Consider the following 144,179-nt stretch of genomic DNA (forward strand, 5'->3'; position numbering starts at 1 on the left):
GCTGTGCCCTTAATCTGTGAAGTTAGGCCCAATTCTGGGTAGGTGCTGACAGAAGTCACTATAGGATCCATCTATTACATGCGAGGCCCCTGACAAACACAAACTATGAGATAATAAATTGTTTTCTTTTAAAATGCAAAGCCAGTGGTAAACTGTTACAATAGAGAAGTAATAAAATGACTATCTCATTTTACATTTCCACCATTAATTGTAAAAATGAGAAAAAGATAAGTATGGTAACATTTCAGCATAGAATGCCTGTGCCTGGTCTCCAGTGGGGAGGGTGTGCTTCCTGGGCCTGGCAGGAAGAATAAGACCAAACAGGAAGTAGAGTGATACCTCAAACATGCCAGGCCTATGTCATTATTATTCTTTAAAACTCCACTAATTTTCTCATATTATTATCTATAAATCTTTTAATCGAAATAGTAATGCCAATATTGAGAGTAGTTAGGAGATAATAAAATGCAATTGTTTATAGCAATGTTAGTCAATCTGACTATTAAAAATGTTTAATTACACATTTGAATGAGTGTGAAGTACTCATAAGTATGGAACTTACATCTTGCCTTTGAAAAGTAACAGCATAAATCAATCTATGTTGAATAATAAAAGTCAAACTACATATTAAAAAATATAAAATCACCAGTAAACTTCTGAATGAAAATTTGTCTATAAATAGAAGAAGTGATTTGCATCACTTGTAAATTTTATTACACTAATATTCAAACAAATGAAAATAAGACTAATTTGATTACATCATGTAGCTTCAATAATCAGTAACACATGTCTAAGGATATATTATCTATACCAAGCCTAATTTTGGAAACTTTATTTTTTTATTCTTCTGTGAAGAATTTTAATATGTATCTATAAATCTTTAATATTAATATTTTTTTAAAAAGTTTTTTTTTAAAAAAAAGCATTAACACAAATCACTATTATACTTATTTAAAAATAATTTATATTGAATATTCAGTAGTCCATGTTTCCCCAATTGTCTTAAAAGTTCCATTATGTTTATTTTATTTGAATCAAAATTCAAGTAAAATAAACCTATTGTAACCAGCTAACACACCCACACATGTGCCCATAAGTATATATGCTTACACACACACACACACACAGTGTTTCTCCAGCTTCTTATTTATTTCTTGCAATTTGTTGACAAAAAAAATGTCTTTTTTTTTCAGTAGAAGTATGTAGTTCATCCAATTGGATAACACCTTTCTCTGACATCTGTATTTCTGTAAATGGGAAGTTGAATGTAAGCTTTTCATCAGACTCAGGCTTAACATATGAAGCAGTAACATTTTCTTAGAGGCATTGTGTTCCTTCACCAGATGGAAAATTTGTTTGAGTAGTCTCTTTTTTTTTGTGATGTTAGCAGTGGTCATGATTAATATTTATATTCCCTTTCACTGATTGATTTATTAAAGTGAATTTAGTAATGCTTAAAATGGTGGGTCATATTTCATTGATAATCATAATTTTCAGCAATAATTTTTCCAGTAGTCACTAGATCAAAGGTATATTTCAGTTTATCCATGACAGAATTATTATCAATTTTTATGATTATTTATATCACTTATATCCTATTTTAACAGCTGGTTCTAATAAGTGCATTTCCTTTGAAAACATATCATATTATGAGAATGTATATTATAAAATATGGTTGATTTTGAATAGCAAAGTGATTCAATATTTTAGAGAATACCAATTGATGTCTTTCATATCTTGAAGTTTAAAATAAATTTTAAAGGTTTAATGATTAAATAAATAGAAATTATATTTACTTTAGAAAATATTATTTACTTTAGGATTTTGTTTATAGTCCAAATCTATTAAAATGCAATTAATATTATAAAAAATATTATACTTTTTAAAAGTGAGGAACTTTTTGTGATACTTAACATCTTAATTTTCTGATGAGAATTCTCTGATTTTTTCTTCATATCATCATTTCAATTATTATTTGAGTTAACACAAGGGTATGTCTTTAATGATGATGCTAAGCAAAACTGTGAAGTGAAATATGTCCACCATGCATCTTAGTCCCATTTTTCATATGGAAGCAGTCCTTCTGGCATTTATAGCCTAGTCCTTTGCTCTAAGTCTTTAATATACTCTATGCCCTTGTTCTACATCAAAAGGTCTTAGAACACCACCAAAGTCTTGTTTTTGTTTCTTTTTGTCTTTTGACTACTTTTGTCTAATATTGTTTTATGCCTTAAATGCCCTGACACACTGATATCATACCTTCACGACACAACATTGATTAAAGTTTATTCTAAATTAGCTTGGGTGTACATTCTGACCTAAAAGTAATTTTTAGCGTTTTAAGCTTTATAAATAAAAACAAACTTCATTTTATTAAACAATTTTCTATGAGGGTCATGTTGTTATATATCTTAGTGAGAAAATGTATATAATTGCTGTCTTTAAAGGAATTCTCTAGTTAAATTTTTCTATAGCCTAATTCCATTTTAACCCCATATCTTACATTTACCAGTTACTAATGCTTCATATGACAGTACTACAGTGGAATTTTCAACAAAAGTATTTGTTAAATGTGAAATCTACCAGTTACTAACAGCAATTTACAAATCAATCATTCATCCTGCCTTCTATAAGAAGCTTATTATAGTTAGTGTTTTGGACAGTGAATTATATTAGCACTACCAGGCTAATAATGGATGTTCTGCTAAACCATATGGATTACCTTTACTAAAATGTATACCTGTTTTTTAAAATAGAAAAAAAATTCAAGAAAGCTATCTATCAAAAAAAATGCTTCTGTATCTTGTTGATCAAATACCTAAGTGCTTCAGATCAATTATAACACTTTATACATTTACATGTTGAATTTTTATATAATGAACACAATGAAGTTGGTTATCACGAGCTTCATTTTCTCAAAAACACAAGTCAGTGAATTAGTTAAGCTACACATGTAGATGAACTGACTCCATTCACTAGTGAAATGAAGCTTATCATGGGGCTGACAGGGAGAAAGTTTATAAAAGTGTTAACCAAGAGTGATCAGCTCAGATTCCTATTGGCTTTATATAAGAATCTATAATTCTGGGGTAATCATAATCCACTACATCAGAATCTATGTGCTGGGTTCAGTAATATACATACTTAAGAAATCCTAAGGGGACATTTTATTCACAGCACAGCTTTAGACCCAGGTTTCTAGCTGATTTAGATCTTTTAAAATAGTATTTTTGAGATAATTTGCCATTCAATTAAGGGTTCTTTTCTTCCAAAATTATTTTTAAATCATTAAATTTGTTATTATATAAGGGGAATAAATGAGTAGTTGAAATTTGAAAAATTTGAGTGAATACCCAAATATATGTTGTACAGTTAAGCAAACAAAAAAAGACAAAACTTTTTTTTAAAGGTCTTACAAATGGTATTTTGAAGGTTCAAATACTTATTAAAAATATATGCTATATATGTATTCATGAAAAGTATGTAGAATTATAAGTAAGTGAGATTGCTGGAGGGACCTTCATTTTTGCTTTTATTTTTAATCTGTTAAAATTAGCTTATATTCTTTGCATAATCATAAAAATAATATAGCACAGATTGATAAGTCTTTGCCATGTCATTAATAGTGACATATCCTTACTATAATTTGGGATTTAATGTAAACCATTTTTAAATATTTATATACTTTTCAATAACATAGCTAAATATTTTTGATACCCATAGAATTTAGATAATTTGCCCAAGGCATGCAGTTTGCAAGAAAATATCAAAGTAGAAATTTTATTTCATGAAACAAACATAGTATTTATTCTTCATGTTCCCTTTCCTACTTTATCTCCCCCATATATTGTTGTCTTTATTTTTTACTAACTAATTTTATATTTATTATAAAATTGTACAAATGATTTGTGATTTTGCAAGCATTTTCTAAATAAAAATAATATAATGACTTTTTTTAGTTTTACCTGCTTCTTTTTTTAGTATTTATTTTATTTTATTTATATATGACAGCAGAATGCATTACGATTCTTACTATACATATAGAGCACAATTTTTCATATCTCTGGTTGTATACAATGTATATTCACACCAATTTGTATCTTCATACATGTACTTTAGATAATTATGATCATCACATTCCACAATCATTTCTAACCCCAATCCCCCTCCCTTCCCCTCCAATATCTGCCCTATCAAGAGTTCTTCTATTCCTCCTATGCTCCCTCTTCCTGTCCCACTAAGAATCAGCCTCCTTATATCAAAGAAAACATTTGGCATTTGGTTATTAGGGACTGGCTAACTTCACTTAGCATTATCTTCTCTAACTCCATTCATTTACCAGCAAATGCCATGATTTTATTCTCTTTTATTACTGAATAATATTCCATTGTGTATATATGCCACATTTTTCTTAATCCATTCATCAATTGAAGGGCATTTTCAAGAGATTTATCCATGAAAAAGTTAGCTTTCTTTTTTTAAAGGAAGCCTTTTTTACAAAAGCTCTCATTTTGCCTGTTTTTAAAAAGAAAGCAATATACATAAATTTTAAACCTTACTCTGGGTATAGCTACTATTATCAATAAAATATCTATATTTCTAAAACTTACATACAATTCATTGTTCATACAATTTCGCTTAATTCTTTCTACTGTGTGTAGAATATTTGTGTTAATGCAATGTAATTGGGTTGATACTTATCCATTATTTAATATTTGTGTTTCTTATACTTGTTTTATAAACATGCATTAAGAAATATTTTGGTTAAGCTTATTTGTGTAAATGTATAAAAAGAATTTAAACTAAATTCAAAAAAAAGAGAATTTCTGAGTTAAAGTGTCTTTATAATATCATTTTAGTTATACATTATAGGTAATAAATATATATTAATTGGTCAATGTGAACTATAAGAAACAATCATTAATTTTACTTTTCCCTTTTTGTATCACTAAGGCAAAGATTTTTCTTTTAATTTTCACTTGCTTTTTTATACATTCATTTATTTAGTTTATTTTTTTTTACATTTATTTATGTATTTATTTTTATGTGGAGTTGAGGCAGGAATCTAATGCCTTGTGCATGCTATGCAAATACTCTGTCACTGAGCCACAACCCCAGCATCTAATTTTCACTTGTTTTGATATTGTCTTTTCACAAAGACAATATTTAGTACCAGTTTGGGGGTTGGCTTTTTCATTATTAGTGATTATCAAAACTTATTTATTTTTAGGATGGAAATTTTTGTTGCATATTTAAATCAATTTTGTGTTTTTCCTTAGTTGTTTTCTGATATATAAGTAATTTTTTATATTTTTATTTAGTAAAATTTCCTGATCCCTTTTTATGAATTCTGGATTTTCCATTTTACTAGAATTTTCTTAAGATTTTAAAATATGTCCTATATATTCCCTATACTTTTATCTGAAGTATCCTGTTACTTTCAAATCATTATTCAAATCCATACTTTCCTCAGATCTTTGTCAAACCAAGGAAAGAGACCCTAGACAAAATGTAATAGGTATCTTTTAACCCACTCATTTTGTTAGGTGTTACTTCCTTCTGAAAATTTCATTCTATTACCTTCCATATATGAACAAAATCTCAGAGATGAGCACTACATAACCTTTCCAACTAGTGATCCTCAAGGTGTGAGGACCCTCTCTACTGCTTAAGTTATCTATTAAATTTCAGTGAAACCCTAATCAGCCTGTTTTGATTTGTAGAAGCGTGTCTAGAGGGAGAGACTAATTCTTAGGCAGACTAGAAAAGATGTCACCATAAGATATGTATTGATTGAGAGAAACTTGATAAAAACCCAAGAACTATATGCAATGAGACAAAGTGTAAGTAGAGTGTGCTGGTAGTTAGAAATATCTGATCTTTTGGTTAACTATGTTGGAATTTTATAGCAATATTTCATCACATAGATTTAAAAAAAATATCCCAGCCAAATATAAATGGTTTATGTACTGAAAAGATTTCCGGACTATATTCTGCCAAGAACTTTCTAGTATTTCCATAAGGGAAACTGCATAAAAACTCCATGACTCAACACTCATGACATTTTCCTGTCTTAATATTACCATTTATTTTGTATTGTTTTTATCTCAGTACTGAATTTCCCATCTTATTTATGTGTCTTCTCTACTTTTTCTGCTATAGTCTTTAATATATTCTCATATTTTTAAAAAATATTTTGCCTCATAGCTCCAATAACTGAAGTATATCTGAGCCTGGTTTTGTTGATTACTTTCTTGAGCATGAATTGCATTTTTTGTTTCTTTGTGTTCTTTATGATTTTTTATTGAATGCTCAATATCTCATTAAGTCAATAGAGACTGAGTTAAATCACACTTATGTCTACAGATGTGCATATTTTGATTTGCTAGTCTTTGGTGTGTGATGTTGAGTTAATCTACTTAGGAATTGACCTTGGTTCTGGCATGTCATTGTTGTGATTACTCTCAACACATCACAGGCTTCAAATTCTTCTTTAGTTACTGTTATTTTTTTTAGTGTGTGGGGTAGGGCTGTCTCAGGGTTTTGCTCAGTGATATTCTACAGTTAGTTTTAGGTTTTCCCTTTGCACTCATGCTTCAGAAAACTTCTTTCTCACTGTCTTGAACCTCTCCAGTAGTACACTGCATTGTTTTGTTTCTTAATGCTTTTCTTGGTAGCCTCAACTTGAAGACAAGTTTGGAGTAAATTTTCTGTATTTCTGAACAGAACCTGTGTCCTTGATGTGTTGGGATGGAATCATCTTAGCAATCTTGTCTTTGTGCCAGTCATAGGGAATCTTGAATGTACTTGGGCCAAAGGATATTCCTATCCGTGTGCAATGGATCTTTACATATGCTCCAAAGGCAACATATCCTACCTTTCTCATAAGTACTAAATTGGTTTCATAAAGAAGAGCTAGGAGTGGGAGTGATTTCTGGGTCTAAGGCTTCAGGGTTTATGTACCCCATGATACCCCAATTCATCTTTAAGAATTTCTTGAAAATATTACCTGTTTTTATTAGAGTTTATATATCACATATCAGCCACTATAGATAAAATGTTTGTGCCCTGTAACTCCTTGGAGTTGACTGCCTTTCTTTAGATTTTAGGCTAGTTGCTTTTCTTTCTAGTTCAGGGTTCATTGAGGGTCAAGCAAAGTTATGTTTTTATAGGTTATAAAGCTTTTTCTGTTGTATAGGTAGGATTCACATCCTTTCCATTTTTTTTTAGCTAAGGTACAAGCCAGAAGTTGCCCCTTCGTTTGTTTTAATTCATAATATTCCATTTTCTTTTTCATTGTTTTTCTGAAATTGAAACGAAATTCACCAGATAATTATACAAAGCCTACGCAAATTACAAACAAAATGAAAAAAATATATGTAATCCTTGTTGGAAGACAAGACATCTCTTAATCACTTCTAATATTTCCTTTTCAATTAAATGTCTTTCATTAGAACAATCCTTTTGGTCTCTCCCTTGCTCTTGCTCTCTTCCTCATTACTTATGAAAAGATTATTAGTGAGTTTAAGAGTGGATCTGGAAATGTGAAGCTCAACCCCTTCACCTTCTTTAATTTTGTAGGCAAGAGTATCAGACATTCACATTTTGCTCATGTCATCTGTAGCACAACCCCAAATGCAGAACTCTTTAATACTAGGCATACTAGGCATGCAGGTTCTTCATGAGGCTTGATATTAGGAAACTTATTTCTGCCACTTATATAGGGCATTTCTTTTTTAAAAACCTTAACAATAATAATGGTCCTCTTTTGCAATTTCTATGACTTATTTCCTTGCTGATCTCAGAGAGATTTCAAACTCAGATGGATAGAAAGCTACATTAGTTTTAAAGCCCTTTAAATCATAAGCAGCAGTAGCAGCAGTATGGTTGTCACCAATGTTTCTTTTTTTTTTAATTATTTTTTCCTCCCAATGTTTCATGATTGACTATGATTTACCAATCTGCTGAGAATTTAATCAATAGTGAAATAAGTTCTCACAATTATTCTGGAAGTTTGCCATGGATGTTCTTTTTTTATATGATACATTATACCTGTTTAAAAAGTTGAAAGCTGGCATACACAGGTGATTACTGTTTAAAAAATCTTTGAAAAACACTACCTCACATGACCTTTATCTGATCAGTTCTGAATTTTCCCTTTCACTTCAAGTATTTGTGACAGGTTTATCTACCTATTGCTGTGGAACCTGTCATCCCCAAAACTTAAAACAATAACATTTATCATCTCACAGTTTCTGTGGATTAGGAATCCTAGTGCCTCTAGCTCAAGGTGTGTCACAGGGAGTGATGAAGCTTTTAGTCCAGTCAGGTTTTGACCAGGGAAGGATCTGCTTCCAAGCTCACTCACGTTAATACAATAGACTTCAGGACTTGGCAGACTTTTGACCAGAAAAAGCAGTTGGTTGCCATATAAACTTCTTCATGTAGTAACTGTCAACATGCCAACTTGCTTCTTTTGAGACATAGAGAAAGAGGAGAGGGAGAGACAGAGGGTAGAGCGGGGAGAAAAAGGGAGTTAATATAAGCCATATGTCATCTAAATTCCCAAATTGTGTTCATTAGAAGAAAGTCAATAAGTTAAGCCATCACTTATAGGTGAGAAGGGAAGAGAATATACAAAGGGAGGATAACTAGAACATGGGAGGCAAGGGATGGCAGGACTTGAGAGTCTACAGGCAGCCTATACATAAGAACATGTCATATGCTCTATTCACTCCACCTCTGGGATTTTAAACCTAATACACTACTGTCTGATTTTATCCTCTTACCCTTTAAGCTCTTATACATTTACTGTTACCAACTGATTCAATGGCCATATTCATATTTCTAGTGCTCTCTATTTCTCCCCTTTTTAACTCTGGGTTCCTATTTTCTCTTCTTTTTCTAAGATAAATTCCAAATGCTTAGGGAATATATTCTTTATTCTTGAGCTACTATCACTACAGCAATCCTAACTACTCCATTTTGCCTTTCCCAAAAAAAGTACACTTTTATACAAAGTAAATTGAGTTCTCTGTACTGTGGAATTCAACTCTTTCTGTTTTAGCAAAAGTACATCGAACTTCTAGTCTCTTTTCTGGTATCATCTCATTTCTGATTGGTTTGTTCCCTGAGCCCATAAAATATGTTTGTTTGATTTTTTTTAAACACATTAAGAAAGACTCATACCATGACCCCACAACTTGTTTTTTATAGTCAAGCTGTCAAGATTTAAATAGAGAAACCTTTACACCCAGTCCACATTTTTCTTTTTGCTCACTTCCTCACACATCTCAGTCTGACCCCTGTGCCCAACTGTCCACTGAAAGCTCACTCTTCCATCCTTCTCTTATTCAAATGTTTTTTTGTGGCATTTAACACTCTAGGTCACTTTTTCTGCCTTGAAATTTCTTAGAGCCTTTATTAATAATTTTATGCTGGCTTAGGCAGGGAGCAGTTCATACCTACATTAGAAACTGCTCCAGATAAAACTGATTCAGCCATTCTATGTAAAACAGAGTTCTGAGAATTCAGTTCTCAAGTCAACTATGCAGTAAAGTAAATTCAAAACCACTATCTGAGGCTAATGCAGACTTCCCCACCCGGGGCCCCATGATCAAGGCTTCTCTCTAAATACAGGTCAGATGTCCTTCATTTCAGACACTTTCTTTTTTTTTAATACTGTTCTGCTTTCATGGAAGGACAGCTCCATATGTGTTCAGTGAAGACCTCATTATAATTTTCAAGTAAGATTTTGCAAGGAAGTATACTTTTTTAACTAATCTTGCTGAAGATTAATCAAAATATCAGTTTGGAGAAGTGATATTGAGGGAATATTGAATAAAAGATAAGCTATATCTTCTTTAACATATATGCTAAAATACCCCAACCCCTCTGAAAATAAAAGATATTTATGTTATTTTTGTTAATTCCATTAAAAATTGTTATATATGGAGGAGAAAATATAGTAATCAAAAATTTGTATTTTGGAGTGAGATCAATAAATTCTGAATTAGAGAATCATTAGAAACATCTGAATTAGAAACATCACCCATATCTTAAAACCTGAAAAGATAACAATAGGACTGGTATCCTCACCTGTGTAAGCCAGCTTTCAATTTTAGGAAAACAAAATACTCTGATAATACTAACTGCACTCTCTCATCTGATGAGGCTAGATGCATTTCTAAAATTACCACTAATTTTAAAATTCTTAGAAAGCAAGTTTTTTCTTACATTTTTAATACTTGTGAATTTAATCCCGAGACTACAAGTCCTAATCACTTATCTGTCAGCAAACTCTGTAATATCATCCCCCTGTCTCAGAAGTATTTAATCTTTTACTTCTATGACAACACTGTGAATTGCACATTATATACAAGTAATACATATTCATTCCATATTTTCTAAAAATGTGTTTGTGAATATGTGTGTACATGGTGTGAACATGTGAAGCTCTTCTTCACTGTCTCAAGATGTCTAAATTTGGGGGGATTGGAAACTGGTTTTTATTTGTTTTATATTGAGCTTTGCATTTTGTTTGCCTTTTAGATTTTTTAGCAACATTAATTAATACAATAGCTGGTCATTAGAAAGCATTTCAAAAGCAATTGTTATATATATAAATAAGTAAGTGATAAAAAGTAGTACATGGCAGCTTTATCTGGAGTTCTGGATTTTGTTCTAAATTATTAATAAGCTTCTAAAGTACTTATGAGTTGATATAAAGTGAATAATAGTATAGTGCAACAACATAGAAGGCAATCACTAAAAAGAAGACATACACTCAGCAATACTGTAGACTGTCTTTACTAGTCTACTCAGGCTGCCATGACTACTATAGATTGTATGGCTTAAACAACATCAATTTGTGTCTCACAATTTTGGAGGCTAGAAATTTAAGGTGAATGTTCTGGTATTCAGTTTCTGCTGAGGCTGTCCTCTTAACTTGAAGATGACCACCTTTTCATGACATTTTCATATGCCCTTTCCTTGGTAAATGTATGAGAAGAATGCTCTTCCATGACCTTCTGTAAAGGACTCTAACCACATCATGTTGGTATCCCCACCCTTATGACATAATTTACGCTCAATTATCACTTTCAAAGCCCAATCTCCAAATATAGCCATATACACTGAAGATCAGAGCCAGAACATATGAAGTTTGGAGGGACAAAATGTTCAGTTTGCAACACAAACAAAAATGGATTTTTAAAATATTTTCAAGAGACAGGAAGTAAAGAAAAGGAAAATGGAGATAAAAAATAAGGAACAGACATAAAAACATATTATAGTCATTAGATATCAATAATATTATTTAATGCAAATGAAGCAAAAAATTATAAGAAATAAGCATTATGTATTTTAAAAATATTAATATAACATCAAAAAAGCACTATAAATATGTAGTACCCAAACATCAATAAAATGAAAACTGAGTGGTAATAGTCAAATCAAATAAAAATAATTTTAGAGCAAAAAAATTTATCAGAAACAACAAATAATAAAACATTTGTTATGGACCAATTATGTCACTTCAAAATGCATATATTGAAACCCTAACTACCAATGTGACTGTATTTGGAAATAGGGTCTTTTAGAAAAGGCTAATTAAAGTTAAATGAGATAATAATAATGGAGTTTTCAACCAATAGGGTTGGTATCCTAATAAGAAGGGGGCGAGACACCAGTCATTCATGCTAATATAAAAAAGGGTCATATGTGAATACAAGAAGAACATTTCCATCTGCAAGCCAAGAAGAGAAGTCTTATCAGTAAGCAGCCCAGCTTGTACTTGAACTTCTTGCATTCAGAACTGTGGGAGATAAATTTCTGTTGTTTAAGCCACATAGTCAGTGGTGTTTTGAAATAGCAGCCGACCAGGCTAGTAAAAGTGTCAATCTATCAAAAATACATACCAATCCTAAGTTTATATAATGACGAAAAAAGAGATGAAAGTATATGAAGCAAAACTGGTAGTTCTGAAAGGAGAGAGGTGAATTACAACTGTAACTGAAGAACATAACTCTCTCAACAACTGTAAAAAAAATAAATAGAAAATCAGCAAGGATCTAATAGGTATCTATAGAGTATCAGCACCATACATTATACTCTTTTCAGGTGTTCGTGAAACATATACCAAGATTAGATGCAGTCTATATTGTAGGATATAAATAAATTTTAACATTATCTTTAGACTCCAATCAAAAAGAGTATATTCTTTGACTACAGTTAAAAAAAGAAGAAGAAGAAGAAAAATCCCAAAATATTACAAAACAAAGTAATATAGTACTAAATAATTTATGGGTCAAAGAGGAAGTCTCCAGCAAAATAACAAGATACAATGAACTGAATGAAACAGAAATCACAATCTAGTACATATGACAGAGACAGCTAGCAAAGTAAGTGAACCAAATTTATATCAAAAAGTTGCATATGTAAAAATAGCAGAAAACTCTCAAATCAATAATCAAAACCATTTCTATAAAATCTTTTCCAGGAAATAGAAAAGAAATATTTTTAATTATTTTTTCTATCAAAACTAGAAAAGGATAAAATTATATTGGCAAATGTTGCTTGCTATTGAGGTACCTCAATTATGGATTAATGAGAGCTCTATTTTTTATAATGGCATATGGATCTTAAAATATAACAAAATAAAATTTCAATAAAAAAAGAGTTTTATAGAATCATGTGGTTGTCACAAAATTTCAGTGTGATCTCTAACAACAATAATGTATATGAAATAATTAGAAAAATAAAAAAACATTATCAATACTTTATATTCATAGTTAAAAATAAAGCTAGCAGAATTGGGATAAATTCTAGATAATTGTTTAGAGTGCTATAGACTAATTGAGATTTATTTATACATATAAAATAGTAAAGAGTTATTACTTAAAATTGTATGACATGCTAAGTTACCAATTGTATTTAAAAAATCTATATAAATATATTCTGTTTTGTGTAAAGCAGAGTTATGAGTAATGGTAGAAGTATCAGGAAACAGATTTCATTCTTGAATGAAGAGGTAGCATTTATAATGAACAATTATTGATTGTTTTGCTTGCTGATATTATAAGCACTTAACATGTATAATTCATTTAGTCTTGAAAACAACATAATGTGGTCATTACTAACAACATCTACATTTTTCAGATAATGAAGATAGAAGTTAAATATTTTCTTAAGTTAACTTACACAACAAATAACAGGGCCAGGTTTTAAATCAAAACAGATTGACTTAAAAGCTTTTGCTATTAATAATTGTGCAGAATCATTTTTTTATTACAGGTTTAGAAATCTCTAATCAAAAGATCTGAAATAATAAATGCTCAAAATCTGAAAATTATTGAGCATTGATATGATGGCAGAAATGGAAAATTCCATACTAAGAATGAGGATGGTATAGGCTGCCGAACAATAAACAAGAAAAAAAGAACCTTTTATAAGGTAGAAAATTATACTGGCAAAGCTTTGCTACTAGGTTACCTCAGTAATGGATTCACAAAAATCTTTATAATTTTTGCAATAGTATATGGATCTTATATGATCCCAAAATAAAGTTTTAATAATTAAAAACTAATTTTATACAACCACATAGCTGTCACAAAATTTCCATGTGATTTATCAACAGCAGTAATGGACACACAATATCAGAAATGTCAGCGTTGCTTACAAGTGAACGTTTCTTCTCTCTCTCACCTTATTTTTAAAATATTAAAAGTGACAGAAAAGTAAAATATTCCCCAATACTAATTCTTGCCTATTTAAGACCTCCATTTGTTTCTTTAAAAAAATTATAATATAACAAACAAGAGAAAATTGAATTAATAAAGTATTTCCTTTTGAAAAGTGCTTTGATTTGATGACAGGTCAATAAACATTTAATGTGTTGATAATCACAGTAAATCTATAAATTGTCAATTCTATGGGATGAACACACCTTCACTAAAGCTCCATTGACCTCAGGTGATTAGTCAGGGTCAAAAAGCAGGGACACTAAATATATTACATAAATTAACTCCATCCTATAACATTGAAGGTATGCATAAAACATTCAGAACCATGAGAAAACAAACTTCTCTGTTTAAAACTCCTAGTCTGTGGTATTTTTTATTGCAGCCCAAATTTTGTGTTTGACTTGGATTCCATCATCATTATAATTTTTCATGGAACTATTAAGAAAATTTTCACACAGAGGCACAAAAAAATCATTGAATACAATTATTAGATGAACATGGATTCATCAGATGTCACTAATTAAGGAGAACGTTTTATAGAGTAATGAGCTTGTCTAATTGCACAGCGTTATTATACACTTTAGCTTTCTTTTTAAAGAAAATGTTGGAATTATTGCTGTTTGAAGTGCAAACAGACAAGTGGTAGAAGATTAGCCTAGTGAAATGGAAAGAAGTAGGTCATGAATGGTCTTTGTAAACACTTTTAAGAGGATAAATACCATGGTTTTACTTGTGGTTTGTCTCGATTACTCTCATAATAGTAAAAATGATGAATACATTGGACAGAAAGATAATCTAAAAAAGTATTTTTGATAATCCTGCAGATTAGAGACGAAGCTTGGTTTAAATTATGCAGTTGACTGTAGAGCTTAATAGGTGAAAAGAGATTCGAAGGATATTGAAGAGCTAAATTAATAGTGTTCATTAAATAGTTGGCTACAGTTACTGAAGCAAAAAAGTAGAGATCTGGACCATTGCCTATGTCTGTATATCTATGATTGGGTGGAAACACACCATTCATTATATGATATTAGAAAAAGCAGGGGTGGAAAAAGATTGAGCTGGGGAGAAGGTTTAGGATCAAGGAATTCAGTTTTTATGTTGAATTTGTGTTATCCTTAGTGAATTCCAGAGAAGACATTCCACAAATATTCTATTCAGAAACTCAGAGTTTGAGATATGAACATACTGTATAGTTGCTTACATATGTGTCATCCCCATGTGCTTATTGCTTCTCTCAAGAAAATCAATTGTGTTACATTAATTTTTAAAATCACAAATGACTGAAATACATTATAATTAGTAGGTTCCTCTGTTTTTTTTTTTCCTCAAATACATAAGTTGTAAAAATCTCGAGTTTCTTGAACTTTTTGCCACTTCTATATGTTCCATTTTGTGGAATTTAGGAAAAATTAAAGTTTCAACTTACACAGAATGTTTCGATACATTCATATATTTGGGCAAAATATTCGTGATTCCACAGTTGTACTCTTAATGATAAATTCAAGGGAAAAAATAAACACTCTGTTTTGTACTTGGCAACAGATTGATATGTGACTACTCACTTGGAAAAATAATTTCTCATTTCTTCATAAATTAAAACTAACATAGCTATTTACGTGATTTGGAGGAAACTAAACTTTCAAAATTTGGATGCAAATTTAACTGGGACAAGATCTTGAATTGTTATATTAAAATTATTGAGGCATTCATCTTTTCTGAATGAGTTACATTGTTTGAGAGAAGATTAGTTTCTTTTTCCGTTCATTTTGATTAACTAACAAAATTTTCCTGGAAATGGAACATCAAGGCTAATGCACCTGTACACTCATCTCAAAACCTCAATAATATTCTTAATACCAATAGTTTATAATATACAATAAAAATCACTCTTCTGACACTAACTAAAATGTCTAATAAAGGGGTGACAAAAGCACTAAAATGAAAGCCATCATTACATTGAGTTAGAAAGACATTTATTTAACTGGTTAGGGTTCTGACTGAAATAACTGCATGCAATTTGTTAATAGGTCTGCAAATTATTTTATGACGGCAATTTTTTTTTAACTGTTCCACTGACAGTTCAACATTCACAAGACTAGCTTTAGTTGTGCCATCAACTCACTACATGAATTTCAAATTTACATTTGGCAAGCAACAGGAAATTACCTACAATGCTCATTCTGAAATATAATTTAAGACATGGTGTTTATTCTTCTGCTTTTTAATAGCATCTACTGAGAAATGATTTTTATGGAGAATCCAAACAAATAAAATTTATTTCATGCTCTATAATTTTATGAGAATCAAGTGATAATAAACAGGCTGACATCATGACTAGATTCATAAAAGCAAACAGAAAGACAATGGGCAGTTTAGATCCTATATCAATAATCATGATTCTTACAATAAGATACATGATGTGTATGCAGCAAAGTTACACACATCAGGGTGACTAGTATTGATAGAATATCAGAAAAAGAAGACCACTTATTTGCCAAGAGTTCAGGCTCTGGAGCCTAACTATCTGTATTTTATTCATTATTATTATAATTGTGGTTCTACATGCTTGTATTATTTCAGCCACGGGGAAGATTGGAACCTGTGTAGTTGGTATGTGTTAATGCTTAATTGATTAGTCGTAATTTATTTGAGTATATAATATAAACTTTTAAAAGAGTTACTTATTTTTATCTCTATTTTAAAGGTGAAGAAACTAACATACCCTATGTTTGGGAATATACATGTGTTTACTAGAGAATAAGTATTCAAGCCAAGTTTTTTATTCACTTATTCTCCACCCGTATCCATGACATTTATCCATTAGGAATGCTGTTCTAAAGAAATAACTATAGAGGAGAAAATGGCATATCTAGAGGACCTCACAGGACTCACTGAAAGAAAAGTTAATATCTTTTAAGACAATATAATCTGAACTCAAAATTAAAATATTTCCTTATCCAAAGATAATATAACAAATTAAGATTTGGGTTCTTAATTGATTTGAAATTGACTACAGAGTTACCTTAGACACCATATACTACAAAATAGCATGTAATGTAAGATAATAATTCTCATTATTTTTCAAAGAATAAAACTAATTGCTATTTTATAAATACCTCTGAAATCTCAGTGAACAACATTAAAATACTTTAATAAATATATTGTTCAATCTTAAAGTAAAAATTAAAGTTATATGTATCTATGCCTGCCTAAAAGAGAGAAATATTTACTTTTTCCAAAATTTAGTGTAAAAGGTCACTAAATACTTAAAGGTGTCTTTTCTAGACTCTGACAGAGATTAAAAGGAACATAGATTGCTAAACTGCCTCACTGCTCTGATACTCCATGATTGACTTACCATGACAAATAGCAAATGAGATTTTTTTTTTTTTAAGGACCACAGTGCCACAGTGACTAGTTTTTTTGGCCCAAAGCATACAGTAGGTAACAGAAGCCAAAATAAGTCTTATTTTTGAAAAAGAAACATCATTTTTATTTTATCAAAATAAGAGATTAATTTCAGCAGAGCTGATCTTCATGAATATATTTCCCTTCAGACATTGCCAAGGTCGATGGAATTTTGACTTGTCGGATGCATTTATGCTGGTTACAAAGCTTAAGCCTTCCTGGAGCAAATATAACTCACCATCTATCAAGTTTGCTTTTTAAAGTTCAAGTTGAATATTTCTATTTCTAGCCCAGCCTTTACATGCCCTGCTGGTTTTTCCCTCTGTCTCATATTCCTGGGCTTCTTTTTATTTATCTAAAACCTCAGATTATATGAACTAAGATTTCTTAGCAAACACACACACAAAAAAAAAAAAAAGAAGAAAGAAAGAAAAGATTAATTAATGAGTTAATGTATTTTAAAATGGTAACTACATATGTTTGTCAGCTTTTCATTTTTCATTACTGTGGGCAAAACACCTGACAAGAATAACTTACAGGAGGAAAGATTTATTTTGGCTCACAGTTTTAGAGGATTCAGTCCATGGTGGCTGGCTCCAAGGCCGGCACATCATGGTGGAAGTCCATGAGGGAGGAAAGCTGCTCAGCTCATGGAAGCCAGAAAGAAGAGAGAGAGAATATATACTTTTCTAGGACAAATCCCTAGTAACCTAACTTCCTGCAACTAGTTCCTACCTTCCAGTAGTCCATTCAACCATCAATGGATTCATACATCAATGAGGTCAGAGCCCTGATTTTCTAATCACTTTCTGAAAGCCCAGCTTTGAGCACAAGAGTCTTTGGGGACCTTCCAGATCCAAACCCTAAAACTACATATGGGCACTGAGATTCCCAGCATAAGCTCCATGTCAGGTTATATAAACTAAGGTTTCTTACTGAACTCCAAGGGGAAAAAAAATTAATGGCTTATTGGTGAACATTAGATAGGGGCACTGAGACTTCAGTGTTGATATCTATTTTAAGAATTATACAGTGATAAGAAAATAAGTGCTATGTATTTATAGGTAAGAGAATGGGTACTGTGATGACCTTTACATAACATGTGATTTATGTGATTGTTGTGTGTAGATTTTAAAATGAATGCTTCAAGGAATGAAAAACAAAGAAGAATAATTAATGCCGTTGAAAAGTAAAAATAATAAATTTATACATTGTAAATCATTTGACTTTAAACTCAATTTGTAAGCTCTAGACACTTATCTTTACGTATTCGATCCATTTAAAAATACCCTTAAGTTTTAGTGATTTATAAAGTTTCTCAATGAAGAGCTCCACTGAAGCTGTTCTTCCAAGTTTTCCAACTCTTATATCTTGCACTTCAACATGCAGGAGTCAAATATTTTCTATTTTGAGGATTAAAATAAGATCTAGTTTATCTTTCCTGATACATTAACAAATTGATATCATATTTAATGAGACACTCTTCTCTTCTTCAATAAATAGGGTTCTTTCCATTTTCAATGTTCATTATGAGAATTTTCTTATGTACCTTTGGAGATGATCTGCATTAATATAAATATAAAATTTTTTAAAATGAGAATTTCAATCTTATTGAAGGAAAAAGTAATAGAGAAGCAAGAGAGAGATATTTTGGTTATCATGGTTTCTTTCCAAATATCCAGTGCCCTTCTCTTTTACTCTTATAAGAGAACCCTTTTCCAGGGAGCGGTGCATTGTCCCTTTCCTCTTGACGAGGCCTTCAATATAAGATACATTGCAGTTAAATTCTGAGCCAGGTCAGCCAATACACCATCCCTATGGACATGGTTTTTGGTGGAGAATAGGGAGACCGACTCAAATGGAATAGATTTAGTATTTTAATGAACTGAAAAGGCAAAGAAAAGATACTTTCCTTTAAAGATTATGGACAGTACGATGTATTTTATTCTAGACCTTCTGATTTTTATTTGTGCCACTAAATAGATGCATCTTTCAAGAGAGTGGAGTCTACACATAAAGGCATGTATCCAATAGACAGACAGACAGACATGTTTTTGAAGATAGCTTGACATTTTCAGTTAAATGTTTAATTGGATTCCTGTCAGGTTCATAGAAAGAAAACAGGATTCCTGTCAGGTTCATAAAGAAGACAGATTCATACATGAAAGCATGCATGCCCCAGATTTCTAAACCTGTGGACTTCTCTGGTTTCTGTCCAACATTTCATACAGCAGTTGCGGTGAAATGAATGTCTATGTACTTCCAAAATTCATATGTTGAAATCTTATCCACAGTTTATGGAATTAGTGAGTAGGGCCTTTGGGAAGAGATTGAACACAGGGAGTTCATTAATGGTTTTATAAAAAAAAAAATCTCTGAGGTATCCCTTTATCTTTTCTCAAATACTGAGAAGATGGCCGTCTTTGAGGAGGGGCACTCCACTGGACACTGAGTCAGTCAGAACCTTAATTTTAGACTTACTAGTCTCCATTACTGAAAGAAATAAATTTCTGTTGTTTATAGGGCACCTAGTCTATGGTATTTAGTTTCAGAATTCTGAATTAAGGTAGTTGACTATGACAGTAGTATATAAATGAGAAAAAGGAGGCCTGTGATGTTTATGACTAAAATGCATACATCTGTACAAGAAAAACCACCATAAGCTTTTGAAAGGCCACAACTACCGAAAATGTCATTTATAGGCTATGTTTCAGAAGATGATTCTGCTTTGTGTCACAGAATCTGTAACAAAGCAGAATTGTTTAAAAAACAAATTAAAAAGCTACCATCAAAATTCTGTAAATATTCTCCTTTGAATGCTTTTGTATTGGAAAAACACTTAATTGGTCTTTGTGGGACTACAATTAAGAAATTGAAATGTATACATGCCAAATCAGTAAAATCTAAATGGGCAGAGTTGAAGATTTTTGCCATTAATCTGCATTAAGGCCCATTTGTCATCCAATAGAGTTACGACCCCATTATTTCAATGTCAAGTTTTACTGTTATATTGTTATGGCAGGGATTCTTTATTTTCTTTCACCTGGTACACTTTTAAATTTCTGACAATTAGAGAACAGCATTTACCAAGTTATAATTAAGTTTAATTAATATGTATGAATGTGTTTACTCTTATTAAAGGAAAAAATATTGGAATTAGTTTTAGTAGATAATGTGCCAATCTAATACAAAAATCAGACTTTTTGAAATTTTGGCACATTTTGCTTTGTGGAATATTCCAGTGGATCAAATAATTTAGTGGAGTATATAAGCTTAATGTCATTGGAAACTGTAGTGCCCTGGCTTGTTTTAAATCAGAATTAGAGATGTGCCAACCTGTCACAACTCTTATGCACAAAGTACACTGTAGTTCTTCACACCCCTTTGAGTTCATATCAATCATTTGAAAATAACATTTTTTCCTCAGAATGAGCTGTCACTATCAATTTGAATAGTGGCTGTTGAACTGGAATTCTTCCAAATTTTCAGCAAGCCATTTGGTTCATTATATCACTAACCAAATGACTTACAAACCATATTTTTTTCATACTGTTCTATAGCAAATACAATATTATCTCTGCAAAGATTTCAGTAATAATTTAAGATATTTTATTCAGCTATTTTTAACTTTTCCCCGTTTCATTTGTATTTCTTATTTTTTAATAATCAGTCAAAAGCCTTTATTTCTTAATAACAGATCATTGTAACACCCCTTTCCTGTTCTCTTTATAAAACTGTAAAACATTCTAAGCTGTTCGATATACTACTCAAGTTGAAATGATATTTGTGAAATACACACATCTGAATAAGGACAATTTTCTTATTTTAGTGGTTACCATATCTGGCATTTCATAAATGCCCTGAGTTTGGTCAGAAAGTGTGACACAATCTGTTGCATGGAATTCACAACATAAAATCAGCTGATTTTTTTTCCTAGAGGACAAAATGTTTTTTGCTCTCTTTTACTCAGTTTTTTGTTTCATTGAATTCGCAAATTCATACAAAAACTTTTAGATTTTAGGAGAAAACTAGTTTATTTTATTACCTCTGGAGACTTCAATTTGTAAAATCTATCAATTTCAATTAATTCTTTGATTCAAATAAACTCTTTAAACTCTTATATAAGGTGTGTTGTAGCTGAGAAATAAAAAGCATATGACAGAAAACATTTTAACAGTTTTTGACACATGCAATACCTGGTAGATATTGCTGGTGTAGAATAAAATTCATATTGGGATTTTCAGTCTAAGTCCTGTATCTCAACTTGTTGTGTCACTTTGAGCTCATTCTATTACTTATCTCTGTAAACAAAATGGGGCTAAAACACTAACCTACCTGTATGTCTGGGAAGCTCTAAAGGCAATGCAGCCTAACCCATATAAAAAGAATTTGACGTATTGCCAAGTGTCACAATTCAGGAACAGTAGAGCAATCGCTTGTTACAGTGATGCTGGAACACTCAAATTAATCTTACCATCATTTTATCATGATGTCTGAAAGTATACCTCTTGCAGTATATTTCCTTCATCTTTTGAAAAAAATCAAAAATTTAAGTACCTTAGGCTTGTCTTAGTCAACCTTATACATCCTTTGGAGTCACTTTTTATCCTTTCTATTTCACCCCTGGAAATCTGTGTCATATGAACAAAAATTTTAATACTGAACTTTAGCAATGGTTTAATTGATTCCAAGTTCTTCCCTGGTAATAACTTACTTCTTAATCAGAGACACTGTATTTCATACTGCTCTAACTTATAAAAACAATGTTGTGAATCATCATTTTCATTCACAAATTATCAATCTGCCATAGTCATCCTACTGTATTGATACACACATACCTATGTTTATTGTGGCACAATTCAAAAGATTAAATAAAATGTGGTGTATATAAGAGTGTTATTCATCCATCCAGGAAAATGGATGGAACTGGAGAGCATCATGTTAGATGAAATAAACCAGTTTCATAAAGTTAAAGTCACATGTTTTCATTCATATGTGGAAGTTGAAACATAATAAAAAAGGAATATCATAAAAATGAAAGGGAGACCAGTAGGGTTTCAAGGTCAGGACAGAGGGAAGGTCAATAAGACTACTGGGGAATAAAATTGACCATAATTTTATTATGTGCAAGAATGATCATGTCAGAATGAATCCCACTATTATGTGTAACTGTTGCACACCAATTTTTTTTTAAGTCAAACTTTCTAAACATCTGCATGATTACTAGAAGGGAAAATTAGTTTATCCAACTGATCAAATAAGAGAAACTTTATTTTGTAATTTTAATGTTATTTTCATCTTCAGTTTACCCTTTATTAAAGAGTGGATAGGTAACCTGTCTAATGATGTTTCTATTCTTTTTCCTGATAGTTTTGAGTTGTAGGTTATTAGATATCTGAATAGAATTTGTTCTTATAAGAATTCATACCCCATTTGAATCAAATGTATGTCAAGATCATTGTATTGTCTTGAGCAACTAATAAACAAACAAACAAAAACTTTGTCAGATATCCATGCCACATATTTTTAGCATAATTTTGTATTCTCCTTACATTTATTTATTTATGTGTAGGATGACTTCAGCACCTTTTTTTGGTTTCTTGGAAATTCCGTGTGTTTTGCTATATATCTCAGTGATGACTGATTTATTATAATGATTTATTTCTTTTCGAATGATACTTTTCAAAATTATTCTTTTGAAACTCTGAATTCCACAGAGATTTTATCTTCAGTAGGTGTCACTTACCCATGAAGGTAGATAACACTTCAATCACATTAGCACAGTAATGCATTGATTCGAGAATATAAACTCTTTCAATATCATCACAAATAGCCTGGTTATTGCAATGTTTACATTCTAAATTTGCTTGAAATATTCTGTGACCTTCATTCTTAGCTTCAGGTTATAAACCACCATAGTATTTCAACAAGATTTAATGATTTTTTTTCACATTTGTTAAATCGTCTGGTGGACCATTTAAAAAGTACATTATATTATGGGTTTATTTTCTTCTTTTAAACTATTATGAGCAGCCTAGTGAGGTATGAAGTGATATCTTACTGACAGTCTGATCTGTATTTCTCTGGTGCCTAATGATGTTGAGCATCTTTTCATATATTTTTATTGTCACTGGTCTATCTTCTTTGGAGAATTGTCTGTTCAAGATTTTATTCCATTTTTTTAAAAAAAATATTTGGTAGTTTATCTTTTGTTGTCAAATTTCAAGAGTTTTTTTATGTATTTGGATAGGAGACTTTTATAATAATCATTGACTTGCAAATATTCTCTTCCTTTCTGCAGATGATGAAGATGTAGTAAGATTGGAATCTTCAAACAATGCTAGCAAAAATGTAATATTTTGGTGGAATGGTTGGTTTATCAAACAACTAAAACATGAAGGTATAAGATCCAGTGATTCTAATCTTAGGTATGTCCCTAAAATAATTAAAAACAGATACTCAAAACAAATACTTGTACATTAATGTTCATAACAGCACATTCATGATGAGGGCCACAACCAAGTTAAGATGGCGCCTGGCAGTATGCTAGGAGGAGTGGTGTCTGAGCCAACGCCAGTGAGCCAATAAGATGATAAGGATTCCTTAATGACTGACTGCTGTGTCTAGATTATGTCAATTAACTTAAGCTGTGTGTAATTATTAAGATGATGAGGATTCCTTAATGACCAATTGATGTATCTGGATGTTAATTGAAACAAGCTGTGTATAATCAGTTAAGTGTATATATACCTCTACTGTCCGACACTAAAGCGGCTCCTGCTGTATCAATCTTCACAAGTTCCTTGTCACTCACCTCCTGGTTATTTCGCCCAGTCAGACTGCGGCACATTCACAATTGAGATAGGTAGGAATGACCCAAATCTACCAGCAGACAAACAAATAAACAAAATGTGGTATATCCATACAGACATTATTCAGCCATATAAAAGAATACTGTTGTATTTCTAACATCATTGAACCTCAAAAGCATTATGCTGAGTCAAATAAGCCAGATATACAAGTTCATATATTATATAATTACATTTATATGTAAGTTGCAGAATAGGTAAATTCATAGATACAGAAAGCATACCAGTGATTATTAGGGGACAGGGAATTGAGGAGAGAAAGATTGCTTAATGTTTATGGTATTTCTTTTAGGATGATGGAAATTTCATGGAAATGAAAGGAAATAATGGCCACATGTCAGTGACTCAGTAGATTTGCATAGTAGAAATTTATTCTCGCATAGTTAATGAATGGTACAAGTATTTTGCTCCACAGTGATTCAGGAAATAATATTGGTATATATCTTCTAAAGGTGCCATGCTTTAATATTTAGTATTTTATTATCTAATATTTTCCTTAGTTAATGAACAAGAAAAAGTAAAGATTTGTACTGAACTTTTTCTTTTTGTTTTTTTTCTAAAGTCATATATCTATGACTAGTATATGATTCTTCCACCAAATTCATAGGCTGAATCATCATGTAGTTTTAGAAGGGTGACAAAATCCTTTCCCTGGCTGAGCAATAGCTAGCTACTTGCCAACAATAATTCAATACAATGATTAGGAATCACACATTTCAAACCAACATATGACTATCTCTGCCTCGTGTATTCATAATGGCTGGAAAAACACTGGAGAGAATAGATTTTGCTGCTGAGTTTGAAATAAAAAGATTTTGACAGTTGAGAGTGCCAGTGATTCAGCTATTGCCTCTCAGATTGAAACATACCCTTCCACTCTGCATGTGATGCTGGGACTGAGACCGCACACCACATTTCTCCTTTGCCCACTGGCTACCTACAGTTTCCTCCATACATTGGATGAAAGGAACACTGGATTTGAGCACTAGTTTTGTTCCAGTTGCCACCATTTTTATATTTCCAGAGCTAGCACAGTGATGACTTTTCAGATGTTCAAGGTACCAGTATCTTGGAACTGTCCTCTCCTCAGGCATCTGTGCTACTGCCCCACAAACCCTTTTTCCCAAGGAAACCACAGTAGGTTATGACAACCAGATGGAGTTTTTTGAGTCTTGGATCTGCATTGTGATGATATAAATTCCTGGGAAATGCCTCCTGGGTCTGCCTAAAATGACAATGAAGTCTTAAAATAGTTCAGCTGAAAAGGAAACGAATCAGACTATCTTCTGTCTTAAGCCAAGTTTAATTTAGGAACTTTGAGTAGGTAGATCTCACAGGTGAGAGGATGAGTGTGGTATGAGCCCTTCTAGAAACTGGAAAACAAAACTTCTAAGAAAAATCTCTATTTCCTTAAAAATTTTCTTGAAAGAATAATTGCTTGCCCTGTGTCTGTGTTTTATACCAAACACTCCCCTTAAATTCTTTGAATCCATCTTGGGAAAAAAAAAAACAAAAACCAATGACAATTTACTATCTCAAAAGAAAGATATCAAGCTAATCACTTAATCAATATACTTAATGTTTTCTTTACTCCAATCCTCCTGCAACTGCATGTTACTCTTTCCTAGAAGAAGGGATTTAGAAAGTTTTCACCATAAAGAAATAATAAATGTTTAAGGAAGCAGATATGTTTTACCTGATTTAAATGTTATACAATGGGTACATGTATCAAAATACTACATGGTACTCTCCAGTAATATGTACAACATTTATGTTTTATATATTAGTAATTATCAATTTAATTACAAATACTGAAAACGTCATTTTATTCATTACCTTTAGTGTAGAAATATTTTTTCTTATCTTCCACTTTTTCCCAATTTGCCTTCATGGATATTCCTCTTTATCTCCCTTGTTCAAATCCTACTATCAACTAAATATCAATTGCCATTGTTACCATCCCTAATTCTGAAAAGACCCTGTACTTAGTTCTAATATCAACTTTGTCAAAATTTTCTCTAGTCTCCTATCTTCCAACTTTCAAAAACCGACCATTAGTTTTATCACTTACATTTCTTTCAGCATTAATATATTTTTCCTGTTCTTAAATATTGCATAGATAGGCAATGTATCTAAAGCATATTATGTTTATTGTTTAAAGTGAAGCATTGAAGTTTCTGACTATTGTTTTACTGATATTTACTTACTCTTCAATTAAACTAATATTTTCTTTATATATTTTGATTTATCTCTCTCATTATTTCCAATTTTCTTCCATTTGCTAACTATAAGCTTAATTTATTTCTTTAGTTCCATAAAGTATAAAATCATGTTGTTTATTTTTTTCCTTTTTTAATGTACATGTTTGTTGCTATAATATTTTGTTAAGCTTTCTTTTTTATTTTTTCTTCAGCTTATTGGTTGTGAATTTTCCAATTTTTCTCTTATGATTGATTTCTAGTTTTATAACATTGTGATCAGAAAAATACTAGTCCTATCTTCTTGAACTTGTCAATACTAGTTTTATGGCTTGATATATGATCTGTCATGGAGAATGTTGATTATGTTCCTGGAGAAAGTGTGTGTTCTGCTACTATTTGTTGGACTTTTTTGTATATTTCTGTCAAATCTAGTGGTCTACAGTGTTGTTCAGGCTCTCTGTTCCAGCATTGATTTTTCTATCTGTATGATCTATCTATTGTTGAAAGTGGATTATTACAATTATTGTACTGTAGTCTATTTCTTCCTTCAGTTCAGTTAATATATGCTTAACAGGTTTAGGTGCATCAATATTTGGTGTATATTTATGCACAATAATTACATCCTTTTGATACATTGCCAATTTTATCATCATGTGACCTTCTTTGTTTCTTTTGACAATTTTTACTTGAAGTCTATTTTTTCTCTAATATAATTACCTTCACCCCTGCTCTCTTTGGTTATCATCTGCATGGGATAAATTTTTCATCCATTCACTTTTTGCCTATGTGCACCCTTAAAGCTAAAGTGAGTCTCTTATAGGCAGAATCAAATTGAATTTTTTCTTATCATTTATTTTCTGTATGTTATTGAAGAATTTAATCCATTTACATTTTTAAAGCTACTGATAGATAAAGACTTACTATTGAAGTTTTGAATTTTTGTTAGTTATTTTTGATGTTTGATTTTTTTGTTGCTATTGTTATTTTCTTATTCCTGTCTTCCTTTTGATTTGGTAATGATTCATGGTGTATGATTTGATTTCTTTTTTCTTTTTTTTAGCATGTACTATATATTTTTTCTCTGTATGTCTACCATGCAGCTTGCACAAAATACTTTATAGTTATAAGAATCTATTTTAAGCTAATAACTGCATAAAAATATTTACACTTTAATTTCTTCTTTGTCAATGTCTAATGTTATTGATATACTAATTTATATCAGTATTTTGTATGTATTAACACATTATTCTCATGGTATTGTTTTAAATAATCTTATCTTTTAATTTTTAAAAGTGATTTTTCCCTACAGTTATAATATTAGAGAATTCTGATTTCAACTTCTATCTTTATATTTAGTCTTATTATTTTCACAGATTTTCATTGTCAGTAGCTAGTATCTATTTGTTTCCACTTGGAAAAACTCTCCTTAGCATTTCTTGTAATGTCATTCTAGTGGTGATAAACTCTCACAGATTTTGTTTGTCTAGGAGAATCTGTCCTTCATTTCTTAAAGACAGCCTTGTTTGGTATTTTACTTTTAGTTGACACATTTTTTTTCATTGTTTTAAATATATCATCTCATTCTAAGTGTTCAAGGCATCCACTGAAAAGTCAAATGATAGTTTTTTATTTAATGAGATTCTTAGTTTTCTCTCCTAAACACACTTTTTTTTATTCCTTACACGACCAGATAGAATCGATAATTTTCCAAATATTTTTCCAAAATTGCTTCCTTCTAAATTATCGTTGGTCCTCAGTTTATAATGGTGTTTTATCAGTTTTGCATCAATATGTTCAAAATACCTCACAAGAACAACTTAGAGGAGAAAATGCTTATTTGGGATTCATTGTTTCAGAGGTTTCAGTCTCTAGATGGTTGATTGCATTGCTATGGGCCCAACATGAGGCAGAATATTATGACTGAAGAGCATGGTGGAGAAAATTTGCTTACCTGTGGCAGCCAGAAAGCAGAGGTTGGGGAAGGGGGAAGGGCATTCAGGCAGATGCACAATTTCAGGGCAGGGGCCCCCACTGATCTCCATCTTACAAACATACCTCACTTGCCTATAGATACCCTCAGTCAGTTCATTTACACTAGGATGGACTTATTAGGTTATAACTTTCTCTATCCAATCATTTCACCTTCTGCATTAACACAGATGCTTGACACAGATCCTTTTCAAACCATAACTGAAGGTTCTACTTATTTTTTTTTAAAAAAATTTATGATGGTGAAAAAAGTTATACACATTCAGCAGAAACTATATTTCAAATTTTTATATTTTCCTAGGCTATTGATTGGCAGTTGTGGCAGTAATCTGTAGTTCCCAGTTAGTTATGCAATCATGAGCATCAACAACAAATATTAAGAAATGTACTATATTGCCAGTGTTTTGAAGATACAAGAATCCAATGAATCCCTGAGATGTTCAATACTTCATGTTATGGTTTAGATGTGGTGTCCTGCAAAAGTTCACCTGTAAGACAATGAAAGATGGTTTGGAGGAGAAATGAGTTATAGCCTTAACCTAATCATTGAACTAGTCTCTGATGGGATGAACTGAGTGATAACTGGAGGCAGGTGGGGTGTGGCTGGAGAAAGTGGTCCATTGGAAGCATGGCTATGGGGTATATATTTTATATCTGGCTAGTGGAGTCTCTCTCTGTTTTCTAATCACCATGTGAGTTACTTGCCTCTGCCATCCTCTTCCACCATGATGTTCAGTCTCACCTTAAGCCCCAAGGAATGGACCTGCCTGTCTGTGGACTGAGACCTCTGAAACCATAAGCTTCCAAATAAACTTTTCCTCCTCTACAGATGTTCTGGTCAGATCATTTAGTCACAGCAATGAAAAAAAGCTGACTAAAACACTTTATTATAAAATAGGGTTTATGTTAGATGATTTTTGACAACTACAGTCTGAAGTAAATATTTTGAGTATGTTTGAGATAGACTAGGTTAAATTATGATGTTTAGAAAATTAGGTGCATTCCATCCATTTATCATGATGTAAAACCATTATGATTTGAAGAGCTTATATATGAAAGCTGTCCTTCAGTCCTTTGTCTCTTCCCACATTTTGCTATATGCAGTTAAGAGAACCTATGCAGTATCACAGACACTTTGCTGCTTGTAGCATTCTTGTACAATATATCCTAGTTCATCACTCTGAAGTTCTACCTTCCATGAAATACTAGGACATGGAAATAATTCAATAAAATCTTTGCCATTTTAACAAGAGTGGCCTTTCCCCCAGGTTCTAATGCCTTATTCATCTGTATCATCTAAGATATATCAGAATAGCCTTCACATTCTGCTCATGACCTACTTAAGAAATCTCTAAGGAGAATGTGGCTATCTCTATAGCTCTCCTTCTGAGACTTACAAGAATTGCCTTTAACGCTCTCCTCATGACATCCCAGACTTTTTCCAACATTCATTTCAAAGTTGTTATAGCTTCTAATTGGTACTTAGTTCCAAAACCACTTCTACATTTTCAGGTATTTGAAACACCACAATCTTCTGGTACAAATTTCTGATTTTGTTTATTTTGTGCAGCTATGACAAAATATCACACTCTGTGTCATTCATTCAGAAGAGAAATTTATTTCTCATTTTTCTGTTGGCTGTGAAGCTCAAGATAAATGATTTGACAGTCTTGTGCCATGATAAGAGCCTGATTTCTATCATCAATATGGTGCCTTAAACACTACTTCCTCCAGAGAGAAGTAACACTGTGTCCTCACACAGCAGAAGGTGAAAGGCAAAAAAGGGGGGGTAAATTCCTTCTATCAAGCCCTGGTATGAGGGATAATCGCATTCAAGCAGGTGGAGTCCTCATTACTCAGTCACCTTCCAAAGACCACACCTCCCAATACTACTGCATTCATATAAGTTTCAATGTAAATTTTGGAGAAGACAAAAATATTAAAACCATAGCAATTGCTTAGAATTATATTCTCATATTTCTTTGATGACTCTTTCCCTCCATTAATTATGGTTTATTTTTCTGGATCTCCCATTATTTAAATTTTATATTAATTTGTGTTCTCTAAATATGTGCTCTATCATCTACCTACCTATTGATCTGTCTCTCTATCATCTGTTTCTCTTTGCATTACTTTCTGGGAAGTTCCCATGAATTCATAATCCATCAGTTATTTCTTAGGAAACTTATGGGAAATGTGCTTTAGCCAATCAGAGATTAACTACAATGAAAATTTATGGTTAAGGAATTTAGCCTAGGGGATTAAGAGTGATATGTGCCTAATTGCATCCCTGAATAATGCTATAAATGCTCTTTGCATAATGCGACATCATTACTCCTACTGTTGACTAGAAGGGTCCATTCTTCTTGAACTTGGTTGAATTACTGTTTCTGTCTTACTCAATGCAGCATGGCCATGGCGAAGTAGAAATATGTATTTTCAAAAGCCAGTTATTCAATTTTTTTCTTGAGCTTTTGCTTTGCTCTTTTGAGATGCTTGTTTTTCGAAAGCAGCCTATAGGCTCTGAGAGAGCTGTTTAACTACAAGAAGAGTCCTCACATAACTGCTCCAACTAGCAGGCTCCACTCAGATTTCAGCCTATAGCCTGTATCAACCATCAGATAAATGAGAGAGCAAGCCTTCATATTGTACTCATATCAACCTATTTAGTCATCCCAGCCACCAAACTGACCCACTGGTTTATTTCTACAAATGAACCGATAAATGTATGGCTTATTTTTTCAGTTAAGTTTTTAATAGCTACTTTCATTACTATGATATTCAATAATGAGTAAAATATATTTTATCATGATTAATTCAAAATAATATTAACACTTTTATTTACAGTACTGAATATAAATGCCAAATGAGTTCTTAACTTTTTTCAATCCCCAGCACTATCTTTTGAAATATAGATCTAATATAAATTAAAATGTTATTTGAAAAATAGCAACTTCATTATTTAATTTGAACAGTTTGTGTATTTATTAAGGTAAGTATTGTTTGCAATAAATCAAAGAATATTTAATGTTCTCAAAGTCTGTGTTTCTTTCTTAGATAATAAATACAAATTTTCCAGGTGTTAATTGTGATCTCCACTTAGAGTCATGTAAGACTGTAAATGCCCATAGCATAGGACTAAATTTATTTCCTTTTAATTATCAAATGCATGTTTTCATTAACAAAATCTTTAAACCTCTATGGGGGCGGGGATAAAGAGAGGCAAACAATGTTTGCAATGTGTTTTAACTAGGTGGGAGCCCTTCTTACCAGTGTTTTCTGAGTTCTTTTTAATGGGGTATCTTGCTGTCCTGGACCAAAAAAAAAAAAAAAAAATGGCTTTCCAAATCCCCTTAACAAAGCACAGTTTACAAAAGAGTGAAATACTTGTAACAAAATATAGAGCAAACTGAACAAGATTTATTTGATTAATTCTGCATGGAAAATGACATACCTACTTAAAGGTGTGGGAGAAGACCCAGACAGTGTTTACAGAGAGCAGAATCAGGCAGAAAGAGAACCCTGAATGCAAAAAAGTACCACCTCTGTCTTTGTACAATGTTGCAATTCCATCAACTCATTCTATAGTTGGCAGCAAAGATTATACACTCAGTGTAATTGAAAATACTCACAAAACACCACAGAGCAATTTCATGTAAGACTTTATTAAAGGTAAACCATATGGTACTTTAGAAGGAGGAAAACACAAGCAAGTGTAGGGATTTGGGTACTGAGGGCACAGCATCCTAGGATATTTTTCAGAAAAACAGAATGTGCTTCATCTGGAGTAGGAACCACCACAATCTGTGCAAAGAAATCTTACTTTCAAGAGAATTCCCACGAAAGTTTTCAATGGAGTCATTTACATCTCTCAGGTAATGTAGCCAAGTCAGGCTTCCTAACAGATTATATAAGATAAGAATCATCAATAAATGAACAAGCCTGATGTGTCATCAGAGAGGATTCAAACTTCAAACTCATTAAAAATTGTTAGGCCTCTCATTCTTATCTTGCAAAGAATCAGTGCTCAATCACTGTATGTAGTCTCTTTTCTTGGCCAGCTATAAAATAGCTCTATCTTACACATTGGCACATTATAAGCACTTAAAAAACATTTGTTAAATGCCTGTAGAAGCACAGTGCCCCACCAAGCAGAGCAAACTGTACATGATTTTAAAAATTATTGATGAAAACTAGAAGGAAAAAGTTCCATTCAGATAAACTGGGAATCTGCAGTAATAATTACCCTTAAGATAAGAGAAGCCAATCTATTTACTATCAGTTCATGCAATCAATCAACAAATACTTGTTGATAGCCTATTGTACACCACACATAGTGAGTCAATTCCTCTAATTTTAAAAAATAAATAAACATATTTAATGGTATGATTTGCAATATCTAAAGCTTTCTGCATCAACAAATAGCCTTTTTTGTAATTCAAGTGTCTTGAAACAACTTTGCATTAATCCATAAAAACAATCCATTGCTTCAAGAGTATTTTATTTGGATGCCAATAAGACATATCCCAGGATAGAAATGCCAGACATTGGGAAGTAAGCTGTGAGGAATTAAGTGACCTTACAAATACAGCCGAAGGCCATGGTAGAAGTGTTGGCCTACTGCAGTAATAATTATAGATGGCTCAATCCAAATTAAAGTAGTGAAGATTATCTGGATCCACTGGAGATACTTAGCTGATTCTTAAGAGAATAAAGAATTGTAGCTTTAAAATAAATTCACTGAAATAATCAACATTTTCTTCAGCACAGCTTACAGATCAATTAGCAGAGACCATTTAGCAGAATGTTCCTGAGGTACTGTTTAGAATGGGCTAAGAAAGAACACATGCATAAATATTCTAATTCATTTTGCAAGATGGGTAACATATAAGACTTAAAATGTTAAATATCCAATTTCAGAATATTTCCAAAATTTAACATTATTCAAGCAAAGTGTTTCATAATCACAATATTTTAATAATATTGCTATTTCCACTATGATACTCTGTAGGTTGAATTTTGTATTACTAAGCTGTTCTCACTGTGAAAATTTGAAGATCTAAGAATGATTTTGTAGTGTTTTTGTTTGTTAGCTCTCTTATAATATCCCACTGAAACAAAATAAATGGTTTCAAAATTATTCAAAAAATGTATAGTTTACAGCAAGAATAATAAAAATTCTTTGTTATGTAGTGTCGATTATCAGAAAAAGCAAAAAATTAAAGCTACTCTAATTTATTATGTGCACAACTGATCATAAACTAGATCAAAAAAATCCACATGATCACAAATCATTTAATAATCTCCTTCCATTTCCCTCACCTGACAACACACAGAAAATAAGAATTTGGAGAATGGGACCCAATTCAGAATTCTAAATTCTAAATTAAATTAAAATTTTATTCAAACGTCTTTAATCATAAGATAATGTCATATGGGGCTTAATTTGTTCCTATAAGTAACAAAGGGATGATTGGTTTAAAATCACAATAGAAAAGCACTTTGCTTTACCATTTCTTTGTTTATTTCTACCATGGAAGGCATGTATTCTCAAGCTTTCATTTATGACTGGTAATAGGATGAATTTTGATTTATGGTAATAAATCTATGCATGTCCATTTTAATTGGACTTAAAACTATTTCAGTATCATAAATCATGGGTCCTATATTGATTTAATATCTCTTCTATCTAGTCATCTTGATATTTTACTTTTATTGCAACTCACACAAATTAACATAAAGGCAATGTGCTGAACTTCTCAGGGGGTTATATTTTGAAAAAATTACTGAAATCTTAGAAAGTTCTTTAAGATAGTATCCTAAAAGTTTTGAAACAATGTCATTGATAGAAGGTGAAGCTTATTTTCCAAAGTATTGCTGATTTATATTAAATATTTTCATTTTCCAACTCTATAAAAGAAATACTTCTTTGTAGTGCTATTCTTCATAAAATGCCTGTATCATTTTCAGCATTTTATTATGTCTCTTATTTTTAGCTACCCTCCCAAATATGTATTACTTAATAGGGGAAGAAAATAAAAGTAAGAATTTGAATTGCCCTATGTTTTGCAGAAGACTAAATTTTTATGGCCATTTAGAGCTCTTTAACTACTTGTTTTTTGCTCTCCTTGCCAATTTTTTTCCCAAGCCACAGATGTCAATTCCTACTCATCTGCTGCTCTGTTTCTTACTGACACCCTGCAGATTGCATGGGTTGTATTCCAGCTCAAATTGGATCATTTGAGTAAGAAAGAAATTTTAAAATCTGTTGCATTTTCCTTTAATTTCCTTTTACCTCCTTGCCACACAATTTTATACTTTTGTAGGCAGTTATATTTTTATTTCAATTTTTAAATGTTGGGCAATTTGAGTATGTGTAGGTCTTCATTTTGTTTTGGAAATTCACAAAATATAAAGCAATTTCCTTGTCAATGGTAATTTATAATAGGAAACTGAACATGTCAAAGACTTTAAAATGCTAGTTGGTTATATACATATTTAAAGTGTTAGGTGTAATGACTCTGCATAAAGAAAAATGTCATTTAAAAATTATTTTAGTTTATTTGTCTGGTAATAATCAAATTAATATTAACTTGCAAAAATTTTAATGTAGTTGGAGTTAAATATCACATTTTTGGTAAACAACAATCTTTAAAAAATAATAGTCTCAAAATTTTAGAATGATTTAAATCATTGATGATGTTTTATAATATTTTACACATATTTAGTTCTGGGGAAAAATTAATTATTTACATTCGTCCTGTAGTCAACGGAACTTTTTAGTGGCATTTAAAAAGTATGTGATAATCTGTTGTTGTTTTCCTTTTTTTTCTGCATATACACTATTCCAATTTCAGTGGTATCATAACTATTTAAGGAATATAATGTCTTCATGCTCACACAAAATCATATTTTTAAGAAAATACCTAAAGGAAGTGAGAAGAGAAGGGAAATCGCATGGAAATGGAAGGCGATCCTCAGGGTTATACAAAATGACATATAAGAGGAAAGGAGGGGTAAGACAAGATAATACAAATCGAAGAAATGATTTACAGTAGAAGGGGTAGAGAGAGAAAAGGGGAGGGGAGGGGAGGGGAGGGGAGGGGGGATAGTAGAGAATAAGACAGACAGCAGAATACATCAGACACTAGAAAGGCAATATGTCAATCAATGGAAGGGTAACTAATGTGATACAGCAATCTGTATACGGGGTAAAATTGGGAGTTCATAACCCACTTGAATCAAACTGTGAAATATGATGTATTAAGAACTATGTAATGTTTTGAACGACCAACAATTAAAAAAAAAAAGAAAATACCTACAATTAATTAAAATGATATATAGGGTTTGGAATCATTTAGTACATACATATTACCAGAAATCTTATTTCACACTTACTCTTATCCTCCACTGGTAGAAATAGGGTACATGCACATATGCTTTAATAATTAGCTCATGTGGTTATTTAATACTAAGGGTCCTTTGATCACATTTTAGGATCTTTATAAATAGAATAGGTGATTAATCCCAATATGAATTATTTCTCTACCCATAAGTATTTTAAATTTACTGTACCAGTTTAAGCAAATGGAATTAGCCATTTATTAATGAATTGAGAACAAAAACAAAGAAAGGGAAGAAGGAAGAATGGGAATTTTTTTCTTATAAATCCTTAAATTGCATCATATTAATAATTTCTATATGCTATGCCATTACTATTTACAATAATAGATAAAAATAATAATGTGGCTTACTCACCTATGAGTCAAAACTATTCACAAGCAAGTTTACGAAATAACATACTCATCAGAGTTGCAGATTTTGGAGCCAGACTACCTAAGATTAAGCTCTTCAATGTATTCAGTGACATAAATTATCTATTCTCTGGTTAACAAACTTACAAAACCCGTTTAAAAGTTGTCGATATCTCACAAAGTTATTATAAAGATAAAATGTGTTAAAACACCTAGTACATTAAGGAGTGATTTACATATTATATGTGCTTATTAAATTCCATTTAACTGCGTTTTACTTCTGATTAATTTCTGTTGGTGATTAAACCGATTATTACTTAATAAAATTTCCTTATTTTACCTAAGATAACAGGAAGTATATGGATGTATTTAGGCTATTCAACATAATAAAGGTTTGCAGAAAATATTTCTAGTTCTTAAACATATTAATGGAGATGCTTTTTGATGTTTGTAAGAAAATCCATCTTTGTAATGTCTGTGAATCCCAAGGGATATGTAGAAGAATAACAATGTGCTCATAGAAAATAAACAGTTTGAAAGTTCTTTATCCACGTTTTGGTGAACAAGAACTTTTAAGAAATGAATCATGAAATAGATGTGCACAAAATTAGATATCCCATTAAATTCCTGCTATGCTTTAATGGCTTCAAAAGTTTAAAGATGTTGCATATACTGAGGGAATCATAATTCATGATGGCTTAATCCCATGCAATTATTTTACCTTAAAGCTTTGCAAGTCATATTATTTTTATTGTATATTTACCTGAAATGATGACTTTTTAACTTAATTCACATAAAGTCTGCAAATCTACAATTTAGAATCATTTGAGCATCTGTCTTTAGCGATATCATTTAAATTTTTATATTCTATAGTATTTTTTACAGATGGCTGAAAAAAATGGAGTCCTTGTGGACCATTTCAGTTTCCCGGTCACTGCTCTATCATGTATGGTCCCTGGGGCTCCCGGGCCTCCTTTATTTTGTTTCTGGCAGCCTTGTGTAAATTGGTGTGTTCCTATTCTCATCTGCTCATTCCTTTACTGTCATAACAATCCCATTTTGTATTGGAAATTGGTCTTCTCTGAGGCTTAAATATTGTTTTATGTTCTTTATGGTTTCTATATTCTAAATGAAAACTAAGATTTATGATGCCCTAGAGAGACCGCTTGGTTTCAGTCCTTCAAAGAAAAATGTTACATTAAAGACAGTGTTGGTAACCCTGCAGTGTATCAGAACATTTTATGAAATATTAACTATGCTAGAGAGATAACAGCATGCTTAGTTATGGAGCTGACAATAATTGTATATGCTAATGTGATATTATGAATATTCACAACAGTTCTTAAAATACTCTTTTTCTAAGTGTTCAACACTAGACCTTCCTTAAAACTAACTGCCTCTCTTACATCATGTTCTTAAAGTATTCTTTGTGTATAACTATGCAGAAAGTGCTGACTAACCTCTAGGGAATTCATCTGTTGTCTTATAGAAAAATCTGTCTTTTTAGGATAAATGTATAATATAAATTCCACAAGATGCCATAAAATTGTATTTCCATCCAAAGTAAAAACAACCATTATTTATAAGGTGTTTCTTCAAAGGATTGTTTTTATGTTATTTTCCTGAAGTCCAACTAGAGTGGCTCAAGAAATAGCACACAATTAATCCGCCTATTTAAGGTCAACACAAGAAATTCTGTCCTTTTAATCTTTGGATATATTCTATTTCCTTTTTCTTCTTCTAAGGCAAAAAGCTGTAGCGAGCCATCCATGGGCTGTGTGTGTGAACTATGCGCATTTGAACATGTGAGGGGACTGGTCTGGCGTTGTGCACTGATTGGGCTGTGCCACACAAATGTGCCTTTCCTCTCCCTCTGCCTGTGATCCCACGCAGCACCTGAGATGGGTGTGACTTGCCAAGATGATAATCATTGCTGTCCACAAGACATCATGAAACCCTAGTCCCTACCTTATTTGGTGAAGAAGATTCCATTGAACTTCCCTTGTGTGTGCCCTCCCCCCGCCCATAAAATAAAAAGAATCCGTGTGCACTCTCTCTTTCCAGACACTTAGGGTTACTGAGCAGTCCCACCCTTGTTGCATGGTTTCTTCGTCATTTTCTTAGTTATTGATACAGCCAGCTCCTTTAAACCCAGCTCATCTTGCTAGCTTCGTCAGCTGACAACTAAAAAGCATTGATGAGTGAGTGTAGCAGAATCAGCTTTACACTTTAATATCTCGTAAAAAGTGTTGTTTTTGAGATAGTGCAACAACTTTCCAAGAATGAACTCCCCCACCAGGTCATAAATGTCTTTGACCAAAGTTATTAATGATGTTCATCTTGCTAATGCAATAGTTTTGCTAATTTCTGTGTCTTGCTTTATATCAGTATCTCTGTATTTAGTTAACCACATTCTCCCTCTTCAAACTCTTGCTTCCTTAAGTTCTCCACACCAATTTCCTCTTGTTGGTTCATCAAGAACCAAATTTTCTTTCTTTCCTTTTTTTTTTCCTAGCAAAGTACAATATTATGGAGGTGTCCACCTGTTCACCATATGTTTACTTAAAGAAAGTCTTAACTACCCTATTCCAAATAAAGAACCTCAGACAATCTAATAGATCACTATGGCTTCATTCTCCTTGCTATCCATTAGATCGATGTTGCATGTAGACCTCAGTATTACCCTCTGGAACAGAAATGTTCTGTTCAGCCTCTGAGATAGATTTTCCTTGATGATGCAAGTATATTTATAATGGTAAACACGTCTCTTCTTCACTGTATATCATCCTGTCTTCAAATAATGCCTAGAATTGCTAAAACCATCTAATCACTATGAGAAAAGGTAATACTAATATGTGGAGATGCCAAACTAGAAAACAATTCATTGATGACATTGTTAACTAAATAAATTGACAGATTATGAAAAATTCCTAATTCCCATTTGCTTATTATCTCCTTATGTAACCTGTATATAATTCTGATATTTCAAGGGAAAAGATTCTAAATCCTTTGCCTGGATTTGGAGTTAAGTATTTTTAGGTGCACAATCAAAGACAAAACACGTAAGGGACATTAGATATCTGGCCAATAACAAAGCCCCATTTGAAGAGAGATGCTGTCCAAACCAGTCAGCAGGTTAGCAGCAGTCACACAGAACACTGAGAGCTGTCTACATCTAGGTTTGCATTTTTTTTTCCTGACGTATATTCTGTAGTAGTTTACAAATTACCTGTGACATAATCCAGTGCAATGGTGGATTTCAAAACAGAAAATTACAATCATATTAATGTTAAGAATAATGCAGTGGAAATAATTCGGAAAAAAATACAGGTGGCTTTTTTCAAAGTGCTTCATGGTTGACATTTTGGCCATATCAAACTTCATGGTAGGATGGTGATATTATATAAATGAAACAGAATGGGGAAGTGCGGACTAGTTGTTCAAGAAGCAGAGAGACCAAGCTACGAAGTGTGTATCCCAGAGATCTTTAAGCTACCCAAGTATGTTTTTACATAACATGTTGTAAAGAGAAGGTCTGTGAACCAAGTATCAAAATTCATATTTATAAAAAGAATAGTTCATCAGTTTGTTTTCAGTCATCCATTTAAAAACTTTAACTAATCATCTATTACATGCTAAATGTTGTTCTGGTAATATCACCAAAGGAAAAAGCAAGAAACATAAACTGTGCATGCGTGAAGTTCCTATTCAAACAGAGACAGATTGACTTGAATTGAAAGAGTAGGTGATACTGAGGTTGTAAGGAAAGTATCTTAATGAAAGTATTAAATAAAAGTATCTTATATCAACAAAGGTATCAAGAATATTTTTTCTAAGGAACAAATATTTGATCTGAGAAGTAAAAAATGATAAGTTGAATAAAAGATATAGAAAACATCAGAGTTTGAAATCTGGCAGGAGAATCTGTAGGAGAAGCAAATCATGATCAAAAAACATGTACAAGAATGTAATATAACTAATTACAAATAGGGCTGCAATTTTGAGAGCTGAAAGAAGTAAGAAAGAGGAAGAAAGCACCAAGATTGTTGAATTGAGGAGGCATGCTTCAGTGACTCATTCAATGGAATGATGAAAATATTGTGAATCATTTGGCCTCGAACTTAATATAAGTGGCAAGTTATTGAAATGCTGTAAGCAAAAATGTAAAATTATAATATATAGTCTTTAAATGATTGAATTGTTGCTATATAATAATAAGTGTTACAGATACTTTATATGAATACAGCAAGTTTTGATATGGAAGAGGCATTTAAGTGTAACTAGTATTGAGCAGTATATTATTAGCATGATCAGCTGCTATTGATATAAAACATAAATATACCTTAATGTGACACAAGTTTATTTCTCTTTAACATAATCACAGCAAGTCCAGGACCTTGGTCCACAGGATCTAACAGTCTTTTATGTTGCTTTCTGAACTTTTACCAATACATCATTTTTCAAAACAGTTGTGTTGGCTCCAACTGAATCCAGAAACGTAGCTAATGGGAAACAGAGAAGAAGTAGAAGACTCTGATTTCTCTTTAAGAATCCCTCTCTTAAGGGTACATATTCCACTTACTTTTTACATCCTGTTAGTTAGAATTAGCATCTTGGTCAAAAGTAAGTTTAAGAAAGCCTAGAAACAAAGGCTTCTTCTTTTTCCCAGCAAACACTCAGAAGTGCTACAGCATGTTGAGAAAGAAGGGAAGGCACAATATTGGAGATGACTACATGTTTTGACAGAGGGTATGGTGGACATCAAACTAACACCAGCTCTAAGATCATGGATTATGGGGACATAAGCAGTCTTTACACATATAGGTTTCTACAAAAGTTTTCTTGATGCATGATAATTAACATGCCCTACTAACAAAAGCAATAGGTTTATGACATTGCTTTATAAAAGCAAATAGAATTTGACATACAGAAGAAAAATAGCTAATTATTATCATTTGCATATCTGAAAAATTAATGTCTTACCCTAAATTTAGGAGGTAGCATAGACAGGCATCTGCGTAAACTGTGTTTACCAAGGAGTGATTTTGACAAATTAAGTTTTCAGTTTCTTAAGGTAATTAAATTATTTTTCCCTGTAGTACCAAGGATGAAATTAGAAATGTGGTTTGGAATTTAAAAATTTTTATTTTAAAGATCCCAGAGACATTGAAAAACACTCTAAGTAAATATACATGAAAAAAAAAAGGTTCAAGTATCTCACAGAAGTAGAATAAAAAACAAACAACAACAACAACAAAAAACAGAGCACAACACTAAAAGAAAATAAAATGAATTAACAAAACAAATACAATGGCAGAGCTATAGCATCTCAATAAATTATCCTAATTATACCTTATACTCATTATTACCTAAATGAACTAATTAAAACACACAGAATAACACAGTAAATGGAAAAACATGACTGAACTCTATACTGTCCATAAAAACACACACCAAATTCAGATTCAACATCATAGATTGACTTTTTTTGAAAAAGTAAAAAAGTAATGTAAATATTAATTACAAAGCCAAGTTTGTATTAATATTTGGTAATTCAGTGAGGGAAAAGTAAATTACTAAATACAAAGAGGAATAGTATGTAAGAATTAAAAGATATTTCCATCAGGAAAACATAATGATTGAGATAAGTATAAAATATGAAAACTCCAGTATATATATGAAGCAAAAACTACTGGACTTTAAAGGAGAAATTGACAATTTCACAGTTGTTGTTTGTGGTTTCAATTATCTCTTCTCAGCAATCATTACAATTACTGGACAGAAAATTACCAAATATTTAGAAGTTTTGGACAACAAAATCTACCAATAAAATCTAATTTTCCTATAAAAAATATTTTCCCAAAAACCAAATGTTTTTTCAAGCATCCATGAAATAGTCACCAATATAGATAATACAGACCTGAATGAAGCTGAAAATACAGCTGAAGTTAAGTAGTATTGGGCAGGAAATTAATAACATTAAATGTTCACCTTAGATGTGACAAAATTAATAATTTAAGATCCCAGGTAAGAATCTTTAAAGTAGAGCCCCAAAGCCCAAGTCACATAAAAGGAAAAGGAAATAAAGAGCAGAACAGAGTAGGAGTCAATGAAAATTAGAATAGAAAAATAGAAAATGCCACCAAAATCTTGATAATGAAAGTAAATGCAATAAAACTCTAAATCATTCAAAAGTCTAAAAAAAAATTAAAATAGAGAAAAGTCATCGTTACCAAGGATGAATATCATTTGTATTCTGTATCTATCAAAAGAATAATACGAAGAACACTGCAATCACTAAATAAATAAATAAAATAATAAATAATGTATAAACATCTAGAGCACAAAATAAACATTCAGTAATAAAGAGGAACAAATTATTGACATACCCAACAACTTGGCTGAAACTGAAAAAAAAAGTCACTCTCAAAAGGTTATACACATTATGAGTTCCTTTACAAAACATTTCCTAAAACAGAAACTTTTAGATATGGAGAAAAAATTAGTGATTGACACAAGGTAGGGTTTGAAGTGGTGTTGAGGCTGTTTGAGAAGCCTTGTGATGATTGATGTACCTGTTCTATGTCCTGACTCTTCTATTGAATATACAAATGTACACATGGATAAAATTGTATAGAGGTAAACACACCCACAAACATACATGCACAAATGAATACAAGTAAAGTTGGAGAAATCTGAATAATAATCTTGCATTTTTGTTGTGAATATGTCCTAGAGTTTATAAGAGAAAAGTGATCATGATGGGAAACTGGAATGAGACTACATGGAACTCCTCCTCCTTACCCTTTCTAATGATTTCAGGTGTGCCTGCAATTATCTCAACAAAATTTTAACAATAAAACAAATGATTATCTAGATTACCATGAGTTATTCTTTACCCCAAGAAATTCAAACTACTAAAAGCTTTTTTGAAAATAAATATCTCTATTTCTTCCTCAGCAGGACCTTCTGATTATTAGTTTATTTAGTTAGGTGTTTTCTCTTTCAATCCAGGAACATATTTCTAGAAGCTGAAATAATTCTCAAGAAGACCCAGGGACTACCTGATTTCTGTCCTAGGTTACATCAGTCTTATTCTGTTCTCCCGTGGCAACACACACTGGGTCACATCTCAGCAGGGATTTCTTGCCCTCTTTCTACTTACATGAACTGAATGTTCTATTGTCAGCCCTTGAAGTCTCCATTCCAGCTAGGAACAGTCAGGTGACCTCACTCTTTTTTTTTTTTTTTTTTTTTTTTTTTTAAAGAGAGAGTGAGAGAGAGTGAGAGAGAGAAAGAGAGAATTTTAATATTTATTTTTTAGTATTTGGCGGACACAACATCTTTGTTTGTATGTGGTGCTGAGGATCGAACCCGGGCCTCATGCATGCCAGGCGAGCGCGCTACCGCTTCAGCCACATCCCCAGCCCAACCTCACTCTTTTAATGACATGTAAGCAGAAGCCCCAAGCCAGGCTCTCAACAAGCTGATGGTAGGGGAAGGCTTGGTTGGTTTATATAATTTTCCTCTATTTATGTCTCTATTTTTTGCTTTCTATTCCATCTGTAATGTAGATATAATGCTGGAAGAAATTATATTTTATTCTTGAGGGAAACAACTGCCCAGTAAGGAGAGTATACAAGAAAACATAGAATTTCAGGGTAGTGACAACTGCCTAAATTGCTTAGAGATCATCTTGAATCATAAACATAAGCTCTTATATTGCTAGACCCTTATGTTTTGATTATTGATTTCTATATATGCTTCATAGTGAAGCAATTGGCAAATTGGTGGAGTCTCCAGTATGCCCATTTTAGTGATGCATCATTGTATTATTAAAAGTTGTAAGTGAACTAATTATTGGAGATTTTCCTCAAAAAAGTGGTCATAATGATGCTGATGATGATGCTGATGGTGATGCTGATGATGGTAATATTGATGGCTAAGAAGGGGATGACAACAGCAAAATAAACAAAATTGCAACTACTTACTTCACATTAGTGTTCCAAGTACTTAATAGCTATTATTATTCTCCCAAACAATTTGATTCTATCTCTAGCTTACAGATTAAACTGAATTCTGAATTCAAGTACTTTCTCAAATACAACTGTAGGAAGTGGCAGAGGTAGAATTCCATTCTGGGTCTTCCTGACTCCAAAGCTATATGCTATTCTTGCTAACTCTATCTGCATTATCACTCCTTGAAAGCATTAAAAGATCTGACAATTTGTTTGGCAGTATTTCTCAATATTAACACAATTGACTTTTTTTTAAAGTTTCCTTTTTATGCATAGACATTTTCCCCCAAATGCAACACAGTATCTAGGCCACTTAGAAATCCTCTCGTTTGGCAGTAGTTGTAAAATGGTCTTCACGCAGAATTGACTGTAGAAAACATGCAAACTGTTACAGGGCTGGGACCTTCTGGGAAAATGAGGCAGGGTGAAGATTCCTTTTCAATACAGTCTCACTTGCAATTCAAATGAGAAAGATTTCAGACAAGTCACTCAAAGCAATAGGTGTGAATTCATTGAAGGGACAGGAAAAGAGAAAGGGAACATACTCAAGGGAGAAAGTGGATCCTCTCAGAGTAGAGAGAGACAATGTGTCACTCAGACATTCTGGTTTTATTGGGGATCCCAGAGAAGTTTCCTGAGTCCCGCCCAGGTGCATCTTTTCACTAACACCAGGATGATATCAGACTTTCAAGTCCTTACTATCATGACCACTCTAGGTCCCCTTGGCCTGTGCTGAGCAGCTCTGATTGAATTCTTAAGCCTAAATTCTTACAGATTTTATGGTTTGGAGGAATTATTCTTATCTCCCTAAGTTTGGGGATCTCGGCTGTGGAAAAGGGTCAAAAAAGTCTTACCCTTCAGGTAACTTATGTTCCTCTTATTGCCATTATTTTGGGTCTGCATCTATCCTTCAGGTAATAGGTAGTTTTCTGGAGAATGTGACATATCCTGTCCACTTAAGTCTGGCAGGGCTATAGGGAAATTGCTTCTTGGAAAAGAAAGAATGTGAAGCCAGTACATTGGGCCCATTTTACAGAATTATTTCCTTACCCTGTGTTCACACCATTCACATCTGTCTGTCCCCCATCAAAAGGACATATAGTGAATTTCTCATATGAAGGTAACTTACTGTTCCAGATACATTAATATGTTTATACGATTTAAAAGCATAGACATATGTGAAGTCACAAACTTCATTTTTTTTGCAATAGTTAGAATAGACACAAAAATTTTAATAATTGCTTTCTTAAGTCATTTGATCACTCAAAATTAAAAACAGAATACAATGGATCCAATGGCTAACAAGTCAAACTATCTCAGTTTCAGAATGTTCTCAATTTTAATGATTATATTTAAACCGAGTTAAAAAAAAAACTATGAACTTCACAATACACTTTGTTGTTAAATCCTTACTATTTTTTAGATCATTTCTATCTGATCAGTTCACTTTAGGTGTGAATTATATTTGAGTTACTTGTAAGAGAGTATATCATTACATTGTGTTATATTGTGTAATGAGTGAAGAGCTCATATTCTTTTATTTTTTTCTACACAAAAATATAGTAGATAATGTATGAAACTTATTCACACATTAGTTTGAATATTAAAATTGCAAGAGTCAAAATCAGGTGAGTTCCCCCCCTTTTTAAAAGAAAACATCTATGTAAGGATTTGATTATCTTTATGATTTAATTCATACTGGAATTCGGGTACAGCAATCAACATTCGGAAGGTAACGGACTACATTTAAGTGACTAAGTTTTTCCAATTACTTGTTGTACTCTCTTGATAGTAATAAATTCCTTAAGGCTTTTTAGATTTTAGATCATATATTGCTGCATCTAGATGCAATACAAATTCAATAATGAATGATATAACAATTAGATAGAATAACTAGAATATTATTTTGCTTCCAGGTGTCACATATAATAAATACTCTGATACACATTAGAAAAAAAATAGATGAATCCTGTAGTTTCAACAACACATTTGCATGAAGTTTTAAAAATATAATCACAAATACAAAACAATCCTACAAACCTGCAAGACTAGATAAGGTGGGAGTGTTATACATCAGAAGGTTTTGTTCTTTGAAAAACTCTTAATTAAGATACTGCATATCCTCCTCCTCCAGAAGATTCTCTTTCATAAATCATATTTAAATAGATCATAATACCAACATAATGCTAATCAACACTGGGTCTGTTTATTTTGCTACAAAAGCAGAGTCTCTGCATAGCTTAGTTTCATTCCATGTTCCTGTTAATCTTTCTTTATTTAACCATTTTTAAAGACATTGTTGAGGACACATAATCCATGTACACAGTAAGCACTGCAATTCTGAATAAATACGCTGAGGCAGAATTATAAACCCAGGGATTTCCCATGAGAGCAATGTAGCACACAACTCTACTTGATTATATGATGAGGTATAACAGTTAACTGTCATTTTATCACTACTTGTCAAATATTCAGCCTGAGTCTATTTGCAATATCCAATGTTGGAACTCTTTGATTTTTGTTGTTCTAATTTATTTCAGTTGAAATTAAAAAAATATAAAACAGTACATATTAGTGAGTTATTATATAATGTATTTATACATGTATGCATTGTAGAATGTTACACATACACAGGTTACACATACCTATCTACTCAACATTTATCATTTCTTTATGGTTAAAACTTTCAAAATCCTGTCTCCTTGTTTTTTGAAATTTGCAGGACATATTGTTTTCTATGCTCACCCTACTGTGCAGTAGCACACCAGAACTTCTTAACTTTTGAGTGTACATAAAAAAGAAATGAAATCAATATGAAGAAAAGATATTCTGCATTTCCACATTCATCACAGTACTATTCACAGAATCTAAGAAATGCAAACAACCTCGGTGTCCTTCAATCTGCTGATGAGTAGATTAAGAAAAGAGCATATATATACAGTGGAATACTATTCAGATATCATAAAGATTAAAATCAACACTGGGAGATCATTATTTAAGTAAGATAACATTTAGTTGTGGGAGCATTAGTTAAGTGAAATAAAACAGGCACAGAAAAACAAGTATCACATTTCACTCATATAATGATTCTAAAACTTTGATCTCATAGAGGTTGAGAGTAGAATTCAGGTTTCTATAGTCTGAGGAAATTAAAGATGGGAGAGGAAGAATGCAAAAATGTTGGTCATTGACTCCCAAGTTATAGTTTAATAGAATAATTTCTTTTTGTTTGACAAAACTGTTATTTCAAACTGTGTTAAAACTTTACCAATATTAGAATAACCTCAAAATTTAAATGTCTGTCACTTGTTGTTAATTTTATTATTAAATATATATAATAAGTATAAAATGAAAGTGAATTTAAAATGAAACTTTTTAAAGTCATCTGTATACCTTAGTTAGAGTACATCACTGTTTTGTAATTCTAGGTCATTATATTGAATTCGTGTCTTGATTTCTGCTTTCATGAAAATTCACAAGTTTATAAATCATAGTCTTTGAAAGATTTAGTTCCTAGTCAGTCTGAAGATGGGAGAGGAAGGAGCACAGGTTAAAGGTACATCATTATTTTGCTTTTGTAAAATTTAAATTGCAGTTTTAATTGACTAGCATGTTAGTGCGTGTGTGTGTGTGTGTGTATACACGTATATATATATAAAGTTCTGTATGATGAAAGAATAATAAATAAATAAAATAAATAAACAATACAATAAGCATATGTAAAGAAAAATGGAATAATTACAGGAACAAGTAAGCCAAGGAAACAAAGTGAGAAAAGAGAAAGTTCAGAAAAGATCAAATAAATAGTTAAAATAGTGATAGTTAAATTCTGATGTAGTCTTTCTTAGCAGGCCCCTGAATTTAATACTGGGTGATCCTAAACTATTGGATTAACTTAGCTAGAATCTCTTAAACCCACATCATTTATCTTCTCAATATGGCATAGAGAGCTGTCACCTTATGCATTATACTTTGCTCATCTCAGCCGGTAGGACAATTCTTCATAATGCTTCTATATACTTCTTACAAACATCACTGCCTCTCAAATTGTCTTTTGCCTAGCATTAACAGTAATACTCTTGATGTATTTCATTTCTAAACTCCACACTTTTGAAAAAACAATAGGTACAGAATGTATTTTAGTGTCAGCTTTTGAAAAATGTGCATAGAGTGTAAATTTCTCTTCTGCTTAATACGAATTTCATGACTTTAAAAAACCATGCTTGTTCTGTGGATGAGACAATTGAAAAGAAAACTAAATAGATTATCCTTCTATTTGTTTTAATTCTACATAATAAATTTGTTTTTTAGTAATAAATTATTTTTTAATCACCCAATCAATTATTCCCTCCACTTACTGAGTGGAGAGTCAAGACGATAGCAGTTCATTCATGATTCCCCTCAGTGAAGTCAAGAGTACATCACCAAAAAGAGGCCATATTTTCTAGGAGTCTACCCAAATCAAATATCAGAGAGGGCTTACACCATGAATAAGACCACGCCTTTCTAATCTTCCTTTCCTTCACTGAGGGGATCAATATCAGAATGGCCTGATGGTTTCCAGGCTGAGCTCAGTACCACCATCAGTGGTCAAGAGTAACCTAAGAATGTAGTGGAAGCTATCTCCATTTTCAACAGAGTGGAATGGGTTCACTCTCATCCTGGGGGAAAATGCCTACCTCCACCAGGGCCTTTATCTTCAGCAAAGTGGGTCAATAAAGAATCAGTACAGGCTGGACCCCATAATCCCAGAGGCTTGGGAGGCTGAGGCAATCTCCTGATTGCAAGTTCAGAGCCAGCCTCAGCAATAGCAAGGCACAAAGCAACTCAGTGAGACCCTTTCTCTAAATAAAATACAAAATAGCCCTGGGGTTGTGGCTAAATGATTGAGTGCCCTTGAGTTCAATCCTGGTACCCTTAAAAAAATAGAAACAGGATCATTGAAATAAGAATCTACTTCCTCAGGCCTATGTGTTTCTATGTATAGGAATCAGGAGGGAGCCAAATAGTCACCTTATCATCTCTCCCTTCACTCATAGTACCACAGTGTGGGCTCAGCCTTGAATCCACTGACACTGTTAGGCCTGTTCCAATCCACCAAGACTGTTAGTTCCTGTTCATGTAGTTAAAACAGGAAGTCTCAGAAACTCAGGTCAGCTTCATCTCACAGACTCTCATATCTATGTGATCTGAATATTCTATATATCTCTTTTTCATACTCTTCTCCAACTCCAGAAGTTCTTAGAATATCAAGGCCCCTGAATATTTTTTTTTATTATTTATTTTTTGTTGGAGTTGGACACAATACCTTTATTTTACTCATTTAAATATTTTTATGTGGTGCTGAGGATCAAACCCAGGACCCCGCATGTGTGAGGTGAGTGCTCTACCACTGAGCTGCAATCCCAGCCCAAGGCCCCTAAATCTTTATGTCTGCCACGTACTCTCCTCTCTACAGTGAATTTGACTTTCCTTGAGGACACGTTTTCCTTGAATCCTGCACAAGTGGTGGCTTTTGTTTGTTTGTTTGTTTGTTTTTTATACCTTCGTACCTTTGGGCTTGGAATGAGAGGCATCTTTTATTTGTTACCATGTGCAATGTTAATTCTTCCTCCCTGTGCTTCTCTCTAAAACTCCCTGTTTTTATTCCCATGTCATCATATTATATCACCCAGTACCCCTAATTGTCATATATTTATACTTGAGTTATTTTCCATATTTTTTTGGTGGTTCTATCCTCTAGCTCAATGTCCCTCTCTTAGACACAATGTCTGTCTTAGTTGTTTCAAAATTCTCCTAAATTTTCATCTGCATACACTGGCAACAGTGTCTTCTATTCTTCCTTTCTAATGGGCTTAAACGTCGTTCTACCAGACCAACTCATTTGTACAGTCATTTCTTCTATTCATAATTTCTAAACTCCTACACCATATGGAACTTCAGCAAACTGAAAAGAATAGTGCAAGTGCAAACTTCAATCTCCATATAGTTTATACTTTTCACGCTGGATCATACTACATTCCTTTTCATCATTTTATATCTCTGAAAAATTGGTTCTTCAGTGATTGTTGTAAATAAAGTATGCCTTGAAATTAAGGTGGGACAGGAAATAAGAATGAAAGTATCAAATTCCAAGATCTAGAAAGCTCTTTAGCATCTTAATACCTCATTAATAAGTAACTGTGACATATTATCAAGTAATATGTATTATTTTTTCAAAAGGCTCCAAATTACAGTATAAATATTATTGGGATCCAATGATTTGCTGAAAGGTTTTCTTTTGCCTTTTTAAAAACTGTATTGCCATGAAAACTTATTGCAAAAAAAAAATGTACATAATTCAATCTGAATGTGTTCAACCCTTGGCCTATAGCAAAACATCATCAATAACTGATAATAATATAGCTTTCATGAATCCTTCTATAATGTGAATTTATATCCCTCAGACTCAACCAAAATCTATCTAACAATGCTCTTCACTCCAAAAGCTTTCACCTCAGCCAGGCTTCCAATCATTATTATTACCACTCTTCACTTTCTTCATGTCACTGATATCTTTTTTTTTTTGTTGTACTTGCTTCAAAGGGCCACAGACTTCATTTAATCAACTCTTCATCGATCCCATGCCTGAACTCTTACAACTCAGTTTGGCAAAAGAAAAAAAATATCAGGCTGACAAATTTTATTACAAAGGTAATTGACATCCTCAGGTAGACTCAATGTCACCCAGAAATCATCTTACTCCCCTAGATAATGAATATTTCATGGCTTTTCTTCTCTCCCAAGCATTCCTCTGTATTTTAGAGGAATGACATATTATATGTCACTATATTTTCAACTGATTTGTGTTTTTTTTGTTTCTCTAAACACAAGAAAAAAATTAAAAACAAATGGAAGAAAAGAACTCAGTTTCCTATTCTCCAACAAACTCTGAAACCACAGACATCTTATCTTTTCAGTTTTATTGGATGAGCAATGTGTGTTTCTAACTCAAGGCAATCCTGCACTTGTACTACTGGTTACTGAGAAACATTGATGCAGCAAATTTGCACTCTTTTTTGATGTCATCCATTTGGTTTTTACTCTGGACTCTTTCTCATTAGCACACATGCATGCTGTTATGGAGTCATTGATCATATAATAATGAGGATACATTCTGAGTCGTGCATCATTGTGTAAGTGCCACAGAGTGTATTTACACAAATTTAAATGGAATGGCCTAATATGTACCTAGACTACATAGTCGTATTTCTAAATATAACCAAACACACAGTAAAAGTATACCACAAGATAAAAAAAAAAAAAAAGATATACCTGTATAGGACAGGTACCATAGGACTATAGATTGTTCTGGATGACTGAGTGAATGGTGAGTGAATGTGAAAACCTAGGACATTGCTATACCCTAATGTAGACTTCAAAAACACTGTAAATTAGGCTAAATTCAATTTATAGAAGATTGGTCTAAGCCTACACAGGGTCAGGATCATCAACATCACTCTCGCTCACCTCCTTATCTTGTCCCACTGGAAGGTCTTCATGGGCAATAACACATGGAACAGTCATCTCCTCTGGTAACAGTGACTTATTCTGGAGCACTTTCTGAAGTACCTATTCTTGGGGAGGTCACTCTTTTCCGATACATGTCCATGGTGTTTTCCTTGGTTTGTTTCTTTTTTTTTTTTTTGGTCAAAGATTCATGTGAAAACAGAAAATGTACCATGAACTTCCTTTTCTATCAGTTGAAAATCTTTCAATATTTAGGCACACGTTTTCAAACTTTTTAGGGGGTTATTGAGGTCTGCAAAATCTTTTACCAAACTCTTCACTGTGAATTTTTATTGTAAGCTTTGCTTTATTTTCTTCTGAAGTTTCCTTTGTTCTTATCATTTATTCAGGTATGTGTTCACAGATGCTAACATTTTTAGCTCCATTATAATCTTTTGGCACCACTGTCATATGTAGTATCCAGTATTGATTGAATTACCATTATATAGTTTTTGCTCATATCTCCAATATTAAAATAGTCATCACTTTACTTTTCCTGTTGTGTAATAGCCCATTTTTAATTTTTAATTTTAATTCATAAGAAATTACTAAAATGCCTTTATAATTATGAACTTATATTTCTCTTCTCCACTCTCATTTTTCTATGTAAGGATATCTATTGACAAGTTTGTCACCTATGCCTACATTAATACCACTCTCAGATTACCAATGTAACTCTCATGTTGCTTAATTAAATGCACAAAGTTTGAGCCTTCTCTTATTTGATTACAGCCACTTCTTTCCTGTTATTGTTTCTTATTATCTACTAGCATGAAAAACTTTCTAAAATTGTTCAGTGACCCTCAATTTTTAATTGAGTGGAATAATTTTTGCTACTCTGTGGAGTTCTTGCTATCTAAAGATGCACACTGATACCAAATAGGGCGAACAGAGATGCAGTGTTCAAGGGAATATTGAAAAAAGAAATAATACATAGACTGTTTTATTTTTATTTTTAATTTTTTAATCTTTTATTAATGCATTATAGTTATACATAATAGTTGGATTTGACAAAATCATACATGCATGGAATTTGATTTACTCCATGTCAGTCCCCAGTGCCCCCACTTTTGTCCCTTCCTCCTTAATCCTATTCTCCTTCTTCAACTCTACTGGTTTTCTTTCCACTTGTTTTATTTTTATTTTTAATTTGTTGTATATGACAACAGAATGTATTACAATTAATAGTACACATATATAGCACAATTTTTCATATCTATGATTGTACACAAAGTAGAGTCACACTATTTGTATCTTCATACATGTGCTTAGGGTAATGATGTCCATCTCAATCCACCATCTTTCCTACTTCCATTCCCCCTGCCTCCCCTTCCATGCCTTTTGCCCTATCTAAAGTTCCTCCATTCCTCCCATGCTCCCCTGGCCATCCCTGTTATGAATAAGCATCCTTATGGCAGAGAAAACAGTCAGTATTTGGTTTTGGGGATTGGCTAACTTCACTTAGCATTATATTTTCTATCTTCATTTATTTACCTGCAAATGGCATGATTTTATTCTCTTTTAATGATAAATAATATTCCATTGTGTATATATATCACATTTTCTTTATCCATTCGTCTACTGAAGGGCATCTGGGGGTGTATCCACAGTTTAGCTATTGTGAATTGTGGTGCTATAAATATAGATGTGGCTGTGTCTCTGTGGTATGTTGTATTTAAGTCCTTTAGGTATAAACCGAAGAGTAGGATAGCTGGGTCAAATGGTGGTCCCATTCCCAATTTTCCAAGGATTCTCCATACTGCTTTCCATATTGGCTGCATCAATTTGCAGTACTACCAGCAATGTATGAGTGTACCTTTTCCCCCAAATTCTCATCAACACTTATTGTCATTTGTGCTCTTAATAGCTGCCATTCTGACTAGAATGAGAAGAAATCTTAGAGTAGCTTTGATTTCATTTCTCTAATTAATAGAGATGTTGAACATTTTTTTATATATTTGTTAATTGATTATATATCATCTTCTGAGAAGTGTCTGTTCAGTTTCTTGGCCCATTTATTGATTGGGTTATTTGGATTTTTTGGTGTTAATATTTTTGAGTTCTTTATATATTCTAAAGATTAGTGCTGTTTCTGATGTGTGTGTGGTAAAATTGTGTTCCCAAATGTAGTCTCTCTATTCACCTCGCTGATTGTTTCTTTTGATGAGAAGAAGCTTTTTAGTTTGAATCCATCCCATTTATTGATTCTTGATTTATTATTGAGTTACAGGAGTCTTCTTAAAGAAGTTGGGACCTAATCCAACATGATGAAGATTTGTGCCTACTTTTCTTCTAATAGGCACAGTGTCTCTGAGGAAAGCAGCCCAGGACAGGGCACCAGGAAGCAGAGAGGGACTAAGTTCAGCTCACAAATATATACCCCAAAACACACCTTCAATGACCCACCTCCTCTAGGCACACCCTACCTGCCTATAGTTACCACCATGTTAATCTGTACCAGGGAATTAATACACTGATTAGGTTAAAACTTCATAACCCAATCATTTCACCTCCAAACTTTATTGCATTGTGTCATACAGGAGGTTTTGGGGGACACCTTGTTTCTAAACCACAACACTGGTATTGATAGTAGCAGCAGATGATCTATTGAACCTTTTTTACTGCACAATCTTAATATATGTCAATTTAATTCTTACCCAATTGTGCAAAATAATTTGTATTAATATTTTTTTTATTTTGACCATGACAACTGAGCCCACATTCTCAAAAGAGATCTGGGGGGTTTTAGGTTATTTTCACTTTACTCATTGATTCAAACACTGGCTTGAGTGCTAGGTTGTGCTAGTTTGAATGCAGGAAAAACTCTGAAGGAGTCCAGGATGTAAGCAGAGGGTGGAAAGCAGTCTAAAATATAGGATATTTAAATCAGAGAGAAATGCCTTGCATTGGTACAATGACTAAATGTTCTTTAAAATATTTTTTATCAGAACTTCACTTAGTCCTCACAAAATTCTCACAGGAAAGCTCATTGTACAAAAGCCAATAACCAGATATGTACAGTTCAGTCATAGTATTCAAGGTCAAATGACTACACATGAGACTTGATCTGGAAGGCAAAGCAACATATTTTGACTTCAAGTTCATCAATACTCAAATTAAACATGAAATTCTGGATAAAAATAATTTAGAAATTTTGAATATTTGTGAAGGTATGGAAGCATACATTTATCATATTTTATTTCCAAAGTAGTTTATCATTGGGCTGGGAAAAATTGACTTAAAGTATATCAATTATAATGGTTATAATAGTTTAATCAATCTCTTACTATATGTGTGTGTGTGTGTGTGTGTGTGTGTGTGTGTATGTATAAAACTGGTAAATCTCTTCATTTTGTATATACCCACAAACATATATATAATATGAAATATTATATATGTATATATAACTAGTACATAACTATATAGTCCTCTATTATATTTTCTACATACATTTTCAATTTGAAACAGAATATGTGAAATTAAAATATACTGAAGGGAGATTTTGACTTTATAAGAATAAACATGCAATACAGGCTGAGGACTTTTAACAATTACTCTAATTAACTATTGTATGTTGTCAGTTTAACTCAAGCAACGCAAGAAAAATCTTTAGTAAGAAAGAAAATGATTTGCCAAGACATGAAATATTGAAATATTGAATTGGAGACTAAAACACACTCCAGGTAATGTGCTTTATACTTTCCTACCTGTTCAGTTTCTACTGTCAGGAATACTTTAGTGCCTTTTACTCCCTAGTATGAAATTTTGAAAGTCTTGATAGCAGAAAATGAGGCAACCATCAAGCTTCTACTTGTGATGCCATCTCTCTCACAGAACCTATGGGAAATTTAAAGGTGCACTTGAAGAGTGTGCTTGAAGTGTTTGGGAAAAATGAAATGTTTAGCTCACTTTGACCTTTAAAAAGACAGCAAGGGGGGAAAGCAGAATGGCTTAGGAAAGCTTGGTCTTGGGAGTAATGTTTCAAAAGATGAAAACTATGAATGGATTTGTGACATTTTTTGGTAGAAACCTGTGTTAAATATCCTGTCTAGATTTTTGTTTTGTTTTGTTTCAAATAAGTTGTTCTCTCCTTAATAGTCTACTTCATTATCCTCCCATCTGTGACCAAATGCGTGGCACTCCATTAGTTGTGAATAAGTCCATAATCTGAACAATTTCCATAGAATTTCATAAATGGGTATAATAAAGTTATTTGATAATAAAAATAATCATTGAAGGAAAGTGCATTGTTGATACTATTATCCGAGTTATATTAAAGCTGTGTGCTTATATCACTTGAGGAATGAAAGAACAGCTAGATATACATTATTGTATTTTTATGCTTTCTTTAAAATTTTTCCTGAGACATAAAGCTATTAGTTTTATCAGTCTTATATACAAAAATATCATTAACTTTTGCAATAACATCTTTAAACATGAAGGACAATGATGCATTTTACATAAAAGCTTGTCATGGGTGGGCATAACATTTTAAAATGCAGAATGGAAACTATTATGAAAGATGAATTACTTTCTTAAATAGCCCAATGAATGGAATCCAAAAGTTAATAAGAATGACATTGGTGAAATAGCGTATTGGAGATCTTATTATACAATTTTAATTTTAAAAAAGTGGTCAAACTTTGTCTGCTTTCATTTACCAGACAATTCAACCATGAAAATAAGCACTGACACTGTGCAGAAACTAATTAGGGTGTGGCTAGTAGACATAAGTCAGCAGTATTATGGAGTCATTTAGATGAAAATTTTAATGCCTTACATATTCTTTCTATTCTTTTAAATACTAGATTTCATGACAATTACTACTAGTAACAAAAAGCAGAACAAAACTGCATAGAGGCACGTACGTATTCCTGTTAGCCACTCACAACTACTACTTTTGTCAAATTAACACCTCAAATTATGAATCGTAATTATTTCAGTCTTTGAGTAACTTTAGTTATTAGAATTCAAGTATGAATTTTGATCCAATTAAAAAATCTTTATACCATTTTTGATATTTATTGTTATGGTTTTGATTTGAAGTGTTCCCCAGAGATTCATGTGTTGAAGGCTTATTCCCCAATGCAGCTATGTTCAGAGGTGGGGATTTGGGGAATTGATTGGCTTATGAAGATTCTGACCTCACCAATAGATTCATCCTTTGAGAGATTCATAATTTGATTACATTATCAGGAAGTGGTGGGAACAATAGGTGACAGGGCCTAGGTGGAGGAAGTATGAGGGGCAAATATGGAGGTCACAGGAGGCATGCCCTGGAAGAAGTTATCTTGTCCACGCCCTTCTTTGCTGTTTCTCTCTCTGATTCCTGGCTGCCAAGAGCTGAGTAACTTTCCTCACCATGACCTTCTGCCATGATGTTCTGCCTCAACTAAGGCCCAAAACAATAGCTGTCCGAACCCTGGACTGAAACCTTTGAAATCATGAACCAAAATCTTTCTTCCTTTAAGTTGTTTTTCTCAGCTATGTATCACAGTGACGAAAAGCTAACACAACTCTCTATTCTCTTCCTTCAATTTCAAACTTCCTACTTGGTGCATCTTTCTCTTCCCTTCACCAGTCTCCCAAACTCAGGCCTTTAGTAAAAATCCAATTGCAATTTTTTGTTTATTTATTTTTGTAGAATATCCATAATATTTCTTTGCACATATCTATTTCCTTCCTTCTCCATAACGGCCTAGTCTAAGCATGATAGAAGATGACAAGAGAAAGGAGATATAATAATAGGAAGAATAACAGAAACTTGCTTTGACTCTTCCTTCAGGAAGTGATCATCCAGACACAGAAGAAAGGAGTGATACAACATGAATAAGAAGGATCTGGCGAGGGATGTAGGGACAAAAGAAATGATATTTCACACTGGTGAAAAAAAAAGAGAAATGAGAAAACTAAGGATTAGAAGGAAATGTACAAAAAAAATATTTAATGAAAATCAGCAAGATCATTCTTCAGTCTGTGAAATAAGCAATAAAGGCTAAACCTTGTTCACAGCAAAAACTCTGGCTGTGGCTGATTGGCAAATGGTGAAGTCAGGGTTCAGGGCTGAAAGAGAAGGGAGACAATCACAGAGGGATTAGCATCTCAAAAAGAAGCCCAGAGGAAAAGCAAAAGCAAAGTCTGAAAGAGCAGGAAGCTTAGAGGAGGATAATGCAAGGAGAAAAATCCAGTGAGAAAGCAGGAAAGGAAAATATAATATAAATGAAACTCAATTAGATGGCTATTGATTGGGGCCAAAAGATGTATAAGGGGAAAATGTTATTTTAAGACTAATGAATATTAAAATATTAAGATAATAAAGTCCTGAAAAGGAAAAAAACCAACTAATATTAACATGCATAATAGATTTTGAAACAGATATTTGATTATGTAATTAGGTTTAGAAGCACTGCTATGGTGAAAGAAAGAACTCTGAAGCTACAAAAGAAGGACAGAAAATTTCAGAAGCATCAATTCCCCCAGGCAGGGAGTGAGGATCAAAACAGCCTAGAGGTTGTCATGGAGGTAGTTTTCTGTCCTCTGATAACACAAGTACTTAATATTTAAATGACGTCATTGGAATCAAATTTCCAGGCTGCCTGCTGCTCTAAGTGATCAGAATTTTGGAGACTGGAATTTAGGAAGGAATCAAAGACAGAGGGACTAGTTCCTCAAAGCTCTTTCTTGCATACCTCAAGGTGCAAAGGGCTTTTGTGCAGAAGGAAAAGGAGGGCTGGTAAACAGGAAGGCTACTTGCTTGGAGAGTTTATCATCTAGGTGTGTGTCTCCTTTTTGCAGAAGAGCCCCTGTTACACTGATGATATATATATATATAATATATAATATATATATATATTATATCATATATATATATGATATATATATAATATTATATATTATATATATATATATATATATAATAGAGAAAACTGATAAAGATAATGCACATTAGAAATTATGTTTGACCAAAAAGTTGTGAAAGGCAACTAGTTTGTTCATATCTGCAATTCATATCTGCAGTTCATATCTACCAATTCCTGGTAAAAAATGAAGCAAAGGAAAATCGAGAAGTCACTTGAGCTCCAAATATTAAAAAGTGAATTGAAAAACAAAATTGGTTTAGGACTTTTAGGGCTTTTATTTCTATTGTTGACACTCATTTAAGATAGAAAAATCATGACTGGTTATGCTGTGAGTTGAAATTATACATAAAAATCTATGTGCTCATTTGCATGTTTTAATCAGAAATAATGCAGATAAAAATAGCCTGTCAGAATATAGAAAGTGTAAGAGATATCAGCGACAAAATGATCCAGAAACTGATGTTTTTATTAATGAAATTGTGAGTAGAGTACAGATGAATAAATACAGTGAAAGTGTGTTTTATTTTAATATATATATTAAATAAAGTTACTGTCTATTGCAAATATTAATCAAAATGTGTTTAAGCTTATTTGACAGCTGGGCATAACTTCATAATTCACAAAAGGTACCAGATAGGTTCCAATGTGGTAAAGAAAATCTTCTGTAAAGACTGCTATCACATTTGGGCATTTATAGAGAAAAAATAATCTTTAATGTAATACTCAGTTGGTTTAGACACAGTCCAAACAACAATAATAACAATAATTATTACCTTTAAACATACAGCAATAACCATAGAAAGTTTTTTATTCAGTAAATATGTAATAAGTAGGGTATCTGCTACCTTCAACCACTCAACATAAAATATGGTAGAACATGATATGAGTTTCCTTAAGCATAATTAATATACATAGCACTATAAGTAGTTTCCAGTGAGGTTCTGAAGTTAATTTTCTTTTTTTCCACATTAGAGATATAGGGAAAATCAATCCAGTACAACTCATTTTTTCTGACATCTGGTTTTCTTTTAATACTTTGATGATTACAGTTGAGCTACTACCATTACATATGTTTTAGTATTTTTTAAAATAAATCTACAACAGCATTCCTTCTACATAGTGTAGAGTATAATGAGTTGTTAAAAATTGATAATTCATCAACTACAACAATTTTTTAAAGGCAAGATACAAACAAACCAGAAAAAAAATCTGAAAAATAAAATGAATCAGTCAAAAAACAAACAAAAAAAACTTCTCTCTTTGTCCCTATGAAATCTGAGTGCCAGCAGAATACCTGGACTCCACTATCTGTGCTCTGTCTCTGTGTTAATGCCCTTTTTAGAATATCACATAAATAGAATCATACAGTATATAGCCTTTGGGTTTTCTCATTATTTATTTACCAAAATGAGCTTCAGATATATTTGCATTATTAAAAGAATCAAGAGTTTCTATTTTTACCACTGAGTGATATGCCATTGTACAGAAATAATAGTACAATTATATATCAACCAGTTGAAGAATGTTTGACTTGTCTTCAGTTTGGATTATTATGAAAAAAAACCTATTAAAAATATTAAAATGTGGGTTTTAAAATGAAGACAATTATTCATTTATTTTTTCTACCAAAAACTTTAAATATCAATATATAGTCAGGTTAAAAGTAAAGAGATGAAGTAATATAAACTATAGAAATACAAAAGAAAACAAATCTGGAATAGTCATAATAATCTTAGACAAATCAGATGTTAGAACAAAGATTATTAGAGATAAAAAGCAAATAATAACAGAATAAAAAGGGTCACTTCTGCAAGAGGCCATGTCAAGAATAAATGTGTATAAAACAAAAACAAGGACTACAAAATATCAGAGACAAAAACTAACATATTGAAAGGAAAAATAGGAAAACCCACAATAATCATTGGAGCTATTAATACTCTTAATAATTAATAGAACAAGAATAGTGAATAGAAAGTTCTCCCCAAAAATTCATGTCTACTTTAGAATGCTACTTTGTTTAAAAAATAAAGCTACTTTATTTAAAAAATAAATAAATAAATCCAATCAAGGACCTCCTATATGAAAGGCAAATGTTCTACCATTGAGCTATGTCCTGAGCCCATAAAAAGTGCTGGTTTCAGATGTAATTATAATCATTTAAGACTTAAAATCAAATATTCCTGTACTTAATATATACTTTTAAATCCAATAACTGGTATCCTTATATGAAGAGAAGGTGCAGGAAGACACCCAAGTAGAAGGTCATGTGAAGGTGAAAGCAGAAATGTCAGTTATGACCAGGAACATCAAGAATCACTGACACCAATCATTCTGGAAAGCATTATGAAAATTTCTTAGAAAACTTGGAATGGACAACCATTGACCCAGATATCCCCCTCCTCAGTGTATACCCAAACAACTTAAAATCAGCATACTACAGTGATGCAGCCACATCAATGACTATAGTAGCTCAATTCACAATAGCAAATCCATGGAACCAACCTACATGTCCTTCAACAGATGAAGGGATAAAGAAAATATGTATGTATGGATATACATGCATACATACATACATTTAGGAGATATATATATATATATATATATATATATATATATATATATATATCCTATACACACAATGGAATATAACTTGGCCATAAAGAATGAAATTATGGCGTTTGCCAGTAAATGGATGGAACTGGAGACTATCATGCTAAGTTAAATAAGCCCATTCCAATAAATCCAAAGGCTGAATATTCTCTCTGACATGTGGATACTAACACACAATAAGGGCAGCATGAGGGAAAGATAAAAGTTCAGTAGATTAGACAAAAAGGAATGAAGGGAAGGAAGAAGTAAGGGAATAGGAAAGACAGTAGAATGAGTCATCGATAACTTTTCTATGTTCATATATGAATATACCAACTGTACAACTCCAAATCACTTTCAACCACAAGAATGGCATCTAATTAGAATAAGTTATACTCCTTGAATGTGTAATATGTCAAAATACACTCTACTGTCATGTTTATCTAAAAAGAACAAATAAAAATAAACAAACAACAAAAAATTATCATTGACTATAAAGAGTGTAGCATGGTGAGATGTCTCCCACAGGGCATATTGTTCTGCAAAACAATAAGAAAGAAGAAAAACATTTAAGAAACAAACCAACAAAAAAAAAAAACCCAAAATAACAAAGAAAGTGGGAAATGAAAGGAGGAGAAAAGGAAAGAAGGAAAAAGAACAGAAAAAGAATGGAAGGAAGGGAGGGAGGGAGATGGGAGGGCATGTCAGAACGGCACAGGGATAATTTGAGCAACAAATATGTGAGAAAAAGTTAGACAATAATTCAACTAATAAAATAAATACCCATAATCCACAGTAATATGAAAATTATTGATTAAGTCAATGAATAGAAGGGACAATGTTTCATTGTAGAAGGATTCCAGGATGAAAAATATAATCAGAAAGAGGGAAACAGAAAATTATCATTTGAACAAAATAGGAAAAAGTAAGGCTATAGCAAAGATTCATAAATTAATTCTAAATTATCCATACAGATTTAGAATGAATACTAAAACTAGTGGGTTTTAAGAAGAATGGGTATATTTATAAAATTACTATCACCATAAGAATAACTTAATAATTTATCTGTTGGTCTTACCATCATAACCAAAAATGTATTGATGCTTCTTCCTTTAATATTAGGAACTTAATTCTCCCATTGAGGAGAATGTGATTGATATAATGGGTGTGGTGTGTGTGTGTGTGTGTGTGTGTGTGTATTTTTAAAATTTTATCTTGAGTCAGGTTTCAGGCTCTGGCTAGAGGTTGACCTGTTCTCTTTCTTGAGTAACACATTAAGGTCCACAACTCTTATCTGATTCTCATATACTGGGGAATTATACAAGCTCCTTTAATTGCCCGAGGAGCAGGTATCAAATAACTAGGAGTAGTCCTTATGCCTTTTAGACTGTAAAATTATTCATATTAGGTAATGCACAAGTAGGCTACAAAATGGATTTGAGCCCAATTGCTTGCCATACATACATAGGATGCCCTCTCCAGCATAACCTGCTGATACCCTGTTCCTGCATGCAGCCCTCTGATGCTGTTTAACAGACTTCTCTCCTTTCCGCCTGAAATAAATGTTTCTACCTTTCATCACTCAGAATGTCATTTTATTATGTCATGCCATCAAAAGAATCTTTAAATTTTATAAAATACTTGTAATGAAAATAATGGAAAAGAATGTTACCGCATATAAAAGTTGGCAGGTACTGATAGATCGGATTTAACTTCACCAAAAAGCTATGTGGATGCCATGCGATTCATGCATACTAGAGGAAGAGTTCCTCAACTTCTCATATTTGACCTCAATATTTCACTACCTCAGCCTGCTTTTGAGACAATATCAAACTCCAAAATAAAGAACATTCTAAAGGAAAATGCCTAATAAATATTCTTCAAAATTCTGAGATTCGTGAAAAATAAGGAGAGGCTAAGAACTTGTCATGGGGTGGGAAAATGGCAGAGAGATTACTAAGTTCAACATGGCATCATGACTTGGACCCTGGAACATTAAATGAAGTGGTGGATGGGTGATATTGATGTGTCAATATAAGTTCATCACTTAAAACACATGTACTTACCACTCTGGAGGTGAGGGTGTTGTCATTGGGGAGAAAATGCATGTGTGGGGTCCCAGGGTAAATGGGAAAAATCTGTACCTTCTGTTCAATTATGCTATGAACCCAAGACTACTCCTTAAAAAATGTTTAAAATGATAAAATAAGGAGGATCAAAAATTCAGGGGCAGACTCAGCAACTTAGTGAAACCCTGTCTCAAAGTGAATAAATAAATTAATAAATAGCACTGGAGATGCAGTTCAGGGGAAAACTAACTTCTGGAATCAACCTCAGTACCATAAGGAGAAAAAGAAAAAAAGAAAAAAAGGTGGTGAGATGGTGAGTGCTCTGCCCTCAATGAATGGATTAATGCGGTTATCACAGGAGTGGGCTGTTTACCAGAGGGTGGGCTTATTGTATGTTTGACAACCTCTGGATCCTACTCTGTTGTACTCTCCCAGTTGTACCATGCTATAACAACACATGTGCTGGAATATTCTAGCGGAAGTACTTTGAAAGCATAAAGAAAGAAAAATGAAGTGGGTTAAAACATATGGCATTTAGTGGTAAATGGGTAGAACTGCAGAGCATCATTCTAAGTGAAATAAGTCAGACTCAAAAAATGAGGGGTCCAATGTTTTCTCTCATATGTGGAAACTAGAGAGAAGAGGAATCTTAAAACAGAAAGACAAAAATATCAAAAAACTTATGCTTCTTTTTTTTAACACAGTTTCCAAAATGGTATGTATTTATATGTAAAAATGTTGATTGAAAACTGCTCAAACAGTTTATCAATGTGAAAAAGCTAATTTTCAAACAAAACTGATTATTTTAAAACCAGTTTAGAGAGGAGATACAAAATGTTTTCAATAAAAAATGTTGTAAAGATAAATGAGATGTTCCCACAGCAATTGCTTAATAAAAATCTGTGAGAATTAATGAGATAATTTACTGAAAGAACTATGATCATTTTATATAAGAAGATCATATAAATTTATTATATTCTTGTTATTACTATAAGGTATCCCTTATTCACTAGCCATTGAATCATACATATATATAATATTGAAAAAGAAGAAAACATTTACAGAAGATGAGCATGAGGTTTCTTTTAAAATAATTTAAATAAGTTCTATATATTTAATAAGTAATTTGACTTATCAACATTGAACATATATATTTTACATATGCATTCACATGTATTTTTTCGTTTAAAAGTATTAAATGGGAAAAATCTAAATTAAATTATAATTACAATTTATATTATAATTATAAAAATATAATAATAATTTTATTCATGTGTTAATTCATCAGACTACTATTCATTAATAACAAATATTATTCTTAAAATTAGTAACAGAATTTATATATACTGTTTATTAGAAACCATACATGTAGTAGTGACTTAAAGGTTGGTTATTAGTATGTTACAGTTATAGATAATAGCGGGATTCATTTTGACATGTTCATAAATGCATACATATAATTTTCTCCATTTCCACCCCAGTACTTCCCATTTTCCTTCCCTACTTTCTTTCCCTTATCCTCGTCCTCTGTTCTATTGGTCTTCCTTTATACTTATTTGCTTATTATTTTTTAATTGCTGCACTGTAATTATACTTAAAAGTGGAATTCACTATAATATCTTTATACATGCATGTAGCAAAATTTGGTAGATTTCATTCTGTAGTTCCTCCATTTTCCCATCCTACTTCCTTCCCCTCAGTCCTCTTTCATGTACTTTATTGTTCTCCCTTCTAATTTCATGAGATCCCTTTATCATTCATTATATCTCTCTGGTTTCCACACATTAGAGAAATATTACATTCTTGACTGTAGGAGTCTGCACTATTTCACTTAGCATGATGTTGTCAAGCTCTATCCATTTAGCCATGCTCAGGTATTTAAAAAATGCCTGCAAGAAATTCACAATGTCATTCTAAGAGCTGTTATTGAGTGTTCACACTCATTTACTATGAATGCATGCTGTGATATAGTGGTAAATAAAAGTCCAGAGAAGATATGTGGAGAAAAGACTTGAGTGATTTGCACCTTGTGTGAAGATACATAAAATGAAGTGTGGTTGGAAAATCCTATTTTCAAGGATGATTAATGTTGAAACACTAATTATTATCCATGTTCAACAGATATGCACACATACTTAAAACATTAATAAGAAAAAAATGCACAAAAAATATTATAAGATGGCATGTTAGTACATGATATTAAAAGAATTAAATTGTTCAAAAATATTATGGGAAAACACTTTAGTCTACTTAATAAGTATTTACTCCATTTAAGATAAAGTTGCTTAATTTGACTTCTCTTATTTTTTAAATGTAGAATTATGGAAAGTGACATTTTTTATTAATGATGAAAATCATCTTCATTTTTATAAATGGATCACATTTCTGGCAGTAATTTCCCTAAACTGCAATTTAGTTCCTAATATGTGAATTTCACTTGCCCATGCTAATGCAAGTGTATGAGGTGACAAATATGCTAAATACTATGATTTGATTATTACCCAAGCATATACATAGACAGAAACATCACACAATACCCTGTAAGTATGTATGATTATTATATGTCAATGAAAAAAATGCAATGCCACTTTTCCAAATATAGAATCACCTTTTCAATGGAAGAGTTGTAGCCTCTTTTGGATGCAAGCACTCTTCTAATAATTTGACGTGTAACACTTCCATGATCTGACAGTCTTAAGTTAAAGCTTTGAACATTGAGTTAACTCTAAATTTGAGAGCATTTCTCTTTTTCCTGAATTCCAATGGGTTACTAATGCTCATGATACAGAGTGACTATTAGTGGCAAAAATCTATTAGAGGTAATCATGACACTCATTCCCTCTCTTTTCTCAAGATAACATCTAATATCACAGTTATCTATAACTTCCTGAGATGTGACAATACAAGAAAACTTTGACATGTCTAGAGAGGCCACTCAGCATAACAAGTTGACCTCTTTCATTAGAAAGGAGCTATAAGTCTCCAGGGAATTTGCTTACTCCCTGGACACTTTGATTTCTAGATTCTAAATGGGAATAGTTGTATGTGGGGTGTGGGGGTGAGCAGCAGTAGGTTAGCTTCAGGACTCAGCTTTCTTTTTTACTGCTAAAGCCAGTCTCCTTGAATCCTCCCAATTGTACCAGCAGCAGCTAAGCAGTGCTCCCTCCAAAGAGGTCTGATGACTTGAAGGTCTTTTGTTTTAGCTCCAAAATACCAGCAGCATCCAGAGCCAAGAAGGAAATGGGGCTGGAACTCTGAGAGCAAGGGAGGAAGGAGTAGGTAAGATTAAAGGAGAGGGACCCTCTACATTTGCTCAAAAAAAAAAAAAAACCTTCCTTTTCCTTGCCCGCCTTTCTCATGTTATTAAATTTGTTTTGATGAGTCAATTATTCCTCGTTCTGTTGCATACAAAATATATGATTTCTATTACAAGCTGAGTCTCAGTTGCTATTAATTTTATCCTTACATATAGTCATATTCTTAAAAGAAGAATTTAGCTTTTTTAAACAGGATTGTAATCTTCTAAAGACAAAAATCTATGCCTTTTCTCTTTCTTTGTCCCTCAGCACAGGCTAGTGAATTGCACAGAACATGAAAAAGTCAAGGGTTTGTTAAAGGCGCTATGTAACTTTTACCATCAACCACTAAAATGAAGGTATTACATTTTTTATTCCACTCACCCCATTCCCTGCCTGCATTCTTTTTATTGCTCTGTATCAAGTATAGTTTCCCTAAGAGAATTTTGTCTGTTCAGTCTAAAGCCAATGGAACACCTGATTTTCTTCAATTGCGTATATTTCCTCAGGAAAATATAATTTACACTGATTTTTTATCAGCTTCTTTTAGCATGGAAAAGATATATTCTGAAGAGCAGAATTTCAGAATATTTCACTTGGCATTGGCATGTTTATAGAAATATGCAGTTTTTAAAAGTAAGTATTATTCATCTAAAGAATTTTACAGAAATATTTTCATTACAACACCTGGAAATAGATGGATTTCACTGGATTTTAATATAGATTATTTGAAATCTTTTGTCCATATACTCAGATGTCAATGCATGCAGCTATATTTAAATGGAAATTTGTAGTTGGAGGGTAGTTTAGTATCAACCAGAGTTGTTGTTCTACAGCTGTTACTAAGTCTCAGCTGTTTGCACTTTCTAGTTCCTTTCTATCCAGGGAAAGAGAATGAGCCACTTTTGGGTCTGAGCAAGAGCATCCCTATTTTACATTTCATTATGCAGGCTATTTTTTAGCCCAGGAGTTAAATGCTATCTGCCTGACTTCGCTGCATTGGAACTGACCAAGATAATTATTGGTATTCTGCAGCTGTTCAAAGAACATTTTTGTAGGCAGGGTATGAAGAGCTGTAGATTTCTGTTATTTTGTCAACAATCCATGATAAAATGAGAATCATGCATTTAAGAATTTAAAACACAGGAAATGGAATCAGAGGATTTTGTTTCCCAGTATTATTGAAATATTAAGAGAAAGACTCAAAAAATCAAAGTTAATTATTGTATTAGTCTGTTTTGATACTTTAATAAAATACCTAAGCAGTCTAACTTTATAAGGTAAGAATTTACTTTATAAAGTTAGGCAGGGATAGGAGGTACAAGGGCATAGTACATACATCTTCTCAGTTCTGGTAAGAACCCTCTTGTCTGTGTTATATCATGGCAGATGACAGTGGTGGGAGCATATGTGGAAATAAGTGACCATAATATTAGACAAATAGCCAGAGAGAGGTGGGTAGAGGGCCAGGCTGGATTTTATGATTATCCTCTCACAAGAACTAACAAGAAGCCTATATAAAAAGTCCTAATCCATGTCATAGGCATACCCCTAGCAAACCTAAAAACTTCCCACTGGGCCTTCTCACTGGGCCTCATCTCTTAAAAGCTCTATTGTCTTCCAGTACCACCACACTCAGGCATAAGCCTCCCAACAATGAGAACCTCCAGAGGACAAATTAAAATGACATCCAAACCAGAGCAACTATCTGTTGAACCTAACATTAACCTTAAAGCTATTTTGCCTTCTATACAAATTGCAAATATATTCTTATCTTTTTCCTAACTGGATTAGTTGAAGTTCCCAATTTACCTAAAATATGACACATTGAATTTTTTAGATGACAGTTCATCATTTCAATACTACGGTTTTAAAATTAAAACAAATATTGAAACTAGAAAGATTTTTTTTAAAGTACAAAAAAATTTCTGAAATTTTCAAAACTTGTGCTAGGTGTGGTTGTTCATGCCTATACTCCTGTCTAGTTGGGTAACTGAGACAGGAGGATAGGATAGCAAGTTCAAAGTCAGCCTTTGCAATTAATTGAAATTCTATCTCAACATATGAAGTAAAAAGGGTTGGGGGTGTAGGTAAGTTGTGGTACCCCTGATTTCAATCCCCAGTATTGTTGAAAGTAAAATAAAAATCTTGCTAAGCTTTTAAAAATATGTAAAAATGGTGTATTTATTCAATCTTAGTAATGAAAACTAGTGATAGCTATTGCTAGAAAATATTCTGAGACCAGATTTTGAAGGTCTTCAAGCATAAGCCAAAACACTTGGGGACTAATCCTTTCAACTACAGGGATGCTTTGAAAGTTTTTAAGACAAAAGAGTAAAAAGGAGGACTAACTATGAAATGTTAGGAAAATTTAGTGCTGAAAATGTGCAAGCAGGTTAGAGGAACTGTAAGGAAATATTCAAAACTAAAACTCTATTAAGAAAAAAATGTAGTGATTAAAAGGTCTAAATATCTCTTTTCAGGAACACCTCTCATCCTCTGAATTTCCCCACACTGAGATGATTTTCTTTCATTTTTTTTAAATTTTATTTTTTATTCTAATTTGTTATATATGACAGAAGAATGAATCACAATTCATATTACACATATAGGCCACACTTTTTCATATCTCCGGTTGTACATAAAGTATATTCATAACATTCATGTCTTCATACATGTACTTAGGGTAATGATGTCTGTCTCAATCCACCATCTTTTTTACACCCATTGACCGTCCTTTTGACTCCTTCCCCTTTGCCCTACCTAGAGTTGGTCTAATCCTCCCATGCTTCCCATCCCAACCCCACTATGAATCAGTCTCCTTATATCAGAGAAAACATTTGGCATTTGGTTTTTTGGAGTTGGCTAACTTCACTTATCCTCTTCAACTCATATGGATGTAATTCATCACATCCATTTATCTACAAATGCCATGATTTTATTCTCTTTTATTGCTGAGTAATATTCCATTGTGTATATATACCACATTTTTTTCATCCATTCATCTACTGAAGGGTATCTAGGTTGGTTTCACAGTTTAGCTGTTGTGAATTGTGCTGTAATAATCATTAATATGTCTGGGTCTCTGTAGTATGCTGTATTTAAGTCCTTTGGGTATGGATTGAGAAGTGGGATAACTGGGTCAAATGGTGGTTCCATTTCCTATTTTCCAAGGAATCTTCATACTTCTTTCCGAGTTGCCTGCACCATTTTGCAGTCCCACCAGCAATATATGAGTGTGCCTTGTCCCCGCCACCCTTAACAACACTTATTGTTGTTTGTATTCTTAATAGCTGCCATTGTGACTGGAGTGAGATGAAATATTAGATTAGTTTTGATTTACATTTCTCTAATAGCTAGAGATATTGGAATTTTTTAAATATATTTGTTGATTGTATATCATCTTCTGAAAAGTGTCTGTTCAGTTCTTTGGCCCATTTATTGATTGGGTTATTTGTTATTCTGGTGTTTAGTTTTTTGAGTTCTTTATATATCCTAGAGATTAGTGCTCTATCTGCTGTGCAAGTGGTAAAAATTTGCTCTCAAGTTGTAGGCTCTCTATTCACCTCAATGATTTTTTCTTTTGCTGAGAAGATGATGTTTACTTTGGGTCCATTCCATTTATTAATTCTTGATTTTAATTCTTGTGCTATAGAAGTCCCAGGGATCCAAAGTTGGTTCAACATATGGAAATCAGTAAATGTAATTCATCACATCAATAGACTTAAAGATATGAATCATATGATCATTTCAATTGATGCAGAAAAAGCATTCGACAAAATATAGCAACCATACATGTTGAAAACACTAGAGAAACTAGGGATAACAGAAACATATCTCAACATCATAAAAGCTATATATGCTAAGCCCCAGGCCAACATCATTCTAAATGGAGAAAAATTTAAAACATTACCTCTAAAAACTGGATGCCATCTTACAACACTTCTATTTATCATAGTTCTTGGAACACTTGCCAGATCAATTAGACAGATGAAAGAAATTAAAGGGATACACATAGAAAAAGAAGAACTCAAATTAGCACTATTTGCTGTCGATATGACTCTCTATACCTAGATGACCCAAAAAATTCCACCAGAAAACTTCTAGAATTAGGAAATTAATTCAGGAAAGTAGCAGGATACAAAATCAACACCCATAAATCAAAGGCATTTCTGTATATCAGTGACAGATGCTCTGAAAAAAATAAGGAAAACTACCCCATTTACAATAGCCTCAAAAATAAATAAATAAATAAAATACTCGGGAATCAACAAAGAGGTGAAAGAACTCTACAACAAAAACTACAAAACACTAAAAAAAGAAAGAAGACCTTAGAAGATGTAAAAATCTTCCTTGTTCTTCGATAGGCAGAATTAATATTGTCAAAATGATCATACTACCAAAAGGACTATACATATTTAATGCAATTCCAATCAAAATCCCAATGACATTTCTCATAGAAATATAAAAATCAATCATGAAATTCATCTGGAAAAATAAGAGACACAGAATAGCTAAAGCAATCCTTAGCAGGAAGAGTGAAGCACGTGGAATCACTATATCAGACCTTAAACTATACTACAGAGCAATAGTATTGGCACCAAAACAGACTGGTAGACTAATGGTACAGAATAGAGGACACAGAGACTAACCCACAAAATTACAATTATCTTATATTAGACGAAGTTACCAAAAACATGCATTGGAGAAAAAATAGCCTCTTCAACAAATGGTGCTAAGAAAACTGGAAATCCATATGCAACAAAATGAGATTAAATCCCACCTCTCACTATGCACAAAACTCAACTCAAAGTTGATTAAGGACCTAGGAATTAAACCAGAGACCCTGCATCTAATAGATGAAAAAGTAGGCCCCAATCTCCATCATATCAGATGAGGCTCCTACTTCCTTAATGAGTTGATTTTTTAAACCTATTCTACCCCATTGCTATTGTTTGGATATAAGATGTTTCACAAAAGCTTGTTTGGTAATACAGAAATGATCAGAAGTGAAATGATAAAATTTTGAAGGCTATAACCTCTTATTTTAGTCAACATTTTTCCTGCTGTGAGTAAAAGACCTGACTAGAACAATTGTAGGGAAGCAAAAGTTTACTTGGGGGCTCACAGTTTCAGAGGTCTCAGTTCATAGACAGCAGGCTTCATTCCTCAGGGCTCAAGGTAAAAATGAACATCACTGCAGAAGAATGTGGCAGAGGGAAGCAGCTCACACGATGATCAAAAAACAGAAAGAGACACTCCAGACAACAGATACAAGATTCATACCCCAAAGGCAAGGTCCCAATGACCCACCTCCTTCAGCCATACCCTACCTGCCTCCAATTACCACACAGTTAATCTCATCAGGGGATTCATCCACTGGTTAGATTAAGTCTCTCATAATCCAATAATTTCTCCTATAAATCTTTTTGCATTTTCTCATATGTGAGATTTGGGGAGATAACTCACATCCAAACTATAATACCTCTGCAGTGGATTAATCCACTTGATGTACTAATAATTTGGATTAATGGATGATAACTGGACACAGGTGGAACATGGTTGGAGGAAGCAGGTCACTGGGGGAACATGCCCTTGGGCATTATATTTTGCCTTGGCTCTTCACCTATTTCTATTTGAAATACCTACCAGTGACATTTCTTCAGGTATCATCTTTTTGAATGACTGTTTAATATGTAGCTCTGGCTCTTCAGAATAACATTTTTGTGTTCTACCAATTATAAATTTCTTTTTTAAAATTGATTTTTTTAAAAAATAAAAGACAGCAAAATGCATTACAATTTTTATTACACATATACAGCACAGCTTTTCATATCTCTGGTTATATATAAATTATGTTGACACCAATTCGTATCTTCATACATGTACTTTAGATAATGATGTCCATCACATTCCACCATCTTTGCCAATACCCTGCCCCCTCCCGTTCCCTCCTACCCTCCGTCCCATCTAGAGTTCATCTATTTCTCCCATTCTCCCTCCCCATACCCCACTATGAGTCAGCCTCCTTATATCAGAGAAAACATTTGGCGTTTGTTTTTTTGGGATTGGCTAACTTCACTTGGCATTATCTTCTTCAGTGCCATCCATTTACCTGTAAATGCCATGATTTTATTCTCTTTTATTGCTGAGTAAAATTCCATTGTGTATATATGCCACATTTTTTTAAATCCATGCATCCACTGAAGGGCATCTGGGTTAGCTCCACAATTTAGCTATTGTAAATTGTTCTGCTATAAACATTGCAATTTCAGAGTTCTTAATATAGAGTTATAGTAAACAATATCCTTACCTTCATTAAAGGTAAGAAGTTACTCAGAAATCTGTCTGAATCACTCTGTAACCATAGGGAAATGAATAAATTTTTCTCAGTCTTAGATACATCATCTATAAAATGAGGAAAATCATGATGTCTACTTCCCAATATCTGTAATAAACATTAAGTTAGATTATAAATATAAGGTGCAAATTCCTATGTCTTATATAATGTAAAATCTCTGCAAATATTTGCTCTTTCAATATTGTATATCCCTATTGGTAAAATGGAAGGCAATCTTTGGCTTCTTTGGTCTCTAGTCTCGGTCTTCAGGATTATAACATGTATTCCAGTTTTAATCACAAATTTCACAGATATCATCACATTTTAATTAGAAATACAACAGAATGAGAATGCAACTTAACACATTTACATGATGAGTCTAATAATATGTTAGTTTTTCTCTCTAAAATGGTGAATAGAAGTATTAAGTACATTGGAGGCTTAAATGTAGTTAGGGCATTGTTTAGTATAATCCTGTTTGGGGGATTGACACACACTGCATTTGTTTTGAATGAATTTCTTCTGGTCAAACATTCTAGAGAATGTTTGTACATCCTAGATATGAATGTTGAAAAATACATAGACCTTCATATTGTTTTCTTTTTTCCCCAAATTTTGGGGAATGATATTGAGATGTTTATGTTCTTTCAGTAACTAGTTCTTAAATAATTTTACTAGGTACTTGTGTTGAAACAAAAGAAATTATAAGTGACTTGGATAGAAATTTTTAAGTTTTAATGCAATACTAAAAATGTACAAATAAATCTAAAAATCTTTTGTATAACATGACTATGATTCAGAACCTATGCTGTGTTAGGTGTGGTGGCACATGTCTGTAATCCCAGTAGCTCAGAAGGCTGAGGCAGAAGTTCCAAGCCAGCCTCAACAAAAGTGAGATACTAAACAACTCAGTGAGACCCTGTTTCTAAATAAAATACAAAACAGGGCTGGGGATGTGGCTCAGTAGTTGAGTGCCCCTGAGTTCAATCCCAAGTACCAAAACCAAAAGCAAAACAAAACTGTGTTTTTGTTTTATGGTCTTTTTTAATGTTTCCTAGAGATCAATTTGCTAAATCCACATAGGTTACCTTTAAAGGTAAACAAGGAAAAACATTTAGCAGTAAAAAGTGGGGTCACCTCATATCCAGACATAACCATCACTCTCCCCTTGTACTGAAATAGAGTCTTATTTTAGATAGCTTATTTTAGCTTCAATTTCTATATTAGCCTGACCTGATTTAAATAATATTATGAAATTTATTTCATGATATCGTCTGTTTATGTGATGCAAATATTAAACCACTTTTACAGTCAGTCATTTAAAACAATAATTTTGTTAACTAGAAAATGGAACCTATCATACCTTAAAGAACTTGCTATTTTTAACACTGAGACAGCACTTAAGTTGATTTGCATAGTTACATTTACATATGCCACCTCTAAAATATAGGAACTCTGAAATATGAAATGTTGATATTTTAAGAGATAATTATTAAAACCATTATCTTATGAATTTAATTATATTTCTTAGATAAGAATATTTTTGGCATAAAACATTTCATTTGCATGAAAGCTAAAATAATTTAAAGAGAACCACATCATCTACTACATAATTTTTAGTTTTCATTTCTTTGAGTTACTGTTATAGCAGACAGTAATGAGAGGTATTTCTACTGCCACACTCCTCTAATCATTGTGATAAATTTTGTTTGTTTTATTTTGTAGTCCCAATATACCTCATTTTAACTGAAACCAAGGAGTGAGGTATTATCCAGAGAAATGTACTTTTTCTTTCAAATTTGGGCATTAAATTTTTTCTACTTATGATATCTACTCTTAAAATTTGTTTGCCCTTTTTTATCGCAATGTTAAAATGATAAGCGGAAACATAAATAATGATGATTTAAATCTATATCTATATCTAGATAGATATAGACTGTCAAACACATTACATTTGGTTTTCATATGGTGACAGTGCAAATCTTCCTTCAGTCCAATGTAAAATTATTATTAATGTTATTTCTTTATGAAAATTTTAATATGGGATTGTAAATTTTATCAAATATTATTTTAGACTGTTAAATGCTTACTTTAATCTGTTCCATCTCATCGTTGTATTGCTGAGGCAAATATTAAGAGTTTTAGGAAATTAGCTTTATAAGTGTCAGAGTGGTAAGTAAATTAAGAGTTAATAAACTCACAGTGATGGTGGATACCTCTACACTGAGTAACAATTTAAACCATAATTAAATCAATTTTATCAATTCCTGTTTTCTTCTTTGGAATTATTTTATTTAATTTTAGAAAAAGGCTCTAGAGTCATGACATATTAGTTTAGCTTTTTTATTATAAGCCTTTCCATATCAGGTTTGGTACATGCCTATACTTCCAGAGATTCAAGAAGCTGAGGCAGGAAGACCACAAGTTCAAGGCCAATCTGAGCCTGAGCAACTTATGGAGACCCTGTCTCAAAATGAGAAAATAAAAAGGGTTGGGGTTATAGCTCAGCAGTAAAGTACTCCACGTTCCATCTCTACTACAGCCAAAAAAAAAAAAAAATCAAATAAAATAAATTAAAAAATAAACCATTTCCAGCCCTTATCTTTTATCCCAACAACATTGGTTCTGTTTGATTCATTGTTATCTGTAGACCCATGTGCACAGGAAAAACTATACACCCAAGGGTTGGTGGATCATTTGCTGGTCAAGGTCATATGCACATGTAACCTAAAGTTATCCATTGGAAATCAGGGGAAGTCTGCTCAAGGGCATTTGAGAAAGGTTTTCTCATTGACAATATAAATACACATGAGAGGAAATGTGTTCCTCTTTGCTGGAGTAGGTAATTTCTGCACGTCACAGCTAGAGCTGCATTACCTGTCTTCTAACAATGGGAAAATGAATTTCCAACATGCTGGAAAAGGCAAAGCAGAGAGTTGCAAGTGATGGCAGGATTGAACTGAAGGATGTTTACAGTTATTTATAGCAGAACACATAATCTTGAATATGAAGGTCAAGATCAAATCTGAGATAGCTAAAATTAGAACATAGGGGCTTCTTGACAAACTATATAAAGCAGAATTTGGTACTAATACTCAAGGATAAAAGAGAAGGACGTGTCCTTCCCATACAATTCTTCATTCTCCACAAGCCCTTTTTCTCTTCTATCCCCTGGCTACACTCGAAGAATTGAGTAATGAGAAACAATATATGCAACATGAAACAGACTCACTCACTAAAATGCTGGAGTGGAATGTTCTTATCCTTTAATTTTGTGACTCCTTTAGGAATGCTGTGTCATTAGTATTTAAATCACTTCATAAATATTTCACTTTAAATACCATTGTAATGTCTTGTGTATGCCTTAATTTGTGTCTAACATAATGGTTTTGTATAGAGAGACAATTTCATCAGGGCACTTATACGATTAAAAAGAGATTTAATAGAGCTCTGTATCTTTACTTTGAGTTGACCATGGAATAGAAAACAAAAAGCCATTTCATTTCTGCAGAAATTGCTTCTTATATTTAGATACTTTATGTTTTTAAAGAAAAGTCAACATATACATGTCTCACAATGCATACAGAGAAAAGCTATGGACACTAGTTTAAGAATAATGTAGAAGCTGAAAGAAAGGAGAAATGGGGGGAGGGAATTCTCAAAGCCCTAAAATTGCATTTTATGGGGAGACTGAGTCAAGGGGTAGCAAAAGAATAGAAAGTAAGAATGAAGGTAAAAATGGGGGAACTTTCTTGGATATTTTTTAAGCTTTATTTTCTTCAAACTGTTTTCTACTGTTTTTCCACTATATTGTCACTTTAGGATATTCAACAATTTTTAAAACTTCTCAAGGATAACATTGTTAGCATTCCATTATGTACATGGTACAAAATATGAGCCTTCCCCCCCCCTTTTTCTTCTAAAGGTATATCTGATAAAGACTCAAGAGCTACATTTAATTTCCCTGAGCATCCATTGTACTTTCTATCTTCTATAGTACCAGTACCATTAAATAATAATTGCTGGTTCATTTTAAAATTCCCTTTAAAAATCTATGTCATGATAACAGTAAAATCATCTCTTCTTGTTTGTACTCAGTTGTCATAGGCTTAGCCACAGAATAATGGGCTTGAGATATTTTAAAATTACAGGTAAATCTAGGAAAAGAAAATTTGGAGGAAATATGACAACAAATTACGGGCAAGAATAAAACTAAAATTGTTACATGCAGAAATATTTCAATGAAATTGAAACCATAAAGACATGTAAGCCTATGGAAAAGAAAAACTTCAAGTTTGTGTTTTTGAAATTTTTGCTTAAAACAGAAGTGAAGGAAAAATGAAAGAAAATTGAAGACATGGTTAGAAAGAGTTCCAGAAGGATAGAATAGAGAATTAGAGCAGATAATACTCAAATTCAATAATGACTAGGTATATTCCAAAGTCAATAAAACATGTGATTCTCATGACATAGGAGATTATGAAGTCCCAAGAAGTGTTTTAAAACTAATTTATACACATATCTTAGTAACATACACAGAAGAAATAGCAAAAACTTTACAAACAAAACAAATCAAAAAATTTTTCCACAAATGATCAGAAGTAGTAAACTCTCGGTAGAATTTTCAAAGCAATTATAGATATTAGAAAATAAAGGAAGTTACATAATATCTTACAGTTATAAAAGCAGTTACATCATATCTTACAGTTATAACCCTCAACAAGATCAATACAGCCATGTTCACCTGCAGGTATCAAGAGACTATAGCTTAATAAGTACCTAAGAACAGACTCTTTGCTTCATACACTCAAGTCTCACATATGCTGGGATCTGAGTTTTGACTCATGGTCACGCTTTCTTCAATACTAGAATCAAATGATCAAAATTGTTACTTCTTTTACAGAACACCCATTTAACATTTGGAAGGACATCCTATGAATATTTCATTTCAAAACATGAATTTTGTATGTTTCTGTGCTGAAAATTGTCACCAAAAACTTTCTACTTGACCTGGGGTGCATTGGATCAAGGAGATGAATGACACTTCCAGTTGTACTGATTTTGCTGTCAACATGAAGCCACAGCAAGGAGAAAAATAATAGCTGCATTACAGTTTGAGATAATTGATTGTTATTGTTGGAGAAATTAGGTTATCATCAAGTGGACTTCATTCAGATTGGAACGTTTTCAAAAATGCTCATAAATACAGTGAGATAGCACAAACATTCACACACCACATAATATTGAGTAATTCTTAGATTATATTTGCACATGATGTAAACTTATCAACACCTTTAAATTGCTGAGAGTAGGGAAATAGCATTATTATGTGCAATGAAACAATGACTCTACAATAGTTGATAAAATACTTTATGAAAAGACTATGGGAAAGACAGTAGAATGAATTGGACATTACTTTCCTATGTTCATATATGAATACAGGACTCGTGTAATTCCACATCATGTACAACTGAAAGAATGGGAAGTTATAATCCATGTACGTGTAACATGTCAAAATACATTTTACTGTCATGTATAACAAAAAAGAACAAATAAAAAATTAAAAATAAAACTATGGGGATATTCTTCTAATAGAATAAAACTGGAAGATAGTAATAAAGATTAAGCAAGAGATGTTGATTTTCAAAGAAATTTTTGAGAGGAAAATTGATGACCAACTAAATTGACATGGTGAGACACAAATAACAATGATTAATTTGTTGAACAAATATTCCCTACGTAGAATTATAAGACTGAAAAATGAAACATGTCTATAGCAGCTTGGTAATTAGAATCAAAAGAGTTTGGGGTTCACAATTGTTTTCAATAAGAATAATGGTGACCATAAACTTTTAAAATCAAATTTAAGTAACAATTTAACTAAGGGGTAGAAATATATCAAAAAAATGAAAAAAATTGTTGAGAGAGCAGTGCAAAAGAATAATCACTTCCAAAGAATGTCAGAAAGAGGACAAATACATAAGAGAAAAAGTAAAGATAAGCATGATAAATGGATGGTAACAACAAATCCAAAATTGATGGTGATGGCAAATCACTAGTTAACAAGGAGATTCTAAGTGTGAATTATTCTTTTCAAATCCACTTACTCTACTTGCAAGAGTACGGAAAGAATGAACTTGAAGAATTAGTGGTGGGGGCAGAGTTAATATTTGGTGTATGAACATGGACAATGGGAAAATTTTAAATAAAAGTAATTCATAGGACCAATTTTGGTAACCACAAAATGATTTTAAAAGTTCACTAGGAGTATTCTACAATTTTAAAATTAGAATATAACTAATAGCATATACACTTGAAAAATATGAGAATAAATTGACAAATTGATATTTTACTCTGAAATATTTCAATTTAATTTCTAGGCATCAGGAAAATAGCAGAACTTGATGGGATAGAAAATTTCACAATTAGGATTGAAGCAATATAGGGCTCAATAGAAGTTATTTCCTTAATCTCAGAATTTTTGAAGAATCCAATTGACATTTCTGAGCTTCATATGTCCCCACTGTGTAATGATTTACTTGCATTAGAATTTCTCTGAGCTTGAACATTTTCATAAAATTAATATTATTTTTAACATTTTTTTGAATCATACTTATAACATCGGCTTCCAGGAAGATAGAATAAACATACTTTTCCCCGTTTCTTCAATCAATTACAATAAAAAATCCTGGGCATTATATACAAAACATTATATTTAAGAAGACTCTGAAGTTGGAGAGAATAAACCAGACTAGCCAGGAAGATCAAAACTCAAGGAACAATGTGAAAGTTCTCCAGGTTTTCATTTTGCCTCTGGTCTCCCAGACTACATGGGAGAAGCTGGCAAAATGGAAATGCCAATGGGTGCAATCCATACAAACTGCTCTCTCCAGCCAATTGACTAGGAAAGAAAAGCAAAACCATACAGTAAAGGTTTAGTCAGTAAATCTCAAATCCAGCCACATACCTGGAACAAGAAATGTGGCTAGACCAACATCCACATCTGCACCTGGATCCACCCCAGCCAAGGCCCAGTCAGGAGCCTGAAATTCTACCCTGACAGATGGTAATGAGCTGGTTAGTATACCACCATCCACCTCAAAGCTGGTACCAGCTGAGTAGGGAATTTTGATTTTCAGCCCTCTTTTGATTCTAATTAGGAACTGTGTTTCACAGTGTCAGCAAAAACTTCATAGGGGTCAAGGACTTACATGAATTCCCCACCTAGCAGATGCAGGGTATCTCTTACTTTAACAAATGGTAGTATCAGAGGCTTTTGGAAAGGAGAGTACAAGGAAAGGTCAGCACTTTCATCACTAGGTAGAGATAACAAGGCAACTTCTAACCTCACAGTGATGGTGGTGGACTTCAAGTAGGGTGGTATCAGCAGAGGATAGAGATCCTGGCAACTACAATGCACGTCATATTTAAAAGACTTTTTTTGACTGGTTTGTTTTCTAGGCAATACAGTCCTATAAAAAATCATTTTATTCACTTCAGTGTGTTCCAAACGAATTTTAACATTCTTTTTTGGATATATCTTTCAAATATCCTTTATTTATTGTTTTTTTTTTTTGCTCCAGTGCCTCTTTCTCAAGACCATATCATAATAGGTCCTGATCACTTTGTTCAATCAGGATTACCAGTCCTATGCTGTTCAAAGACTTTTGTAATTCTATTTTTAACTTGTTAAATTATATGTAAAATCTTAATTATTCAACTCTGAAGCATTAGGAATTTCTGGACGCTTTATAACCTTTCTTTTCTACTTATAACCCATCCAATTCCTTTCTGTGCTCATCTCTCTTTTTTTGTCATATTTTGCCCAAAATAGTAAATGTTAACCAACACATATACTATATAATATTGTTTTCCATTTTTTTCCTTATAGCTTCTATCAGATAAGCACATAGTTAGCCTTCAATTCTATGAAAGTTGACAATTTAACCAATTTAAGTTTTGCTGAACATAACACATGTTTTCAGTTTTCAATGTAAAATTCCTCATCACCCATAATCTAAACATGAAGGTAATGATACCTAGGGATTTATTATCCAGGCAACCCATTTCTGTATACAAATGGCTGTTTTATTTAGTGTAGACTATGTTATTCTTCAGGAACAAAGAAACCTAAATATCTCAGTATCTAAATACAACAAATTTTATTTCCTGCTCAAATGTCCATGTTCTTGTTTGTTTAGGCCTCCTAGATGTCCCGCTATGCAGTTACTCTGCCACACAGAGTCTTTCAGTGAAGTCTTTCCACTTCTGCTTAGGTCCAGGGATTTGACTCTAGATTTTCATTTTTAATTCTTCAATGAGCAGAAATTGAAGGATATGTTCATGGAGAAATTCTGAAACCAGGCAAGAAATTGACATCCATCATTTTTAATGTTCAAGAAGAACCAAGTGATCACACAGGGATGTAAAAGTAGTTTACAAGGTGGAAGGAAATAGAAAAGAAATGCCAATTGGTCAGTGCAAACAGTCTTCAAAAACATGGAGGCTTTAAAAATTGGTCACTTGGAGGACAACCCATTTCATACAAAAGCACAGGAAAAATTGATTTTAATGGCCAAGTAGCAATCTCCATTCCAAGTGTAAACTTGAATTTCTTAAGTCTTAAGACACAGCAATTAGAATCATCATAAATGAAAATGCCTTTCAAGCCACCAATTTATTTAAAAATCATATATTGAAAGTTATTTAATAGGTCAATGTGATTTTGAGATAAAAATATTTCAAATAGATTACATTTTGTAAGATTGGTACCCCAAAATAAGAAATCTTCGATATCTACTTACTAAATATATTTTGAGCACCTATTTAACCAAAGGCATAAAGAATTGAAGGGGTGTTGTAAAACAAAAGGAAAGAGTATAAAATGGATTCCTACTTCATAAAGATGGTAGTGTAATTGATCTAGTGCTGCTGCCACCACATTCCCAAATGTCCTATTCTACCATAAACACTTGAGAGGGATATAGATCTAATTATCTAAAGGAATCACAAATTTAAGCTGTCTTAAAGGATCATGCCACATTTACAAGGAATGAGTCTTCAGATAGCATCAAATTTCAGCTTTTCTGGAATCTTTTCAAATACATATACCCTCTCGACATGTACCCCTGCATCTGTGCTGATGTCAGAAACACCAGGATTCTGTGGTATCATGGAAAGTGAGAACTGAGAAGAGGTATAGGAAGAAGTAGTATCTGAAACTCCAGGAGTGTTTAAAAATATTATAAATAGATAGTGATTTTATCTGTGTTTTTTACATGAAACCCACATATTTTTAGCTTCATATTTAAGCTTTCATTCATTGGATGAGAGAATGAGTGTAAATTAAAACAAAAGAATATTTTATACTCTTTAATAAATCATTAGATAATAAAAATAAATTAGTTCTCCTAAAGGTGATACCAAGATAGTAGTCACCTTAAAACATAAAAAGATCTATTTAACAATATATGGAATATTTTAGCATTAGACACTATATAAATTAAGAGTAAATAGGCCCACATGGGATATAATTGTTCCTTTTAATATCCCAGAAGATGATCACATCTAATATGTCCCCTTTGTGTTTATGATAAGTCCTGAAAAATATTGTCTACTGAACTGACTACTACTTTTTAGGAAAATTTTAGGAAGGTCAAAGACAGGGAATGGTAGGTGCAATGCCTGTGACTGTAGTTGCTTTTTATTTTTATCAGAACCATTTGATATTCTTATTCATGTACCCCAAAGGTCAAAAGAAAAACCTATAATTATTTCAAAATCATTTGCCCTCATAAGTATGAGCACTTTGCACATATAGGGCATAAACTGAAATATTTTATTATAGATGAAGAATCTTAAATACTAATTGTTTTATAATATCAAAGGACTTCGTGACCCTTGTAATTATATTTAGAAGTCACATATGGAGAAAGAGAACAAAAATTATAATTCATTCTAAAGATTCTTTTCCTATGCTATCAAATAGTGTTGGTTTTTACTCACCATTTTATGTACATTGCAATGTAGGTTTGTTAGCTTCCCTGTACATTTCAGAAGTGGGACTCTTTTCTGTTTTAGCTCAATGCCAGTTGTGTGCTGACTGCCTGCTGCTTCCCGACTATGTATCTAGAATTTTGTAGTTTAATTGCCACTTGCACAGTGGTATTATACATAAACACAGCAGCTGCTACTGTATGTTGGAAGTGGCTCAGAAAAATCTATGGACAGTGTTCAGCTTTGACTAAAAAGCCAAAAAATTTTAGACCCAGCTGCATTACTCTAACAGCTTGGCAATATAACACCTTAACAAAAAGAACTCAACTCACTGGAAATCTTCTTACAATATGTTTGAGACTACACCAGAGAAAATTGCATGGGGCCATGTGGCCTAGTGGCAAAACTTTCCAAAAATGAAGATTTTCCTTCCCTTTTTTCCTAGTCACAGAGGTCCTTAAATTTTGTTCGTTAGTATTCTGTATTGCAAGAGTTAGCCACTAGAGATAAGAAAGCTAATATGAAACTTGGACATCTTCCTGTTTCCAGGTACAGATTATGCACTTTTTGGTTAAACCAATTAAAAATGTGAAATCAAAGGGGAAATGCACAGAAACCTTCAGAGAAGACTTTTGTGGCAGCAGCTTGCAGGCTTTAATGAACACTTTGGTAGTGGAAGAGGTAGGCTAGTGTCACATTTAATGTGAAGTCATTGAAAGATCTTGGTTTGTATATATATATATATATATATATATATATATATATATATATATATATAATATATAAATTTTAAGTGGGAAAATTAGAAAGTGATTTTTATTTTTCATATACAGAAAAAATTCAGAGAATTGCAATATCAGCAGAAATCAAGGCAAACTTATTTGTTTCACTGCTTTGGTGCTTATTTATCCCTTTATTATGCAACATTTTCTGTATTTCAATATAAGAAGTCCAAGTAGCATCCTCTGAAGAATAAAACTTCCCATGGAGGTTAGAAGCTAGTATGAAAGAGTGTGGTTATCTTTTCTCCTTTCTTTCTTATAAATTTTATGATGCCTAAGCTTTTCTAGCAAAAGCTTATACTGAAGCCAATGGGAAACATCAAACTATTTTCTAATAATGTGAAGCTGGGCTACTCAAGTGCAGTAAAACATTGTCAAAAGTTGTGTTGATTTTGGTTTTAGGGACTTAAATGTGAGAGTGTTGAATTCTTTTTGAGTATAGTAAGTAGAATGCTTCAGAGTACAGTAGAATCAAATCCATTGACCTATTTTTAATACTTGAAAAAGTAATTGAAGCTGTTTATTTTCTCCTTCACTGTTATAAATATTAAGAGACAGCTGTGAGAGACCTAATTCACAGAATCACACTAAGGATTTTTTCTGAGGTAAATATTTTTCTGCCTTAGCAATTGAGCTACAGAAAAATGTTTTCAAATCTTTTATTAATACAATAGAAGTACCTCTTATACTTTTTGCCTAATTAACTCAAATGAATACAGTGAAAATAATAAGGAATTGTCAGAATAAAATCCATTTATGCATTTCAATGTCATGAAAATATATTTAATTTAATTAGGAAAATCACATTGAATATTATTCTATTCTAGAAAAATAATTGATGCCAATATTTCAGTAGTGGCCAAAAGTAGATATTCAATTAACTTACATGCACTTAGGGTATTTTTTGATTAGTTATCTTTTTATCATTTTCTGTAGTTAATCAGAGTTATTAAAAATTTGAATTTTATGAATGATTTCCTATAAAAAATTGAGTATCCCCAAATTGCAATGTTAATACCTTATAAACTCAATGTTTTTAGTGACTTAATTTATGGAAAAAGAATATGTTGGGCACATTAATACTGGGGAAATCATAAAAGGTATTATTTAAGCACAGTTGTTAAATGAATATATCAGAAAATCAATGACGATGACGATAATTTGTCCAGCAAAAATACATTAAAATAACTAATGGGAAAGAACCCAAGTCTATTCATTCTATAGCTAAAATACTTGCAAAAAGAGAGAGGCAAGTTTTATGGTAGACTTTACTAATATTTGTTATCCGAGTTTAGCTTTTATTATCATTCCATTTGACTCTCTAGTTGAAGCTCTCTGCATTGTTATAATTTACAAGCTCTTTTTATAAACCCATTTAATAATCATCCAGCTTTGATGTTAGTATAAAAAATTTAAAAACAATTTCTCTGTGCATGCAATGAATACTCATTTCTTGTCCGTGTCGTATGTAGGATGAAGTTCACTTGCAGCCTTGACATCTGTGTCCGGCTTGTTTGATTCATGTAGACTTGGCCTCATATATTGTGTCTTTCTAGAATGCAAGTTGAAGGAATGGATTTCAGTTGGAACATTCTGTCCCCATGGTGAAAAGAAACAGAGAGACTCCAGGAATCCATATGAGAACATTTAAAGCATCTACTTGGACATGGCTTTGGGTTAGCCTGCTCAAAATGCACTGCACAAAGCAAGTAATAAGACAAGAGAAAAGAAATGGATTGGAATGCTTCAGTTAACATGAAGTATATCAGGTTGATGAAAGAATAATTTTAAAAAATAATAGGATATACTACAGTCCCTTGGTATATATGGCAGGGGCATTTGTATTTACCATGTAATAGCAACTCATTCTACTTCACTTGAAGCAATTTACTGTTTTATATATATATATATATATTTACTTTTTAGCTGTAGTTGGACACAATACCTTTATTTATTTATTTTTATGTGGTACTGAGGATCGAACCCAGCACCTTGCACATGCCAGGCGAGTGCTCTACTGCTGAGCCACAACAAACCCAGCCTGCAATTTAGTTATTTAAATATTCAGTTCTTCAGTTTTTTTTTCTTCATATTTTCCAAACCATAAGAATATCTAGATGTGGAGGTAAAACGGGAGTATTGAAGATATCATAATGCTTAGAGAAACGTAGCTTTAAATTTAGAAATGTTCGTAGTGTTCTGGAGTTGGGTAGTTTGGTTTTGTAATGGATCCTATATGTTGGTATCCACTGAAGTGTAGCTAGTAAACTTGTGAGCTCCTTTTTTCCCCCCACTCTTTCAGATTTGGATGGTCCTCTCTCAGGGACTTAGCTTTTTTGGTTTCTATGATGTGGCAGTTTCCTTTAATTTGTTGTTAGATTATCTTATTGGCCCTGACTAGATTGTATTTCTTTTAGCTAATGTAGTGGGGTCATTTAGTCCTTCACTGGAGTGATCCCATGCAGATCTTTTGGCTCTTATTTCAATTAAATTAAGTCTCCTGCCTGGGCCTGTGGCAATTCCAGATGTTTATCCACCCTACATAAGAGCTGCTCTAGGGGCTGGAATGTGACTTCTTTAAACCTAATAGGTCATGGCCTTCATCCATTCTTTCAGTAATTGAACTTCCAACCTATAATGAAATGCTCTAGTTGAACTTCGAATTTGTGCTTGAACACTTTATCTTCTTTCTTAAATCATGAGAAAACTGTTTATCCCTGGATATCCACTGCATCCTTCACTGTTTTGTCAAAAGGGCTTTATTTTTTTGTTCCAAGTCAGGAATGCAGGGGAAACAATTAGCATGTTCTTGATCATCATTATTGTTAAGAACAAAAGATATACTATCTTTAATGGTATCCTTCATTTGTTAAAAATATATTGACCTCTTTTCATTTGGTATTTTCCCTGATATTCATAGCTTCTTTAATTCATCAAGATTAACCCATCCACTTCCCTTCCAGTTTAAAATCTATAAACATAGCCCAATTTTTGTTTTATTATTATTTAATATAAGTTTACCTTAAGTATTTCAAAATTAGCAATTCTTCTGAACGTGAATTTTTTCCAACTTCTTTAATTTTCTCCTACTTTATCCTGTTCATTTTCTTTCTTTTTTCTTTTTTTGTAGTTGTAGATGGACATAATGCCTTTATTTTATTTGTTTATTTGTATGTGGTGCTGAGGATCGAACCCAGTGCCTCACTCATGCTAGGCAAGTGCTCTGCCACTAAGGTATAGCCCAGCCCTGTTCGTTTTCTTTATAAGCTCCAGTTCTTTAAAATGCATCAAATATCTCACCTACTAATATTCAAATTTCACTTTACTTCCTCAACCATTTTCATTCTCAAATTTTGATACTACTAAATAGTACATTTATACTGTAGTACATTTATTTCCTTGATCATCTTTTCCTATAACCTTCTATCAAAATTATTTCCACATATCTTTAATTATTTTGTTTCTCCACCAGGTTAGGTACTTTGTTTATGGTCATGAAAGGTGCTGATTAATTCTATTTTAAACCCTTGCCATTGAAATTTACCCAGGATTGTGTTGCCAATTTGAAATCCATTTATTTTTTCTCAGCTCTCAATTGTACTACCTACCACATGTATTTTTAAATACTTTCCATGGTCTTCAAAACAACCATAGTTCCACAAGCCTCAGTATCTTCTTATTATCTGACTCCTACCTCTTTTCAGAAAGTAGATGTAAGAAGTGTATGCACATTTCCAGTTTTACCTCTAGAAAATATAACATCTCTCTACACTAAGAGTCAATTGTATTAATTTTTGAAATTTGTATGTTATGTTATTACCCAAGGCATAATGTTATTGAGATGCTTAAATACTGGAAATAGAATTATTTTTTAAAGCAATTGTCACAATCCATGGTTTTTCAAGGTGAATTTTATTCAAATAGAAAGAAAAAAATAATAATTCATTTTGTTCTAGGAAAGCCAGCACTAGTCACATCCCTGAATCATTGATCATTTACAGACTTCTCCAGGTTATACCAACCAATTTCTGTGATGCTGTGCATGTACGCAAGCTTGATTCATGTGTCTAGACGTAGATTTTCCTGCCTGCTGAGCACAGCCGGAATACCACTTCAAGCAATCACATCATCATTCTTTAGTGCACCTGAAAATTCTACCAGGGAATAAATGGGTATCTGGGAAATATTTTTTCTAACATGTCTCAAAACAATAAACAGCCTAATAAAGAGATGATGCAAAATCCAAAGGGAATATTTAATTTAAAAATTATATTTTTACATGAAAAAAAGCAACTTATAAAAATTTCACAGGAGGTGAGTTATAAAAATTTCCAAGGCAATGAATGAAAACCTTTCCATAAAACCTTGAATGAAGTATCTGCAGGAGAATGATGCTTATTACATAGAATATAGAAAATAAGAACTATGTTTTTGCAATACCAGCAATGAATTGAGAGTTATTATTTCAGAAAGCTTGAATTTCAGATATTGAAGACCAAGACTGTACAACTGGCATACATTGTAACTTCTATTGCCAAAAGAATAAAATAATTCCCTGAATTCTAATTAGATGTGTTTCCAAATAACATAAAAGACAACAGATGAAATAATATATTTGAAATTTTAAAAAGCAAAATTTCAAGAGAGGAAAAAGACTCAATAAATCTTCATTTAAAATGTCAAAAGAAACTATTCTCGATAATAAAATATATTGTAGTAAAAATGCTAACAGTTTCTCTAAATTGTATGTAATCTGGTAGGTAGTAAGTCAATGTAAATAATAATTTCCCACATTAAATCATTTATAAATGCTAAAATAATCTGATTTGTTTATATACTCAACAAAGTCAATCTTCCCTTAAAAATTCACTCATGAGTACTCATTTGAAAATAGTTTATGTTTGCTATTTTAATTTATGAGTGTAGGTCAAAATTGGAGATTAAAGGGCAAGAAAGATTTAACAAAGAGAAGAAAATCAATTCTGAAGAAATGGGAAAACAGTGGAACATTGATCTGAAAACATGAGAGAAGATCTTGTGCAGAAATGGTTAGGCTAGATGTTTTTTGGTAAAAACATAAAGTTAGTTTTTTTGTAGCAACACAGAAGAGGCAAAGCATATATAATGATCAAAAATCCAGGTTGTTGGGTCTTGTGGTTCGCTGGTTATAGCGGTTCTCATTTGAATTTTCTCTCTCTTTCCCTTTAGTGAAAGTTATCAAATGAGAGTGACAAATGACAACAAAATTTTGGACATATATGCAGAAAGAAGAAGATATGAGAAAATCTTTTATGCACATGAGAGAGGAGTAGGCACAGCATAGGCAGTTTTATAAACCTATATTGACCTTTCAATAATAGTTACTAAAGAGTATTAACAGGGTATAAATGTTTGTGCTAGTGGGTTGCCACCCACATTCCTCTGGTCTTTAATGATTTAGTGTAAAGATTTTTCTTTAGTTCTTGGTTTACAAATAGTAGGCAATTTTACTTTATACTAAGATCTATAGGAAACAGTGATATTCTGATCTAAATTCAGCAATGAATTTATAGATGGTCCATTGTTACTACCTGACAAACAACCTGAGAACACTGAGAGATTTAAGAAAACTTTTATTCATTGAGCTCAACCTTCTGTGGATTAACAACTGATGCTGAGCTGCCTCAGTGGTATCTGGATAGCTATTTTTCAGCTACACATCCTCCACTAGAAGATTGGCTGTAAAAATCATAAGAGCTCCTGGGATTTCCAGTTTTCTTTTTCTAACAGGTTTACCCATTCTCCATATTTTATGGTAACAGGGATCCCAAATACTGCTAAAAAGAAATCTGAAAAGTTCTTCAGGTCTCACCTTGGCGATTGATTGCACATCAGGTCTTCCATATATGATTGTGACTATGTTTATAATCTACCACATCTGCTGTTTAATAGGGAAAACTATTCTTTCTCTTTAGCCCATATGCAACCTGCAGAAAATTGCTATAATTTCCACCTTCAAAATATATCCTGTATCCAACCACTTTCCTCCATGCCACTAATACACCTTGTTTTCATCTATCTCTATTCTTGGGAACATTGCAAGGATCCCTAATGGTCTCCTTGCCAATCCCCACCTTAACCTGTTCTCAGGGAAGAAGCTAGGGATTAAGATCATTGCTGTCTCAGAATAAAACTCTCCAACACTTGGAACTTTTACTTTTATTCAGAATTATACATTAACACCCTTATAATGGCTTTAATCCCAAATATAATATGCACCACCTCCCCATGGACTTGATCATCTTTCTCAGAATTTACCACCTTCTATTATCCATTTCACTCTTCTCTAGTCATACTCTCTTTCTTGACTTTTCTCAGTTATGTAAGGTCCCTTCCAACTTTCTCTCTGCACATACATGCTTAAAGAGGCAGAAAGGTATAAACATATATATTTTTACTCCAATTCTAAATACCTACATGAGTTGTTCCCCTCAGGTCTCTTGACATGTCAACTGTCACTTTATGGCATGGTTTTCTCTGACTGTAAAATTATATCACTTAGTCCTGCCTCCTTCCTTTCCATGGCCCAGTTATTATATTATACAGGAGACAATTTTGTGGGTTCTTTGAATATATAAGTTTATTAATTTGCATAAATCAGCTACAAAGTGTACTTCTATCCATTCAATATACAAAACAATAACGGAGGCTGATATGATTTTGATATTGGTGTCCCCTCGAAGCTCACATAGGAGACAAGATAGTTTAGAGGAGAAATGATTATGGTTATGAGAGCCTTAACCTAATCAATGCATTGACACCCTGATTAGGATTAACTGGGTGATAACTATAGGCAGGTTGAGTTGACTGGAGGAGGTGGGAAATTGAGGGTGTGCGATTGAAGTATAGATTTTGTCAGATGTGAGGGAAGTTTCTCTCTCTGCTTCCTGGTTCCCGTTTCCTAGCAGCTTTCCTCTGCCACACCCTTCCAACATGATGTACTACACACCCTGCCAACTCACTGCTAATCTCCTGGCTCAGAAAAAACAGAGTCAGCCACCTATGGAATGAGACCTCTGAAACCTTGAGCCCATAAAAAAAAAAAAAAAAAAAAAAAAAAAAAAACAAAAAACCTTTGCTTCTCTAATTGATCTTGTCAGGTCTTTTGGTCACAGCAGCAAAAAATCTGATGAAAGCATAGGTATACAGTCAAGGATCTTATCATGACCTCTTACCTGAGATCATGATATTCTTAACTAATAATACCATGGTTCAAATTTATAGTTGTCTGAATATATAACCACTGCTCTTAACCAGTTCTTTATATCACCATGCTGTTATTGTTTAGATATGAGGTATTCCCCAAAGGCTCATGTGTGAGACAAGGCAAGAATATTCAGAGGTAAAATAATTAGGTTATAAGAGCCTTAATCTAATTAATGGGGTAGTCCACTGATATGGATTAACTGGGCAGCAACTGTAGGCAGTTAGGGCATGGCTGGAAGGAGAAGGTCACTGGGAGCATAATTTTAGAGTTAATATTTTGTCCTTGGTGAGCAGCAGTCTCCCGGCTTCCTGGGTGTCATATTCTGAGTTCCTTTTCTTCATTACCCTTTCACCATGATGTTCTTCCCAACCTTGGGTCCAGAGTTAATGAGTGGGCTAACCATGAATTGAATCTCTCAAACTGTGAGCCAAAATAAATTTTTCCTTCTCTTCGTTGCTGTTGTCAGGTCTTTTAGACACAGTGATAAATAAGCCAATTTCACTTAGAATTAATGTTAGCTTCTAAAATATGTTTCATATTTATATCCTTCATTTTTATTCATTTCTACCTTCTGCTTAGAATATTTTTCCTAATTATTTTTTTTGTTTCCAAATTGTACAGAATATTTCAACATTGCATCATTCCTTGCACATATCAACTAGATGAAGTAGCTTTCCTATGTGTGTGTCATATTAATTTAAAAATCTCCCTCAGTCGTCTGTTCGTTATCCTTCCCAGAAGAAAATTGAGATCTGAAACCTTGTCTTCATTACCTCCAGGATTTTACAGTTTTTACATGCTACATGCTGAATGGGTTTTTTGAAATAGTGAGAAATATGCATATATATCCATTAAAATAGCAGTATTGAATTAAATACATAATGAACGGCTTAACTTTTTGCAAGTACAAGAACAGTATTCAGTAGAACAATGTTTTATACCACTTAAATAAAAAACTGGGGAATTTCAGAAATTCCAATATATATGATAGGTGTAAGTAAGTCTTCCCAAGCTAAACCTGAGAGGAGGAGCTTGTGGTACAATTGCTTTGTTCCCTGAAGCATATCCTGAAGCTCTCTAGTGACATGGAGAACTTGACTGAAACCACCTATTGTGGAATAAAAAGCAGTGGAACCTCAAATAACTAGAGAGAATCTGGATTTTCAACAATTAAGCATCTGATCTTAATTAATCCATATTATTTTTCTCAGCCTAATCTTCACTTGTTCAAGAATTCTGTTAGGTGATAGAAGGTATCCATTTTGGGTCTAAAATCTTTGAATTTTGAATAATTAGTGAGTGCAACTTAATTGTTCTCCTTTATAGTATGTCTTTTCCTCCAGTGTGTGTGTGTGTGTGTGTGTGTGTGTGTGTGTGTATTTAACATAGGTTATACATAAGTTGTGATGTCAAATAAAAACAGAAAAAAAGTATACAATTGTAAGGAAAAATAAAGGAACACAGAAGCAAAGTGCTGAGGCAAAAACTGCTCACCTCACATGCTAGCTTTATTTATAGCAATAAATAAAGGTCATTGGCATCCTTAGTACATATTGTTCATTGTATTACTAGGCAGGTTACAGACCTAGCAACATTATGCAGCTTACTCCTCAGTTATGTACTAAGTTGCAATGTCCAATGTTAGGAGCTTTGTGGAGCTCTCCAGAAAGTCCATTGTATAAAGTTACTGTTATGTGGACAGATTTAGGCTCAGTGAAACATTGTGGTTGTCTAACAGGAGAGTTCCTTTATTCCCAGGAGCTGTGTGCCTGAGATCAAGGTCGAAGCTGATAAGACTCTAACACAGAGCCTTCTCAAGAAGGACATTGCTACAACAGCTAGTCATTCTGTGTCTTTGCTCAGAAACTTCCTAGCCACCAAACATGTCACAGTCATGAAGCTATCAGAGACCTCAATCCCAAACACAGAACCTTTAAATACAATTGGGCCATAGCTGAATCAAGTGGAGAATTATCAGCAAAGGTAACTTGAACAGGGTTCATATTAGGGGACATGTGTTAGATTCCAACTCAATACAGGGACACAAGCAATATAACCTTCAAGGTACCTGAAAGAAAATAAACAAGAGGAATTCCAAATTAATTTAGGGACTTAATGTTTTTGAGATTGTAATGGTTTAGATATGAGGTGTCTCCCCAAAGCTCCTGTGATAATGCAGGAATACTCAGAAGTGATATTTTTGGACTATGAGAGCTACAACCTAATCAATCCATCCTAGTGTGCATGAACTGAGTGATAACTGTGGGCAGGTGGGGAAACATTGGAGGAGATAGGTCACTGAAGACAAGTCCTGGAAGGATTATTTTTCCCTCTGGCCTCTTTCCCCTCCCTCTTCTCTGCTTTCTGCCCAGATGCCAAAGGAGCAGCACTTCTCTGCCATGCACTTCCCTCATGATGTGCTCCCTTGCCTTGGGCGCAGAGCAATGGAGCTGGACATCCATGTACTAAGACTTCTAAAGCTGTGAACCCCCAAAAAACTTTTCTTCTCTAAGTTGTTCTGCTCAGGTATTTTGGTAATAGCAAGTAAAATCTTGCTTGTTGATAGATATTTGCTTGCTTGTTTATAGATATTTTGTTCCTATATATTATGTAGAAACCTTCTCTGTAATCTTATAGAAGAGACCTAGTCTTATCCATCTTTTTTTTCTTTTCATTCCTTTCTTCCTTTCTTTCTTTTTCTTCCTTCCTTTTTCTTTTTTTTTCTTTCTGGTGAGAGTTTGACAGCCATTAGTCACCTGTCCTGGGATCTATATTGTAAATGAGAGATGATAAATGTCTGAATACATAATTGGGGGGTTATATTTGTGTTAATTTTCACTTAATCCATTTGAAAACAAAGTTTGAGATGAAACTTGATTCTCCACTTTCTGCTGGCGGGAGGGGCCTGTGTAGGCCTCTGTACCAAGAAAGCCCATTTCAGTGTTAGCAGGTAATCACAGCAGGGGATGCCTACTGGTGTTAGCTATGAGGGTTATAGCTGGCAAGGTCAGATTCTTCTCTACTACTATTGAGTGGTGTGTTGAAACTCTTAATGTTGCAGCTCTAAATGGCAGGCTGTGCTCTTTGGTGTTACAAAAGACCTCAGCAGCCCACTGACAACTTCTTGCTAGGTTGTTGTCTTACAAATATGAAGAATGAAATTCACAAGACAATGGAAGGCGAGAGTGAGAACAGTAGGATTTATTCAAGTGTGAAGAATAGAAGCAGATCCTGTGCAGTCCTTAATCAACTTACTTGATAAAATATCTTGTTTGTGTATAACATTTAATACTATATATATATATATATATATATATATATATATATATATATATCTCACTAATGTTTCATTAGACATTATTTTTAAGACCTACTCAGATGATTATCTGCACATTAATTCATTGCTCCTAATTGCTATCCTACTAATACCTCATGTGTAGATTCACTGCCATTTGTAAGTCTCCTAGAAAAGGACGTGGAAATTTTCCTCTAGATCCCTGACACCTTGGAAGAATTGTGCATACATATCCTGGTATATGTAACTGTAGTGTTTCACTTGATAATTCTGGGATACCCAGGAAAATGGTAAATGATCAGTATTGTATGTGTGTCTGATGATAATATTGTTCCTAGTAACCACCCCCCACCATTTCTCCACCCACTTCTTTATGACTTGCACCTCCCAGTAGTGGGTGTTTCCATCTGAGTGTCTTTGATTAATAAAAAGTAAGCAAAAATGACATTCCAATTCCAAGTGGTTTCCCTAAGAGCCATTGTATGTTTCTTCCAGCTTCCTTGCCTTGATTGTCCTCCCGATGAAAACCATATGCCGTATCTGACATCCTCCTTCAGGACTGACCTCAAAAAAAAAAAAAAAAAGATGTATGAAGACACACAAACAGAATTCAGAACAGCCATCCATGATACATGTGGCAGTTTTTAATAACATGTAACATGAAATAAATGTTTGCCATTATAAGCCACTGAAATTTTGGGATGACTTGTTACCATAATCTAACCCTAGTGAAAATTATTCTCATATAATATGTGTAACTCATCTCTGTTGCTATGAGAAATGCTTTCCAGAATGAATAATCTATACACTGAAGAGCCATAAAGAAAGTTTCTGTATCACATTCCAAATGATTTTCTACTTTTTTTCCAAAAGAAAAGTAAAAGATTGATACATTATTATTCTTTTATATTTAATGTTTATGATTATTAATGTACTGAGTATTTCTTCATACATTTTCTATATGTTTAGATTTACTCTGTATAGAATGTGTCAGGGAAAAAATTTTGTCTTCTTATCTGCAGTTTATTTCATTTTCTACTAAACAATCACATCTTTTCACTCCTTTATTTGTGATGTCTAATTTAATGAATATTGAGTCTGTCTCTTAGATTTTTGTTCTGCTACATTGGTCTGTGTGTCTGTTCTTGTGAAAATGTCACACTATTTTTATACTATGACACATTAAGTAGTAAGGAAAACTTTTCTCTTTTTTTCTTATTTCTTTATGAAGGCTATCATCCATTAAAACACATAACATATATTAAAGATTTTCAGTAGCCATATAAAAGTTATAATGTTCAGCAAATCACTCTTGAAAGTTTCTGGATTTTTATTGATAATCAATTTATTTTGTAGATTAATTTGTGGAGTGTTGACTTTGTATAATATTACATTGATCACACAAAGCATAAAGTAGAGGAATCTCTGCTACCATCTCTTTCTCCAGGCTTTCCAGATGCTTAGTTTAGGCTTTAAATTGTTATTACTAATAATATCTCAGTTTTATTACTTTTACACTCGCCTGTTGCTATAGAAAGAAATTCTTTCATATGTTAATCATTGTATTAGTACCTTTTTAGACATTTTCTTAAGTTAGTATTTTTCTCTACTATTTCTACCAACAACCCCAAGCAGATGACAATATCCCCTTCAAACAGTGATGCTTTCACTATGCCCTAAGGATAATAACACCCTTAAGTCTATTTAGGTCTATTGAAAGGGAGGCTGGTAAATATCCTGCTTCCACACATGGCTCAGTGTCATGGCAATTATCAAGGACTACATCTCTAAGTAGGAAAGGGAGAATAAGAATTTGTTGAAGTTGCTTTTCTCCAATAGAACTAATCAATGCTTTTTATTTTTAAAATGTATTTCTCTAACCATCTTGTAAATGATAATGCACATAGAAATTTCTTCATAAATTCTTCACAAGAGATATACATCTTGAAGGAAGAATGGATTCTCAAACTTTCATGCTATGTTATTAATCCAATACCAAAGTGAAGGAAGAATCTAGGCTTAGTTAATTTATTCAAAAATGTAAGACTCAGTGTTTTGTTGGGTCATAACAGTAGTACTGAAATTAATACTATATCATTTATGCTCATTGTATATTAACCAAACCTTAATTTAACCAGGTGAAGTTTTAGCACATTATGCTACCCAATGTTGAAGATAAAATTAAATCTATCAATAACCTGCCAAGTGTACATTCTAACTGAAAGTATCCACAAATTTGAATTTGTGGAGTAGTTATTGAAAAATAAGATAATGCAAAACTATAACATATGTCATATTGCAAAATTATAATATATGTCATATTGCAAAAATGAAAAAGTCTAATGAAGAAAAATTCATGACTGCGAAGTTACTTTATCTATCTGGCTCTGATTCTTCAGTGTCAGCAGATAGCAGTGGTATGTTTTATATACCATTTATGCATGTCTACAGGTAATATTAAGACAGTTCTCCAATTATGTAAAAGATTACTCCAGGAAAAAAAATAGTCTTTTTTTAAAAAAAATATATCTACTAGGTTGGAAAACAAGAGCAGGATAGGAAAAGAAAACATTGATGGTGGGCTACAGGTGTTATTTCAAGGACAATATTGGAATGGTTATTTCAAAGAGCATCATCCTGTTAAGAGCTGAACTCAGTTCTTCTACTCAGCTAAGATCACTTTGAAATGGAAATGATAAGAACCTTTAATGTGTTTCCCAAATAGGAAGATGTATAGCAATCAGAGCTATGCCTGGCGAGAGATAAGAGGCATTGCAAATACTGCTGGTATGAGCAAGTTTGACATGCCTGGTCCCCACAGAATAATGACAGGATGGAAGGGCCATGGATTTTAAATGGAGATATGGAGGTAGTTAGCTATACCTTTTTTAATTTGTTATCTTGTAACAGAGGTTACATAAATATTTATTCCGTGAGTAGGGATGTGTTAGGAAACTTGAATCAAAATTGGTACGTATATTCTTCCTTTCCTCTAGAAATGTCCTGAAAGATTTTCTGCTTGATCTGTTTTCTTCTTTAAACTGAGGTCCAAATTATTTTAACATTAGATAGTCTTGTTTATATCACATATTACAACTATCTTTGCATGAGTAAAAATGAAAACTGACGAAAGCATTCGGATTTTATGTTAATTCTATGTACAGAAAATGAAGTAAAGAAAGTGATATATTTTAAAATGTGCTCAGGAAAATTGCAGAGATACAGTAAATAGAGTTAAAGTATTGAAAATGTTATTCTGAACTCATTCTAAATAAACACTGATCTCTGGAAAACCTTGATCTATTTCTTAAACTTCTCTTTACCACAAAGCTTGTACAGGGATCTCCTACAATATTGATGCTTGTTATCTTTCTCTTATTGTTATCTAGAGGAAGGACTTTAGGAAAGGTAAATGTATCTGTGTATCCACAGGGGAAACTGATAGCTCTGTCCTGGAGTGCTGAGACCAGCAGGGTGCTTCTGCTGAATACAGAGTCATCGATTTCCCTCTTTTTCAGTAAGACACTACTCCATTTGCTGTATCAAAACCTTTTCTTCCAGACCATGTCGGTTCATGTTGGACGTGAAGAAAAGACACACTGCTCTTATGTCAGGGGCTTTGATTATTTGTTCCTTTTTCAGAAAAGAGTTTCAGAAGTTAAATTATCTATTCTTCACTTAAATTACAAAGCGAAATAAATAAGCCAACAAAAAATCAGATAAATTAGTACACTTAAGCTTATAAAAATAAATTATTTAATCTATAATAACTCTTTTTTTTTTTTCTTTTACCAGGGGTTGAACCCAGTGTTGTTTAACAATTAAGTCCCAGCCCCAGGCCTTTTTATTTTTGTTTTTTAAATTTTGACACAGGGTCTCCCTAAATTGTTTAGGGCCTTGCTAAATTGTTGAGGCTGGCTTTAAATTTGAGATCCTCCTGCCTTAGACTCCAAAGCCACTGGGATTACAGGCATGCGCCACCGTGTTTGGCTTAACTCTCCTTCTGTTTGTAAGCTTTTCCTTCCCCCAAATGATAGCACATATTTATTAAATAGCCACTTCTTCTAAAGTGTATTCATTAAAAAAAAATAACTGAGTAAAAAAAAAATAAAAATAAAAAACCTAATTAAAATAAATAAATTAATAAATAAAAAATTACTGAGAAAACTCAGTGATTTATAAACCATTATTACCTAATAACATCTTTCAAATTACTAACTTTAAACTTATTTTTAAATTTTTTAACGGGGCTTACTGAAAGTAAGTTTAACTTGTAACCTGAAGCTTAGTTCATTCAATCAGACATTAGATTTTTATGAGTTCTTAAAAAAACATAATAACAATATTTTTCTTTTTTAAATTAATTTTTTCTGGGGTAGATAAGTTACGTAGAAACGTTTATTTTGTTGTGTCACATTCAAATAAATGTAGAAACTATGTTTTCCATCTTTCAAAGGTGAAACTTTGGCCATGAATAAGTGCATGCTCATAATAAACTAACTTGAATTTTAGGGGGAAAAAAAAGAGTATATCTAGAACATAACTCTAACTGAATATTTTATTATTTCTAAGCAACTGTGCTAATCCCAATTGGATTTTGTGTCACTTGATCAAAAACATATTTTAAAACTCCAACTATAATTAGTTATCTTACCTATAAAGTCTCTTTCTACAAATATATTTAAAAGGCTGTGAATATGAATAAGATGATAATCTAAGGAGCTTACCAAATATCAAATGTGAGTCTCAAGATTAAAAACTCAGAAAGTTGACTGATGACGTAGATTTTTACATAAGGGAATGTGAAGCAAAGATTTTAGAAAAGATCCCAGATCAAAATATCAATTAATATATTGTACATCTTGGAATTTTTTTGTTACTGTCATTGTTAACTATTTTAAATAACACAGGAAACTGTTTTCCCTATCTTTACTAATTATTGTGACAAAGTCTTTAATTTGGCATGAACTTGTTGATACTGCTACCAAAATTTAGAAATGACTATTTGTTTTTTAACATGACAAAGGTCTATCAGTCTGGCATAAAGCTTCATGTCTTTTTTTAAAGTGAGAACTTCTAGGTATATCTTTTTAAAAATTAGACATTGATATTGGATCAAAGGATCACATATTTAAGAAAGCATAATAAAATATTAGGTAATTATATTGACATATCAGAAACCATCTCATATTACAGATTTTCTGTTATAATAAAGGTAGATATGATATAAATGGGCAACTAGAGATAGATCATTAGAATGGAAAAGAGAACCTTTAATTACTATATTTGTTCCTATTCTGCACATCAATAATCTATTGAATTAATTGGTAAATAAAAATGTACGGTTACTATCCCACATCATTGAAGTATAAAATTTAGCATTCTTTCTACCTAACATATCATAATCTAAATTTTTAAAGTTTTTCCTATTTTATATGAGTGCATATTATTTTTTTAAACATGTTGATGAAAACATTTACTCCTAAGTCTTCAAGCCCAAAGCAACTCTAAACATTTTATCTGCATGTTGACTATTCTCAAATTCTACACTAAATGTCTGAGGAATTTTGCTAAATCTTTTTGTTCACTTGAATATAATATGCTAAGTTACTACAGAAAGTACTTTGAGGAACATGAAAATATAATCTTCCATATCAGACTTGTGAGAAAAATGTTAAACTGTTTATGGTGAAAGTGACAACTTATCCAGATTGTCATTTTCTTTTTTTTTAATTTGTTTTAATTAGTTATACATGACAGTACCATGACTTTGATGTATCATACATTTGAATCAGATGGGATGTAATTTCTCATTTTTCTGAGTGTACAGGTTGCAGAATCATATTGGTCATGCAGTCACATGTATACACACAGTAATAATAATGTCTGTTTCATTCCAGATTGTCATTTTCTATCTACAAGTATGAACACAGTTTGATGAATATGTATATGGCTGAATGGTTACAAGAGCAAATATAGTCACATTTTCCATAGACAGTTTTATAAATTATATTATGAGGTCAAGAGTATAGTTATTTCTCAAGGATCTGATCTTGACAAAATAAAAGCAACTGCTCATTTTCATCAAAAATGCTATCTTCATTTTCTTCCAATATAACTCAGGTATTTTTCTGCATCTTCAATGACAGATAGTCTCAAACTTGAATGTGAGAATAAATCACCTGGGGATCTTACAAAAATTCAGATCTGATTCTGTTGGTATAGGTTGATACCTGAGATTCTGCATTTCAAACTCCCAGGTAAAGCTCAGACTGTTATTTCCTTGAAATACATTTAGAATACAGAATGCTGATGCCTTCTTTTTCTCAAATGACAAAAAATTCCATATATTTGTTGGGGTAGAGGTAGAATTCAGAACCCCTCATAGCTATACTTGGTCATAATCTTAGTACAGGAGGTTATTTTTATAGTTTTATTTTCTATTTTCATAAAGGTTTATAGCTAATATCTTCTTTGGTTCATAAGAAAAACCATCAATCAAATTGGATGTTATGTAGAGTAAGAATATTGTGGCCAATTTTTCTCTGTTAGCTACCTCTGTCACTTACTATTGACTTGACATAAAAATGTATTCTTTTTAAGAAATCATAACTCAGCAACAGAGTACAACCTAAAAGAAAACAGCTGGAACTGTATACAAAGTCTAAAAAGAGAGAGGGCAATAAAATTTCTTTTGGAGAAAGTTTGGAAAGCTAGAATATAGTCATGCACTATATGTTGACTTTTTGATTCATGAAAGGCTGTGCGTATGACAGGGGTCCTTTAGGATTATAACAGACCCGAAGAAGTCCAGTTGCCTAGTGATGTCTTAGCCATCATTTCTAATGATGCTGGTGTGAAGAGATGTATGATGCTGCCAGCATATAAAAGTATAGCACATCCAATTAACTTCATTAAACAATACTTAGTTGTGATAATAATTGACCATGGTACAGAGCTAGGAATTTACTATTCTCTACTGTTTATTATTATTTTAAAGAGTACCCTTTCTATATATCAAATAAAATTACTGTAAAAGAGCGTGCAATGCAATATCTCTCATGTTTACCAGTCTCTAGACTGCATCAAGGGGCATGTCAAGTGATACATATGGTATCTAAGTTTGCTTAAGTACAGAATGAAGAAATAGTCATTTTCTAGAACTTGTCTGGTTGTTAAGTGATGTATAACTGTACTTGTCTTTTGGACTTGTATTGATTTTTTATGTTTCTACAACTTCATGTAGCTTAGCTCCAAAATATAAAAAAGCATCTTTGTTAGGAATGATGACACAAAGTTTGGTGAGCTTGAGTGTGCATGATCAAGAAAGGGAGATTCCTAAAGAAACAGGGGAAAAGGAGGAAATCATCAGCATAAGGAGAGATTTTGAGTTCTTAAGTAACTAATGTCAGAAATTAATATTTGCCTTGTCTTGTTCTGCAGGACCAGGGACATTTACATCTCTGTAAGGAGAACTTTCTGAGTAAAGAGTCACCTGATTTTCATTGTTTTTGTTTTTGCCCTAAGGGACATAGGTCTGTTTATGTTGGGAGTTTTTTCCTTTGCATAAAGTCTGGGGGCCAAAGAGATAATCTTGGTGGTATGTTCATGAGTTTCCTTAAAGTCATGTCATGTTCTTAGTATCTATTATTTTCCTTTAAAAGATTCTATCAACATTCCTATTCAGACACAAAAACCAAAAAAAAAAAAACTTTAAAAAATAATTTTTATGAGAGTTGTGACTCTTACACTTTTCCACATCAAACCTCAAATATACAGTAAAACAAGGCAAGACATACTACTACACATTTTCTTAGTCCTTGGATAATATTGTGTGACTTGATTTGTGCCGACAATTCATTATTTCACTTGCCAAAAATCAACAGAATCATCTAGACTAGCTTGGTTCACAATGGTATAGGTTTATTGTGGTAAAGCTATTTGGATTTTGTAAAACTCCAAAAGATCTTAATATGAAACAGTGTTTCTGGTTTAATTCCCAGATCATCCCTCCCAGTACACAAAATTTTATCTAACAAATACTCTTTATTTCTTTTCAACTTTAGATTAGTTAATTATAGAAAATCCTCCTTTATAATAATTTCCCCTTGAACAATTTTTTATATAAATGTGCTTATCTAAGACCCAGCTATGTGTCTCCCTTATTCAAGGCCAACAGAAAGACAGAAACAGTCTGAGCTCTTGTTCTCCTGATAAAGTTATCCTACTCCTGGCTCCTTGCTGCTATTAACAGGAAAGGGATTTCTCAGCATTTTCCTTAAGATTGGAAAAGCTACCCCCTCCTATCAATCCACCCTAACATTTAAAGTCTCAGCAAAATAATTGTAAGAGGTCAGAACTAATCCCACCATACATTTTGCATATTCATATCAATCACCACACAGTCCTAAGTACTCAGGTTTTCTTTCAGATTTCAGCTTCTCATGGACTCTCAGTTCCCATTTCCCCATAACACTACCTAAACCCATTTTTCAATTCTCTCTAAATATGCAAATCTTTCCACTGTCATTCCAGGACTTCACACATCATCACTAGTAAGCCCCTTGTTTTAGTATCCCTTTCATTTCCTCCTCAAAGTGAAACCTGGCTCTTCTTTTTTTTTTTTTTTTTTTTATTTTTCTGGTATAGTTTTTTTTTTTTTTATTGTTGGTCGGACGTTATTTCTGCTGCTGGTATCTCTGAGGTGATTTTTCACTAATTCAATGTAAGTCATTTGGTATGAAGACGAATAGATGTATTCCTTTCTTCTTCTTACAACTTGTAGATTATTTATCTCTTTCCTCAGAACTTCCCTGGAATGCTTTAGATTCTAAGCCCACATCACCAGATGATATGACATTACCCACTTTACTTCTTTATTTTTTTAAATTTGTTCTAATTAGTAATACCAATAGCAGAATGCATTTTGATTCATTGTACACAAATGGGGCACAACTTTTCATTTCTCTGGTTGTACTTCTTCAGAGCAGGAATCCACAGATCCTCCCAGAGTGTCTTGACACACTTGCAAGTATTGACTCTGGATTATTTCTTTACTTTTTGCTAGTCCTTCCATAGAAATTAAGTGAATACAAGAAGAAAACAAAATTATACACTTACCAGATGGATAAAAAGTAATATGTTTAATGATACAAGTGATAGAAAAAGTAGACCAATGGGAGATTTAATGCAATTGATGAAACTGTATTGTGAAAGCATTTGTATTTCACATTTTCTAATAAAGTTGATATTTATAGCTTATAATTTGGAGATTGCTTTTTAGCATTTGAAATATAAAATATATAACATGTTTATAATTGCAAAATCCAGGAAACAATTAAATATTCATTAGCATATAACATAGTATATTTAGACAACGGAGTTTTATGTATCAATGAAAATTTATGTTTTCCTCAATGCAAAGACATAAGTAGATTTTGAAATGTATGTGATGGTCAGTAAGCCAGACATAAAATACATGTCTTTAAACCTTCATTTATGGAAATTCCAAATAGACCAATTAAAATCTTATTTAAAGGATGCATTCGTCGATAGCAAAACTGCAATGGAAAACATTGAAGCAATTGTAAATTTCAGAAAATTGGCACTTCCTCTGAGAGAAAGTAATGGTATGTTGGCAAGGGGCACAAGAACAGATTTAAGTTACTGGCATTTTTATATATTGATATATTGAGATTTGAAATAGCACAAATATTTGCTTTAAAACATTTTGTATTTAGTGGTATGTATATTACAAAACATATGATTTATTTAGAAACACAAAGGATTTATATAAGCGATGTAGTAATATTGGTATATTGTAGTAATATTGATGTAGTAATATTGTAGTGGAAGACCACTGTGGTCTTCCTCCAAAATACTCACACTTCTTATATAATTATTATGGTTTGGATACGGGGAGTTTCCCCAAAAGTTCCTGTTAATGCAGGAATATTCAGAGGTGGAATGATTGCATTTTGAGAACTGTAATATCATCAGTCCACCCTAGTTTGAATGGATTGACTGGGTGGTAACTGTAGCAGGTGAGGTGTGGCTGGAGGAGGGGGTCAGTTTTGCCCTGGAAGGGTTCATGATCTCTGATGTCCCTCTCCACTGACCTCTCACTGCTTTCTGACCCCACCATGAGCTGAAAAACTTTCCTCTACTGGGTCCTTTCCCCATGATATGCTGTGGAGTTGGCTGGCTGTCAACTGTGAAACATGAGCCCCAAATAGACTTTTTTTCCCTCTAAATTGTTCTTCTCAGTTATTTTGAACATGGCAATGAACAATCTAACTGAAACATAAATCATGTGAAAAATATCAGACACGTCTCAATAAATGCAAATGCTGCAAAATACCTGACCAGAGCTCCTCAACATTGTGAAGGTCATCAAAAGAAAATCTTCAAATGAAGAACTTAATTATCACATTAAATATATTGTATCTTGGATAGAATCGTGGAAAAGAAAAGGAACATTCAGTAAAAACAAAGGAAATCTGAATAAAGTAATAAATTTTAGCTTGTAATAATGAATCAACATTTGATCATTATTAGGATGTAGCTACCAAAAGAATGAATGATTTTAAGAGTAGGGTAAACTATTTGTGAGGCACATGGAAACTCTCTACTATGGTCCAAAGTTTTCTGTAATTCCCCAAAATATTCCTAAATAAAATTGATACTCTCAATGTAGATAAGTTTTAAACAAACATAAGTCAATAGATATTATGTCAAGACTAGATTGAAAAAATCAAAAAGTAGTAGTCTCACTTCATAAAAAAAATAAAAACTGAAAGAACGCGAAAAGGCAAGTGATGCACGGGTAGATACTATTCAAAATACATGGTGATGGCAAACAATTTCACAATAAGGTACTTTGTTATCAATATATCAGTATAAGAAAGACAAAAAACCAATAACACATGCATATTACAGATATAAATATGACTATATTTATATGCATGTGTAACATATTTGTGTATATAACACATGGTAAATTATAATTTATATCCATTCATATGTAATATTTTGTATATTATGACATAATATATACACATATTATCACATAAAATACAGATGTACAATACATAAGCAACATAAGATTAACATATGTAATATTTATATATAAATGTAGAACAGCCAGTAAGACAAAATATACAACAGCTGCTCAATATTGTTAACAATTAGGGAAATGTAAATCTAAACCATAATTTTTTATTTTACTATACACCAGACTGGTAAAAAAGAATAATCTCCAAAGTAAGTTCTATTAAAGACATAGATCCAGTATTATTAAGGATTACTTCTGGAGAAAATGTGGATTGGTACAACCACTTCAGAAAATAATTTGTATTATATTATAAAGTACCTTACACTGTTAAAAATAAAATACAACCCATACTGGATATCCAATCATTACTGACTATATGCTGGGAAATTTTACTATATAATGAGCACTGAATATTTTATTAAAAATCGAGATTTTTAAATTTCTTTTTAAAAAGTTTAATTTTGAAAAATGTCTGAAATAATTCAAATGACTATCAGTAGAATAGATTTTTAAAGTCATAGTCATAGCTGGGTGCAATGCTGCATAGCTAAAATCCCTGCAGCTGGGTAAACTCAGGCAGAGGTTTCAAAATTTGAAGCCAGCTTAGTGAGACCCTGTATCAAAAAAAAAAAAAAAAAAAGAAAAAGAAAGAAAAAAGAAAAAAAAATAGCTATAGCTCAGTGATAAATCACCTCTGGGTTCAATACTCAGTTTCAAAAAAAAAAAAAAGTCATAGTCATGATTCATGAAATAAAACACAGCAACTAAAAAAACAATGCTATCTTGAAAAAAGCAAGTTGAAGAAAAATGTATTGAATATTACACCATACTTACAATGCTCCCATACAAATTATATATAGGAATCACAATACAGGGATTTGATAAACAGTTCTTTTATATTCCTAAATTGCACAGTTGAATCTGGGTGCTTGCTATAACATACTGTGACTTTGTTTATTCTTTCTTCACATGTATATTGCCATTTCAAAAATATTAAATGATTACATTTAAAATCAAATTTGACTCAAGCTGAAATAATTACTAGCATTCAAGAATAGATGTGTCGCAAATGTTAAGAAAAATTACTTTAAAAATCTAATTAAATGTATCTTTCAATAAAATAGACAACTAGTGGTCCTTCATAATTTCCTTCATCTGATAAATCCCTAAAATATACAGACTTATATGTTGATATATTTTTTTAAAAAACAATTCCCAGAGCAATTAAAATTTAAAAATATTTATTTAATAAAGTAATGTTGGGCTGGGGATGTGGCTCAAGCGATAGCGCGCTCGCCTGGCATGCGTGCGGCCTGGGTTCGATCCTCAGCACCACATACCAACAAAGATGTTGTGTCCGCCGAGAACTAAAAAATAAATATTAAAAAAAAATTCTCTCTCTCTCTCTCTCTCTCTCTCTCTCTCTCTCTCTCTCTCTCTCTCTTTCCTCTCTCACTCTCTCTTAAAAAAAATAAAGTAATGTTGCGGCAACAACTTTTAATGATCATAAAGTGGAATTTTCATAAGAAAAAATATCAGATGTTCTCTGTTTTAGGAAAGGCTATAAGACCCTTTAATAACTCATTTTATCATTGTAGATAAAGTACCAAAGCAAGAGTTTTAGACAATAAAATACCTTTTCTCCTAATGCTATTACTTCTACTTTCTTCTAATATCAGTTAAATACAAGTATTAAATTTTGCAGAGATAAAATTACTTCTCACTAAATAAATGGAAAATACAATTTAGACTCAATGAGGCATGACTGCTCTTCTAGGAAATAGATTCCATTTTCACATAAATTCTTTATTTTTAGTTTTAATATCTACAGTGTGCAATTTGTGCTACAACTTATTTTTAAAGTTACTAAAAGGAAAAAAATGAATTAACTCTGGATAAAGTTAAATTTAGAAACAGCTTAGATAGAAAGGCTTTAAATCAGCTAAGAGATTTAACCAGTGATATTTGTTGTCTTTGCACATGTTCAATTAAAATAAAAATTGGTTTCTTCCAGCACTATTATTCTTTTTTTTTTTTCTTACCAAGTGTACTTTGATCTGAGTTAGTGTTCCTTTTAGACTAGTACCACACTAGGTACAATTACATTGCCTAGAACTCTTTGACAGAATATTTCCAATTCTAGTATTTTGCACTCTGCATAAAACTTTTTATTTTTGGACTTCTAATTCCATTTCTTAATTCCAAGCTACTACATTCAAACCCAGTTTTATTGTTTTGGTTCCTTTATTCTTGTAATCTTGGTTCACTTCCAGCTACAATATAAACTTCAAGGCTCACCATTTCAGTAATCCTTTTGTCATTTCTCATTGCATCTATAGAGAAATATCATGTTGTTGGTTGTAATTTTCTTTTTGCATTAATCATCAATATGACTAAATATAATATATAACAGCAAAAGTTATATAAATGCATAAATACATACATTTATAGATTCTAAAATGATTACTGATATTTTGTTGATTTTCTCATTTGATTAAAAAGAATATCTTAAAAGTGACAATGTCCATTTTAGTTGAAATGTGAGCATTTATCCAAGGACCTAGGATGTAACAAGATCCTCATAAATGTGTTTTTTAATCTAATTTAATGTTAATGGGACAATTTTAATTTTTATTGATTAATTTTTAAATCATCTTTTAGCAAAATATAACAGGACAATCGCTTGGTGTTTTATCATGAGCATTTATGCATTAAGGAGTTTAAAATGCAGACTATCATACTATCAAATTTATTGTCTCATTATTTTGATGTTCAGAATTTTTCAAAATAGTTAAATGTGTTTTTCCCTTTTAATGTTATTAGGTATAGTTTTTAGGTATTGTTATTTATTTTATATCAAAAATATCATTCACATATGGATATAATAAAAATGTTTATTTATATAATAATTTTAAGCATTACATTTTATTTTTAGACATGATAATTTAATAAATTTCAAAAATATTTCATGTAACCTGTGATTTGAAAATATTTTTATCTCCAAAAGTATATTTTGAAATATTGAGAAATATTTCCTTCAGCATCAATTTAAGCAACTTTTCATTTTATCATTTTACATATGGTTCATCCCTCAAGACTGAATGCCAACTCTTCCTAAGAGTCTTTCTGTACTCTACTCCTCCCCCATTTTTAGTCCAGCTTGGCACAAAAGCCATTTAAAATCGAGTCTCCATCAATGCTTTATACTCAAAGTGTAACATTCATTTGTTTGTATTTCTGTTTCCACTGAATATACTTGAAAAATGGGAAATGTGCATAATTATCAATTGTTCTCATTTTCTTGAATAATGACTGCCATGCAGTAGATCTGTAACTGCTTGGTGAATGTAGGACAATAAAATCCAGGTAATCCTCTACAACTGAGGACTATGACTCATCTTTGTTTACTGTTTTCCTTTAGCCTTGCATCTATCCATTCTCTCTCCATGTGTTACTTATCCAATTTCTGTATCTTTCCTTGTCTAATACGTTCAATCTCTACATCGCCAATATCTTGACTTAATTTCAACTATCATCTTTTCTGCTCTGTGTCACAACCCAAGGCATTAAACTAGATCTTCTTTTCCTTGTGCTACAGCTGATGATACTGACACAGAATTACTTTTCTAAATAATTATCACATCATTGCTTTCTTAGGTACTACTATTTAACATGTGCATACCTGCATCTTTATATTACTTAATGTGCTGAAAATAAGTCAAAGTGCTAATGCATTACTACACCTCGGATTAAAACCTACTTGAGGCAAGGAAAGCAAATTATTTCTCTTTGTAACCACCTTAGCACAATGGCTACATCATACACGTGTGTCTGAAAAGAGTGAACACAAAAGAAATCGTATGGATTATAAACATACATAGGTATATTAAAAATTTTATGTCTGTGAAACATGGAAATAATATTTGTGGTTCCTCTTGTGACATGTGAAGCAGTGCATCAGAGTGTACAAAACAGTAAGGGTACGTTTGATGTATAACGTGTCTCTAGTGGAAAGAGATAAAAAAAAATTGGTAATGAATAAAATGAGTTTTACTATCTGATGAAGAGAAGGCTAAGGGAATGTGTAAGAGAAGTAACTAATAGAGTCTTGTAGTATTATCCTCAAAGAAACGAAGGAATGTTTGTATGGCCAGGAAGCAGAGTGCAAAGAGGACACTATGGAGGGTTATTTGTAATTTAGATATTTTATATCCTTATAATCCATGTAAAGAATGTGATCTTCAACAATCATACAAGGGGGAAGCCATTGAAGGGATTTTATGGGAGAGTAGAAACTACCTAATGGAACAAGGTGTTCATTAGGTGATTTCTCCAGGAAATAGGCTCTGAAGGGAGACTGGTCTCCAGGAAGTTGTGGATTGTCAAGGGATGAGGGATGCAGGCCAATGTAGAGGAAATGATTTAATCTATTGGAGTTGAGCAGCGATGTTTATCATTATCTGATTTGGAGAATTTTGCCTTTTTACCTCTCTAATTGGATGTGAACAGGTCCCAGAAAGGGTGATTAATCTTCAGCTGGAAGTAATTTCTGGGGAGGGAATTCTCATTTTGAGCCACAGCAAGCAGCATTCATGGCAGCTGGATAATGAATCCTTCCATTTTGGGCAGGGTAGGAAGGAGGGAGGAGATTTGGGGGCAAACCATGGAGGGTTTTTTATTGTTGTTGTTTGTTGTTGTTTTCCAGTACATTCCAGTACATTCCATACAATGCTCTGATCCACTTAATACAAACACAGAGGCCTCATTGAAATCCTCAAGGAGCTTTTAGAGTCAGGCTGGGCCTACATAGGTGTCTCAAATGGAGGCAAAGCAGTGTGGAGTACAAATGGCTTTATTAATTAGTCAATTGGGTTCAGGCTCCTTCATGCTAGGGGTTTAACATTGGGGAAGGCAGTTTCCTGTTAGAAGGCTATTTCAAGAAAGTATTCTCAAATGTGAGGAGTCCAGTAGGTAAAACCTGACAGCAGGGGGAATGAGTCCTTTGGTCCTGAGGGAGAACAGGGCCGAGCACTATTGCATCCACTGCCGACTTGATGAGTTCATCAGTCAGGTCAGTTCCTAAATGAGAAAATAAAAATGGAAATGGCAAAAATCAAGCATAGACAGTTCTTTCATGAAGTTTTGACATGAAATTTGGAAAGATGGATGGAATTAATGAACTTCTAAGTCCTCTTTTAGCTATAAAAAATGGATGGGATATAATGAGTAGAAATGGATTGTGAAAGCCTCAGAAATTCAGAAACTATGGGTCTCTTTGAGAGGAAGGTAGTGGTTGTGATGAACAGAGAGCCCTGAACAGTTACTCTTGGAAGGAAGCAATGATTCAAGGATCTGGTTTCCCATTTGCTTTTTGAGTGCAGTTGATTATGAAGAACTGTGAGTGCCATGGTATAAAATTTGTGTTACTGCCCTGGTGAATTTTTCCTTCAGTAACTTTGGTTAGTCTTGCTATATAAACATAGAAACAAATAACTGGATTGATTCATTATAAAATTTGGCAAAATGTGGGAATGTTCAACAATGACATGTAGTATTTGAAGAATGGAAGTAAACAGAGCTGGGCCCTAGCTTAACAAAAGGAGGAAAAATGAGAGCCAGGAAAATATTGATAAATTGTGGGCCTATCTGAGATCAAAAAATAAAATGAGATAAATATTTTATATAGTCACATATCTTACACATTCATTTTCTTCTTATTGATGGTGATAATGATGATAACATTAAGTGTTTAACCTACACAAAATATGAATAAGATCACCTTCTTACCATATATGAGAAAAATGACTCTATGACTTATTTATGCAAAATGTTGGATGAAATAACAGCAAAAGCAAAAATAACAGCAAAAGCAAAAGAAGAATTGTCAGGAAATTTATTGGAGATGTGCTGGAGTATGCCCAGGTGAGCCAAAAGATAAACAGAACTTGGACATTGTAATGCACTTGACAAGGATTATAACTTTTATTACTATATATTCTTCATTTTTATAGTTCAGGGTAAAATGACTTCTCTCATAAAAGAGTGTAATTTAGGATAATATTAACCTGAATTACATAGAAAATGCAAATATAATTGCATTGTACTCTTCAATATACTTTATTTCTTCTCTGAGAAAATGTTATGGGTAGAAAATTATAGTTTATAATCTCTAAGTGAACTGTCATGGAAATAAACTTAATAGCTGAACTTTTTTTAAAAAAAATAAAAGTTAATTTAAAAGAATTTTGATATCAGCCTTTATATGGTAAAAATATTTTGTTCATCTAATTTAAATTAGTGCAGACTGTTTCATAACATTTGTGTAAATCAGTAAAAAAATTATATTAATGGAATACACAGAGATTTAGCAAAAGATAAATAACAAAAAATAATCAAAAATACGGTGTTCATGATAACTTTCTAGCCAATAAGTTGTAATTATTACATAGCCTTGGTTTGTCCCACACAGTTAATCTGTTTTATGTTGTAATATAATATAAATATTTTTGGAGAGTTTATACTTTTACAGGATGTGTATTTCACTTGTCACAAAGTCTGAATGATTTATTTATAACTTTTTCAGAGTTTTGTTAAACTTTTAAAAATGTTTGTTTCATACAAAAATCTTTTGCAATTGCTTCTAAGAACTTGTCAGGAATATTAACATGGATTTGATTAAAGATCTCTTTCTTTCCTTATTGGGTTAGTTCTGTATCCTTTCCTCTCATATAGGAAGTTTATTTTTTTCTTCAAATTAGCTATATTCTAGGAATACCCTGTAAAGAATCAATCTTAAAGTGTAATGTTATCATTAGTCACATACCATTAGTCTATATTGAATTTCCCATAAAATCAGCAAGCATTTTTCTCCCACTCTAAATTCGTGCTATCCCATTGTTAATTTGTTCATTTATTTATCACAAATGTATTGGTAATAAAGAAATCTCAGGCACTTTATTTGACAATTGCAAAAAATGGCAAACAAAGACACTGTGATAACTGTCCTTATAAATATTATGTTGTAACAAAAATAAAAATACCAATTTGGAAATTAAAACTTCAAAAAAGAAAGTATATGGTGCTAAAGGATAACACAGTTGAGGAATTTGATCAAATCAGGGAGATTTAGGAAATAATTAGGAGAAGGGGAGACAACCTGTGGGAATATAGAGAGAAGGAAGTAGCATGATTTGTACAGGGTGCAGAAGAAGGTGGGTGTGGATTTAGAAGTTGTAAATAGCATAATATGAGAAAAGAATAAAAAACAAAAAAGTACATTTGCTTGGTGAAGGGTGGGGGTGGGAGAAAAATCATTCATGGATAATACTTTCGATAGGAAATTGTATGACTATTTTAAGAACAGCAAGAAGCTATAAAATGTTTTTCAAAAGAGGTGAGAAAAATCATCTTCTTCCTTGATGGATAGATACTTCTAGCTGCATTTTAAAGGTAGAAAAGAACCCACGAGGGTGGAGGCAACTTAGTTACAAGGTTATTGCACAAGTCATAACAGAAAATAAATGTAGGTACACTTGGTAGAGGAGATGGGACTTATATGAGAAGTGGAAGATTTCAATAAACAGTCAAGAGATCAAAAAATGTATGTTATGTAGAGAAATGGAGTAATGAAGATGGAGGATTTAAAGATGATTCCTGGATTTTGGATGAATAACACTGAATTAAAAATAGAGCAACTCTTTTCAGGAGAATTATATTTCGTCAAGAGCTAAAGAGTTCGATCTTTCTTTCTTTCTTACTTTTTTTTTTAATGTACACAATTTAAGTTGCCCGTGAAACATTTAACAGTGTGGTGACCTATTAAATTCACCCTTGCAGAGTTGTTTATTTTAAAAAAGTGACCAAAACACAAAACAAGATTAAAGTAAGTGATTTACCAGTTTTTTTCTCATAAACATTAATATATTATTATTCATATGTCTAGTACAATGGAAGGATTAGTAAATATATTGTGATGGGTATTATAAGCATATATTATGGTTGCACTAGGTGTTTTATATGCTCTTAGAGCTAATGCTATGTTTGGATGTTTAGCCCTTCAAAACTCATTGAACTCATACGGAAATGTACTGGTAACTGCAATGGGACTTCTAAGAAATTATCCCTTAAATGGAAAAATTACTTTATAAAGTGTCCAGATTGGTACACTATTGCCTTCCCTTTGCCCCTCCGTTTTCCTCCATGTGAGATGGTGCCATCTGAATTGCCAAACACATTACTACCTTGATACTAGACTTCCCATCCTCCATCCTCCAAGACTATAAGCCAATAGTTTTTTGTTTGTTATAAACTATCAAGATTGTTATAACAATACAAATGGACAAAGATACCTTAAAATTAGAATTTAATGGCAGGTCCTTATGATTTTAATTTCCCTGAAAATGACCTTTGGCGTCTTGGGAATTTGCTAACTCAAGCAAAAATTTTTACTATTGCTTAAGTGGCAGAAGTTGACATATTAATGTAGAATAATTTGCACATTTTGATTATTATACCTCCATTGATTAAGTATATGTGCATATACCCGCATAAATGCATGTGTATATACATTTAAGTGGTACATGTTTATGCCTTCATGCATAGATTCTAAATACAGCTAATTTATTCAATGTTAACATATAAATTTCTAAACAATAAAATTTATGTTATCCCCCTAGAAATGGTAGATACCCAATATTCTATATATTATATAATGACTTACAGACAATAGTGTTAGTGATAAGAAATAATAAGTAAAGTAAAAGAAACCCTCTGAGCAATTTCAAGATGTCAAAATCAAAGTTTCAAAATATAGAAATTTTTTTCCTGACTTATTGATGATGGATCATCATTTTATTACTGATTTGTCTGCTGTTATATATATTAGAGATGGTCAATCATTTCTGATGACCAGCCAAGAAACATTGTTTTTTTTTTAGATTCTCTACTCTTCATGTGTCCCAATTGAAAGATCTTGCTTAAGTTTTAGGATTAACTTTGATTTTTAAAGGAACATAGGTTATGTAAATGAACACTCTAAAGCTTTCTTTTCATACATGTAAAACTTAAAGAAAGGTGGAAAATCTGCTACAATTCTGATTTTCACCTTCAGTTTGTGAATGTCTTTGTGTGTAAGATGAGTCTCTCATAAACAACATATGGTTGGTTGGGTCTTGCTTTTTAATCCAGTCTGTTAATTTGTCTTTTGATTGAAGAGTTTAAAACATTAATATTCACCAAAAAACAAATAACTCAATCAATAAATGGGCTGAATTGAACAGACACTTCTCAGAAGATGATATACAATTAAAAAACAAATATATGAAAAAATATTCAACATCTCTAATAATTAGAGAAATGTAAATCATAACTACCTGAAGATTTCATCTCACTCCAGTCATTAAGAGTACAAACAATAAGTGTTGATGAAGATGTGGGGGAAAAGGCACACTCAAACATTGCTGGAGGTACTGCAAATTGATGCATCCAATATGGAAAGCATTATAAAGAATCCTTGGAAAACTTGGAATATAACCACCATTTGACCCAGCTATCCCACTCCTTGGTCTTACCCAAAGGACTTAAAAACAGCATACTACAGGGACAAAGCCACATAAACATAGTAGCACAATTCCCAATAGCTAAATTGTGGAACCAACCGACATGCCCTTCAATAGATGAATGGATAAAGAAAATGTGGTGTATATATATACAATTGAATGTTACTCAGTATTAAAAAAGAATAATTCATGGCATTTATAGGTAAATGGATGGAGTTGGAAAATACAATGTTAGGTAAAGTAAGCCAATCCCAAAAAACCAAATACCGAATGTTTTCTCTCATATAAGGATGCTGATTCATAACAGGGATGGGAGTTTTTGCATGGGAGGAATAGACCAACTTTAGATAGAGCAAAGGGGAGGGATGGGAACAGAGGGGACAATGGCTTTAAAAAAATGGTGGAATGAGATGGACATAATTAACCTATGTACATTTTTCAAGACAGGAATGATGTGACTCTACTTTGTGTATAACTAGAGACCTGAAAAATTGTGCTCTCTATGTGTAATATGAATTGAATTGCATTCTGCTATTATATACAACAAATTAGAATAAGTAAATTAAAAAACAATATTTAGTGTTATTATAAAAAGATAATTTTTATTTTCTGCCATTTTTATTTATTTATTTTGTTTTTAATATTTTTTAGTTGTTATGGACCTTTATTTTACTTATTTATATATGGTGCTGAGAATCAAACCCAGTGACTCACAAATGCTAGGGAAGTGCTCTACCACTAAGCTACGACTCTAGCCCCTATTTTTATTTATTTTTAATACTGAATTTTGAAACTTGATTCTCCTTTTTGTCTTGTGTAATTAATTCATCTTTATGCTGGTTTTTACTTTTATTTTTCATTTCTTTTGCATAAAATATTTTATTGAGTATGGCTTGCAGGCTTAGTGGTTATGAATTATATTCATTTTTGCTAATCATGAAAGGTTTTTATTTCATTTTAAATTCTGAAGGATGCTTTTACTGTATATAATAAGCCTGGTTAGCATCAGTTTCCTATCAGGGCTTGGCATATCTTATTCCAAGATTTCCTGGCTTTTAGAGTCTGGGTTGAGAAATCAGTTGAAATCTGTATTGGATCATCTCTAAATTTGACCTGCCATTTTTCTTTTGCAGCTTTTTAATTTTAATTTTTCTGTATGTTAGACTTTTTCCTCATAATGTGCCTTGGAGGGGATCTTTTATGATCTTGCTTATATGGAGTTCTATATGCTTCTTGTATGTGGACTTCCATCTCCTTCCTAAGATTTTAGAAATTTCCTAATATTAATTCATTGAAAAATTGTGCATTACTTTAGTTTATGTTTCAGAGCCTTCCCCTACCTCAGTAATTCTTAAGTTTGGTCTCTTAATGTTATCTCAGAATTCTTGAATATTCTGTTCACAGTATTTTAACATCTTTTCTTTATTGTTGACTTTATTTTTCAAGATTCTATGCTGTGTCTTTAAGACCTGAGAATCTATCTTAAAAGTTGTCTAATCTATTGGTCATGTGTTCCATTGAACTTTTAATTTGATTTATTGGTCTTTCATTTCAAGGATTTCCATTTGATTGTTTTTCAGATCTCTCTTTTTTGAAATGATCTTTCACACAAAAACAGCAACTAGGGGAGGGGTTCATATGCCCCAGCACCTGCGGGGGGGATCTAGAACTGAAGAATGATGAACATCTTGTAAAAGTCCCAAATCCTGATGAAATACAAACTAGTAAGACTCAATAAGAATTTTCTCTGTCTTTGCATAGTTTCCTATAAATAGCTCTATTCAACTTTGATCATATATGGTAGTTGCCATAGTATTTGGTATTGTGCACTCAACTCATTTGACTGTATTTCTTCTAACATTTTAGAGCATTAATTGGAATCATTTTCTGTTTTCATTTTCCTACTTAAGTTTATACTTGCTTCCCTTAGCATCTCTTTCCACTTGCCTTACCAGCTACTGCCTTACATACCACCCTTAGCCTTCGCTTTCTTCTTTCTACCTTTGTCTGGATTATTCTTTTCTATGTTTTCTTTCGTTCTTTCTTTGTTTTTCTATCTGCTTTTACCCAACTTCTTCCTGTCCTCCCCTTTTCAGTTTCTATATAATGTTATAGCAATTTTACTACCTAATTTCAATAACTAGTTTTTCAACCTATTCCGTATCATTAACACTAGTTTATACCTGAATTAGAGGAACTGCAGGAAAAACTCTCAACAAGTTTTGAGTTTTACCTAACATTGATTTGTATGTGGCTTTGCTCTGAAATGGTTATAGTAAATAGAACTTAGTGTCTTTTCTCAAAGTGATGCTGATACTGGGAACAGCAGAGGATACACATTGAAAGGATACAATACCTGGATATTTTTCCAGCCTGGGACCCTTAAAAGAAAGAAGCTCACTAAAAGAAGATATGATATTCATCCCCCCAAAATAGATAGATATACAAGCAACATGAAAAAACAAGGGAACAAAACACTGGAATAACCCACAACAGTTCAACAACCAATCCCATGGATGCCATAGTGGAGGAAATGTCAGAGAAAGAATTTAGAAAGGTCACAGTTAAAAAAAATGAGCTGAAAGGAGATATAAGGAATAAATTTAAGGAAAAAATATAATTCAGATTTAATTTAGCAATCTTTAAAAGAAACATTTAAAAATTTTTTAAATATGATTTAAATTATGGTTACAATGTAATTTTGAGTAACTTGTACTTACTCAAACTTATTCCACAAACTGGGTTAGTTGGTTGTTTTTGTTTTTTTTTCCTCCTCTGTTTCTAACCCTGAAAAAAACTGCTTATTCACTGTTAATCTGAGTTGTTAAGTGTGATTTAGGGAAGTATTTCAATGTTATAATTAGGAAACTTCTTAATAAAATATGGTACTAACAAAAGCCTTATAAGAGTAAATCAATTCTTAGCATTTATAGTTATCTGGTTTATGTTTCATGAAGCATTGATTTATTGTTTAGCAGTCCATTGGAACCTGTCCTACCATCTTTTTGGTTCTTCTCTAGTGTCTCATCTTATACTATAGTTTTTAGCCTCTTACAGTATATAGAAAATATCACTGATTCTATCTTGAGAGTTCCTACCCAATTAAACTCTACAAATGGATTTTGCTTCAAAATTGATTCTTAAAAAAACACTAAAACTGAATGCGTCTAATATAATTAAAACTTTACATTGCTAAATGTTGCATTTCTGGTTCTAGTATTGAAAAATGTATATATCAAGAAAATTATAAAAGAATTTGCCAGAATGAAAATTAATGAAAAGCCCTTGTACCCTTTGAGATAGTGTCTGATCCTTAGTTCTAAATAATTACAGTACAATTTTGCATTTGACTTGTGTTCACAATCTGCATATTGTCTCTCATTTGATTGCCAAACTACTCTGGGACACAGATGGCAAAAAATAGTTCATTCACAGATGAGGTAAAAAGAGGTTTAAAAGTCCAAAGTTAAACTTTTGCTTTGTACATATGCACTGGAAACAATTATGATTCTTAAAATATAGAATATATAGGTTTGTAAAGGGGCAAGGGTGAACTAATTTGCTTATTTAAAATAAATAAAAAGATCTTGTCAGTTAATTCTTTTCAATTTTAGCAACTCTATTTTTTCTTACTATGTTTTATGTGATTTAGTGCCTCACAAAGTGTTAATGATGGTTTTTCTCAACGTTTTCTTTGCCAAATCACCTTGGGAAATTGGATTCAGAGACTCTGAAAATAGCTTTGTATTTTTTTGTTTTTGTTTTTCAATAATTCTATCTCAGCCAAATGGAATTCAAAATAATAAGACTAAATGGGGAGACAAGGGGATTTGCGTTAAATGGTACAAAGTTTCACTTGGGATGATTCAACTCTGAACACCTATTGCATACCATGATAATAGTCAATAAAAATGAATCACATAATTGGAAATGACAAAGATTAAGTCTTATACACTTTCACCACCAAAGAATAAGTGTGAGTGGATGTATAATTACTTTGATTTAATCATTTCACAATATCTATCTATATCCATATATAAGTATCAAAACCTAATGTTGTACAGAAATACATATACACTTCAAATTGAAAACAGATTTGATAGTTTTCTCAACTGACCTTCGAATCTCCATGAATTTATAAAGTCTTTAAAGATGAAAATAAACTGTCACTTGTCAGAGTCCACTAAACTCTTGTTTGTTTTTTTCTTACACTGATCCTAGGTCCAAATAAACTTGTAGTGATCTAAAAGAGGATTTTTTTTCTTCTTAAAGTGTTGAAGGTAAAATACTGGTTCACAATTTTAATATAGACTGTATCTTTCAGCTTTGAAATTGTCTTAGAGTACTTGTTGCATAACTTAACAATTAACATTCATATTTTTCCTTAAAAACATTTGTTGTGCAAGCATTCCCACATATATTTTAACCACTTCTGCTCAAAAGAACAGTGCATCCATGGTGAATCTTTGGAAAAACTATTATAAAATAGAGCAATTTAGTATCATGTTTTATCCGCTGCTTGCTTCAAATGATATCACTAGTTTTCCCACCTACTGATCACTTACATGAGTGTTACAAAGTGTTCATCTGAGACTTAATTCTGAAAAGTAGTGACTATGACAAAATACAACAAGGCTATCCATATTTTTAAATGTCAAGATTGCATAAGAAGCACCAAGGGAACATTGGATATCTGTCTTTGAGTATGTGAAGTAAAATGTTTGTCACTAAAAACAAGATAATGTTACAGTCATATCATTAGTCATCTTGCAACCCTATCTACCACTGGTTGTATATTATTTACAAGACACTGAATCAATGTTTTCATGTAGCTAGAAAGTAAATACAGAGATTTTACTTTTTATAATAGAGAAATAATGCATGTATAAAAGGCAAATATCATGAAATAGAGAAACATTTTTTTGAAAACATTGAAAAAATAGCATTTAAAAATATATATCCATTGAATACAGACCCTATTTCAAGTATTAGTCAGTACAACTTAAGAATTTCAACAGCAATTATTAACGGAAATGTACTTCTGCTAAATAATGGTCAAAAAATAAGTTTAAATAAATGAAATACAGTGTTAAATTAATGTTGGTACCTTGAAAATTCAGGAAAACTTTCCCAGAGCATACTCACACCCAAAGAAAAAGTAAACTGTCTGCATTTAGAACAAATATCTATAAAGTCATAAATTTCTATTGCTTTGATTTAGTCCTTTAAAATTTTAGTGAGGTTGGTAAAAACATTAATTTCCCTAAGTCTTTAGGGAATTTCTATTATCAGCCATAAAGACAATCCTTAAACATGAACTTTCACAAACTTTCCTTGAAATTACAATTGCAAATACATAGGGATATTATGAATGTCTCTTTTAAGTCTATACAGAAAAATAACCTCAAGTCTTATCAGAGGACAATGTTTTCAGTAAAGAAATGAAATAGGAGCATAATTAAAGAAAAATAGCTTCTTAATTTCTAACAAAAGAGAAGATATATATTAACAAATGAGCTGGTATTAGTTTTGTCTGAGATTTAGGATTATACCTCAAGAAAACAAAAGAGAAAGAAATGCTTTCATAAAAGGTTGATAAATAAGCTATATAAAATTATTTGGCAATTGAAATATGTTTTTCACTGTGTATCATACTTTAAAGTTTAATTTTAGAAACCTCAGCAGATGTTTCAAGATGTGTTCTTTTTTGGGGTCATTCTTTCTTGATTCATCACTCCTTTTAAAATGATACCACAAGTTCCTTTGCTTAGGATAAATCTCAAATTATGTGATTTTTTAAAAGTAAATATAGTCTCAAGTGATTACCCATCTCTATTTGTTTATATATTTATTTTTGTGCTTATTTATGTATATATGTATTTATTTATTTTTTCAATACTTAGGGCTGAAGAAAAGAGCTGGCACAAATAGGCAAGAACTTTAGGACTGAGATACATTTCCAGTCCTTTATTCCTTTGCTAAAAGGACAGGTGATAACAAAACAGAGCTCTACATATTCTGGACTTAAGTCCTTTGTCAGAAATATTGCAAATATTTTACCCCAGTAAGTATCTGTTGTTTTTCATCTATTAATAGTATCTTTAATAGAGGAAACATTTTAGTATTAAGTTGATGGAATCAATGTATTGTTTGCTTTTTTAAATGTATTTTTCTTTTGGTGTCATATCTAAAACTCTATCTAAAAACTTTTCACCTCACCTCAGTTTACAAAGATTTTCTCTCATAGATTTTTTCCTCTAAAATTCTGTAATTTTACTTTTTGTATTTAGAGTTTTAGTTCGTTTTGAGTTAGCATATGAATGAGGTATAAAGCTTATATTGACAATGATGATGATGATGATGATGATGATGATGATATTTTGGCATAAGGATGACCAGGTTGCTTCAATATCATTTGTTAAAAATACTATCCTTTCACAATTTATTTCCTTTGTATCATTGTCAAAGACCAACAAAATGCGCTTTGTGTGGATTAGTTTAAGGTCTCCCCAGTCTGATCCACATATGTGTTTATCCATTTCTCCTTGAAATACTACCCTGCCTTGATCTCTGTAGCTTTATTGCATATGCTTGAATATCTAACTTACTTCTTATACTTAAAATTGTTTTGTTTATCTTACTCTTTGCTTCATTTAAGTGTTAAAATAAGTTTGTCTAATTAAAATCAAACAAAAACTGATAGGCATTTAATCAGTGTTGTATATCGTATTAAAGCTATGGATCTATTTGAGAATAATCAATAGCTTCATTATGTTGAATCTTCCAATTCATGAATGCTATTTATCTTTCAATTTATTTAAATTTTGATTTTTTTCATTACCACTTTATAAATTTCAGTATATAGGCATTGGTCATTGATTACTAGATTTATATTTAACTCTTAAATTTGTATTGGACCTAATATAAACATTTTAAAATTTATATTTCTAATTGAAGATTGTTAGCATATAGAAATAAATGATACCTGTTGTTGAAAACATATCTTGCAACCTCTAAACTTATTTATTGATTCTGAGGGAATTTTTGTTTTGTTTGTTTTCCTATAGATTCCTTTGAACTTATACATAGACAATCATATTAGATATTAATACCTGATATTAATGCCTGACAAAAGTAGGATTTAAATAGACCTAGAATACTTAGGTAATATTCAAAAATGCTCCTGATACATTTAAAATGTTCTAAGCATCAAAGACCATGAAAATCTCAACTTACATGAGAAAAGATAACAGATGCCAACAAATAGACACAGATGTTGGCCGTATCTAATAAAGACTTTAAAGTAGCTTTTATGAAAAATGTTCAACCACACAATCATGGAAACAAATGTTTAAATAGAAAGTATTGGCATAAAAATGAAGAATGTAAAATAGAAGCAAACACAAACTTTAGAACTGAAAATACATAATAATTATTTTTAAAAATCACCTCACTAGAACTAAGTAGCAGAAAGAGATAGTACAAAGTTGTCTTGAAGATGAACCAGTACAAAATTTCTGATTTAAAAATACAGAAGAAACTGTATTAAATAAAAATGAACTCTGCACTAATAGCAAATATAAAAGTTATGTCATTGGAGTCCCAGAATGAGAGAAAAAGTGTAGGACTGAAATTATTGATAGGATTAAATATTCCTAAATGTGTTGAAAGGCATTATATTACACATTCAAGAGGCTGAATGACCTCAAAACAGGGTGGACCTCAAAACCACACAAACAGGGGTTGGGGTTGTGGCTCAGAGGTAGAGCAATCGCCTGGTACGGGCGGGACCCGGGTTCGATCCTCAGCACCACATAAAAATGAAGGCTTTGTGTTGTGTCCATCTACACCTAAAAAATAAATGTTAAAAAAAACACACATACATATGCATCACAATCAACCTGGTGAAAACAATAAGACAATCTTACATCTGTGATTGGAATTACTGTGGCTGGTCACTAAAACAATCAGTATAACATTTTTAAGTAATGAAAGAAAAAAATAACCTCAACCCATAAGTATCTTCAGCAAAAGTAATTTTCAGGCAAAAAGGCAAATTAAGACATTCTCTCCTGATGGAAAAGTGAGAGTCCTTAGTGAGCAGAACTGTTTTAAAGAATTGCCAAGGAAAGTTCTTCATACAGAAGAGGAATAAGACTAGGAGGAAAGCTTGAGTATTAAGAATACATTACAATTTAGAAAAGTAGATATCTTGATGAGTAGGCAAATATAAGACTCTTCTCATCTTTAGTACTTTGTTTTGTGGTTGAAATTTAAAAATTGCAGCACTTTCTGATGGAGTTTCCAATGTATATAAATGTATGTAATTTGTTCATAGGGAAAAAAATGGCTTAAAGATGAGAGACTAAGGTATGGTAATAAGACTCCTGCATTCCTATTACAATTATAAAACACTCTTTCTAAGTGTGTGTGTGTGTGTGTGTGTGTGTGTGTGTGTGTGTGGTGTACCTTAAGGCAGCAATGAAAATAATGCTCAAAGATATCAAAGATATGTAGCTAAAAATCACACTAGAAAACCAATGTGCATGACCAAAATATGCTCAATCACCAAAAGAAGATAGAAAAGGAGAAACAAAGGAAGAGAAATTTGAAGGAACATACAGAAAACAATTGTTTGGTAGACTCTACCTATTACATTAACAATAGAAATTAAATACTTTAATGCATGCCAAAAGGTCTAACCTGCCTTCTGTGGGCTGCAGATCAATGTGGGGTCAGTTTGCAAGCTGTGTCCTTACTGTCGCACCATCTGTACCACTCAGATGTGCTCAGTCTTCTCTCTGTGTGGAAGGCTCACTATTGCTCCAGTTTTCAGTGTCATTCATATTCTAATTGGGGACTTAGCCATATATGGGCAGGTTTGTAGAGAGGGATAAGAAGTCTTGCTTTCCCAAACTTCACTTCCTTGCTATCTTTCTAGTAGTACTCTCTGGTTGGCCAAATGTAAAACTTATATTCTATACCCAAAACCCTCAAATATATTTGTGATTGCAGTGTACAATTGAAAGAAATGGGGAATTAAAAGAAAAGTCACAGGTCTATCTAACAAAGGGAGGTTTAACTCAGGAATTTCTACTCCAGCAGCTGGCTAGTTCTGTTCCTGCTTTCACTCTCAACATAGGATTGCCTGAGGTATGGAATGTAACTGAAAAAGGAAAGAGAATTTTCTCCACTTTCACTGAACTCAAGAATTCCCTTTTCCACTCCCCTAGCCAGACTGAAGGGTTTCTTTGGCACTTTTGATTACACCCCAATGCTCACTTCTTGGTTCTGGGCTAGAAAACACCTAAGTAGGAAAATAAATATTAGCTTTTCTAACATTTCTTTAGTACTTTAAGATTTGGTGCTTTTCTTCATCCTGCCTACTGATTTCTCTGTTAGACTTGAAATAGTTGTTCCATATATTTTGTTTAATTGTTATAGGTGCATTCAGTCTGAGAGAAATGTGGTTGTTTGCTTCATTTTACACAAAATAGAAATGTCTAGTTTGACCATATTTTTAAAAAGTAAGTTTTATGAAAGTTAATCTGTATATTTAAAATTGATATCATTCCTCTATACCACAATACATTAAAAAAAAAAAAAAACCTTCTTGATCCTCTATAGTAACTTTTAGTTTTGCCAAGTTCTCAAGGAAAAAAAAAAAAAAAAGATGGCAATTACTAAAGAAAAGACTGTTTTAGTAACTAAACTGAATTGCTCTCAGGTGTTTTACAACTATCCTCAACTTTAGTGCCTCATAGCTACTCTTAGTATTTGCAATATGTGGCCTAATTATGAGAGAAAAAATTCATCCACTCTGATTTCTGTTTCTTAATCTTTTTATCAAGGTATCTTTATTTCCCTCTAATTTTCCACCTCTGCTAGTGAATATTTCTTACTTTGTATTTGCCTAGGCTTTTGATCTCTATCATGTGCCTTTGGATCTCCAGTGTGTGATTTTTTATTACTCCAGCACACCTTCCTCATTATCCAGGTATATTTTGTTCTTTCTCATTTTGTTTATCCTATCATCTATCTCTATTTACAGAGATTGTAGAGTTAAAAAGATATCTTAACCAATCTTTAACTTTCCTGAGTCATTAAGCTAATGCTATATCCTTATGTGGCAAAAAATCCTAATGTAGTCTTCCCTGAAACCTATGCAGCCATTTACTCAACTATCTGAGCTGCCACCTACCTACTAAGAAACTTTCTAGTCTTTATCTTCACATTTCAACTTCTGCATAATTAAAATAAAATGTAGCTTTAGCTGATGTTCACTAAGAGTTTTATTTTATTTCTTTGATATTAAGCAGTTTACCACCCCCATCCCCGCTTTTTTTTTTTTTTTTTTTTTGGTACTGGGGATTGATCTTAAAGGGACTTAGTCACTGAACTACATCCCAGCCCATTTTATTTATTTATTTATTTATTTATTTATTTATTTATTTATTTATTTATTTTAATTTTGAGACAGGGTCTCATTAAGTTGCTGAGGCTATCCTTGAACTTGCAATCCTCCTGCCTCAGCCTTCTGAGTCACTGGAAAATAGTGAAGAGACTCTTCTCAAACCACAAGATTACTTAAATCACTTACCACATACATTTCCTTGACAAAAGAGGAGAACTTTTACTTCTCCTGTTTAATATCATCTGTGTTGTATGGTATTGCTCTTCTACCTCTTTTGGGTAAATTTTTCTGAACTATTTTTGTCTGTGTTTATCAGTTATATTTAAGAAGTTTTTTTTTTTTTTAATCATGTGCCAAGTTAAGCAATCTGTGAGAAAAAACTTTTTTCTAGCTTTAAACGTGAACATACAGGCTTACTCTTATGATTATACGTTTAAAATAAAATGATTTCTTCCCTCCCTCCTTCATTCAAGCCAAATCTGCTTTTGAGAGCATGCCTGAGTCCCTCTTCTACTAATCATGAAGTCTAGTGTAAACATTGGGCTCATTACATTGTTGTATAAGAGAAGCTTCTTTTAAAATTTTCTCAGAGCATGTTTAACATATCACAACTTTGGTTCTAATTTGAACTTAATTTTATTGTTATATTTTCTACACAAACACGCAAGTTAACAGAGTAAAATGCAATTGGTAAATTACAAAATGCATCTTTGAAAATTATTTTCCTATTTATAAGTTTACGTGTATTCACATATAATATAACCAATAAGGTCCTACAAATAACACACACACACACAAATGCACACATAAATATTTTTGTGTCAAACAGACTTGGAAAATATGTACCTTTTTGAAGCAATTCTATGGCTCAGGCAAATAGCTTCTCCATATTTTGCTCTTTTGAATATTTTACTATCAAAAATTATTTAAGTTTACAATTACTTTCATAAAGAAAAAATACTATTGCTCTTTTGTTGAAATTTATCTCTTTAAACTATGTGAGATAAAAGTGCAGTATTTGCATTTTTGCAAATCTGGTTAGTATCAGTGCATTAATTTTGTTGGTTTTGCTGGTTGTGCATAATTTTGCACCACTATTAATTTTTGTAGGTGTATGCAGTGAAATTGTTTTTTTCTTGTTTTTTAGAACTATGCTTATTTGGCATACAATTAAAAATGTGTTATGAAATGGTATATGTGAAAGGAAGCAGAAATATATAAATTAAAATAAAAATTAGTTTTATATATGTAAAGACCTTAACTCAACCTTGAAGTAATAATGATAATAAAATACTACTAATAATGTTCCATTAATTAAATATTTAAAAAATTCAAAGGACAATTGATAGCAAGAATTATATTGTTTACTTCTATAACTCATATATTGAGACCATTAAGTATAGGGAGTCAATAAATATTACTTAAATAAGGAAGAATGAGTGAGCATTATTTGTGGTAATAATATGTTGCTTACATATAAACAATAAAATAAGAATGAAAGACCAAAAGATATCAAATATTCACATATAAAAATAGCATAATATATATTATTTTATCACAAAATAGCTATAATACAAATACATATACAAATACAAATGAAAGTACGTTGATTTGAGGTTCAGAAATCATTCATATTTTATAGTAAAGCTATTTTAAAGTTCAAGAAATAATTTGATGTTAATTTTTGAACTTAGGAGTTGAACATAGTAAAATAAATAATTCCAGATATGTTCCTTCTTTAATGTTGAGTAACTATAATAAAAACATATTTGATGTTTACAAAAATACATAGTTCAATGGATAAGAAGAGAGAATATTGAATCTTGAAGTAAATAAACTTGACTAATAGTGAAATCAGTTCTTCTGAGTATATAAAAATCAATATATTTAGATATATATTCAGGAGAAAGTGTAAAGTATTTCATAACTGTATGTAATATTAAATATTTCTATACAATTTATAGACACAATTACTATTAATAAATAATAGTGGTAATCAATAAAGACTCTAAAGAAAATCAATTAAAAATAGAAGAGAAAAATTAAAATCCTAGAAGTGCAGTTAATTGGGAAAACACATCTATTTATTAATAAAGCTGAATTAATTGATAGATAATAAGTTGATTGAAAGAGGAAATCAAAGCTTTATATTGATTCCTAGAATTCAGAGATTAGAGAAAAGCACATGAACTTTTTAAAATCACACTGACAATAATAATAGTATCTTTAAACTATTTGTATTATAGGTCCTTGTAGAAATCACCTACAAGGTGATTTACATTACATTTACAATACTGCAAGTTAATAGAACAATTATAATTTCTCAATTTTAGTACACTTATAAGTAAGAAGGTGAATATGTAGTTAAATATCTCTTTGGAAAATTACTTTTCTTATGTCATCATAAAAATACTTTTTTTTAGTCTTACCTTTTCAAACAGAACTTTTCTTTTTCTTTAGTGACTAATTACTGAAAGGTATTTGGAAATAAATTTGCATTTTAAGGTTTAGATAACATCATAATATACATTATAAATCTTATATATGTATATATATATATATATATATATATATATATATATATATGTGTGTGTGTGTGTGTGTGTGTGTGTGTGTGTGTATTGGTATATGATAAACAAACCGAATAGGATTCTGTAAGGGTATGCCTCAATATAAAGCTATTTCTTTACTTTCTTATTACATTTTAGAGTGTAATTTGTGATATTATTTCAAGGGGTGCCAGCGTTAAATGTGATCTCTTAATTCCAAGACTCTACATTTATAACTTCATACAATTTTGGTAAGAAATCTTAAAAGCAATCAGGCTTTCAATTCCTATGCTTTATAAAGTGCTTTTTCTTCCAAATCTGAAACACTTCTCATCAACATTTTCACTGATCATGTTTTAGTATCCACACAAATTTAGTTATCTCACTCTTAAGATTAAAAAGTATTTTCATGGATCCAAGTCCCTTAATGGTAAGTCCTTCTTCTAATTATTCTGATATGTTATTCTAAGTCTCTCTCCCTTAGAAAAGTACTAAAATCTGCATTTTGTAACTCTGCTTTCCATTGCTTTAAATGACAATTTGATGAATTCATCAAATCACTGAACTTTGTTAGGTACAGTTCATCACACTTGTAATCCTAGCAATTTAGGAGGCTAAGACAGGAAAATCACAAATTAGAGGCCAGCCTGGGCAACTTAAGACAGTCTAAAAATTAAAAAAAAATTAAAATAAGAGCTGAGAATGTAGATCAGTAGAAGAGTGCCCCTGGGCTATATTGCCAGTATTAAAAATAAAAATAAAACTCTACTTCATTTGTATCATCTCAGAAGGTACAGAGTCATTTCCAAGTGGCTCTGATCTCTTCTTCAAAGTTGAGACTTACATAGCTATGCGTGTGTGTGAGTGTGTGTGTGTGTGTGTGTGTGTATCACCCTCCCCATTTTATAGGAATTAAACACACTTATTAATGTATAGTTGTCCTTTGAACAGCTGTGATCCACAAAAGATTTTCTAGCCAGATAAAAATTTAAAATCAGAATTTTCTAGTAAAAGAAAAGCTGAAGTTCAATAAAGGAAGTTAGTTTTGAAAATGTATATAAGAACACATTGTCTTGAAAAATAATTAATTGGAAAATCTTCTTACAAGAGTATTAATGGTGATGATGCCATTAAAATAAGAAAGAAATTCAGAGCCACAAAAGTATAAATCCAGATTATCAGCTGTAGGACACAGATGTCTTAACAGATGTGAAACTCAATAAAACAAACTTCAGAAAGCAACAACAAACTGGAGTGATTCTTGCCAATCACAAATACTAATGTACTCAGAGATCACACCATGATCTCTCATGTGGGCCTTTTCCAAACGATGGCAATCAACCTGAAGCCTTCATGGGAATAAAAAAAATAAAAATAAAGTCTGTGTCTATATAATAACCTCCTAAAATTTTTTTGGTTGTTAACTAGAAATTGCTATGTTTAAAATTTCAGATGTTTTGATCTATAATCTGTTTAAACTTTGTATTTAGGCAAATTTTTCATGAAAATATATTATTTCTTAGAGAGTATGAAAATACATTTTTACAATTTTTCTAACTATTCATCTTGATAATTTTGAAAGACTAGATATTAGTTTATAAATACATGTATAGGAACACTTTTCTGTACATGTATTAGACATTATTCAGAGAGAAGCCTAAACATTTCAAATTCAAGATCTGTTGCTATTTAGGGTTATAGTTTCATGAAACATATACTTGGCATATGTGTGCATATTTTGGTGATTTTTTATAGGATTCAGAAAAAACAAAGACTTGCATTCTCACGAGTTGGACATTATGTGATCACTGTTTCCTATTATTTTGTAACATACAGGTCATAATACAAGATAATTATTATATTCATTGCTTAAGTTTACAATTTTTCCATAAAGTTTTAAGATGTCTTACAGAAACAGCATTCCTATAAAAAATAATTAAAATTTATGAGTGAAATATTTTTATTTTATTACTTAATTTATCAACAAAAATGGTGCTTATGCAGATGAATATTCAGATTTTATTGTAAAAAAAAATGTGAAGTACTAAGACAATCAATTAGGGTCTGGGGTTGTGGCTCAGCAGTACAGCGCTCGCCTGGCACATGTGGGGCACTGAGTTCCATCCTCAGCACCACATTAAAATAATAATAATAATGGTATTGTGCCCAACTACAACTAAAACAAAAATTGTTTTTTCCTTCTTTTTTTTTTTATTGTTGGTCGTTCAAAACATTACATAGTTCTTAATACATCATATTTCACAGTTTGATTCAAGTGGGTTATGAACTCCCAATTTTACCCCGTATACAGATTGCTGTATCACATCAGTTACCCTTCCATTGATTGACATATTGCCTTTCTCTTGTCTGATGCATTCTGCTGTCTGTCCTATTCTCTACTATCCCCCTTCCCCTCCCCTCCCCTCCCCTTTTCTCTCTCTACCCCTTCTACTGTAAATCATTTCTTCGATTTGTATTATCTTGTCTTACCCCTCCTTTCCTCTTCTATGTCATTTTGTGTAACCCTGAGGATCGCCTTCCATAACAAAATATTTTTTAAAAAGACAATCAACTACAAATATATGACATGGGATAAATTCAGTCCAAAATGTAAATATATTTAGGCAATTCCAGATTCAATTGAACTTTACAAAATTCAAGATCTGAAAAAAGATAATTTCTCATGATTATCAGCAAATTCTTATGTACAGAGAAAAGGAATATGTCCATCACACTGGTTGACCAAAAGTTTATTATACTCACTTTAGTGTTCTTAGAAAATTATCGTGGCCAGCAATTTCAGCTTCCTCACTGATAGTGCTATTGTTTAGCTATTCAATATAATTTTCTATTTGGCAGAGATGTGGAAATATTTTTTTCAGACAGGTATCAACTCTGCATCTCTTTTAACCATAGCTCTTCAAATTTTCAAATATTGTTTGGAAATAGCAATAATAATGGCTTCCTTCCCTAAAACTTTTAAAAAGGCCTGTGAAGTAAATCAAACCAATTTACATTATATGACGGGGGAAAAAGGAAATTTCATAAATAGTTAAATTGTGGGATTTAGTTACATTCTCAAGTGCTGCAGGTGTTTATATAACATATATTTTTTAGACTACTAAGCTTAATATTTGCAAGATGAAAAATGTTCTTAAAATAAACAAGTGATGAAAGTTGCAGAGCAATGTGAATATATTGAATAGCACTGACCTGTATACAAAGAATGGTTAAAATGATACATTTTATGTTATATCCATTTTTCACAATTAAAAACATGAAGTTGAATATTTGAAAAAGAAGCTGTCATTCATGTTTCATTTTGAAGTTGCCTGCCCTTAATTAATTTGCCTTTGGTTATAATCTAGCATGTGTTTTATCAGTGTATGTAGGTCATTCTTTAAAAAGTTAAGTTAGTTGGTAGGATTATTTCAAATTTTCTAAGCAAACTACTTAGGAATTCATTTGCACTATTGAAATAGGCTTTCATAGGGATCTTCAAATACATCCCCTTCTGTTAGCTTTTAGAATTCTGGTTACATCACTTTTCCTTCCCTTTCTCTTTGGTCTGTAATTCACATCAGGTAGTAATGTCTCTGTCTTTCCCATTGTCTGTATTCTACAAAGGGACACAAGCTCTTTCCTCTGCCCGTAGGCTACTCTCTTCCTCTCTATGCCTCCTAGTCGGCCTATATGTCTCCGAGGGCACTCTTTCCCTTCTGGCAGTCAAGTGTCTCAGAGTTTGTGTTTTCTTTGTCCCAGTTATTTTTAACTGTATCTATGCCTTCCCCACTTAAAGATCTCTTCTTGGTCACTGTTTTCATTTTTAGAAATAAAACTCTTCTTGTTACCTTGTCTTTTTCTAGTTGGATGAAACTTGAAACAGCCTAGAGGGTAATTTCAAAAGAAAGAAAGATGACAGCCGACTTCTCCTTGGACTTGTTCTCTCTTCTAATCTTTGATTTTATTGGATCTGTTGAGTTCATCTGATATTTCGCATTGACTTCCATACTGTACACTTGGAACCACATGTTCGTTTCTCTGTGTGTCAGACACATTAAGAATCATTCATTCTTGTATAGAAAACCTGCTCTTGTTAAGATAAGGGGGTGACATGCATATTAGCTAAGAGCAAAACCATCTGAGTTAGACCACTTGGGTCAAATCCTGGTTCAAGTATGTTCCAATTAACTGAACTTGGGAAGATTATTTAATCTCTTATTATTTCATGTTTTTATTGCATTTATCTGTTAAGTGGTCATATGCTTAGGTAGGTCTCATGAACTAAAATCCAGAGTAGGCCCTTAGAAGGTAAACTTCAACTAAAATACCATTTATGATGATGATGATATTATTATATTATATTATTATTATTATATTGTGCTGAAAACTATCCCAAAATTAGAATATAGGTGAATTTGAAAGGAAATATTTTAAGTGTGACATTTATTAATTGCTTATAGAACCCCACATTGTTTTATTTAACCCAAAATTTGAAAAATAAAGCTTGTGTTGAATTACTTCCAGTATTTTAATGAAAGATAGATACTTCAGTCATGAAAGATATTTTTAAAGTATCAGAAAAGTAGAAAATAATTAAAATTAATTGAAATGCTTTTTAAGCAAAAGCTAAAGCTGTTTGAGAAAAGGCAAAATTCATTTTTTTAAAGATGGAGTACAATATAAAGTTATATAATGCATTATATGATATATATTAAAATATAATATGTGGATATTAAAATAAAATGAGTAAAGGAAGAATAAGGGATTTTTCGTCTAAATACCAATATATAAAATGTATATCCTAGAGCATGGGAAAAAATTGAAAAAGATAGACTAAGTGATAGAGACACTTACTTATAAAAGGAACTTGTAGTGATATTTGTGTATCAGTGACAGTTTGTTGTCTGGACTTAGCTGTGAGAAAACTTAATAATTGATTTTTCACTTACATTGTTGTAGAAATTGTTATAATCTGGTATCAACTGGAACTTATGATAGTGTACCAAATAAGCCTTCAAGAAGAGAAGAATGGTTGAGGAGAACCTGGATATCCCTTGAGGCTATTTTTTCCCTCCTCTGTACAATTTAGCAGATCTGCAGAATTGCCTTTGCAGAAGAACGCAACACTTCTAGCTGATTCCTAAACTCTATTAATAAGTCATATCTGTTTTCAGTGACATTTCTTTTTCATATTAGCAACACTCAAGAGGCTGTTCCATGGCCTCCTCTCAACTTTCCTATGAATCCACGCAGAGGTGTTTTATTCAGCTTCCTGTTGCTATAACCAAAATACCTCTCAAGAACAATTTCTAGGAGCCAAAGTTTATTTGGTGCTTAAAGTTTCAGAGGTCTCAATCCATAAATGACAGACTCTATTACTTTGGCTTCGAAGTGAGACAGAACATCATAGCAGAAGGAGGAGGAAAGCAGCTCAGAACAATCAGGAAGCAGAGAGACAACTCTGTGCACCAGGGACAAAATAAATCCCAAAGACCTGCCCTGCAACCCCATGACCTACCTCTTCGAGTCATACCATCCCTGCCCACAGTTAACCACCCAGTTATTCCATATCAATGGATCAATCCGAGCAATTCGGTTCTCATAATTTAATCATTTCACCTTTGAACACTCTTGCATGTTCGTCCATGAGTCTCCTGATTCCACTGTGATTCTTTGTCACTATTTACTATGTGCATCTCTTTATAATATATTACCATAAGTAGATATGTATAATTAATTCTAACATTATCTATTATGAGCTTATGGATATTTTTTGTTATTTTATCTATTGGGCATGCTTAGTATTTGTTCTTGGTGATATTATTGCAATCCTAAATTGGTTCCAGGAACTACCACGTAGAAGATCCTATTAATGCTACCAATCATATTAACCCTCCTCCTATCCTGTGGGCACTAGGAATTGCAAATGGACCTGGTCCAAATTATAAGCAACCAATCATGCTTTTTTTATTTTTAAAACTGAGTGGAATCATAGATGCCTCAGAACTCATTCCACTAAGCTTAATGAAAATCTATGAGCTCCTTATGCTGAAAACAAAATTACTTTATTTTTAAGTAACTTTTTATTACATAAATATATTCGGATTATAAAAGGACAGCTCTATTTATTTTGCAGAATGAGCACACCTGTGCTACATCTCCTCATATAAAGAAATAAAATTTTTTATAGGACTGCACACTTTTGCCAAGTTGTTCTATAATATCCTGAATAAATCAATGAAGCTTCCACTGATAGATTAAATAATTTGTCCAAGTTTACTTAATCAGAGCATATTAAGGATAGCATTTGGATACATAAGTGGTCTCAGTCTGATGCTTTCTCTTTTAATATTTGTGCCTCCTCACAAACTATCTTCACTGGAAGTTTTTCCATTAAATATCCAAAATGAAAATGAGACTTTTGTCTAATGTTTTATTTTCCAAAAGGTATTAAAAAGGATTTATACATGTCTAAGACACATTAGATAAGAATGTTGGAAAGTATTTTAAAAGGAACAAGCAGGAGTTAATAATTAATTACAAAAGCATGAAAGGAAGGTTATGTGTGGTTCCCAGGGTACAGTCAGTGTGGGCAAAGAAAGGTAAGCCATCACAATGAAATTAGTAGGTCCAGTTAAGCTGAGGACTGGTGGATGATTGCTGGGGATGTGATAATTCAATTTCACTGAATACTGTCAAATGTTCTTCATGTTTATTATTCATAAATGTAATAATTTATAATTTATGAATTTAAAATTATAAATTCCTTGTAGTATTTCTATAGTAAATATATAGAATTTATATAGTAATTATAAATTCCTTATCCTATTAGTGATATATAAAGATTCCAGTTACTTCATGTCCTCACCTAAAATTATGTACTTAAAAAGATAAGTTTCTGCATTGAGGTATGTGTTTGTCCTTCACTGTTATCTTATTTTGCATTTTTCTGATTACTTGGTTATACATCTTTTCTTTGGAAAGGTACAGATCCTCTCTGTGAGTACTTTGAGTCTCTCCTTATTTTTCCTACCATGTTTATATTTCTGAGATATCTGATTGAGTTTATATATTCTGGATAAGAGTATTTTGGGAGTTACATGTGTTATAAAAATATTCCATTTCTTTGTGGACATTTTTTAAAATTTTACAATTGACATAATAATTGTATGTGTTTATAGGGTACACTGCTATTAGGACTAATAAGTTTGTGTGCTCTATTACAGGATAGATTCGTTATAGTTAATGATAATATATTCTATATTTCAAGATAATTAGAAAAGGGGACTTGAATATTATCACCAAGAACAAATGCTAAATGTTTGAGATGACAGATAAGCTAATGATTTGATCATTGTATAATGGGTACACATTAATACTTTTTTAAAAATAATTTTTAGTTGTCAATTGACCTTTAATTAATTAATTAATTTATGTATATGTGGTGCTGGGAATCGAACCCAGTGCTTCATGTCCTTCATGCTAGGCTAGCACTCTACCACTGAGCCACAACCCCAGCCCCACATGAATACTTTTTAATAAAAATTAGTTTTTAATTTAACAGCTAAATTTATCAATCTCTTTCTTTACTTTTAATGCTATTTGTGTCACGTTAACATTGGCAAGAATATGTGAACACATTTTTCTATATTCTATAATACATTTTTTAACTTTTATAATTTTATCTGTGGTCAGACTATTTTTGTATCTACAGTGAGGAAGCTTTCAAATTTTATTTTGGTTTCTTTTCCCAGCATGACTAACTAGTTGGCAAAATTTTTTGAAAAGTTTGATGTGTTCTGCATGCCCTATGGTGCTTATTTTCATAACACTTCAAGAAACTATACATATTTGGTTCACTTTCCTCTTTATCTAATTCCAATAGTTTAGTTATTTAATTCTAGACATATATTATATAATCATAACTATAGATTCTTCTAATACATTTTGATGTTTACATATAGAAATTATCTGTGTTGATACTTCTTTAAGATTCGTGAATCTATGCTTGACAATTTGTATTTTCATATAAATCATTTTGAAAGTTTCTACATATGTAAATGTGATGGGATATAGATTATAATTTCATAGTATTTAAAGACCAACCTAGGAATCTCTGAATTCTTCACTCAAAACTGTTAGATTTGTTAAATGAATTCATTAAAGCTGTAAGAAAAAAAAAACAACACAAAAATAGGTAGTGTATCTATTCATTAATAGTATAACATCTGAAAAAGAAAGAAAACTCTCCCATTTATAATAGCTACAAAAGTAAAATAACTAAGAATTTAATCAAGAATACTAAAGATCGCTACACTGAAAACTATAAAAAAATTGGTGAAGAACACATGAATAAATAACAAACTAGCCCATTTACTCATGGATTGGAAGAAAAAATATTGTTAAATATATACCTATCTATCTGATAGAGGGAGAGTTATATATGAGAGAGAGAGACATATTTTTATATATGTGGGGAGGGAGGGAGGGAAGGAGAGGGAGAGAGAGAGAGAGAGAGAGAGAGAGAGAGAGAGAGAGATTTGAGATATGTAAAAATATCTACAGATTAAATACAATCCCTATCAAAATAGATAACTTTCTTGGAAGTCAGATGATAACTTTCTTGGAAGTCAGATGAAGCAAGGGCTATCACACAGCACCTGTTCTCCAGGCTGGGATGACACAAGGTGTCAGAGAATGTGCTGAATGGTGAGATTGAAGGTACCGACCCAGAGAATGTGCTGAATGGTGAGATTGAAGGTACCGACCCCGAGAAGGACTTCCAGTAACAAGATCTGTGGCAAAATGGAGAAATGGATACACTTTGTTTTTGCTTTTCCTGAGTGTCTGTAGCAGCTTGATACTTAGAGTTGAGGTGGACCCCTGTCACACAGAGAAGGGGGCACCGGGAGCCATATCACCATTTCAGAGTACTATTTGGAGTCCTGGGCTCTCCAGCTAGTGTGGATATCTGCTGTCTTCTCTATTGATGTCCCATGTCCTTCCAACTATTTCTTCATGCTTGGGTATACTCAAGGTACTCTCTTGCTGGACCAAATGCTGGTCCCAGATGTCAGGAGAGACAAAGGAATTATGGGTCTTTGAACTGCCCAGAGACAGAGGCTGACATCTCCCTTGGGAGTCTCTCATTGCCAAGAAAACTGCCCAGTTGTATGGTGACATCCTGCTCAAAGGGAAATTCCATGGTTGCCGTGCAGTTTATTAGTTCATGTCCTAAGATTCTGGTACCAGCCAACCTGGGTTGGAGAACTGTGGGTGCAAGCTGATGACTGCAATTGAGCTGTTTAAACCTTTGACCTCAGTTCTGTTTTAAAGTAACTTTCTCACAATAAATCCTTTGCTGTAAAAACCTATATAATAAACTTGCAGAGCCTGCTCATTATCAGTCCTCCTCCATCAGACCTCAGCTAAACCACAAGGTCCTGCTTTTTGCTTTTCTCTCTCTTTTTTTTGTTTGTTTGTGGGTCTTTTTTCCAATCCCCTCATCAGCCCATTTCAGGGGAACTGAGTAAATGTCATGCCAGTAGCAATATCCAGAGACACCTACCTGCTAGGTTTGCCCTAGACCACCAGCAGGAATAGGACATCATACCTACTCCAGCCTTGAGTTTTCTGCAACACTGTGTTGTCCAATACACTATCCAATGTGGTAGTTCTTGACCATATTTGGCTACTGAAAACTTAAAACATGGCTGGCTCAAATAAGGGTAAAATGTAAACCAGATTCAAGTCTTAATAAAAAAAAATTACAGAATATTTTGTAACAATTTTATGCTACAAATATTATTATATGTTAAAATAGTATTATGTATGGGGTTAAGCAAAATATACTATAATAATTAAGTACCATTGACATTCTTCACAGAAATAGAACAATTCTAAAGTTTATATGAAACCACAAAAGACTGAATTAGCAAAATAATCTTGTCCTAAAAGAACAAAGATAGAGATAGTATACTGTCTGAATACAGAATATAATATTAAGTGATGGGACTGGCATAAAAACTGACATATAGATTGTCAGTAGAACAATTGTTGGACTGTAAGATAACTCAGAAAAAAAATCTATGCATTTATAACCATCTGATTTTTAAAAAACAAGCAAAGAACACACTACAGGGAGTTGACAACTTCTTCAATAAACATTTGAAAAACTCAATATTCACATGCAGAATAAACTAGATCTGTTTCCTTCAACATATTAAAAAAAACTCAATAGATTAGGAACTTAAGTGTAAAACTCAAAACAATAAAACTACTAGATAAAAACGTTGGAAAGCTCCATGATATTTGGGTAATGAATCTTTGGATTTGATCTCAAAAACACAGTAAACAAAAGCGAAAATAGACAAATGGAAATGCATCAAACTAAAAAGCTTTGCAGAACAAGGAAAATAATCAACATGGTAAAGAGACAACCTCCAGAATGAAAGAAAATATATGTAAATTATTGATGATAAGGGATTAAATTAAAAATATATAAGAAATTTTAAAAATTAACAAGAAAACAAGTAAATTTATTTTTAAAATGGACAAAAAGCCCTGAATAGACATTTCTCAAAAGAAAAAAATAGAAATAGCCAACTTGCATGTGGAAAAATTATTAAGCATTACTAATTATAAGGGAATTGCAAACTAAATTATAGTGATATATTACCTCACTCCCATTCGAATGATTATTATCAAAAAGATAAGTGCTGGCAGTGATGTGGTAGAAGTGTAAATCAGCACAGCCATTATGGAAAAAAGTGTGACTATTCCTCAAAGTATTAAAAATAGAGCTATAATATAACTCAGAAATTTTACTACTGGGTATAAACCTAAAAGAACTGAAATCAGTGTGTTGAAGAAATACCTGAAAGCCCATGTTTATAGCAGTTCTATTCACAACAGCCAAGATGTGGAGACAACTTGAGTGTATATCAATGGAAATATGTAAAAAGATAATGTGGTATATTCTCAGCCATATAACAAAAAAATCCTGTCATTTGTGACAACATGGATGAACCTGAAAGGCATTTGCTAAAGTGAAATAAGCCAAGTACAGAAAGATAAATATCAAATGGTTTCACATGGAAACTAAAAAGAAAAAGAAAAATCATTTTGTAGAAGTAGAGGAGATTTATGGTTCCCAGAGGGTGGGGTGGTTAGGAGGATAGAGAGTTGTGGAGGTATTGGTCAAAAACTATATGGAACACTTGCATTAAAGAATATTCAAGAGAAATGTTGTACAGGACGATAACTACTATTGATGACAATATATTTTTTTATTGAAGAATGCAAAAGAGTGAATGTTAAGAATACAAAAGAGTGAATGTTAAGATAAAATTATATGTATTTATCACATATAATGTTATCACATTGGAAAGCTCCGTGATAACATTATATGTGATAAATACATATAATTTTTATCTGCCAAATTCAAAAGTTAATTAAAAAATTTCCTTTGGAAAAAAATAAACAATATATAGATAAATATCACCTTGGATAAAACAGTGTCCTTTAGAATACTGAATTTTCAATAATAATTAGAATGTATCACTCCACTGATTTGTGTTTTTAACTTTGCTGTTGTTTTTATTATTGGTATGGGGTTCTCATAGATATTTCTTTTGACTTATTCCTAAAAATAGAATGTTTTTGACGCCACTGGAGATAATAATTAAACTTTTTCTTTATTACCAATTGTTGGTATTTAGAAATAAAATTGACTTTTACATACATACCTATACCAGTAAGTTTGTAAAATACCTTTGTAAATTCTGATCAATTGTAGATTTAAAAAAAAATTATTCCAAATTTGTATCTACAACAAATAATAATACTTATTTCTCTTTGGTGATTCATGTGTCATTCATTTATTTATTTGTTTTATGACATCGGCTTGAATATAATATTAAATTAAAGAACAGTGGTAATACAGGGCATTGAGGTATGATTGCTGATCTCACAAGGAAAGATTTTAAATTGTCTTCCTTTACTCTCATGTGTACTGTAAGACTTTTATTGAGCTTTTTAATAGGAAATATTCTTCTATTGTTACTTAGATAAGAAATTTTATGGTGATAATATGATGAATTTTATGAAATAGTTTTTTCTGTTTATGTGGCAGAACAGCTTTTTCTATTTATATTAGCTTCTAATCTTCTCTTTCTCACATCTCTTTTTTTAATATTGTAAACCATACTGATTGACATATGAATGTTAAATCCATCCTGCATTTGTGTAGTACTATGAGCTTGGTCACAATGTAGTATTGTATTATTTCTATTATTATATTCATTTTTATATTGCAACTTATTTTATTATTTTTTTAAGACAGTTTGCATCTCTCCCATGTCAATGTGTTCCTGTCATCCTCATTCTTTTAAAGATTATGAATTCTACAGTAATGTCCTCTTCTCTTTTTTACTGCTACTGGTAAATTGTTTTTTATACTACTTTCTTGTGGGAATGTATTAGAGTTTGTTTTTGGTGCTATTGATCTGTTTTTTCAGCATTTCTATGAGTATTTATTAGTCTTTTTGAAGCACCAACTTTTGATTTAATTATCTTGTATATATATATTTTATTCTATCATTTATCTGCTATTTTCTTTAGAATTCTTTCTCTGAACTTTGAACAAATATTGATTTTCATAGTTTCTTCTTTTGTAACATATGCATTAATGTCTACAAATATTCGTGCCCACAAAGATTTCAGTGAATCTCAAATCTGTAAGTAGCTGATATTTTAGGCTTCAGTTGACTATGTACCCTAACTTCGTCTGTGATTACTTGTTTGATACATGTTTTGTTTAAGTGCCTTGCTAATTACTAAACACTTGGGGAATTATTTACATAATTGTTTTGTACTTAACTTCTGTCTTAATTCTACAGTGATAAGATAAAGTACTTGCTGTGGCCTTAATTTTTTAATATTATTGGAGCTCTTTAAATTCAGTATGAAAGTTTACAGAGTACTCAATATGCAGTTGACAGATATGTATATGCCACTGTCACGTGTGAACTACTTACATTTTCTTTGTTACATTTATTAATAGCATGCCGATTTTCTATTTCCTTGCTGATTTTTTTAATCTGATTTTCATACTATTTTACATTGCTTCCTTTATATTCTTCAAGGTTATTAGATACTTTTTGAGGCTGTGTTGTGAGGATTAGTATAAAATTACTGTATTTTCACAGTGGATTGATTTATCATCATGAAATGTCCTTCTTTAGTCACGCTTCTTGGTTTTAAGAATACTGTATCTTTTTTTAGCATAATAAAATCAATTTCTGAGTCACTGACTCATACATATATTTTATGTGCTTTTACTTACAACATTCTTATTTTGAAAGATGTACATATACGATAGTGTGTGTACCTTTGACTTTTGATTGAGACATGTATGTCTATGTTTACTATTGTGATTAATATCAACTTTATCATTAATTTTCTAATTGTTCCATTTTTTCCTGTATTATTTTTCTACTTTAATCAATTACTGTTCTTGATTATTATTTTTGCATTATTATTAATTGTATCACCATGTTGTAGAACAAATTTCTTGAACTTCTTCTTCGTTTTTTTTTAAATATAATTTTTAGTTTTGGGTGGATATAATATTTTTATTTCTATGTGGTGCTGAGGATCGAACCCGGTGCCTCATGCATGCTAGGCAAGCACTCTACCACTGAGCCACAACCCCAGCCCGAACTTATTCTTTTTAATCAATTATGTTTTTCATAATGTTTTTTCAACTTTATGGGTTGGCTTGTTAGGATTTTATTATTTTTTTAATTAAGTTTATTCTCATTTTAATAAAAAAATTTACTTTTATGTCTTTCCAAAAAATAAGAGAATCAGACTATTTTAGTTGTATTATGTTCTAGTTGCCATATTATATTTAATTATACATATATAACCAAGACATTAATATTCTTATTTTACATAGTCAATATTTATTTAAATTTATCCATATATGTATATTATACTTAATTCTTTCTTTTAGCCTTGTTTGGCCATTTTGAATCATATTTTTTCCTGCCTGAAAAATTTTCTTTTTACTTTATTTCAAGATAGATCCACTGGAGAAAATCTCCCAGATTTTGTGTGTTGGAGGATATTTACCATTTATTTTAATTTAGATATATACTTCATTGAATTTGCAGTGCTGCATCTCCAGTTTCTGTTTTCCAGTACTTGAGTGTACATTCCATTACTTCATTGTTTCTGTTGTGAAAAGAAAAGGAGTGCTGCTGACACTGGAGCTGGTGTGCTCTTACATCCTGCCTTCAGTGTGGTTAGAAGCTGGCCCGGCTAGGAAATGGCAGGCCATGCCCTTCTCCTGTGATCATTCACAGTCTCAAATAGTATCAAGGTCAGAAAAGGCTATTCTGCAATCATAATGAAGCAAGACAGAAAAAGACCTCCTTGTAATTTATTTTGTATGCACAAAATGAGCCAAAGTCACTGTGCAACTCAAAAAACACCAAACACAATATTTTCCCTACTAATATGAGCAACGGCTCTTCTTAAACAAATCCAGCTTATTCCTATGTAAGAGTTACAGAGATATCCAATTATCGAATGGTCCCTTTCTTAAGAATCCCATTCCGAGTGAGTACCTGCTTCCTTGAACTGTCTTCAAAATCATCCAATCAAAATCTTAGAATATGTGCTTTCCTAACACCCTCTTATAGAGTGCCAGAAGCTTTTCCATGGTGAGTGTTCTTCTCACTGAGTAATAAGCCCACACGGTTTGGGTATAGGTGTGTTCCTAGTGGTATTTGTCTGAGAGATGCTGAAACCATTATTTTGGTTTCTGCTGAAACCGGTCACAGTTTTGTTTATCCATTAATGGGAATCACTGGCCTTTTCTCTCAGACTTTATGAGTTTCTTTGTATTTATTTTATACATTTATACTATACTTGGCCTAAATATGCTTTTTAATTTGATCATTCACTCTGCTTGAGGTTTGCAAAATTTATTTGGGAGTGGTTGACTTTATTTGGTTTTGGAAAATTCTTAGGCATTGTCCCTTGAAACATTGCTCCTATTCTATCCTCTCTTCTCTCTCCTCTTGAAATTCCAAGAATACTTGTTAGACCTATTCAGCATGCCTTTGATGCCTCTTATAACTTTTCTGAATGTTATTGTTTTTTTTTCCCTCTGTGTTTCAGTTTGTATATGTATTATTGTCATGTTTTCTAGTTTTCAGATCCTATTTCCTTCTGTGTGTGGGTGTTGTGTCTTACTAGATTTAGAAAAGCTGGTAACCAATATGCAGTTAACCTGCTTCACAGGCACTCTTTGGCAATATTATTTTTTATTCAAATAATTTATTTTGAAAAAAGTTTTGGTTTTCAAATCCTGTGCAGAGAGACTTGAAAGATGTTTCTTATATCCTAGCTTCCTCCTAATATATAGCAATTGTCATTTTTATTCAAAAGCCAAAATTTATTTTATTGTTTTATTTATTCTTTGTAGTTATACACAACACCAGAATATATCTAGATATAATCACAAAGGTATGGCACTCAACCCTCTCCAATTCAATTCCCAGTACTCCTCCACCACCACCCCAGTACCCCTCCATCCACTACACCAATCTCTCTTTGATCCACTTACAGTTTACTTTTTTTTTTTTTTTAATTATCATCCTGTGGATATCCCCTATGCCAGGATCCACCATGCCATATCTATGTAATTTTCAGTATTATTTTTTTGTGTATAATTCAGAATTAAAGCAAGACCTCAGCTAGGAGTCTACCACTGAGCTATACTCTAGTCCTGAAATTTTTATTTATTTATAGTATTGCTATTTTAGTATATTCTTACTCAAAAAATATTTTTATTTTCTTTACTATAATTTATTTTATTTTTCTATTTTTCTCATGTTTATTTGAATCAGATATTTATGTATTGTGGTAGTTCTGTCCAAGAACTCCAAAATATCTTTCTTTCTATACCATTATGTTTATATATTCTGAGAGTCATATTAGCACTTCCCATTAGATGCCAAATTATGAAAAATTTCTACATGTTCTAAATTTCTTTTTCTCTAGTAACAAAACACACTGGGAATTTCATTCTTATATTAAAACTTAGAATAATATTTCAGGACTTTGGAGTGTACAATTACATTATTTCCCTTTTGTTCTTTATATGTTTTGTGCCTTACCATTTTGTGAACCTAGGTTGTTGGTATATTTGATTTCTCCTGAGGCCTCTATTTGGTGAGCAGATGTCTGCCTTCTTGGCTGTGTCCGCACATGGTCTTTTACCTGTATATATACATTTTGAGTGTCTTTTTTTGCCCATTCTATATACAAAGTTAGATTGAATTAGGGCCCACCCTAAGGGCCTCATTTTAACTTACTCACCTCTTTAATGACCGTGTTTCCAAATATAATCACATTCTGATGCACTAGATGTTAGACTTTCAACATATAGATTCGGAGAGGGGAAACATAATTTAATACAATATTTTATGTAACATTTTGTCATGCATTAATGCAACTAATATTATAAAAATACAAGAATTAATAAACTAACCTAAAAAACTAAAGTCGGTAAGTTATTTTATAGC

This window comes from Urocitellus parryii, chromosome 14 (genome assembly GCF_045843805.1).
Source record: "Urocitellus parryii isolate mUroPar1 chromosome 14, mUroPar1.hap1, whole genome shotgun sequence".
Taxonomy (NCBI): Eukaryota; Metazoa; Chordata; class Mammalia; order Rodentia; family Sciuridae; genus Urocitellus; species Urocitellus parryii.